Source organism: Uranotaenia lowii, chromosome 3 (assembly GCF_029784155.1).
Source record: "Uranotaenia lowii strain MFRU-FL chromosome 3, ASM2978415v1, whole genome shotgun sequence".
In the NCBI taxonomy this organism is placed as follows: Eukaryota; Metazoa; Arthropoda; class Insecta; order Diptera; family Culicidae; genus Uranotaenia; species Uranotaenia lowii.
This window is the reverse complement of record NC_073693.1, coordinates 1,573,043-1,717,221: the sequence shown is the minus strand read 5'-3', so window position 1 is coordinate 1,717,221 and position 144,179 is coordinate 1,573,043. Positions and strand designations below refer to the sequence as shown.

Sequence of the window (144,179 nt, the reverse complement as noted above, 5' to 3'; positions counted from 1 at the left end):
TCGGATAAGTGAAATCAGTTATTTGTCCCTAATAACTCCTATGTGCAAATTTTCATCCCAATCCGATGTATAGAAACGACAATATCACTAAGATACTGAAAATTTAATATGGACGACCCCTTTTTCCAGCCCCTTACACTAAATTGGATACCTCAAATCGATTGCACGTCACTCAAAACTATCGTGTACCAATTTTCAGCTGAATACGATGTATAATAACGTCAATATCGCAAAAACAGCGAACAGTTAATATGGACGACCCCTTTAGCCGATCCCTTACACAAAATTTGACACCTGAAATCGATTGATCGTCTTTCAACACACTCATGTGCAAATTTTCAACACGATCCGACGATAAATAACGCCAATATCGTGAAAACAATATTTGTCTTGTATGGACGACCCCCTTCAGAAGGGGTCATCCGAAAATCTGAAAACATTTTTCATCCTTCCTGGTCCTAATGAGCATCCATGCCAAATTTCAGCTCTCTAGCTCTTAAGACGGCTGAGTCTATAGAGGACAAACAAACAAACAAACAAACAAACAAACATACAGAAATTGCTTTTTATATATATATATATACTAGCTGAACCCGTACGAACTTCGTTTCGCTTTAAATCATTGGTACGTCAAAATGAGTTTAGAAAATGAATTCGAAACATTCTTTTGACAATTTTGGGGAAAAAATTCAACAGTGTTTAAAGTCGCTACTATTACTATTATTTGAAATTCAAATTAAACTGTTGATTGGCTTTTTATTAAAATTTATGTGAGAGTGTTTTCTTCTCGATCGGTTGCAAAATCTAGACATTATGGCAAAAACATGTACTATTTGTTTGTGTGCACGACTCTTTTGCTTGACCTTCACACTTAAATTGGTCAATTAACTGCCTCCAACAAAATTATTGCACAAAACACTGAACTTTAAATGAAACCCTCTTTTTCTGTCCCATGGCCCGAAATTCGATAATTAAACCAATTTTACGTTCCTCAAAACTCCCTTGTGCCATTTTTTCTTTTCAAATTATATGTAAAATTACGTCAGGAACTTGAAAACAGTGATCAGTGAATATAGACGCCCCTTTCGCCGACCCTTGGCACGGAACATGCTACCTGAAGTTAATTGCTCATAGTTTATAACCCTCATCTGAACATTTTCATCTCAATCCGATGCATGATCACGACAATATCGCGAAATCAGTGAGCAACTAACATGGACGGCCTTTTTTTAACCACGATTCAAAACTTGACACCTGAAATCATTTATCTTTTCTGTTACACTCCCATGTGCCAATTTTCATTACAATTCTATGCTCAATCAAGAGAATATCGTAAAAACAGTGAACAGATAATAACCCCTTTTGCCGACCCCTGAGTCAAGATTTGAAACCTGAAAGCAAAAGAGCGTCCCTCAAAACTCCTATGCGGAAATTTTCATCTCAATTCAATGTAGAATAACGTCAAAATCGCAAAAACATTAAAGTTGGGTATGGACGACTCCTTCAGCCGACTTCTGATCCGCAATTCGAAACTTGAAATCGATTGCTCGTCTTTCAAAACACTCATGTGCAAATTTTCATCACAATCCGGTGTATAATAACACCAATATCGCAAAAAAATTAATCAGTGAATATGGACGACCCCTTTGGCCGACCCCTGACCCTAAATTTGATAACTGTAATCGATTGCTCGTCTCTCAAAACACTCATGTGCAAATTTTCATCACAATCCAATGTAAAATAAAGCCAATATCGCAAAAACATTAATCAGTGGATATGGACGACCCCTTTTGCCGACCTCAAACCCTAAATTTGATAACTGTAATCGATTGTTCGTCTCTCAAAACACTCATGTGCAAATTTTCATTACAATCCGATATATAATAACGCCAATATCGCAAAAACATAAAACAGTGGATATGGACGACCCCTTTGGTCGACCCCTATCCCTAAATTTGACAACTGTAATCAATTGCTCGTCTCTCAAAACACTCATGTGCAAATTTTCATCACAATCCGGTGTATAATAACGCCAATATCGCAAAAACACTAATCAGTTGATATGGACGACCCCTTTGGCCGACCCCCGACCCTAAATTTGATAACTGTAATCGATTGCTCGTCTTTCAAAACACTCATGTGCAAATTTTCATCACAATCCAATGTAAAATAAAGCCAATATCGCAAAAACATTAATCAGTGGATATGGACGACCCCTTTTTCCGACCTCAAACCCTAAATTTGATAACTGTAATCAATTGCTCGTCTCTCAAAACACTCATGTGCAAATTTTCATCACAATCCGACGGAAAATAACGTCAATAACGTGAAAACAATATTTGTCTTGTATGGACGACCCCCTTCAGAAGGGGTCGTCCAAAAATCTAAAAACATTTTTCATCATTCCTGGTCCTAATGAGCATCCATGCCAAATTTCAGACCTCTAGCTCTTAAGACGGCTGAGTCTATAGAGGACAAACAAACAAACAAACAAACAAACAAACATACAGATAATTGCTTTTTATATATATAGATATAGATAAGTAAAATGTCTTAATAAACAAACCTATGATTAAAAATAAAAAATTATAATGCTTGTTCTCAGCACACTTCAATTGGTTCATTGTGCAATGTTGAATATCTCGGTCAGGAGGGACCGCAGGTTGACCGTAGTTGATAGCAAGCTCAAGCTCAATGAGGCGGGTTAGTTTGCTGAAGTTTGAAGTTCCGAACACAAAAAAGTAGTGAATTTATGTCAGAAGATAGCTGAAAAGTGCGCTTCGGGCGGATCGTTTACAAAGAAATCGACACAACAAAGAGATTTGGGATTTTCCTGATTGCAATTCGGGAAGACCGTCGCGTTTGAGATGACCGTAGGCATCTCAAAGCGGTTCTTTGAGTAAGAATTTTACTTATCATCCAATAGACATGACGTGTGCTTTTGACAGCTGTTTGGGATTACAGTAGCTGGAGCTATGTTATCCTAGTATGAAGGTAAGGTTCGCAATTGGCAAGTATTGAGACGAACGTGAGCTTCGAAATGCTGTTCATGCTTACTGTGGAGTATGAAGTTGGGACAGATTGGGATAACCGTGATTTTGGAAAGTGGATATTGGAAACTGTTTGGGATGACCTTATTGTGGAAAAATGGTATAGACTTAATGAAAGAGATTTGAATGTGGCTCTTCCCCAATTTGACGTGATTTGAGTAGCAGTTGCAAATCATCAAAAATTTTCTAAAATTCAGGGATGTTTATAATTCTCCCCGCGGATTGAGAAACATATAGTTTTCCACCCTATTCCACTGGTCCATCGATCTTCCTGCAAACAGAAACTTTTCCCTTGTTTTCATTCTCTTCATTCTTCTTCCCTTTCTCTACTCTATAAATCACCCATCATATCACGGACGACGGAGTGGCGTGTTTCCCCAAGTGGGCTCGTATGTATGTAGATTCAATTCCGATTTGGTCCAACCTGAGTCCGGAGGAAAAATCAAACCATCAACCATCGTCGTCGTCGTCTTTGGTTTCGAGGTAAAAGAGTATGAAAATCATTAACGACAATCGGCCGCCGAGGAGCGAGCCGGAACATCACCCCCGAAGGCGGCCTGCCTAGCTTGCAGGGCCAAAAGCAACGGTTTTTTTTCTCGGTTCTGGTTGTTGTTCTTGGTGTTCCTGTGTCCATATGTACATAAAGTCATTCATTAAACACAGTCCCCGCGAAGAATCGAAACAGCATCTTTCTTATTTCGCGCAAGATTCGATTGACTCCGACCAACTCCGGTTCTCTGATGACTGATTCCTCGGCCGCGATCGGGGCATCAATTTAATGAATACACGTACAGACTTTCTTACGGCGAACAGTTTATGTAGGTTGAGTTCCGAAGAACTCGATGGATTAGCATAGTCCCGTTGGAATGATGATGATGGCTGGAGGCTGGCTGCAGATTCTTGAGAAAAGAAAGATCCACCATCTAAGAAAGATGCCAGACTGCTGGGCTGCTGCTGCTGCATCTTTGAGAAAAAGGAGTGAAGACCACATTTTTTTTTTGTTTCAGCACTTGAAAGTGTGAACCTAGGCTTAGAATTTGCAATAACTGACGCCCAACTTAGTTTGAAGGGTAACTACACGTGTTCTCTGTTCAAAATCGAGGAGAACATGCTGGGATTTTTATTATTAATCATTGCTTTGACTTTAGTCACACCTGCAGAGTTACGACGAGTGTTGTTCATATCCGCATTGTTGTAGATGGTCATATTTTCGATTAGAATCGAGCAGCTCAGCATGCCCCACACGATTTCATGCATCATTTTGTGCTCCCTCGACGGGAAGGATTTATCCTATTCCCTGACCCGAGGATCAAGAAGATGCGCAAATTTGTGGCTATCACAACGGCTTCGGTCATCAGACACAGAACTAAGCAAGTAACTTCCATGTGCCGCCGCCTGCCGATGATGGATCATGCCGATGATGGATCATGCCGATGATGACGCCGATCTCGACTCACTCATCACGTACATCAGACCTGAACCTGTCTGAAAGAAGAAATATAACGTCATCTCCATTCTGGCATCTTGTTTGTGAGTCTCTCGTGGAGCCATCCAAACCTTGACCATGATTCGAGTTCAAAAATATCGAAGCCAATTAGTCAGCTTACCACCCGCCAAAGCTTCCTCATCATCATCATGAGGAGCACCTTCAGTAAATCTTCTCTTTGTCGGGGGTCAAAAACGTTCTAGTTACTTAAAGAGCACTGACTGGTGCTGCTCGGCCTGCTTGGATCATCACCATCAGAGAGCTTGGATCCAAGCAATCCAAGCAAACAGTCATGAAAACCGATACCTTCTTCGACTGACCAAATCTGACCGACCAGTTCAGATCGGGCCAAAGCACACTAGATCATCAAAGAAGGCCGTCGTAAACTTCTGTGCTAAACTTCAATGTCTCGATGATGTCGAGAAGCTTGAATTTCGCTCAAATACAGCATTATAGGTACCCAGGTATTCGTCGCGAGAATCAACTTGATACATTAAAATCCGAGAGGCGCTTAGCTATGTTGATACCTGCCCAAGGATTAATGCGAAATCCCTGACTAGCCGGGGCTGTGTCATAATCAATTAAAATGCTTCATCAGCAATTTTGCACTTGTCGGTTCGAACGTGTTTTGCTGATGGTGCGCATCTGCAAACCGGAATCGGAAGGCTGGGGCGTCTTCAATCCTGCCTCGAAATTGCTTCCAACGACAAAGGAAAAAAAACGAATATTAAGACTCGAAGCTAAAAAAAAGAATTCAGATTCCTATTCAGGATAAGAAAAAAAATTTTGAAATCTTGAAATTGAAAGTAACAAATTTCAAAACAGAAATCAGATATAAAATCGAAATTTTTTAAAAAAAAACACACATACAAACAATGATAAAAATGACAAAAATGAAAAAAAATGACAAAAATGACAAAAATGACAAAAATGACAAAAATGACAAAAATGACAAAAATGACAAAAATGACAAAAATGACAAAAATGACAAAAATGACAAAAATGACAAAAATGACAAAAAAGAAAAAAATGAAAAAAAAATGAAAAAAAATGAAAAAAATGACAAAAATGACAAAAATGACAAAAATGACAAAAATGACAAAAATGACAAAAATGACAAAAATGACAAAAATGACAAAAATGACAAAAATGACAAAAATGACAAAAATGACAAAAATGACAAAAATGACAAAAATGACAAAAATGACAAAAATGACAAAAATGACAAAAATGACAAAAATGACAAAAATGACAAAAATGACAAAAATGACAAAAATGACAAAAATGACAAAAATGACAAAAATGACAAAAATGACAAAAATGACAAAAATGACAAAAATGACAAAAATGACAAAAATGACAAAAATGACAAAAATGACAAAAATGACAAAAATGACAAAAATGACAAAAATGACAAAAATGACAAAAATGACAAAAATGACAAAAATGACAAAAATGACAAAAATGACAAAAATGACAAAAATGACAAAAATGACAAAAATGACAAAAATGACAAAAATGACAAAAATGACAAAAATGACAAAAATGACAAAAATGACAAAAATGACAAAAATGACAAAAATGACAAAAATGACAAAAATGACAAAAAATGACAAAAATGACAAAATTGACAAAAATGACAAAAATGACGAAAATGACAAAAATGAGAAAAATTACAAAAATGACAAAAATGACAAAAATGTAAAAAATGACAAAAGTGACAAAAATGACAAAAATGACAAAAATGAAAAAAAATGACACAAGTGACATAAATTACAAAAATGACAAAAATGACAAAAATGACAAAAATGACAAAAATGACAAAAATGACAAAAATTGCAAAAATAAAATGAAAAAATGACAAAAATGACAAAAATAACAAAAATGACAAAAATGACAAAAATGACAAAAATGACAAAAACAACAAAAATGACAAAAATGACAAAAATGACAAAAATGACAAAAATGACAAAAATGACAAAAATGACAAAAATGACAAAAATGACAAAAATGACAAAAATGACAAAAATGACAAAAATGACAAAAATGACAAAAATGACAAAAATGTCAAAAATGACAAAAATGACAAAAATGACAAAAATGACAAAAATGACAAAAATGACAAAAATGACAAAAATGACAAAAATGACAAAAAAGACAAAAATGACAAAAATGACAAAAATGACAAAAATGACAAAAATGACAAAAATGACAAAAATGACAAAAATGACAAAAATGACAAAAATGACAAAAATGACAAAAATGACAAAAATGACAAAAATGACAAAAATGACAAAAATGACAAAAATGACAAAAATGACAAAAATGACAAAAATGACAAAAATGACAAAAATGACAAAAATGACAAAAATGACAAAAATGACAAAAATGACTAAAATGACAAAAATGACAAAAATGACTAAAATGACAAAAATGACAAAAATGACAAAAACGACTAAAATGACAAAAATGACAAATATGACAAAAATAGACACATGAATCAAACAAATTAAACTCAAAAACTGCAAACGAATTTTACACAAAATTACCTCGAAATTTCTAAAACTACATAAAAATTCCAAATCAAAGTTAACAACAACTACACCAAAGTGGTCTTCACTTAGAAATTATAAAAATTCAAATAAAAATTTCACAGAAATTACACAAAAATTGTATAAACATTATTAAAAATATTACATACAAGTTGCTCTTTAGTAACCTCAAAATTAATCCAAAAATATCATAAAATACATACAAAATTACCCAAAAATGACATAAAAATGAGACAAAATTGGCATCAAAATGATACAAAAATGACATTGAAAAGTCACAAAAATGACACATGAAATGCTTCTATTGAAAAATTTTAAAACTGTGATGTTTTTATTAAAGAAATTGTAATTATTTCTTAACATCGGACTAATGTCCATGACAATCATCATTATGATTCAACTACATACTAACATACATTTTATTCCGCAACAAAGCAACAGGTAGCAAATCGCCCCATGCCTACTGAGTTTGAGATTGTGATTGATGCTAACGAGAACCAGGATCATCCTGGATTGCTTGCTTGGCTGAGCTAATTGAGTCTATTTTTGGACCCTGAGTCAGAGAATGCACTGCCCCAGCACATGATGTTGTCGTTTAATATGTATTCATTCTCGTGCGATTAGTTCCTATCGATATGACTGGCATAGTGGCATGCTGCGATCCAGTCACAGCAACCATTGACTTGCTTTGACTTGACGTTAGGACAATCTTTTGGAAAGGGTGGAAGAAAATCACTACTGGCTGGTTTGGTGTTATTATTTTTATTATTTGAAGTTGCTTAGGGAATTTTGCTCACGCTTCAAATGCCACTTTTAAAAGAGGTGTTGTGCAGTCACCCGGGCGCGCGGGCTCTGTACTTTGGTGCTTAGGAAACGTGAGCTGCACTCGGTCGCTTTAAGGGACCATAAAGAGCGAGCCCATAAAGATTTTTCCAACTCGGCCAGGCGAAGAAGAAAGAGGAGCTGCTGTGAAAGCAAGAGGAAGAGCAGCAAGAAGAAATGTTTAAAAGGGCAAACCAGTTTAGAGTCTACTCGAGGTCCTCTTCAGCAAGACCAGCAGACTGCAGTTTGTCGAAGAACGGTTTACTTTTTCCTTTTCCCTTCCTTATTTTGGACTTTCGTTAGTTTCTCTGTCAAGTTCTTTGGTGTTACATCCGTGTGAAACAGAGACAGACCACAACGAGCAACAAGAATAAGAGCAGCAGCAAAGAGACGACATGGGCCACAGAATCATCGCATCGATTTGGTTAGGGCACGGATTAGTGAAGAAGTTCCGAAATACCTTCCTATCTTTGTCGTTCAGTATTTAAATTTATTTTAACGGCTCAAACGTTCTTTACGATATCGGAATTCAACTCATCCAAATTGAGATTAGGGGGCTCGGATTTTCCCACCTTGGCCCCCCAATTCCAGAATCCGGTCCTGTTTGGCCGGGTTCTACCGCCAAGTTAAGTTTTATCATCGTTTGGGTTGAGTACACCACATTCGAAAGTGCTTCTTCAAAAGAAAAGGTTCTTGCTCGAGTTGGGTGCCTACATGTTAAATGTTGGGGTCAACCCCAGCTAAAGGGAATTAAAAAGGGAGGGGGGGGGGTCTGTAAGAGGGTCACACCACTGGATGCATGACTTTCAGATAACTAGCGAACGACGATGTTGGCTGCATGTTGTGTTCGTTCTAATCAGCGTGTATGATAGGGAAGGAAACGATTTTCCAAAGCCTGCCTCGACCAAGAAGACGACGACGTTCGAGTGTTTCATGAAACGTTCTACTTCTACATTACATACATTAGCTTTAGGTAGGTAGCTGGATGCTCACTTTTGTGGGGCCTGCTTTGATGTAACTTCGAGCAGTTCCAGTTTTCCCGTGCATTAGTTTCATTTTCTTCGGTTAGTTTGCAACGAGAGTGAATTCAACAACGATGGAAAAGAAAAAAAACAAGCAAAGCAAACTTCCTTTTTAAATAAATATAAATGGGGAGCCTGATTTTCTTTGGGAGCAAACTTTTCGGAAGTGTTTCTTTAAGAGATTGAGAAATTTCATGTTATATTACTTTGGGAATGTGAATGGTTGATTTTCATTCGATCTTTGCAAAAAACTTAATGTAACTAGAGATTCAATGTTGAAACATTAAAAATAAAAGGAATTCTTATGGAAATTTATCCTATTTTGAAGTTCACGTATCCAAGAAGGAACACATTGACTTTCCAATAGTAATACAGTTTTTAAAACATTTTTAAACAATTTAAGAATAATTTTGGCAAAAATTTGAGTAATTCTATCACTTATTTGTGATTTTAATTTTTACATGTTTGCAGTTTTGACTTTTTTGTTTTTTTTTTCATGGCACTTTTGTCATTTTGCAATTTTTGTCATTCTTGACAAATTTTTATTAAAAATTTTCTCAAGTTATCAGTTTTGTCAGTTTTGTTTTTAGTTAGTGTTAGTTTTTTTTTAATTTCTACTCCTTTTGACATTTGTCTCAATTTTAACATTTTTGGTTTTTTATTATTTTCTTTTTTCATTTCTTTTGTTAATTTTCTCTATTTGCTCATTTTGTCAAGTATTATTAATTGTTAATTCATTAATCATTGCATTGTTTTTTTTATTTATGTTAGCTTTGTTTCGTATTTTGTGTCGTTTTTGTCATTTTTAATTAAATTTTATTTTCGTTTGGCTTGTTTTTTTCTTATCATTTTTGTTCTTCTTGTCTTTATTTAATTTTTCAAAAATTATTTTGGCTTTTTTCGTAATTTTTTGTTGCAATATTTGTCATTTTGTTCAATTTTTGCATGTTTTCGTTTTTGCCATTTTTGATCAATTTGGATATTCTTGACTATTTTTCTACTTTCTGTTATACTGTCTTTTTTGTTATTTTCGTTTTTAAATTATTTTATTCTTTTTCGTTTTTTTTAAATATATTTTGGCATTTTGTCGTTGTCGTTTTATAATTCTTGTCTTTTTTGTAATATTCTTTTTAACTTTGTCAATTTTAAGATTTTGTCAATTTTGTTTTTTTTTCTTTTTTTATATTTTTATTTTTTTTTGTCTTTATTTTTTTAAATTATACTGGCTTTTTTCTCAATTTTTGCATTTTCTTTTGCATTGTTGCAATATTTGTCATTTTGGTCAATTTTGGCATTGTTATCGTTTTTGCAATTTTTGGTCAAATTTGACATTCATTACTTTTTTCTATTTTATATCCTGTCATATATATTGTCAGTTTAGTTTTTATGATATTTCATTCTTTTTAGTTTAAGTTTTAAATATTTTGTCATTTCTGAATTTTTGGTAATTTTGTCTGTTTTATCACGTTTTATAGCTTTTGTCGTTTTTTAATTCTTGTCTTTTTTGTGGTATTTTTTTTTAAATTTTGTCAATTTGAAATTTTTGTCAGCTTTGACATTTTTTTTTCTATTTTGTTATATATTTGGTTATACTGTCAGTGTTGTCATTAATGACGTTTTGTCATTCATCACATTTAAGGATATTTTGACAGTTTTGTAATTTTTGTCAATTTTTACCATTTAGAGCAGTTTTGATATCTGTCATTTTTGTTTTGGTTGCAACTCTGTGACATTTATGTGTATTTTTTTTTTTAAATAAATTTTATAAGTTATTTCGTGTTTGAAGAACTGCAAGATTGATTTTTTCCTCTTAGAGCGCTTTTTTTTATTTTCATCAATTTAATTCTTTTGAAATGTTTGAAAGTGTTGCAAAATACGCGTGTTGCATTTTCGGCCGGCGCCTACTTTCTCATTTTTGTCATATGTGTCGTTGTTGTAAATTTTTTATTTTTTTTTTCATTTTTTTCATTTTTGGTAAACGGTTGTTTTTGCATTTTTTGTCATTTTTGTTATTCTACACATTTGTTTAAAAAAAATTTCATGATGTAAATTTTGACTTTTTTGTCATCAACGACATATACGTTTTTTTTTTTTGTCAATTTTATCATTTAGGTCATTCTTTTTTTTTAATTTTTGACAATTCGTTATTTTTGTCATTTTGATCATTTATGAGATCTGTGTCGGTTTAAAAGTTTAAATATTTTTTATCATGTTTGCATTTTTAAATTTTCTGGTTTCTATGGCACTTTTTGTCGTTTTAAATTTTTGTTATTCTTGACATATTTTTTTAATTTTTTGCAAGTTGTCAGCTTTGTCATTTTTGTTTTTCTGCTAGTTTTGTCAATTTTGTCCCATTTTTGTCATTTCTATTATTTTTGTTTTTCGATTTCTTTTGTCATAGTTGTCAAGTTGGTCATTTTGCCAATTTTGTCCCATTTTTGTCATTTCGATTATTTTTGTTTTTCGATTTCTTTTGTCATAGTTGTCAAGTTGGTCATTTTGTCAAGTGTTTTGTTTTTAATACATTATGCGTTTTATTTTTATTGTTAATAATTTAAGTTAGCTTTTTTAATCGTTTTTTGGTCGTTTTTGTTATTTTTATTTTATTTTTTCGATTGTCTTATTTTTTCTCATAAATTATTAATTTTTGTTCTTCTTTTCAAAATTATTTTTGTCAGATTTTTTCATTTTTATCATTGTTGTCATTTTTGTCATTTTACGTTTTTGCAATGAATTTTGTCATTTTAGTCAATTTTGGCATTGTTGCCGTTTCTGCAATTTTTGGTAAATTTCGACATTCTTGACTTTTTTTTTTTGTCATACTGTAAGACGTTTTGCCATCAATGATATTTTAGGATATTTTGTCAGTTTTGTCATTTTTGTCATTTTCATCATTTTACTCAACTTTAATATTTGATTCTTTTTTTTTTGAAACTCTGTGTATCGACATTCTTAAAAAGTGATTCAAATTAAATTTGATTTGTTTAATGGCCTAGTAGAATGCTTTTAGTGTTTTTCCTTCCTTTTTATTTTTTTTCGAATGCCAGGAATGCTTTTTGCGAAATTGATAATATTAGATCTTGATGTTTTTTTATCATTTAGTCATTTGCAACATCAAGATCTAATATTATCGATATCGCAAAAAGCATTTCTGACATTTCAAACAAAATTTAAAATTCGGAGAAACCACAAAATGCATTCTACGAGGAAAAAAAAATCAATCTTGGAACACGAAATAAATTTCAAAATTCAAAAGTATAAATATGGAAAAAGTTGCAAATATCAATTTGATTTGAAAATTCAGAATCACGCCAAAACATAGATATTTCTGCCATTAAATAATCAAATCTATTTTGAATCATTCTTAGAATGTTTATGAAAAAAAAAATAACGATTCCAACTCAGTCGAGCGTCTTAATCGTTTTTTTTCGGTGGTCTTGATTTTATTCATGTTGAAAAATGAAAACAATTTGTGAAAAAGAGTGAGATCATGATTGTTTATTTGGACTCGCGCCAAATCAACCACAGCGGAAAAATTCGATCTTCGATCCCTGAAATTCGACTCGTATTATAAAGTGGAAACAACATCATCGGACGGGTACACAAAACAAGTGAAATCAGATTCTAAAAGAAAAAAAAACAGGAATAAATGATTGATTGCTCCGTTCCAACAACCGATGCTCTAACAGAATTCATCCACGATTCTGATGTTTGATGGATGAAAAATTCCGGAACTATTAGTGTACGCTTCATTTGGAATATCCCACCGCCAAGCAACTTCTTCCAGGTTCTTCTCTTTCCGAACAAAACTAAGTTCGAGCTTCGATCGTAGTAAGCATCGTATTTTTCGATGCTCATCAAATTTAATAATTCTCCTAGATTCATTTACAATAATCGAGTGGGAGTCCATTTTTGGCGAATGTTGACATCATAGATTGCCATGCCATCGTTTATTACAATTGAATATGTGATTGGGAGGGTTTTACTCTTGAAAATAACAGCAAATGAGTTGGAAAATACTTCAACGTTCTTTAATGTGTAATTTAAATTGAAAATTTGGATTTTAAAATTAAGATATACGGATATGATGACACGGAAAATGTTCTGAACATCCCTATCGAGTGAGCATATTTATGGGTTTATGGGATAATCCTCTCAAACATAGCAACCCGAAACAATTTGGATACCGGACGACCACAGAGCTTTAATCTCTCATGTTGTCTGTTTATGCTCCCATTTTGGAGTTTAATGTTGGAGCTGGCCGTTGCGCCGGTGAGACTGTTTTGACTATGCTTTGGGCTGCTCTTCTCTCAGCACCACCCAAAAACATCGCATAGCATTAAAAGCACTACACCGGTTCCAGCGACGGTCGGCAAAAATCAGCGAGAGACAGAACAATAACAGAGAATGCTGAGAGTCGACGGTTACTTTGATACGTTTCGTAGGGGGATGCACGCTAACTTTTGGTTACCCCTTAACGAATACTTTTGACCCGTTATTCGATAAGACTGGGAGAACTCCTTTTTAAGGATAAAGCCGCTTTACCCTTTAAGGGGTACTCAGCTTGATAACGCTTGTAGCGGATGAAAATTACCCCTTATTTGAAACGCATGTATGAAAATAACCCCTTATTTTAAACGCTTTCGTATGGCAGAAATATTTGTATTCGATTATGGAAAATTCGTTTGCTGGGAAATGAATGAAAACCAAATGTTAATTCACTTTGTTTATTAAAATGGCCAGTAATTTTGCGTTTTAAAAACATTTCTTGGAACAATCTTGGAATCAACCGTTTTTTTTCAATCAAAAATGATTGGAATCTTTCTTTACCTCGCGTCGATATTTTTTTTCAGCATCCTTTTAGGGGCTAGTATTATCAGAAGAAACCTGGAATAGTACCAAAGATTAAGATTTCACATTGAAAAAAAAAAATACTTAAGTAATTACCATCAAATTCCACCGCCATTCGTGGTTTCAAGTAGAATTTACTTGTTTTTTGACCTTGTCGTTGATGTGCTGAAGAAATAATATGGTAGAATGTTATTTCTGAAAGATTTTACTTTAATTTTCAATAAAATGCTTACCACAATCACTGCATATTTTATTCACCGGACAAATAAAATAACGCTTTGAATGTAACAACATCTAAAACTACCCCTTTTGAAGGGAATCGAGCCTTTCGAAATAAGGGGTAATATTGATCCGATAAAATGACCCGTTATTTGACAGATCGCGGAGGTTCTCAATAACGGGTCATTTTTACGCCTTTAAGGGGTAGCCAAAAGTTAGCGTGTGATTTGATCGGGGTTTATCAATGAAAAACGTGGCCTACCTGGTTAGTTTTGCCCAGTGATTAGTGATTGTTTAAATTTGAAGTGTTTCAAATAAATTTTTTCGAAGTTCCACTGAAATTTAATTGTTAAAATCAAGCAAATTGTTTCGTTTCAGTTGAAATTGAAAACCAGAAAAGCACAACGGAAGCTTTTCTCAGTTTTCATAGTGAGAGAGTCTTTCGGGGCAGAGAACTTCTCTGTTGTTGTTTTCCGTTCCGTCCGGCTGTCTCTCTGCGTGGGTCGTCGAATGGGGTGTTCTGTTTAGGTTGGGGATAAGGAATGAAAAACTGAACTGGCTCCGGGTTGAGTGAGTATGGAACACCGCGGCGATGTTTTATTCGCGTTTTACCGCTATTCGTTGCCCATTTGGAAGAGTTTGTACTGTAGAGGGTATGTGACGGTGACCGTGCAGAAGCCAGTCGTCAGTCGAGTTTTGTACTTCTACCTGTGCGCAGCTAGAGCAGAGGGCGTCCCGTTGTTGTAGAAGCCAGCGGCGAAGTGTCTTTGGCCGTACATGCCAATAAGTCCGAGAAGAAGAAAGCGGTTTAAGTAGTTACTTACTACTCACAAACACACGGCGGAGTTTAAGCCACGGCGATAGAAGACGAGAGGACACTCGGGTTGCACGACGTTTTCAGACGATGCACGCGGTGCAGCTTTCTTCCAGGATTGAAAAGTGGAAAGTCTCGGTCGTTATTCTGTAGTTTTCTAGATTGTTGGTTGCGAACGAAAAGTGTACGGTATAGAGACATTTGGTGTTTCGGTCGTTTGGATTCTGATTGAAGAAACCTAATGTTGTTCGTGGATTGGTGAAGCAATCGAAGAAGCCTATGAGTTTTTAAACAAGAGCAGTGGCCAAAGCTCTCATCGATTGATTTTTATCGGAAGCGGAAGCTGCAAACCACATTTCGTAAACAATCAACAGGCAGCAGAGGAAAGTTGTTGAGTGATTCCGAGAAAATAAAAGCATCATCGCTTATAACGGAAGCTGCCCTTCGTTAAACCTACAAAGTTCGAAAAAAAAGTTGATGAAAATTGTTTTAATTTGGTACTGGTTGGAAAATTTGCACTGGTGGATTAATTGAGCTGAGAAATAAGTTCGGTTTGAGTGAGCAAAAGCAAAAGCAGAAAAAAAAACGGCAAAGGAAAAGCTGTAACGTAAACTTGGCACAACATCAGTGGGGGAGAAAACGACGAATGTTGGTGGTGCAAAAGCGAAAAAAAAATCCGGAAACAAAAGTGATTATTCAAATGTACAACTGAAAGAGAGCAACCGAAAGCAGCGGCGAGAAGAGGAATTGCCCGATCTCAATTCAGTGGATTAAATTGCTGGCAAAGTGGTGCTGTTTTGCTACTGCCATACAACTGCTATTGCTTGTCGCCTTAATACACTTTTCCTTCTTGCGCGTCGTCTCTTCAGCTCGCGGTTTCCCCTCAGTGATCCTCACTCGCATCCAGTTTCGACGTCCATCGTCGTCGTCGTCGTCGTTTCTCGCGTTTTCGTCGTTCGCGTGTGTGTCTCGTTTTGGAGTTTCACATTGCCCGTGTTTTTTTTTTCTTCTTGTGTGCTCCTCCTGGATCAGCCAGTCAGCATACGAAGCAGGCCTTGAGACTACTTGCAGGCCGGCCAGAGAAAGAGGCGACAACCTTCCGCACAATTTGGAACAGCACGCTACTTTTCCTCATGCAACTCCTTCTTACACTTAGTAGGCTGCGGCAGCGTGTGTGTGCATCATTTGATGATCAGCAGCGAGCCTAACTCTGAAGGAGAAAAGCGCAACGATTTCGGGTTTTCGCTGTGAGTTTGTGTGTCAGTGTGCATCAGTTAGAAGTGTGAAGAAAGTCAAGTGAGCGCAAAGCAAAATAAAGTAAACACCAATAATATTGGCAAGGAAAAGTTGGTCCAAAATCTCCAGTGATAACCGTCAACAAGTGTAAAAAAATACATATAAAAACGTAAACAACTCCAACAGAAGAATATATTGAAAAGCGGAAAGTTTCGCAGCAGAACGATCGAGAAACGAACAACAACAACAACGCGTAAAACAGAAGTCAGAACTCGTCAAACAAAAAAGTCGGAGTCAACACAGCTGAAATACAAGTGAGTGAAATTTTTCGATTGTTTATCCGTTTATCTTAATGGTTATGACACTGATTTTACCCCGACGCAAATTGGACTTAATTTTTTATTGCTCCTGCAAACCAACATGAATGGGGATGTTTTCAAATTGATATTGGAATTATCTTTGTTTGTTTTTTTTTTTTAATTTAGGAATTTTCAATTCATTAGTAGGGGGAAGTGTTCCTAAATTACCTAAATGGGTAATATGCGCATACAGCCGATTGACGATACGGCTGGAGATTCATCATATCTAATCAGTGCAGTTTGAGGGTAATACGCTTTCAACACATGGCATGAAAAAATTGAATTGTTATATACAGTTGAGAAAATTTAAAAATTCAAACAAGATTTTTGTCAGTTTTGTTAAAATATATTGAACTTTAATTATCGTGCGTACAGATTCTGTGAACAAAAATTTTAAAAGTTTTATGCAAAAGAATTTGTAATATAGGTGTGTGTATGTAAATAATCTACCATGTGTGTACGGATTCACTGCAGCTTCGCCAACGCATGCGCCGAATTGCATTCTTTAGATTAATAGTTCGGCAAATCTTCAATGCAAACCGTTATATACCTGACACCATGGCTTCGTGTAATTTTTTATGAAATGGATGCATAACGTGTATGTGAATGTCTTATTTGGCACTTATCAACCAATTTTTATATTTTCGAGAAAAAAAAACTTATCGACAAGAATTTTCGTCTCAATTTGTGTAATCCTTTGTAAGGTAAAATGAAGTATCCTTAATAATTGTGCCAAAATATCGAATTTAGTTTTTTTTCTAATCAATTTAGAAACAGCATTTCAGCATAACTTTTTTTGGACGGTTTTGGCGTCCTGAATTCGATTTTAAGATTTCAATTTCCAGATTTTGTCTATCAGCTCTTGTTTTAATGATATGGCGTGTGGAAATTTTAAAATTGATTTTAAGTAAAATCGATCATTGATAACTGATGAGCCAACATACCTACACGAAAAACAAAAACTGATAATGAATATATTTACTATCCTCCATTCAATCATGGATTAATATTTTTCCTAGAAAGTATAAATTTAGAGATTTAGAGCTTTAAAAAAAATTAAATTTAATTATTTTTAGAAATTAAAATACATAACACTACAACTATTTCTGACACTGCTGAAGAAAGCCTTCAAGTAGGTATTTGATATTAAAAATTTTAACTCATTACACAACTTTGTTAAAGACTCAAAAACGATTGGACTTAAAGTTTAAGAAATACCTAGGATTCAATTTGGGTTCTAATTTCTTAATAATTTCGTTGAAATTATCATTTTTTTTCAAAATTGCGAAAATATATAATAAGAAAACTTCCATAATTTTTTTCTCAGATATTAAAATTACTCACGAAGCTGATCGTTCAATTTAATCTTTTAATTTCCGAATCTTTGTAATCTTCTACAATTTTGCTAAATAAGTGCAAATTGATTAAATTGATTTATACCCAATTCTCAAAATTATTTCGAAAACAAGAGCTGCTAGAAAATAAAATATAATTTTTGTTAAATTCTAATTGCATATTTGGAATCAGCTTACCCCAAATTAGTCTAAATCAGTTCTTAACTACTTTGCACCTCGGAAAAATGTCAATTGAGTTGCCTTGTGTTATGATTGAAGCAGTAGACAGAGTCGATTTGAATTTCTCAAACCCTGGGGTCTAAAAAGCTTCGTCTTAGTCCAAAACTCATCCATGATTTTTTACAGAATTTTTAAGTAACGTTTACATGAGTAAATTTGAACTTTTAGTTTTGTATGGGAAAATTGAATGTTTTGTACTGAAAAATCAACTTCATTTTGGTTTCTTCTGTGGAACCGAGCCAGTTGACAGTTTTTATGCCAATTTATAAAATTCTTAGAGGAAATTTTCTGGTGAACAACTTCGTCGAAGACCGTAATTTCGTATCTTATTAGGCAAAAAATTTATTAGCTGTTAAACGGAGGTATGTCTTTTCGCATTGATAAACAATAAATTCAATTGACATCCCTGCAGGGTGCCTAGTGGGGTATTGCATGACTACTTTTCATGCAATACTTCGCGAGTCTCCAGCAGCGATGTCAATTGAATTTATTGTTTATCAATGCGAAAAGACATACCTCTGTTAAACAGCTAATAACTTTTTTGCCTAATAAGATATGAAGTTCTAGGGTTCAACAAAGCTGTTCAGCGAAAATTTCCTTTAGGAATTTTATAAATTGGCATTAAAACTGTTTGCTGGCCCGGTTCCACAGAAGAAACCAAAATGAAGTTGATTTTCCAGTACAAAATATTCAATTTTCCCATACAAAACTAAAAGTTCAAATTTACTCATGTAAACGTTTCTTAAAAATTCTGCAATAAATCATGGATGAGTTTTGGACTAAGACGAAGCTTTTTAGACCCCAGGGTTTGAGGAATTCAAAAATGACCCCAAATCGACTCAGTCTATTGAAGCATTCAAATGGAAGGTCACAGCAATCCATGCTAAGCATGCTTATCAAAGCAGGCTGCGTTTTTCTTTCATCTTAATAGTTGCATTGCATCGTATTTCTTTTCATCAGAGTCCATCAGTTTTATGCAAAAGAACTTGAAGACTTTCGCCAAAATTTCAGCTTTGATGTATGTTTATCATCAGCTTTTACAGTTTTCAATTAAATTATATGAAAATATTACAAGTAAAATCTATTTCCCCCCATTTCCAAAAATCGGCTATTTCGATTACACTTATTTAAAAAAAACTATTTTCAACTAATGTAGGATATTTTAACAAAAAAAAAACTGCTCAAATGTATAAAAATGCTCATATCGGGCCGCAGGAAGAACAAACTCATGGGGGGGCTTGGTGACCTATTTGTGCTATGGCAGTTTTGCTCAAACAATGCATGATAAAAAAAAATTAAAAATATTATGTTTAAACACTTTGTTATTATTCATTTTTAAGTTCCTTAACAAAAACAGTTTTTCGTGTTAAATAGAAACTTTTCCAAATATATTTTAAAATCTTTCAAACGAATATTAGGATTTGTACAAAAAATTTCAGGCCCTCCAAAAATCTGTTATGTTTATTTTAATAAATCTAGCTTAAAAATTTCATTTTTAAGGTGTCTAAATTTGAGATTATAATAAAGCAAATTGTATTTTGCGTTTGATTTTCCAAAAAAAAAAAAAAATTATGAATCCGGACAAAATCAGGATATTTGTACAAAATTTGGCCAACCTGTTTTTCCGGGAATTTAGTATTTCGGAAAAGATTCAGAATTCGCTTTTTATCCACTCAATACGGTGTATTAAAACAATCAAAATCAAATCCAAGAGTTAAGTAAAATTGTTTATTAAACGACGGGAATGAAAAGAACTGTACAGAACAACTGCGCGTAATGACTGGTACTGACCAATTGGTTCCTTTTTTATTAACCGCTTTGTGCGGATGTTCGGTCATCCAGTGAAGTAACTACACTTGTTGGTTTACTTAGGATGCGCGGTAGACACGCATCTATTATTTTGTACGAACACGGGCCTTTCCCAACTTTTTATACTAAATATCCGGGCAAATCCGGGTAACCTGGCCAGTTAATATTTTTTATTTGTCTTCAATTGACTATATTTTTTGAAAGTCTTCAGTTTCGAAAAAAAAAATTTAAAAAAGATCCAATTTTTAAAATAAAAAGTAAAAAAAAATTTTTTTCTGTTCAAATCGAATCTATGCAAACTCGATCCAAGTTAAGGATTTTAGTGTGGAATTTAGTTTTTGAAAAATACTGCAAAAATCATTATGTTGAACAATACTCCAAAATATATGAAATTCCCTGAAATTTCTTTAAGAGAAGATACATTTTTCTTTATCATCTATTACTCTTCATTAAAAATCAACTTCTGTTGATGTTTTTTTTTTAAATTAAGTTTTTTAAAGGACAAAACTAGCAAAATGAACTCAAATTCTTTTCCAGCTGAATTGTGCAAAGGAACTGACTGTTATTAATCTTAAAAATCGAACTAACAAACAGAGCTTTACGCCTGCGATCTCTTGTAATTTAAATTCCTTTTCACAATAGTCATCTTGATGATTTTATTTTGATTGTGGAACTCATTTACGAGCTGAAACTCAATCTGAGTTTAAGCCTGTATTGAGCCTGTAAATCTGTTTCAGAGTTTTCAATACGTTTTCTGAAATGTTCATAAAAACGGTTTCTGAATTTTTAAATATAAGCCAAGAGTTGAAATCAATTTCCGAGCCCACAATCATGAAATCATAATTATAATTCGGATGTTTAGGGTTTAAATGATTATTGTTTATTTTTATAATGTATTTCTATTCGAACTTGCAAATCTAAACGAAAAGAAAAAAAAATCGAATGATGAATCTATATCGCTATTTTCAAGCTTTGCTAAGTTTGAACTTCGCATAAGACTAAAGTTATTGAACTTGGAATCTGATTTTTGATTTGAAATTCGATTATCTGGAACTTCGTATCTGAATATAAAACATAAACACAGAATGATTTCTAATTTTTTTTCATATTTGGAATAATATTGTCTAAATGTAAAAAATGTGTACAAGTTTAGAAATTTAATTAAAATTTTGAAGGAAATTTAAAACCAAATTTTAACGACAATTTCAAACACAGCTTTTCATTTCAATATTCAATAATTATTCGTACCGAAAATCAAGAATTCTTATCTGGATACATAACCCAAGTAACCAAAAGTCACATAGCTACTTAATCTTGTACGTTTTAAGTTCACATTTCGCTGAGTAAAAGGTACTCGAGAGAAATAAAATCCGTTTTCCTTAAGTGCTTCATTTGGACTTCTGAACGAACATAAAAAGTCTAAACAAGTAGCATATAACATATTTGTGCGTTCTAAGTACCTTAAAAAGTTCGGATATCAACTCGGCTTATCGTGCTTCGTTACGAACTTCTTGCGAACTATTTGATTCCATGCGGAACTTCTTACGAACATTTTGATTCCTTGCGGAACTTCTTACGAACTTTTTGGTTCTATGCGGAACTTCTAAGGAACTTCAATGCGAATTGAGTTGTGTCAAAATTTTCAAATGGATTGTTTACATTCTCTTAAAAAAAATTTCGAAAGCATTCTCAATTTGTGAACAAAAATGGATTATTTACAAAAAACAAGAAAGAATGGTTTGCTTTATTACCGTCGCCGGCTATTGGAACAAAATGGAATGAAGCAGAAAATAATATTATGAGAATATTTTACTAATTAAAAGTCAAATTTCAGCACCAGCTTTCCTTGAACCAGAGTTGTCAAACACAAACTCTTTAGTTTTGGAACATTTTTAATTGGTAGCAGTTCGATCTATCATGCTCATAAGTTTTCCCAAAAAAGTTGCATTATCCCTACTTCGATGGTGAATTGGACAAAAATGGGTGGAGGAAGAAACATAAATAAAGTAAAAATTATTTGGGAAATGCATATTTATCAGCGATTGTATATTATTAGGTTAATTAGGTACATATGAATATTCACTATCAGACTACATTTCATAGTTTTTACGATTTCGCATTAGTAGAAACATTAGTAATTCCGATTCTTCTTGTTTCCCTTTTCAATGAAAGTAACTCTCACAGCAACATTAACGACACATCCAGCACCTAGTACATTCCAACAAACATCAAAGGCAGATTATTTCGACGGGAAGTTCATTGATGGACACTTAGGAAATGTGGGTCGATTGAGCTCATCATTATTCTAACATTGAATGCGAGGATTTGCCGTAAAAATTGATAATTTTCTTCAATTTTGTTTTCTTTGGTTTTAGCCAATCTAAAATGTACATGAAATGTGTTTTAATTTAGGAAAATATAAAAAAACTAGAAACAAATGACAACTTCCTCATGTAGAATCTATTTCTGCAGTTTTTTAAAATTGGATTGTTTTGTAACAGAAATTGCAGCGGCTTGTTCACGGCCCACATATTTAGGTATATTCCTTTTCTGAACTGCAAATAAACATTATACAATGAGATACATATGTTACAAAAAAGAATTCAGTTCGTGCACTAACGTTCAAATTTAAATGTGGATACGACTTACACGGATATTATCTATTCATGGTGAGTAAAATTGAGGCAAGGATAATTTATTTCGTACGGCAGTCCTCGTTTCACAACTTCTGTTTATACTTTTTGAAGCTGATTGTTTACTATTTTTTATCGCGCCTACTTTTAAAAGGATAACACGTGAATTATTTCAAATAGATGTTTTAAATACAATTGAATCAGAAAATAGCCATGGTTCAAAGGTAACGTGCTCAGCTTTCATTCCACAGGTTCAGGTTCAAATCTCCATGCAGGAAAATTTTTCAAGTAAGTTTAAAATTGTTGAAAATAGAAACAAATATAAATAGTAATAAAGATTAAAGCAGATCCGAATTCAAAGTAAAAAAAATAACACTTTATTTTTGCAAGATTTTTATTTTTCAAAGTTTCATTTGAAGCTGAGTAGCCTTCTACTCAGCTTTGTTTATGGAACTTGAAAGTATCAATAAGAACTTAAAATTTCAGCTGAGTAGAACGCTATAAAGCGTTCAATCAGGGCTGAGTAAGCTTCTAAGAGACCATTCTATGGAACTTTTGGTAACTTGGGAATCCTTAATATGTAAACACAAATACAATTTAGATTTTGATTATAATAAACCAGAATTTCTGAATTAATTAAATCTTATTTTTAAGTATTCAGAAATTTATTCTTTTCAATAAGCGAAAATTTTTTGAAAAACTGTAGTGAAGTTCTGAACCTGGGATAGGTTTTTGAGGTTTTGACATCATTTCTGAGTCATCATTAATACTATCGAATAGCCTTACTCCATAATCAAAATTTCATTTAGAATAACAAATTTTGAGTGTAGAGTAGAATATCTCGCTTGCTTTTGATGGACTCTAATGGGGGGATCACACGACCAAACCCCCCCCTAATCCTACGGCCATGGCTCATGTTCATCTAGCTTAAGACACTAATATATAAGAATATTGGATAAAATAAGTATTCCCCTTAGTATGTGCATTTAGCCCGTCACTCCCCTTTTATCATGTGTCATTTTTCCCATGTCTATAAAACTTTTTTCATCATACAGATAAACCCTGCTAAAGAAATGAATTTTATTCGATAATCAGCTATGATTTCTATAAAAGTGATTCTCTCAAAAAGTATTAAGTATTTACTCTTTCAAATTTCAAATAGGAGAAAAAAAATCGTTCGAAAATTCCTTCCGACTTTTGATGTGATAAACATCGCCTTTGTAAGAAAGCATTCGCTTTTTCTCTTGGAAAAGTATAATTTCTTGTGCTGTTTGATCAATAACAGAGTACATTAAAATGCTTCAATAAAATATTAAGCAGATTTTTAACGATTGTGAGAGAATTTGTTAAAATTATTTTTGATAGAAGTTTCATAATTTTGATAAGTTTCCAAGTTTTTGGTATACTTTGTCCTTATATCTCTCTGTTATAAATGCTTATTTCGGTGCTTCATAGTGTATAAGTTTAAAAAGATTTTCTATTCTTTTCAAAATAGGGTAGCCTTGAATTCTTGAATCCTTGATTAGAGTAGCATTCCTTTTTTAAAGATATGCTTCCTGTCGACTAGGCTTGGGATTTTCACAATAATCTGGTAATTTAGAAGAAAGCAGAAAGGTTGTTTTTGCGCATTTCAGTCTCAAATGGTGGAAAATATTGTCCTTCAAAAGGCTTGTTATTATTTTTGAATTCATAATGTATTTAGAAAGAATTGTTCTACAAAATGTTTTACTTCAAAATTGTAAATGTGATCTGATTTATGTGATAACATAGTGGTTACACGTCAAAAAATATATATCTACTAAAGGCCAAATATTTGAATCAAAAAACAAAATCTCATCTGAAAAATTCACACCGGCAAGATGCGCCTCAAAATTATGGCAGACCCGCTTTGATTGATTCCCCCCAAAAAAAGAAACCACACCTCCCTATCTCATCCAGAGAACGAATCCCGGCGGCGAAATCGGTTCTTTGACCTCGCCAATCGAATTCAATCTTCGTAAATTGGTTTCCAAATAGCGGCCGGTCGGATTTTGGGGCTGCTGCTGTCATCCGAAACCGAAGTCAAAAAACAACCATGACAGGAAAAATTCGCACCAGCAGAAAACAAAAATACAACAACTTCAACAGCAGATAAATGACCGTAATCTACACGATTTTCGGTGTTAAGGAAGTCATTAAAGTAATGCTGCCGAGAACATCATCGTTCTCCGCTAGCCCGTAAAACCCGTAAAGTAAACCCATCGTGTCGGCCGTCGGGAAAGGAACCAGAACCAAAAAAAAAAACAACAACCGAAGATGGGGAAAAAAATTAGAATAGCTCATTTAAATTAATTATGGAAGGTCCACGACTCTGGACTGTGAGAGAATCCCTCGGGAACGAAACGCCCTCAGCCATCGAAGAAACAATAGATATATACGAGTTCCATAGCCTACTGATGATGATGCCCTGAATTTATCGCCGCGTTGTTCTTCCGATTAAGAATAGACGAAAACGTGCTCCTCGATCCATCTCCCGGAAGAAGGTGAATTGGGTTCTGAGCTGCGAGAACATTGTCAGTTTTCGTTTTAATAACTTAATCTTAACTAATCCCGGTGCTGAGGGAAGGAATAGAAAAAGGGAAGTGATCCCATCTTAAGCGTTCGGTGTTTTTACAAGCGATTAAAAGCGTTCTTCGTAGGGTGTTTCGGATACTAACTCCGCCTTAGAACCTATTCCGAGTGAGTGCCAATTTGAATAAGCTCTCGTTAGTTTTCGACGATCAACGACGAAGGCAAACTATATGGGAAGCAAAGTTTTTTTTATCTTCGGGCCAAAACCTTGGGGCCAACCAAGAATCATGAATAAATTTATATCGCTTGAGGTTTTTTTCTTCGGTCTTCGCAGTTCTTTCTGCTTCCAAGACCCAAGACCGAAATCCAAAAAAAAGTCGACCGAATAGACAAAAAAATCAAAACGATAAATGATGAATGGTGAGAGATTTCTACAATGAATGTTTTTTCAATTCTTTTTTTTTTCGAAAAAAAAACTGTTAGCAGGGAGTTTGGTCGGAAGCCGACAAACAGTTAATAGAGCAGTTCTCGATTTTTATACACTATCATCTTATACATATATCTATTTCGCTACAGGGAATGGTCCATTTTAGTTTTTTTTTTCATCAAGCTTTTGCTCAACCATCTCGAAGGGAAAATTTGCATAAAAAGTTAAACGCTTAATAATGGCTTTCGGTTCCTCTGGACGAAAACGACGACGAGCTGCTGAAGGGAAGATTTTCGTGAATAAATTTATGATCGCCGAGGAGATTCTTTCCGTTCGGGATTGGCAGCAGTAATATAAAAATGGAAAAAAAATGATCGAACCAATGCAATCTGCTGGTCTCAGCATAGAGATAGTTTGCATGGGAAAACGTGATGATGTCAAAAGTGGGTTGGCAGCAGCACTTCTGTGTCAAATGAACCGCTAATAAGAATTGATGAGATTTTTTTCTAATGAAAATCATAACGATCGGTGAAAAATTAATGTGGTGCTTAATTCCATTGAGGATATCGAAATTAAAATGACAAAACGAAGGCAGCGAAATTCTTACCTCAAATCAGAGATTGGAAAAAGTTTTCAAAGTTCTGGTATTAAATACTGTCTATTCAGCCCAAGTAATTCTTAATCGAAAAAAAAAGTTGAATATAAGGCTGAAACAAATATCGAATTCTTCTTTTGTCACCCCGATTTTTTAGAAGTATTTATTTAATAGTTTTTTATTGAAAATTTGACCAATTCATCAAAATTTCAAACAGTTGATATAACAGCGAATGTCAAATTGTAAAAGATGAGAATTGTATCATCTTTTGTATTTAGGATTTTTTCAAATTTTAGATCTAAAATCATTTCATTTTTCATTTTTGTGCCATGAGTTTGTTGTATATAAGCTTTCTAGATTTTTCCAATTTATTGATTTTTTTAACAAAATTGACAAAAATCACAAAAATCACAAAAGTGACAAGAGTGACAAAAATGACAAAAATGACAAAAATGACAAAAATGACAAAAATGACAAAAATGACAAAAATGACAAAAATGACAAAAATGACAAAAATGACAAAAATGACAAAAATGACAAAAATGACAAAAATGACAAAAATGACAAAAATGACAAAAATGACAAAAATGACAAAAATGACAAAAATGACAAAAATGACAAAAATGACAAAAATGACAAAAATGACAAAAATGACAAAAATGACAAAAATGACAAAAATGACAAAAATGACAAAAATGACAAAAATGACAAAAATGACAAAAATGACAAAAATGACAAAAATGACAAAAATGACAAAAATGACAAAAATGACAAAAATGACAAAAATGACAAAAATGACAAAAATGACAAAAATGACAAAAATGACAAAAATGACAAAAATGACAAAAATGACAAAAATGACAAAAATGACAAAAATGACAAAAATGACAAAAATGACAAAAATGACAAAAATGACAAAAATGACAAAAATGACAAAAATGACAAAAATGACAAAAATGACAAAAATGACAAAAATGACAAAAATGACAAAAAATGACAAAAAATGACAAAAAATGACAAAAATGACAAAACTGACAAAAATGACAAAACTGACAAAAATGACAAAAATGACAAAAATGACAAAAATGACAAAAATTACAAAAAGGACAAAAATGACAAAAATGACAAAAATGACAAAAATGACAAAAATGACAAAAATGACAAAAATGACAAAAATGACAAAAATGACAAAAATGACAAAAATGACAAAAATGACAAAAATGACAAAAATGACAAAAATGACAAAAATGACAAAAATGACAAAAATGACAAAAATGACAAAAATGACAAAAATGACAAAAATGACAAAAATGACAAAAATGACAAAAATGACAAAAATGACAAAAATGACAAAAATGACAAAAATGACAAAAATGACAAAAATGACAAAAAAGACAAAAATGACAAAAATGACAAAAATGACAAAAATGACAAAAATGACAAAAATGACAAAAATCACAAAAATGACAAAAATGACAAAAATGACAAAAATGACAAAAATGACAAAAATGACAAAAATGACAAAAATGACAAAAATGACAAAAATGACAAAAATGACAAAAATGACAAAAATGACAAAAATGACAAAAATGACAAAAATGACAAAAATGACAAAAATGACAAAAATGACAAAAATGACAAAAATGACAAAAATGACAAAAATGACAAAAATGACAAAATTGATAAAACTGTCAAAATTGAAGAAGTTTCGAAAAAATTAAAAATTGACAAAAATTGATTGATGACATAATTGATAAAAATGACAAATTTTTGCATAGATGACATATTGACAAGTTTTGTCTCTTTTGTCAATTTTGTCAGTCTTAAAAATTTTATCAATTTTGTCTATAGACTTATTTCGTAAATTTTGTTAATTTTGTCCAATCATCAAAGTTTGCCAATTTTTTTTTCAATGTGGTCAAATTTGTCAATTTAGTCACTTATGTCAAGTTATGAAATTTTGTCAATTTGAATAATTTGTCTCTTTATATGTTTTGTTTTTTTTTACAATTTTGTCAATTTTATCAATTCTATCAATTTTAAAATTTAGTCAATTTTGCTTATTTTTTCAATGTTTTTTTTGTTGAAAATTTGGTCAAATTTATCAATTCAACAAAAATATCTTGCATTTTTTATTCAAAAGTGTTTAAATTGAAAATATAAATGATAAAATTGACAAATTTGTCCCTGTCAACAGAATTGACAAAAATTACACAATTCAAAATTTAATAAAATTGACAAAAATGACAACAATGGAAACATGACACAATTGAAAATATTGACACAAATTGTCCAAACAAAATCCACATGAATTCGTTCGATTATTTGTAATTTTACCCAATTATTTTTTCATTAGCCTCGTTTTCTTCACTTCAGAGGTTACACGGAGCATACGTCGAATTATCAAAAACACATGGTTGGGCATCTTTATTTTAAAATTTTATTCTTTACAAGAGTACATCGAGATTATAATAATTTTTAAAAAATGCATAGAAACGGAATCAAACAAGATATTCCAGGCTCCAGCCATTTGAAAACCACCAATAGGTTTCAAGTTATCTTAAAATTATGATTATTTGATAATTAATTTTTACGGCTTAATCGGTGAATTTTATGTCCTCTTAGTGCGAATGTTTCAAGATTTTGGAAATTATAAATGAATGGTAGATATAGATTAGAAGAAAACTGTAGGTGTTGAAAATGAGTGGGTGGAAATTTTTAAGAAGCATTTTCATCACATACTTAAATTTTGATCAAGCACGGATCAACTATTTTGAATGAAAGAATCGGACAGGCTGACCAACTATTGTGTTGTGTTAGACTCAACCTTGTCCGATTGTAACATTTCAAAATAGTTGATCCGTGCTTGAAAAAAAGTTAAGTATGTGATGGAAATGCTACTTAAAAATTTCTACTCGCTCATTTTCAAAACTTTGATTCTTCTAATCTTCTCCTATCCATCTATAATTTTCAAAATCTTAAAATGTTCTCACAAAAAGAACGTAAAATTCACCGATAAAGCCGTAAAAATTAATTATCAAATAAAAACCACGGTGGTAATCTTCATTAATAAAATTATGATTGTTTTTAAATACTATCCAATAAATCATTTAGAATTTTCATTTTCAAATTCATTGTGGATTTAAATTCATTAATCATAATTTAATGATTCAGAATTTAGAATTCTAACATTTGTTTATTATTTTGTGTCATTTGTTAAAAATGACAGGCTTTAAGAAAGGCTACCACTGTCAAGTGTATTAAATCGAGTTTTTTTTAAGTTGATACTGAAAATATATACATGTTTTTATTATTCGCGAAATTCTTTGTCATTATTTGATAATTTAATGTGACTTTTTGATTAGTTTTCATCGTATTTTGAACACTGTTAGCGCTTTTATTACATGATGTTTATTTTTTGTCATTTTTAATAATTTTCAACTAATTTTGTCATTTTTATTCCTTTGTTCGTATATATTTTCTATCGAATATTTTGAAATATTATATTTTAGTAAGTAGGTACTTTATGAAATTTTTGTTTATTTTTATATTGACACGGATGATGGATTTGTTTTGTTAAAAGCGGAAACTAAAAAAAAAAATTTCGTTGCATTCATTACATTATTTTTGTCGAAAATGATCTTTTTTAAGCACTAAAATCATTTAAGAATTGAATTTAAATGTAAAATCATGTATCATCATTTTTAAAATTAATAAAAATATTAAAAAAGATCTATATGGTACATAATTTATCTTGTTAAGGACTAGTAGGAAATTTATTTGGTTTTCTTCCAGCACCAAACCCGGGATGCGAAAATGCCCTTTCCCAATTGCAGGGTACCCGACTGACCACAAAACAGCTATTCAGCAATTTTTCTACAAGTAAAAAAGTCAGCTAACTAACGACAATCCATTTTTCTAATTGAATTTTACAACCAAGTGCTGGAGAAAATGCGCAAAATGCATTCACTTTGACTTTACGTGAAATTCATTGGTTAGTTACGTGAAAGTAAAGGACTTACCTAACGGCACAAGTAAAATCGATGTGATTGATCAAAAGCCAAGTTTAAATGAAGAATACCGTAAAATTGAATTCAATATTATTTTGCGTGTACGAATTTAGAACAGAGTTGCCTTTTTTGAGTGTTTTTGGAAAAAAATATATCTGTAATTCTTTGATGGTTTCTGTAACGCATGTTGCATGAATTTCATTGAAAAATTTCGTTATGCTTTGACTATTTTTTTTAAAAGTCCTTAAAGTGTCAAGAAGTTACGCAACAGCATGAAAAATAAAACAGTTTCTCGAGGTGCTACAGGAAACAGTTATTCTACACGCAAAATTATCTGCACGTCGTGACTACGTGAAAAACTATATAATTTTTACCAAATTGATTTTCACGTAGATGACTGACCTACAACTTACGTGAATTTATATTTAGTTGAAATCGATGTGATGCTCCGTCGGATATGTTTAGTATTGAAATGGCGTTTGCGTCTTTTTCTTTTTGGTTTTTGTTCAAAACAATGCCAATTAAATAACAATTTTTTCGTGAATCATTCATTTTCGTGAATTTATTTTCATTTTCTCTAAATAATATCTAACACTTTATCACTGTGAACTTCCATGGGACTTTTATTCCAGGAGCTCTTGCAAGCGGGTTGATTCGGAAAATTTAGTAAAATAAAAAAAAATACTAATCATATTAAAAATATCTGTATGATAAATAATTTACCTTGTTAAGGACTAGTAGGAAACTTATTTGTTTATCTTCCGGCACCAAACCCGGAATGCGAAAATGCCCTTTCATGTCTACAGGGTACCCGACTGACCACAAAAACAGTCTTTAGCAATTTTCCTACAAGTAAACTAGTCAGCTAACTAACAAATATTCCTTTTTTAATTAAATTTTACAACCACGCGCTTGAAAAAATGCATTCACTTAGACTTTCGTGAAATTCATGAGTTAGTTACGTTAAAGTAAAGGACAGAACTTACTTCAAGACACAAGTAAAATCGATGTGATGCATCAGAAGCCTAGTTTACGTGAAAAATACCGTTAAATTGATTTCAATATTATTTTGCGTGTACAAATTCAGAACAGGGTTGCCAAATTTTTTTTAGTGTTTTTGGCAAAAAATATCTGTTATTTTTTTATGGTTTCTGTGACGTAGATTGCAAAAAAACCCAATTAAGATCACAAGCAACCAAAAGTCCCATATCTACTTAAACGCGTGCCTTAACAGTCCGAATTTCGCTGAACAAAAGTTTCAAAGAAAATTTGTACCGACGTTTCTCGAATGCGAACACGAAAGTTACGAAATGTTCTTCAAACAGCCTTTTTGCTACATGTCAATCGTATCACTCAATATAAAAGTTTCAAATGGGGCATAAATAGTTTTCTATGGACTTGAAGTTACAAAATTTTCCTCAAATAGCCTTTTTTGAGACATGTCAACTCAACAACCAAAATCAAAGAGGAGAGGAGAGATTTTTTTTTGTTTTTGAACATTTAACGATTACTTGTGAGCTGAACAAGAAGTCGTTCGAATTTGTAATGGAACTTCAAAGTTTCAATAAAAACTTAAATTTTGGGCTGAATAGAACAAAATTGAGCTCATTGATTGAGCTGATTAAGCTATGTTTGACCTTTTGGTTGTTTGAGGTTGTTGTCATGAATTTTAGTTGGAAAGTGAAAATCAAATGTTTTATCAGAACTTTTATTTTATTTTTGAAAATATATTTTAGATTCTTAGACTTTGTGACGAAATTTTGCTCAGAATTCGGTGAAAATATAGATTTTTCTGTGATTTCGACAAATAAGCTCTAGAAAACTTTTTCTAGCTTCCTCTTTACAAAATTTTTGATTATATTTTTTCATGGATTTTTTTTTCTAATATTTCTCAAATGAACATTTGCTTATTGTATAGCATGCTCTAAATCAGTTGGAGACTGAATTATAGTAATCATTGATCATTGTCATTGATAACAATGGACCCAAGACACTTCCTTAGGGAACACATAAGTTATGTTCTTTGTATTGCGAGTCAGATGAGCTAGATTCTTTTCTAGCTCAATTCTAATATAAAAAAAGTTTAAAATTAATAATACTTGCTATGCTAGTCATGCCACATGTTAATAGTTCCATCCTTAAATTTATCGCTGAACATGTGAAATTTGGCACTTGAAATCACCCTTATTTTCAGCAAACTTGGTTCACCTAAAGCTTCTAAACTTTATCACCCAACAAACACACAATGGTCAAGATTCATGTTTTACGATCGTGTTCAATCCTCCCGAAAGTCGTGTCGCGTCTTCTTGTGTCTTTTCCAGATCAGGAGGCTCGCTTTGTTAGCGGTCTTTTACGAGTGAGCTCGCTCATCAAGAAGCAACAGAGGCGCGGCGATTTTTGTTCTTGACCTTCGAAAAAGATAAAGAAATTTCGGTGAGCCAGAGCCACCTGGAATGGAGGAACAGTCCCGAAACCGGGAGAAGCAAGATGATGGCGCGAGGGGTACTTCAATTGCTTTTTTCGTGTGTGAGGAGGCTCGCGCGAGTGCTTGATCGCGCACTTATTCAGATAATAGGCTGATTGCTAACATTGCTGTCTTTGGGTTGGCTCTGGTTGGCTAAATTCACTTGTTGAGCTTTTTTTGGTGGTTTTTTTTCCTATTTTTATTTCATGTTTCGAGTGAGAATTGCGCAACAGCCGGAACGTGTAAGCGAGGTTGTTTTTGGGTTTTTAGCTATTATTTACTTTTCGCATTGCGGTATTCGGGATTTCGTAGGGCGAAAGCCTTTGAGATTAATCGCTCATCTTGGTGGAATAATTGGATGGGCTTTATTTCCAGTCGATTGCTAGAAGAGAGTTACAGGCAACATTCCTGATGAACGGCCTATCCTCTTATCTGACAATTTAAAGCGAATTTTGGTCACAAAGTGATCAGAAGAAATTTAACCAAAACTCAAATAATTACAAAAAAATGAAAAAAAAAATCACAAAAATTATAGAAAATAAAACAATTGCCATTGTTTTCAGGATTGAACCAACAAAAATGTTGAAAATGTTGAAACTATTTTCAGTTTCCACGAAAAAAATATTGAAAAGATATGTTTAACGAACACTTGTACAGGAATCCAACCTTAAAGGTTTCAATCTGATAAGGTTCATTTTTGCGACGTAGAAATCCCCAACGGACGAATGCTGTCAACCGAGTTAGAAGTTGATACATATTTATCGTTGACGTTTGCACTGGTTTCATCGAAATTAAAATATTGATTGGGTGACTTCCGATTAACTAATCGTCGTCGTTGTCATCATCAAAGCAACCAGCAGCAGCAGAGTTTGTCAATCGCAGCAACCGGCAAACCGGGTGAAGACGATTGACATTCCTTCCAGTGGATGGAATTATAACGCCTACTATACGCTTCTAAAACCAGTTTTCGAACTCACACGCGCGTTTCTCATCACAGGTGTATTTACATAATATTCCGCGTGAGATTCCTAGAATTGTCGCGACGACGTTTCGTGAATAATCAGGAATTTCCGTACTCGAATGACACTGCCATTGATCGTCTTCTGATTGACCTTATTTGTGTTCCAATCGAAGAGCTGCGTCAATTGCAAACTTAACCGATAGTAGGTACTTGGTTCAAGATTTAATTATGCTACTACTGCATGGTGGCTCAGAATACAGATGGCTCATGATGGAAAGGAAATGGACAAGAGATCACCGTTAGTCGTCGTGCGAAAAGAGAGTGCAAAATGCTGACCGTCACTTTTTGTTTCGTTTCACTCGAGAGTTGTGTTTTTTCTTGCTTCTGGCTCTGGGAGCCCTGCTCGTGTAAACCTTTAATTCAGGTCAAGATGGTGCTGTTGGTGCGATTGTGACTTCTTTCTCCCGCACAAAAGTGAAGGAAATTTGGAGGAGGAAAGTCTGTGGCTTTTTTTTTCTTAGTTATGTTGCGTCCAGCTCATAAAACTTCTTCTGGCTGAGGCTTCCCCGAACAACGTTCATATGGGGAGCAATTTGTAAGGGTTTTTTTTGTTGCTCTGAACGATTCTCAAAGTACCTTCCACTATGAGGAGACTGACGTGCGCGTGAAAGGTGTGTTCTTTCTCTTTGCCCGCATACTTTGATGGGTCTCTTCAACAAATCGCCCAGCTTGCTTGATCGCAATTCCATCCAAGTTCAGTCCAGTTCAGACCAGGTGGCGATTTTAGCAAACTCATCATCATGGATTGCTTCGATGTTCATGTGTCGTGTGTGATGATGCGAAAGTACACGAAAAAAAAGTCGATCGTGACTTTCAAGTGAACGTTACCAGCGAGTGGAATTGGAACAAAGCACAGTTAGCAGTAGAGCAGGTCATTCCGGATGATGGGGTCAGCAGACCCATGGTTGACCCAAATAAGGAGCGGTTTTAATGTGCCGCTAATACCCAATCATAAATTAGGGAGAAGCATTAAAAAGAAAAATCACGAGCTCCACATCGCAAACCGCAGCTAAGTTTAGGAAGGAACGATCTGAGGTCATGGAATCGAGATCGGCCATTGGCCATCACTTCAATTTTTTCAGGTGTTTTTTGGCAATATGTGAGTAATAAATTCAAACGCTTCCTAGAATGTTTCCACACAAAGCCGCAGTGTTAATGACCGAGAGATCAGATTTGGACGTACTGTAAGCAATAAAAATGAGTCCAACTACCTACAAACTAACAAACAAACTGCCGGTACCTTCATACATTGTGGTTTTATTTGAAGTCAGAAACCGAAGAGCGAAATGTATTCCAAAAAGACCAAAAAATGCGGCTTTCGGCGACCACTCGGAGACAAAAGAGGCAAAATCACACACTAAAAATGACCGCTCCATGGTCGTCGGCTCGCTCTTTTAAGCGTGCAATAAAGGCAGCCATCACACCTCACCCCAAACACCTGGTTGACTCGAACCGGGACCACCCACACACATTTCGAAAAAGCGAAATACAACCGCCCGGGAGTTTCTCTTGTTCATTTAGGGATCCAAGAAGTGCAAAATACTTGAACCCGAATACTAAAGTAGCGACGTTACAGCAGTTTTTTTTTATCTCGAGCTCAACAGGCCATGAAGAAGAGTTCTGTAGAAGGTAGAACAATAGAACCAAGACGTTAGAACGTTTCTTATAGCTTTTTTTTTACTTTTATTTCCTCAAGAGGAAGTTAAATAAACTTTAAGAAAAAAAACTCCCGGTATAGGTAGGTGAGAATCGAAGTTACCCACACCAGGTGGGATTAAAAATATTTTCAAAGCTCCTGAAGTACATACCAACCGTTTCTTGAACCGATCTAAGTTGGCTTCGCAATGAATAAATGATGCACTCGATGTGTGGGCGAGTTTTATTATTTTTTTTTCTCTTAAATCCAAGTAGTCATTGCATTCTATGGGTTGGGAAAATGTGGTTTGAATGTTGCATTATTGATTTGAAAATGAAGTCATTTGTTCCTCTTTTTATTCTGGTAATAAATCAGTGTATGTGTAATTCAAAGTAAAAATTAATTTAAGTTAAATTTACCACGATAGGGTGAACAAACATAATAAACAATTTAAGAAATTTTCAACATTTACGAAATTTTTACATTTGAATTGAATATTTTGAATATTATCAAAAATAACAAAATATTCGAGACATTGCAGATTTTCTTACAAAATTAACAAAATATAAAAAACCAAAAAAAAAAAAATTTACAATTGAATTTTGGAAATTTTCTTAATTTTCAACACATTTATCATATTTTCAAAATTAACAAAATTTGCAAAATAAATGAATAAAAATCAAAATCTACCGTTGCACAATGGAAAAAGTGTATAAACCCCGAATAAATTCAACATCTTCCCTCCTACATGAACCAAATCTATGAAAATATACTTTCCTAAGGAAAATGAAAATGTCCGGAAAATCTATTGAGCATATATTGTTTCAGACTCCACACAAGCTTACGCACGGAGATATAGTGCCTTTTTAATCCCTAACTTCCCTATATTTTTTAAACAATCCAGAAAACACTGGTTTGGACTAGAAAATTTTGAACAAAAACAGATCTATCTTGTTTAATTTTTCCAAAGAAATCAAAGAAAACAGTTTGAGCCACCACACACTTCGAAAAATGGAATTGTGGCTGATTTAAACCTCGATTCCCCTATTTTTTTTTTTTTTTGAAAATTTTGAACCAAATGAGACTCTCCTATGTGATTGTTTTCGAGAAATCGAATGGAGGCTATTTGAGCCACCGCCATCTCTGAAAATGAAGTTATGGTCATTTTACCCTCAATTCCCCTAAATTTTAAATACAGTTCGGAAAAAGCATGATCAGACTTGAAAATTTTGAACGCAATGTGACCTCTCTTATCTCATTTTTTCCCGAGAAATCGAATAAAGGCTGTTTAAGTCACCGCACGCATCAGAAAATTGATTTATTGCTGTTTTTATCCTCAATTTTTCAATTATTTCAGAAAAAACGAATGTTCGGACTTGAAAATTTTGAACCAAACGAGACTTAGCTTGTGTGATTTATTTTGAGGAATTGAATGAAGGCTATATGAGCCACCGCTTGCATCGGAAACTGGAAAAATAGCCGTTTTACCCCCTATTTTTCAACATTTTTAATATTGTTCAGAAAAAGCTTGATCAGACTGAAAGATTTTAAAGCAGATGCGACCTATCTAAAATGATTTTCCGAGGAATCGAATGAAGGCTATTTTAGTCAACGCACGCATCGGTAAATGAAGTTACGGCTGTTTTAACCTCAATTTCCCTATATTTTTCAATATTTCAGAAGAAACATGATGGGCTTGAAATTTTTAAACCAAATATTGTGTGATTTTTTCCGAGGAATCAAGTGAAAGCTGTTTCACCACACGCTTTGTAGAATGGTGTAATGGCTGATTCCCCTATATTTTTCTAGTCCGAACTCAATGTTTTTATAATTTATTGATAACTACAGGTAAATTGAGGAAAATATCAGCCGTAACTTCATCTTTTGAAGCGTGTGGCAGCTCAAGTAGCATTCGTTCAATTCCTTGGAATAAGTCACAATAAGTCAGTGATTTCTTCTGGATTGTATATAAAATATAGGAGAATTAGGGGTTAAAAAGGCACTATATCTCCGTTCGTAAGTTCGTACGGCGTCTGAAACTATTGTCAATTGATTTTCCGAACATTTTCATTAAAGGAAAGTATATTTTCACAGATTTGGTTTATGTAAGAGGTTCTTCACGGTTTAAACACTTTTTCCCCCATTGTGCGTTGCTGAAAATTTCTTATTTGTAAAATAAAAAGTTCACAAAATTTACAAAGATTGTTTGTTATATGATTTTAATCGCCGTAATTTTGTATGATTATAATTTTAATGGCATGTGCGGCGGAATGAAAACAAGAGAGAATTTATTTTATAGATATTTGATAGAAAGGTGGATAGACAGGCATTAGTGCGCCAATAGGAGAAAGCTTGATAGGTGTTGAAATTTTAGGCTAGAGGGCGTTGATGAAAAGCTCCCATGAATTGCTCCCGCCTTTGCTCTACACTAGCTAACCCTACATGAGAAAATCAGAAAGAGAATTCCCATGTATAGCGAGCCCAGTGGTTTGAGAGCGTGGTTTTTACGCACACTTCAAACGAGCATCTATCCACCTTTCTTTCAAATTTCTATAAAATAAATTCTCTCTAGTTTTCATTCCGCCGCACATTCCATTAAAATTATAATCATACAAAATTTACAAAGCTAACATAATTTGATATAATTTGTAAATTTAAAATACTCTTCAAATAATAAAAAATAACGAAAATTGCAAAAAACGGAAACCAAAATAAGAAAAAAAACAAATCAAAGAAATATTTTTTTCCCATTTGAATTAAAAAATTTAAACATACTGAATCAAAGCAATCGAAAGATTCCCTTTAATTTAATTCAACCAAGTAAGCTCACAACACATACTAGATCGAAATACCGGTATCTGAACTTTTCTTATACCGTGGGTGAATTAAAGGGATCGATTGCTTTGATTCAGTAGAATTATTCAACCAAGAAGGCTCACAACACATATTAATGATTTCAAACATTTTTGCTTAGAAAAAATAAGTTTTTTTTACACACATGTTTAACTATTTAGAATCTGGAATTTGCCCGAATTTTTTAAATTTGTAAACATGATTATCAAAAAAAATTTTTGGTACAATTTATAAATTCTTAAACCGGGCTATTTTTATCTAAAAACTTGACAAAATCCGGGCATTTGATTTCAAAATACTCGACCAAAATATCCGCAATATCCGGGCAAATTTCGTCAAAACCTAGAAATTAATTATCAAAAATCAAGAAAAAAAAAGTTGAAAAAAATTTCATCATTTTTTCATCAAAATTTATCAATAGGTATTAAATCGTATTTTAGGCTTTCAAAAAACCTTTCATGATTATTTTTATGAAACTTGCTCAGAAAGTTTCGTTTTGGGCGCATAAATTAAAAAGTTTATAACACATTTGTTTTTTAGAGTGTGATTTGAGAATGAAAATGAGAGTAAACCCGGACAAAATCCGGGCTTTTACAATGAAATACGGGAAATCGGGCCGGACTGGACTTTTTCGAAATTTTATATTAAAAATCCGGGCAAACCCGGATAAAACCGTGCAATCTGGCAACCTTAGTTTATCGGTCTTTTTGGCGAAAAGTGATGTCCTTTCTAGTAAGAACATTTTATTTAGTTCGTTCTTCGCACTGCAAGTTTCGGCTTGTGGGGCGAACCTCGCTTGGCCTACTTATTTGTGGTGGTAGATTCAACTTTATCGCTGTATCTAAAACTTTATAGTCTAAATTAAGGTTGCCAGAATGGCCGGTTTGGCCGGATATTTAATATAAAATTTGAGAACTTCATTGAATTTCATTGAAAAATGCCCGTATTTTTCCCGGATTTCATCGCTTTATTTGGGAAATCAAACTGAAAAAAAAGCCTACAAACGAAATTTTTTGACCAAGTATTACTCAAAAATGAAAGGTTTTTTGGAAACCTTAAATACGATTTAAGATCTGTCGATAAGTTTTTATGAAAAAAAAAATCCATTTTTTTCTTGATTATTTTTGAGTAATTTCTGGGTTTTTACAAAATTTGCCAGGATATTGCCCGGATAATAGTCGTCAATTTTGAAATTAAATGACCGGGTTTTGCCAGGTTTTGTATGAAATTGCCCAAATTTGTTCGGCCTAGTTACGTGCTGAAAAAATCTGGCAACCTTAGTCCAAATCAAATAAAACTCGCTCATTTTCACCATCTTTCATTTCTTCTATCCTTCTATTCGTCAATAAAATTCCCTACTAAGAAGAATAGCACTTATCACCAATAAGGCCGATCAACTAATTAATATCAAAAATCAAATTTGAAATTATTTTAAATTTAAAATAAAATGGAAAAAATAGACAAAAATATTCAAAATAATAAAATGGACAGCATTAACAAACTTGGGAATTTGACAAATTTGACAAAATTGACCAAAAATTCAACAATTGAAAATGAGTTCAAATTGACAAAATTGATATAATTGACAAAATTGAAATAAACTGACAAAATTTAAAAAAATAAAAATTTTCAAAATAGTCAAAGAGTTAAAATTTCCAAAATTGCCATGTCTCTCAAAAAGACCGAAAATTTCAAATTTGTACTTTCGATTGCTTTGATTCCGTAGAATTATTCAACCATTCAGGGTCACAACCAAGGTTGCCGAATTCACAGAAAAATCTGTAATGTCACAGAATTTTGAGCAAATTTTCATCACAGAATCTGTGTCACAGATCACAGAATTTTGAAAAATTCTCAGATTTCACAGAATTTTTAAATTGACAAAAGATTTCCAAAATAATTTTTTTTTGCGCAACATAAAATCTAGATTTTAACTTTGTAATTCAGTAAAGTATCATAGGATTGGTAATTTTAATTGATTTTACTCAACTTCAATGTAAAGAAGACCCAATTTATCATGAATTTTCAATGAAATTTAGGGAAATAGTATCACAGAAAACCATCACAGAATATTTGGGTAAAGTCACAGAAAGTCATATTTTTTTTTTCTCAAAAACACAGATTTTTTTTTCGGCAACCTTGACAACCACACAACACATATTAGAGTTCATATTTGTCAAAACTTTCAACAGTGCCAAAATTGTATAACGTTGGCACAATTTCCAAATCCTTCTTTTGTCACTCGGAGTTGGAACGTTTTGTTGGGGGTGTTAATATCCTATATCCTAAACACTGGATTATTTTTTTAACGATTGTTGTGTACAAAAAAAATCAAAACATTTCACTCAAATTTCTAAACCTTCAAAATAATAGTGTTGAACATACGCACAGCTCTATTCGGGAAAGGGAAAAATCAATCAGTGTGGTTGAACAGTACAGAAAGCTTATTTAACGATGGGATGAAAATCCAGAAATAGATTGATTGATAGAATTTTTATCTCCGCTTCCGGACTTTTGCCATTAGCGGGGTTTTTAATTTTTACATCGCTCTCGGGTAGCCGACTTGATTGATAAAACGGCTATTTAAAGACCACCCACCAAAAAAGAAAAAAAAACAATATCGCGGATCGGTAACCATTCAAAATTAGCCTGTGTTGATTTGTGGAAATGATTTATCTCCCCTGCACGCTGCCTGCTGACACGTTGACGTTGATGTTATTGAGCTTTCGATTGGCCAACTTGTTCCACATCATCAGCATCATCAATCGGCAAACGAGTAAATTTGCCATTAACTACACATACCCAACTGCTCCGAAGTGCAATATCCATAACATTTTTCATTTTCATCGAATCGAGTCGAGTCGAGTCGAGTTGAGAAGCGCCTGAGCAGTTGCAAAATCCGATTTGCGACGTGAGATTAGACATTTACAGTTTGGGGCCGAACCCAACTTGAACCATCGCACAGCCTGCTTAGACGTCGCGTCGTAGTTCAGTCGTTCTAATCGTGTGGTGCAGCAGCATCCAATTCTGGCATGATGGCGCGCGCCCGTCTACTTGGATGGAATGGCGTTTGACATTTAGAAGGATGCACACGGGGAGATGCAATGCAAGCCCAGGCAAACGAAGCTCCAAAGCCCCAAGTGTCAACCGACTGTCGACAGGCTGCCGAAAGTAGGAGAAACAACACGATGTCGCTTCAAAGTTCGAACTTTGCTCGTCAAGAACGCTGTTGCAGCAACCTCAGCTAGCATCATCACTGTCTATTGTAAATGTTGGTAAGAGGGTAGGAACATTGTAGTGAGCATATCATTTAGTTTTAGAGTTTAAAGAGTTTCCCGATTCGGTGTCATCTCGAGTGATCACGACGAATTCGTTGGCATTATACCCAAGTTGTTGTGCCATCACCATCGGGGCTATTAAATGTTTTCGATTTCAATAATAGGAAATTTCGCAAATTTTAGATGACTTTACCTACCAAGCTAGGTTTACTAGATGGTGAAGGAACACGTCCACAGTGAGTGTGTTTGGTAAATCGTAGTGAGCTTTGATTTTCACAGCCCCATCGACATACTGATCCAGTATCGCACGACCAAAGCAAGAAGTAGGTAATAACAAGGGGTGGCTGAATGAAATCCATATCATGGCAAGTCATGTTTGGCTCATTTTTTTTCTTATTTGTGCCTTCTGGCTGGGTTGGAAAACTCGTCTAGCTATCGGGGATGGGAAAACGTGCCCGCGAATATCTTTCGCCAGCCCTATGTTGTGTTGTGCAGCGCTTAATCAATTCTTCTAGTTGGTTCGTTTATATCCATTTTTTCGCTCTTTTGACATATTTTAATCAAGCCACGCAATCACAGGGCAAATGAATGCCGGGTGACAAAAAGATGAAGTGATTGTTTGTTTGCCATCGCAACCGGCAAACTAATCAATGATGTTTTACTAAAACTGGATTTAAGTGCGCCGGATGATTGCCATCAAATAGCATAGTCAATTCGAAATGTGTTTGGAAGAACAAATGTCAATCATGGTGTACTTCGATCTATGTATTGTTTATAGTTTCTTAGCAAGTTTTTAAGACAGTATTTCAATACCGATGAGGGTTTTCATACTTATCAAATTATTCATTATTTTTGACAAAATGGACAATTTTAAAAATTTATACAATTTTAAAATCAATCGAACCATCAATTGACTAAACAACAATTTTCTCAATTTTGACTTTTTGCCAATTTCCGGTTATTTTGACAATTTTTGGTAATTCATGCAATTTGAAAATTATGGTGAACTTTTCCAATTTGGCTTTAAGCGCAAGTTTTCAAACATTAGACCACTTTGCTGACTTAAATCGTTTAAAAATCTACAACTTAACGTTGTAAACTCCATGTTTTTATAACAGTGAAATCTGTCTGATTCTAATGCATCCAAAAAATGAACCGATTTCAATCGAACTAGGAAGAACTAGGTGTTCGAAAACAGCTATTTTTTTCTTAGTTTTCCCAATCTAACTCGTTTCATTCTGAAAATTTTATAGAGTGTGTGCCACAAAACTGTTAGGTTTTGAGTGACTTAAAACTCTTTCAACCAAATTTTGCTTGAATAAGCTCGACCTGAAAAGAAATCGTTCAAAAACTGAAAATTTTGAATAAAAATATTTTTTTTTTTATTTTGAACCCATCTCCTTTTTTGGGATAGCTTCTACGATGTTGACGTCTTTTTTTAAAAAGACATACACCGTCTTAGCCGATTTAGGCTTTACAGACTGAATAAATGACGTGGACAACTTAAGATTAACGTTTAAACACCCAGTACCGAGATGGGAATCGAACCCATGCCATCAGTGGACCAGCGATTACCGTCTTACCACGCTAACCACTCGACCACCGAGGACGTACGTCTTCAACAAAATTGCTACATTTTTTACAAACGCCGCCGGTCGTGGCCTAGAGGATAGCGTTCCAGTCTTCTAAGCCAGAGTCCATGAGATCGAATCCCGATCACGGCACATATAGTACTCTTTCTGTGGTCTGGTGGTTTTAGCATTTGTAAGATGCTAGCCATAATTCCTTGAAAGATGTACGCCTTAGAGTTAAGTAAATTAGATCTCTTCAAAGAAACATGAAGTTTCACTGAGATCCTATATGTGGGTGTTCGTTTTTAATATAAAAAAATCTAAAAACTTGCCAAAGTCATAGAAGCTGTAAAATGAAAATTATAAAAAATAATCATTCCATCTCACTTCTAGGTGATTGAATATTTTTTATCAAAAGCTCATTTTGAAGTGCTTAAAATGTAGGTAAAATGTCCCGAAGACACTAATCACTTGAATGCTCCGTTTTCGCGTAAACAATTTTGATCACCTTTATACATCGTTTGCCCCTGTGGGCGATGGTTTAAAACGGAGTTCGAATTGCTAACTCAAAACTTATCCCTTTTTTCCTAAAGCAAGGAAGCAAAGTTGAGTTCGACCTTATGAACTGAGAATTTAACTCTCTTTGTTGAACTGAAAACACTTAGCTAGCTCCCCAAATAACATGCAATTAGTTTTGCGATTGCTCAGTCGAACTCAAAGTTTAGGGGGGGCAACTGAAGTACTGTTTTGAACCAAAACAACTTAATTTTGAGTTAAAAAAAAGGAGCGTGCGACTTTGTCAGGGATGCCAGTTATAATGATGATTTTTTTTAATACTTATTCTTTGATTATTAGAAACTAAATAAATGATAAAAAAAATTTTTAAGCAAATTTGTTCATGTTTGAAAGCATTTACCCACAAAATGTGTATCAGGGTGATTGCTTGCGATTAATATCTAATGAAATTTTTATGTTGATCAATGTATGCCTAGATGATTTGAAGATTTTGCTTGCGGCTCTTTTTCATCATTGAATCAAATGGTATTGAATTTAATCGTCTTGGATAGAAAAAAAGCTCAACTTTTCTTACTTTTTTTTGTTGCCATATTATACCCAATTCGTATCACCACTTTTCCTATAATAGATGATTTTAGTTGAACTCAAGTTAGTTAAACTTAATAAAAAAAGCCAATTGTAGTCCATAGTAAATTAAAATTTAAAAAGTTGGAGGTACAAAAAAATAATGAAAAACAATTTTCTAATTGTAAGTAAAAAGTAAAAAACATAATCCTGATAAAAATGAAGTGATACATTAGACTGAATCTTTTTGGAGACATTTTTGAATTTTTCAAACCCTGGGGTATAAAAACCTTCGTTTTCGCTCAAAACTCATCCATGGGGTTTGTTAGGCCATTTATCAAAGCTTTATCAAACATAAAAGAAGATTATACATAGCTTGTATCTAACAAGGAGGGATAGTGGCAAAATTTTCTTTTTAATGTTCATAATTATTAAACCCGGTTTATTTTTTTAAAGGATTTTTGATGGCTTTCCGTTTCAGATTTTTTAGTAAAAACGAGTGTTTTTTACTCCAACGTTTCGATCCTTATTAGATCTTCATCAGGGGTTAAAATTCATTGCTAATTTAGTGAAAATCGACTTCAAATTTTAGTTGAGTTTTACCGATAAAATGTCGTTGTCTTGATAAGTTTGATTCGGCTTATCTTGAACTGTTGTTAGTGGGATTCTGGGTTGGATTATGATTGTTATAATTTTGTATTTTATTAATTTTTAAGTTAAGTGGAACTCGTTGTTGACGAATTTTCATAGAATATTCGTTTGTCTGTTGAGTTTTGGGTGTTTTTAACATTTTTTTGCATCCGATCTTTATACTGTAGATAAACATAAAATTACACCAACGCCATATTTAATAACAACTCGAAAACTTAAACAGTGCACAGTGAAAAGTTCCAATGCATAAAATTGTAAAAACACCCAAAATTCAACAGACAAACGACTGTTCGTCGACTGAAAGTTCGTCAACAGTAAGTGCTACTTAACTTTAATATTCATAAAACACAAAATTTTAACCAGCATAATCCAACACAGTATCCCAATGGCAGCAGTTTAAGATAAGCCGAATCAAACTTAACAAGAAAACGACACTTTATTGGTAAGAATCAACAAAAATTTGAATTCGATTTTCACTAAATTAGCAAAAAAAATGTTAACCCCTGATGAAAATCCAATATGGATCGAAACGTTGGAGCAAAAACAGTTGTTTTTACTTAAAAACTCGAGGCTGATAGCCGTCAAAAATCCTTTAAAAAATCAACCAAAACAGTCGTTACATTCATAAAGAAACAAAATAGTTATGAATTTTAGCCCCTGATGAAGATCCAATAAGGATCGAAACGTTGGAGTAAAACATTCATAAAGAACCCGGTTTAAAAATTCAATGCTTACAAATGGTACCCGAAGAAAAAAACTAAAGTCTAACTACATTAATGAGGCAAATTTGCATAATTTTTTTACGGACGTTAGGAAGTTTTCAGGTGATGTCAAACGCAACAATCTTCATGTTAAGTTCAATGTATCTGCTATGGAAGTTTAACTTGAATGTGGATTTGAGCAGCTTCAGTCATACGTTTTTCGAATAACTTGAAAGGCGGGTGCGAATTTTTGATGGAAAAGTTATTAGCATTATTATTTTTTCTTTCTTTTTGCAACTAGTTACTCTAAATTTTAAAAAGCTCAAACATCTCCAACGAGCAAAAATAAAATTAAATAAAATTGATTCTGACTTATGCCAAATTAACTTCAACATAATTGCATCGATTACTATTGTTTGTGTCTTATATCAAATAAACTATGCTGAACAAATCAGTGCCAATAAGATTTTTTTTTGCTGACTTATGAAAATTGGAAATTAAATCTGACTTCTCAAATAATTTTTTTAACATTGCGCAGTGGTCCAGAAATGAAATTTATCGGGAAACAATTATTTGTGACTTCCTCTTAAATTTGATGCATTTGCTGTCTCAGATAAACTTTAACAACAACAACAAAAGGTGGTCATTTTTTTTTTGAAAAAAATTAGGATGGTTCATAAGATTTCTGAGATCTGAGAATTATTTCCTATTTGTGATAAAATAGAGGCCTACATTGTTTTTCAATATTGTACAACATAATAATTCATTGAATTTTGACGAAGACACCAAACATATATCTCTTGAACTGAAAGTTTTATGATAACTTGTTTTCGTGAAGTTATGGTGGTCCTATAAAAATCAGTTTTTTCTTGATATTTAATGACATAATCTAATGATAAGTGAATCTCAACAAATTTTGTAAAAATGTTCAGATAATTTTAGTACATTTGATGAGATTCACTTGTCACTAGATTGAATTTTACCTCTTTTTATCGTATTTTACGATTATTTGGTATAGGACCCCTCTCTCCCTTGAGTGCGGCAGACTCAAAACTCCAAAAATATTATTCTTCATTCAAAAAATTACTCCATGCTGAATTTCACTTCATTCGGTTTCGTAGTTTCTGAGTTCTTAAAAAACAAATTTACAAATTCTCCCTATCTTTATAGAGAGTTTTATTATTTTTAAGTAAATTTCATACAATCACGGAGAAAAAAGACGAAAGTTGTTCCAATTATTTCAGCTTGTTATACCAATAATCGAAATGCAGTTGATTTTTTCGCATTCAACTACTTATATAATAGATCCAACTTATTTTTTATTTACATAGTATTCCGTCTTACGACATAACTTGACGAACATAATTCCTAAAATTCACTCGGTTCATAGCAACCGTTCTCCAATTTCTCGGGCACCCCACGTTCGCCAGATCACGATCCAACTACAAACTTCTAATTGTCCTTACCCAATTAACTATCAATATAATGCATTCAACTGTATGATTTACTTTATGAATTCAACTATAAATACAATAGATTCAACTACAAACTGCTGATTGACCTTATGCAATCAACTATGAATATAATAGATTCAATTGTAGTGGTATAATAGATTCAATTGTAATGGTATAATTGATTCAACTGTAGATATGATAGGTTCAACTACAATTGTATGATTGATTATAGGCAATCAACTATAAATATAATAGATTCAACTGTAGTGGTATAATTGATTCAACTGTAAATATGATAGATTCAATTGTAGTGGTATAATTGATTCAATTGTCAATATGATAGATTCAACTACAATTGTATCATTGATTTTAGGCATTCAACTATAACTATAATAGATTCAACTGTAGCGGTATAATTGATTCAATTGTAAATATGATAGATTCAAATACAAATGTATGATTGATTCTAGGTCTTGAACCATAAATATAGTAAATAAAATTATAATGTTATGATAGATTGTGTCATCAGGAAATTCGTCATCAGGGAACCGAAATGCGGCTTGTCGACCATCGGGAATTGGTTGCTCACTCACCAACGAAGGCGAATTAAACGCGGCGGGTAATATTGAAAAAATAACAATTTTTAATTATTTTCAGCGTTTTATAATCTGTGTTCCCCTCTTCTAGGTTCATCCCTGCATGGTGGTTATCCAGCTGGAAGAAAAATTTCGAACCGAAGCGAGGTCCCCGTGATTGTGTTCCTGGTACATGGAAAGCGGACCACCCAATGGCAGCGATGGTGTGGCAGCTTTCTGATCCTGCTGCTGAGATCCGAGGACCTTCAGGCTGGAGCAGTAAGCGGCAGTTCACCAGCTGGAAGGAAAATTTCGGATCGAAGCGAGGTCCCCGGTACATGCAAAGCGTACCACCCGATGGCAGCTATGGCGGAAGCTGCCAGTTCTTGTTAGTATTGTATATTAAATCAATAATAAATGATTTTCTAGCATGGTATAGCAGCTAATCAATATTAAATATGATGACTTTGTATATATATATATGAATTAAATCAAATAAAATTAACTTTTAATTCTATAATACACAATAATTGAATCCACTATAAATATGATTGAATCAACTATTTTTGTATAATTGAATCAACTTTATTTATAATAGAATCAATCATACATTTATAGTTGAATCTATCATATTTACGGTTGAATGAAGAAATTCAATCATACATATGTAGTTGAATCTATGATATTTATAGTTGAGTGCGCAAAATCAATCATATCAATATAGTTGAATCTATTATATGTATTGTTTAACACATAAAATCAATTCGACAGTCTATTGTATGTATAGTTGATAGTTTAATATTTATAGTTAGCCTAGAATTAATCAGAAATATGATTGAATGTAAGTGGGTTATTGTTAAAAATACTATACTTTTTTCTCCGTGATTGCTAAATGCATTAATCACAAAACATATCTTCAGTTTTTTTTTTAATATTGTGAAGATAGTAACATGAACTTTCAAATGCAATAACCGTTAAAATTTTTGACTTGCTCCATTTGGAGTTATTGAAGCTCTAAATTAGTTTTTTTTTCAACACATATTGCCTCATATCTTCAAAACAAAAACAAATCTAGGTAATTCGTTTTCAACAAAGATGCGCAATATAATTATCTAAAATGTTGCCCAATAAATGATTTTGATAAAATATCACCATGACAAGATATCAAGAAAAAAAAAGTTGTCATAAAACTATCAGTTCAAGAGAATAATTGTTGAAGTTTGGTGAGTTTATTGAATTATTATGTTCTTCAATAGTTAGGAAATAATTTTCAAATCTCAGAAATCTTTTGAACCACCCTATTTTTTTCCAGTCAAAATGACCGCCTTTAGTTGTTGTAAAAGTTTGTTAAAGAAATCAAGTTAATCAACTTAAGGGGAAGTGGATATTTTAAGGAACACGCAGCGAAAAAGTTTTTTAGGACAAAGGATTTTTCCTATGTTTAGTAGCCAAACAAAGGAAAATTACTTTGATTCTGGGACAAATAAAAATTTCTTTGTTTCTTATATGTTTTCCTTTATTTATTTCACCTTTGAAATTAAAACAAATAATTTGAATCAAAGTTTTTTATTCAGAAAACAAATTTTTTGTTTCAAAACATTTTTTTTTAGAATCAAACTCATAATACATTGATCAATTAAAAAAGAGTTTGTTTCAATAGAATTTTTTTTTAATCGAAATAAATTTTTTTTTGGGTTCAAACACCAAGATATACAGTACCGTTCATAATTGTATAGAAATTGGAAGCAAGCGCACTGCCACTTCGACTTTGAACTTCCATAACTTTTGACTCTGATGATATTTTTTGATCAAATTTTCTGAGTTAGATAGATCAACTATCACACTGTTATATCACAAAATTTGAGCTTTCTGGAGTTTGTGTGGCCTGAGATAAAGTAATTCTACGAAAATCGGACTTTTTTTACTTTTCTCATTCATACTGCAATATCTCAGGAACTAAACTACATTTTTTGTTAAAATTTTGCAGAGTGATTGTTGAATAATTAAGTAAGCATGTCTGAAGTTTTTGGAAAGTTCTATTGATGGGATCAAAAGTTACGGGAGGTACAATTTTTAAGGCATGAACCTGAAAATGCGATTTCTAACGAATTTTGGACGATTCATGAGAATATAATCGTTTCCATCCACAAATCAGTAAAAAAATGTCTGGCAAAAGCAATGATGAAATGAAAAAATGAAATTAAGTTAGTTTCTGAGATATTATAGTTTAAATGAGAAAAGTCCAAAAAGTCCGATTTTCGTAGAATGACTGTATCTCAGGCCACACAAACTCCAGAAAGCTCAAATTTTGTGATATAATAGTGTGATAGTTGATCTATCTAACGCAGAAAATTTGATCAAAAAATATCATCAGAGTCAAAAGTTATGGAAGTTCAAAGTCAAAGTGGCAGTGCGCGTGCTTCCAATTTCTATACAATTATGAACGGTACTGTATCTGAGTGAACTTTTTTTTTCGAAAATTTCGACAATTCGAGAGTTTTTCGAAACGATCCTCAAAAATCAGAACAAATCCTGAAAAGTCAGGACACCTGGCATCTCTGATCAAAGCTCCGAAAAAAATCACAGTGTAATATTTCCATTTCTGTCGCCAGATAGCGCTATTTGTGTCTTCCGTTTTCTCGTTATGTATATCGGTTTCAGTATATCGCCTCTAGCACATCCTAGTTTTATATTTTTTATCAATTTGACACGTAAAAGTTTTTTAGTAAAAGTTGTTGATTCGCCTTAGAGCCATTTTGAAAATTCAAATGCTAAGTTCTGGAAAAAATAAACCAGTTAGTTTAAAAACCCTTTTAAAAAATAAAGAAGTGCAAAGTTACCGTATTGTGACATATTTTAGCATCATTGAGTTCTTAAGATACGAAACACAAGTAGGTATTTGGACAAACTTGTCGAACAAACTAATATTTGTCAAACTGCATTTTCCCACATGTTTTCAAACTTCCACATACACTACACCCCGAATTTGAGTGTAAATATTAACGCAAGATTTTGACTAATGTTTTCTGAAAACATTTATTTTTGCTTGTAGATCAATTCTAGGAAGGAAAAATTCAAAAACTCCAAACTCAACGTTGACCTTAGCAGGCACTGAAATGCGTAATCCAAGCATTGCCGGAACCGTCACCATGTCGTGAGTGAAGATAGGGTTACTGCGATCGAAAAAAAGCTGAAAACAATCAATAACCAAAGGGGGACAAAAAAAACCGAAGCTTTAGATAAATTGAAAACCGAAAAAAACGTGTTTCAACAGACGGATTATTAATTTTTGAAGGCATTGGCCGGGTTCGGCGCTATTGTTAGACATTTTATGTCAACCCGAAAACAGTCGGTTGGAAAAGCTTTCGTTTTCCTTCAGAAAGCTACCGGTTTCGGTGCCGACCATCCTTGGTTGGGAATGGGTTGTAAATTTGAACATTTTATGACACCCCGTGCGCGTCTTCTGTCTGCTGAAGTCGGGTACCGGACTATTTGGCGCTCTTACTTTTCGCTTAGCCGCCAGCAGAGGCAGCAAATCATCGTAGCAGAACGCATCGTTGACATAATGTGGATTAAATTTCGCATCTTTGTATATTCCTCTCGGGGTGGAGTCGCAGCAGCCCTTGAGAGTAGTTTTTTTTGTTTGTTTTGGCTGTTGACGTTATTGTGTTCAAAAATGGAATTTTAGTGAAAGTGTTATTTGAGAATATTTTTTCGCATACCCTTTTATGCCCGCGTGACCTTTGGGATCGGTCGTTGAAAAAGGTATTAAATTCTACTGATGGATAGTTTTTTGGAAGCTGTTTTAACAGGGTGTATAAAATTTCGAGTTTTATATTTTATGATAAGACTTGATTAATCTTTTTTTTTAATAGTGGCAGGATCGCCAGATGTTACTTTCTTATGGTTTACTCGATTCTTTAGAATTCTGTTAACTGTGTTAATGCTGTTCAAATATTGAACCGCATTCGTTCCATGTGCTCGGAACCGTTCTTCCTTCGACAAATCGTCAACAATGTGCGTTCTCGCTTCGATTCGATTCGCGTTGTGCTAATTTGGGTTCGTCGTTCTTTTCGCTGCGATATTTTTGTTCTCTAGTCAAATTTAGATCAGCTGCCCCCGAGACCGTTACAAAACGTCCACCGGGGTATGTCAGTCCGTCAGTCCACTCTCAAAGCAGCAACTCGTTTGCTATTACGCTCTTTTATAGCTTCAGGGTCGACGACCACGAAAATTTCAATGGCTTAGTAGTAGTTACAGTAGACTTTGAAACGCGAATGTCAAGCGCTATTGGGCATTTTGTAGAATGCATGAAGCGTTCTATCTATAGACTAATCGATAAATATTACAGCCGGAAACCACCGAAACAAAGGACCTATATTTAGTCTAAATATTTGTATGGCATTTATCATAAATTAATGATCAAAAACTTATAGCAACACTGCTTTCAAATGTTTGCTTTTTGGTTCTTGGAACCAATTATCTATGAACGTAAAATGAAATAAGGAAGGTTCAGTGAACGGCTTTTTTAGTTTTGTTTTAATTTTGTCTCCCAAGCATGACGTTTGTCGGTTAGTAACTAACCAAAACAAAAAAAATCAACACAACTTACAATCCCTTCCTTCATTCATGACATTTTAATTCAACCAGACAAAGCAGTCGGCGACGTGACGTGTGTGTTATTGTTTTGTTACGCTCAAATCGTTTGACAACTTTCCCAGCCAGCACGGTTGTTATGACTGTCGAATGGCTGACATCCATAATATTTGAACCATCGCTGTTGCTGGTTGATTTTCCGGAAAAACCAAAATTGCACCCAGTAGGCCGTTTACGTTAGTGGAGGCGTTGCGTGGCAACTGTCTGAATGAAGTTAGCGCGTCGTATTTTCAGGGGCGCCAATTGGTTCAACCCAGCAAACTCAATACAGCAGTAGAGTCGAAAAACAATGAACTTGAGCTCGGTTTTAGTTTCGGTTTGCAACCGGTTAGAAAGATGGGGATGGATTTGGAAAACTATTTCCCGTCCAACGGCCGCCGCCTGCTGTGATAGCTGACTTCTGACCGTTATTCGAACAGGGATGGTGTTGTAATCATGGAACTTTGACGAGCGAAAGAGACAGAGAGCACAGATTGAATTTTAACCAGTGAGGTAATTTTTTGTCCATCTACTAGGAGGTATCTACCTTTCACAATGGGTTTGTTCGGGAAGAACCCATCGACAACAATACCAACAGCTTCAACTTTGTGAGGAATGTTGAATGTGGCGTAAAAGCTGATGGCGTTAAACAATGGTGTTAAAACCGGCGTCGAGGACAATTGTGTTCGATTATTTGTCAGAAAGCACCAATGTCAAGTCGGTATACGTCAAACGTCAACATTCTTCAAAGCGACGCGCATTCCAGAAATCGAGATTTGGCGCATAGGATCTCAGTCAGAGTAGGCCAAGGAAAAATGCCCAAAAATGACAAAAAAAAAAAACAAAATTTAAAAGAATAATAAAAATTACAGAAATAACAAAAATTATAGAAAATAACAAAAATTATAAAAAACACAAAAATTATCACCAAAATGAGAAAATAACAAAAATTACGAAAATTCCAAAATTAAAAAAAAAAATAACCAAATTTCCAAAAAATACAAAAATTATAAACAAAAAAAAATGCCAAAAATTACAAAAATGACAAAAATTATAAAAACAATAAAAATGACAAAAATAATAAAAATGACAATAATGACAAAAACGACATAAAAATGAAACAAAAATGACATAAAATGACATGAAAATGACACCAAAATGACACAAAAATGTCAATAAAATGACACAAAAATTACATAAAAATGACACAAAAATGACACAAAAAAGACACAAAAATGACACAAAAATGACACAAAAATGACACAAAAATGACACAAAAATGACACAAAAATGACATAAAATGACACAAAAATCACAAAAAATGACAAATATGACAAAAATGACAAAAATGACAAAAATGACAAAAATGACAAAAATGACAAAAATGACAAAATTGACAAAAATGACAAAAATGACAAAAATGACACAAAAGACAAAAATGACAAAAATGACAAAAATGACAAAAATGACAAAAATGACAAAAATGACAAAAATGACAAAAATGACAAAAATGACAAAAATGACAAAAATGACAAAAATGACAAAACTGACATAAATATGACAAAAATGACACATAACTGACACAGAAATGAGACAAAAATTCGTACGTCTCGGTGGTCGAGTGGTTAGCGTGGTAAGACGGTAATCGCTGGTCCACTGATGGCATGGGTTCGATTCCCATCTCGGTACTGGGTGTTAAATGTTAATCTTAAGTAGTCCACGTCATTTGTTCAGTCTGTAAAGCCTTAATCGGCTAAGACGGTGTATGTCTTTTTAAAATGACATAAAAATGACATAAAAATGACACAAAAATGACACAAAAATGACACAAAAAAAACATCAAAATGACACAAAAATAAAACAAAAAAAATTGCACAAAAATGACACAAAAATGACACAAAAAATGACACAAAAATGATACAAATATGACACAAAAATGGCACAAAAAATGAAACAAAAATGACACAAAAATAGCATAAAAATGACACAGAAATTAAACAAAAATGACACAAATATAAAGCAAAAATGACACAAAAATGACACAAAATTGACAAAAAAATGACACAAAAATGACACAAAAATAAATTAAAAATGACACATCAATGATAAAAAAATGACACTAAAGTGACACAAAAAAGACACAAATGAACAAAAAAATGACAAAAGAATAACTCAAAAATGGCACAAAAATGACAAAAAAATAACAAAAAAATGACACAAAAATGACAAAAATGACAAAAATGACAAAAATGACAAAAATGACAAAAATGACAAAAATGACAAAAATGACAAAAATGACAAAAATGACAAAAATGACAAAAATGACAAAAATGACAAAAATGACAAAAATGACAAAAATGACAAAAATGACAAAAATGACAAAAATGACAAAAATGACAAAAATGACAAAAATTACAAAAATGACAAAAATGACAAAAATGACAAAAATGACAAAAATGACAAAAATGACAAAAATGACAAAAATGATAAAAATGACAAAAATGACAAAAATGACAAAAATGACAAAAATGACAAAAATGACAAAAATGACAAAAATGACAAAAATGACAAAAATGACAAAAATGACAAAAATGACAAAAATGACAAAAATGACAAAAATGACAAAAATGACAAAAATGACAAAAATGATAAAAATGACAAAAATGACAAAAATGACAAAAATTACAAAAATGACAAAAATGACAAAAATGACAAAAAAAAAAAAATGACAAAAATGACAAAAATGACAAAAATGACAAAAATGACAAAAATGACAAAAATGACAAAAATGACAAAAATGACAAAACTGACAAAAATGACAATAATGACAAAAATGACAAAAATGACAAAAATGACAAAAATGACAAAAATGACAAAAATGACAAAAATGACAAAAATGACAAAAATGACAAAAATGACAAAAATGACAAAAATGACAAAAATGACCAAAATGACCAAAATGACCAAAATGACCAAAATGACCAAAATGACAAAAATGACCAAAATGACCAAAATGACCAAAATGACCAAAATGACCAAAATGACCAAAATGACCAAAATGACCAAAATGACCAAAATGACCAAAATGACCAAAATGACCAAAATGACCAAAATGACCAAAATGACCAAAATGACCAAAATGACCAAAATGACCAAAATGACCAAAATGACCAAAATGACCAAAATGACCAAAATGACCAAAATGACCAAAATGACCAAAATGACCAAAATGACCAAAATGACCAAAATGACCAAAATGACCAAAATGACCAAAATGACCAAAATGACCAAAATAACCAAAATAACCAAAATGACAAAAATGACAAAAATGACAAAAATGACAAAAATGACAAAAATGACAAAAATGACAAAAATGACAAAAATGACAAAAATGACAAAAATGACAAAAATGACAAAAATGACAATCAGTGCGGTTTTAGTAGCTGGACACCCAATAATCAGAGAAATTTGTGCGTTTTAATTGGTGTTAGAACAATACTTTGCAAGTTGTTGTTGAAAACTTTTTCAATCCTATTTCAGAAACTTTCTACAAAAATTTATTCAAACTGCCATTATCTCAAGCAAAATTAGTTCCATCTTTTGAAAAAAAGTGCTTTTTAGTCGCACTCAATTTTAATCTCAATCTTAATCCTATTTCAGAAACTATCTATAAAAAATATTAAAGCTGCCATTAACTAAAGCAAAATCAGTTCCAGCCTTTGAAAAAATTTTATGCTTCAGTGGTTTTATCAAAGCTTTTTGGTCGCACTTTATGTTAATAAAAGCTTAAATGTTTAATTTCAGGAAGATTTTTTTAAAATTAATTTCAACTGTAGTTTATTCCAAAAAGCCCGGTCATTCAAAATTGATCTCGGGAAGCCAGGAATCCGAGAACCAATCACACGTAATGCGGGAGCCTCGAACGGTGCAAATTGAGTGCCTTTAACCTCTTGATAGTAGGTAATAACCTCTCGCATCCAAACGAGCTTCCAAAAAAGGAAACAGCTAAGTTGTTCAGTTATTGCCCTACCGGGTAGGAACGATCTTCTTGAGCGGTGGCAAAAGAAAACAACAACGATCGTTGGCAAAATTTTAACAGAACCTTGGAAAAAATAGCTATAGGTACAGAAGTTTTCGGGGGGCTTTTGTTATTGTTGCCGAAGTTGAATGGACCTTTCAAAATACACACTCTATTCTTAAGCTGTTGGCCACGAAAGCTACCATCTCGTTCTCAATTTTTGTACTTACTTACTTAGAACGAAAACGGCCGGAGATTGGTGGAAAGTGATAAAAACTGTTCATCGTTTTGATCAATTCTCTTTGGCGTTGAGTTACGACTACGAGAGTCATTGACATTTTATGGGTGGAAGGAAAAAAGGAAGGGACAAGAAGAAGGTGGTTTAGATCAACGTTTTAGAGCTAGAACTGGCAGCGTGATTTGCGTCTTTCTTAATGATTACAACAATGGCAGGCTTCATCCCATAGATCGATCATCGTGATTAGGCAAGATTAAGTTTTACTTAATTATTCAAATGGTGGCCCAGCAAACAGGAGGTTGGATTTCATTTCTATCGAAGTTCTAGTTGAGAGTTCTTTTTTGTTAGAATACAAAACTAACTGTCATTCAATTAAAGATAATTTGAAAGCTTGTTATTTTAAATGGGGAAACATTTTTTGCGAGTTCCAGTTGGTAGAAGATTGAGCCCCATGTGGTTCAAAACCTACGTCATAATTTTACAATAAAATCAATCAGTATATAAACATTCTATTCGTGACTTTTTCGACCTACAGAAGAATTTACAGCCAAGGTGTTCAACCTTGATCAAAAGTTGATCGTACTCAGTCAACACATATCTCTTCTAGCTCAAAACATCGTTAGCCGGTAGCCAACATGCGTCGTTTAGTTTTCGCATTTTAATTAACATCTCTATTCTCGCGCCTCTTTTTTTTATTGCCACTTCAATCATCGTTTAATTCACAAATGAAAAAAAAACCGACTTAACAAATCCAAAACGAAACGTAAACTAACTAGGAGAATTGCGCGGCGAAATAAACGCGCGCAAAAAGTAGTAAAATGTATCTAATTACAAGGCCAATGCCGGGTGCAAACAAGTGTGGCCAGCGAGCTTTTGCCGCGGCGGGGTCAGGGAAGAAGACTCCACCTCACTGGTTGGACTCTTCGGAATCGCGAGATGACGATCTTCGTCGAGGAACATAAAACGTTGACACGTCTCGATCGTTCGCAAAATATCGACGGAAGAAACGCCACTGACTAACTAGTAGGCGACGGTAAATCGTCTTCATCCTAGCAAGCCGCGCGGAAAAAGCGTCACTTTAGTCGTCGACACTTAACGGAAGAGAGATGTTTGTTTGAGACCAACCGGGTTGCTACGGCTACGATTGGTTCGAGAAGCATAAAAACAGTCAGGCAGTTTATGTCCCCAAGGAAACTTGCATGTTAGTAGGTCATAAACAGAAGAGTAGAAATGAATAGCAAGGAATATAAAGACTTTGGGGCTTTTGGCTCACAGTTCTGGACTTTGAGCCTTCAGCGGATAATTAATAAGTGACGAGGGGTTTTTTATCGGATTGGGCTATCGATTTTCGCCAATCAATAGCCAGGGTCATCCATCGATCTGTGCTGTGGTGTGTTTCAACTCCAAGTACATAAGTATTCGAAGGTTAGGCCCCCCATTTTTATTCGGTTCAGTTTCACCTTCGCAATTACCATATTTCATTATTCGTCATGTTTTATTGATTTCTCGGCGTGCCGTTATATTGAATTCTAGGGGAAACCAGCAAACGACAACAAAAAAAGAGGTCACTTTTCATAAAAGGATAAAGTGCAGCTGACTTCGACGACTTTGGCTTGACGACGACGACGACGATGCAATTCCGTGATGAAGCCGACGTCGCGGTGACAAATCTGAAATTCAAATCAAGGAGTGCCACCCCCTTGACACACAAATCTGAAAAGAAAAAAAAACAGCGCGCTTTAGTTGCTGGATTGCATTCAATTTCCTATTTATTCTGCAGAAGCGGCTTGCAGCAATGAATGAAGCAATCGATCTCCTTCTTCCTGATCCGATTTAGGCAAGCGAAAGAGAGTGAATGGATGGAATGTCAATCGGTATTGTAACTGGAAGGTGTGATTTGAATAGTGGGTGCGTGTAAACTGTCACCTTTTCCATTGTTTCATTCTACAAAAAATGAATGGCCTACTGTGTTGGAAGTTCTATCGGTTCTGCCTGAATTTTTAAAATGAATTTTAAATCTAGCATGTGCTTTCATTACGTCGTATGGAACAAAATGTAATCAAACAGCTTTATAACAAAAGAATACATAAACTGACATAAACTGGTAGCAACTTTTTCCATTTGGAATATTTGTGAAATACAAATTTTAAAGTAGCCACTTCCACATTAAATCAATCACAGCAAGCGCTGAATCATATTTGAAACGTCGCCAAAAGCACTACGCTGGTTGTTGTCAAGGCAACGTGTTTGCGACCGAACACGCTTAGAACAGCTTGGTTTTTCAGCGAATCTTTTTCTTTTTCCCCTTTTCCCGAAGCCATTCTTAGAGAATAAAATTTCGGAAATTATTCTAGTAATTTTTTTTATTTCGTTGCTTTGCAAGGATAACACTTTTTTGTCTAAATAGTGATCACTAATTTCTTGGCAGAATTGAATTTGACAACACAAACGGACGCGCGAAGCCTTTTTTCCCAGCACAAAATCCTCAAAAGAATTCACAATGCTTCTTATCTCTCTTACAGCTTCTTACACAAAATTTTTAAAATAATATTTCACTTTTCCGTTTTTCGCTATTCTGACTCTTCAATGACTTCTCCGTAGTACAAAACAATTCCCTTTTTAACGGGCCACACAGCATCTAATTAAAACAAAAACGAACCGACTGCTAGGCAAGGTTACCGAAAAAAGTTCTGTGTTTTGAAGAAAGAAAAATTCTAATATTCTGTGATTTTACCCAAAAATCCTGTGACGGTTTTTTGTCATGCTTTTCCCATTTATTTCCGTCAAAAGTCATGTCAAACTGAGTCTTTTACATTTTACTTTAGAAAAATTAACTATAATGACATAAAAAATTGAATTTTGTTAGAAACGTCCAAAATTCTAAAATTCTGTAAAATCTTGATATTTCCAAAATTTTGTGTTCTGTGACACAGATTCTGTGAGGAAAATTCTCTCAAAATTGTGTGAATTCATAAATTTTTCTGTAATTTCGGCAACCCTGCTTCTAGGGCACTTGCGAGCAACTCATTTCAAAATGAATTTTTAATGATGTTTTTGAATTCCAGCAATCTTGTTCTACATTACAATTCAAACTATCGAAATTGTCAAAATTTTCAAAATTAATTCTTTAAGTTGTTAATATTGTTTAAATAGTCTACTGTGAAAAGGAAATTATCAAATTGACGAAATTGTTGAAATTGACAAAATTTACTCAATACACAAAATTGATAAGAGTGCCAAAATTAACTCAATTGACAAAATTGACTTATTTGACAAACTTGACAAAATGGACTTTATTGATAAATAACCAATATTGTCAGATTTGTCAGAATAGTCCAAATAGTCAAAATTGTTAAGTAAATCAAAATTATTAACTGATAAAACTAATAAAATTTATAAAATTGACAAACTTGACAAAATAGACCAAATGGGTGAATTTACAAATTTAGCATGGTATAATTGATCCATTTGACAAAACTGACAAACTATCAAAATTGTTAAACAAAAATTCCGAATTGTCAAGATAATCAAATTTATCAGATATGTCAGAATTGTTCAATTGTATAAACAATCAAAATTGTCTAAATTTTCCACGTAAACCAAACAGAGAAAATTGAAATTTGGCAACATTTGACAAAATACACGAAGCGACACATTTGACAAAATTGACATAAGTGATTTTTTTTTTAGAAATTTGCAAAATTGAAAACAATGGAAAAAATTGAAAAAAAAAATGATTAAATTGACATATTTGTCAAAATTATCAAATCAATCAAGTTTCAAAAAATGTCCAAATTGTTGATATTTTTAAAATCATCATAATTTTACTATTTTAAAATTTGTAAAAACTATCAAATAAGTCAAAATTGACAAAACAAAATTTTCTGAAATTTTTCAAAATCGTCTAATTTTTGAAACTTTAATTTTTTTTTTTAATTTAAATTGTTCTCAAAATTATAACATTTTATTTAAAAAATAATAATTTCACAATTTAATTATAATTATTGAATATTTTTAAATTAAAAAAAACAAACAAAACAAAATGGAGCTTTTTGATATTTTGATGATTTTCTTTTTTCAACTTTAAATATTTAAAAGCTTTAATAGAGTTTTTAAATTCTGGATATTTTCTAAACTGTTATTATTTTATATAATTCAAAAACTCTGTTATCATATTTTATGAAAATGTTTGTAAATCTCAATTCAAAATATTGAAATTTTGTGAATTTGAAAAAAAGATCTACGTTTTTTTTATATAAAAAATTTGTATATTTGAGGAATATATCGAAAATATTTGAAAATTGTTGTTGATTTAAAACATCGTAAATTTGAAAGAAAAAATGTCTTTTTTTTATTTCAAATTTTTTGTAATATTCCAATTAAAATTTGTCCAAAATTTAAAAATTTCTCAATATTTGAAAACTTTTGTAAATTTTCCGGGAATTTTCGGTATTCCAATTTCAGAAATTTAACTAAGGAGTAGGCGACTATCCAATCCACGATCTTTATGTATGATGCTACCTTCGATCGGATGTCTTTAATAGTGACAGAGTTTTGTGGCTCCTAATTCAATCGGGTTTTTTTTCAGCCACATCGTCAAAGTTGCCGCAAAAAAAAACTGTGTTTTTGCGAAAAAAAAATCTGAATTCCTGCGATTTCACCCAAAAAAAAAGGGGATAGAAATAGCATTAATTTCATTAAAAAGAGTTGAAAATTCGTTCTTTTTTACACTATACTTGAGAAAAATCAAGTGAAATTAATTCAATTTTATCATGATTTTTGAAAAAAAAAGTGTAAATCCGAAAGAAGTGTTGACAACAAAATAATATATTTTTGGATATGTACAAAATTTAAATAATCTTCGACACATTCTGCGAAATTTTGTGAAATTATAGATTTTTCTGTGGTAACCTTGACAAAATTGACGAAATTGTAACAAAACATGAAAGTTTTAAAAACTTTCGTATTTATTAAAATTTCAAAAAATTTTAAACTGTGAAAATGACTAAACATTTAAATAAAAAAAAGTTATTTCATTAAATTTTTAAGGTCTATGTAATTATTTATTACTAAAGTTTTCATCGTAAAAAAACAAAATGAAACTTCTGGATTTGCCTTTAAAATCTTTAGTGATTTAAAAACTGTAAAAAAAATTCAAACAAAATATTTTTAAAATTCTGAATATATTTTATATTATTGAAAATCCCAATTATCATTTTATTTGAAAATGTTTGTTTATCTCTGTAATTTTTGAACAATTTGTACAATCCCAAAATTATTTACTTTTGTTAAATTGAAAACTGATTTTTTTATAATTTTTATTTCAAAACTACAAAAACCGTTAATTTTGAAAATTTCAAAATTTCAAAGATGTGTCGAAAATTAAAATTTGAATTTAAAATTTTACAAAAATTAATCATTTCTCAATTCAATTTTTCATTTTTGGCAACACGCCCGAATATTTTGTGCTGCCAAAATCGAACCATTTTTTTCTCAACTTTGTTTTTACTTATTAATACAAAAATAACTATAATTATTATCATTAACGTAGCTTTAAGTCATTTTTGTTTATCTTATTTTTTGTCATATGCTAGTTTTGTCATTCTTCATGATATTTTAGCTATTTTTTGTCATTTTTATTCTTTGGTATTGATTTTTTTAATTTTATGAAATTTTTGTCTGTTTGTCATTTTTGAGTGCGTGATAACTGTTCTACAAATATTTTGTTTTTTTTTTGTTGTATTTTGTGACCATTAAAAAACGTAAAATCATATTTTTGTTTTTTTTTTTAAATTATATTGATCCATTTATAGCGAAAACTGTAAGGTAATGTTTTTTTCTGAAATGTTCGATTTTGGCACACGAATGTTACCAAAGCGAATGTTGCCAAAAAATGCACGGGGTCTGTGTTTTTAAATTGTTGTTGATTTTTTGAGAATTTTCGGTATTTCAATTTTAAAATTTTTATTTTGAAGATAAAAGGAACGGGCAGGCGACAAGCCAATCAATGATTTTTATGTTGAATGATACCTTGGATCGGATGTCTTTAACAGTGAAAGAGTTTTTTAACCCCTTATTCTATCGGGTTTTTTTCAATTTCCAGCCTCATTGTGTGTCCGTAAGACGTTATTCTAAGTAAAATTTTCGATTGGGAACTATCCAAAAGTCTGCGGAATGGAATTTTAAATTGGTGGAAGTTGATTATTCCTCTAGTTTTTCGTGGTAAAAGGAAAAAAAGAGTACAAAAGATGAACAACCTCATTAGAAATGTTCTTCATTAAATCCCCTTCTCCTGATCATTAAGCTTTAGGCATAATGAATTGAGCTCTTCTAAATTAGATGTGACTCAAACACACACAGACAAACAGACACAAATAGCCGCGCCGGCTCTTATTGCATAATTTCTCACAATTATCTCACCATATAAAATCCAGCTTAGTTTCATCGTCGTCGCATTAATTTTTTGTTGTTGCTTTGAACAACCCGATGAAAATATTAATGCAAAATGCGCTAGAGATAAACCGAAAAAAATGCTTCCTACCTCTTTGCGAGCATTTTCGGCCCAAAACGGAACGATTGCCAAATTTCCGGTCCGCTTTTTTCACTCTTTCGGCAAAGCGTTATTGGCGGTTCGAAAAATCAGGAAAAAGAAGCAAAAAGAAAGAGCTTCGGCACACCGCCGCCGCATCGCTGTCATCAAGAAGCGCGGCAACTAAGTCAGCAAACATCCATTTCCTATTACGAGCGAACGAACGAATCAACCTCATCATAATTTTCTGTCTCTTTCTTGTCGTCGTTCCGGCTGTCTATATTGCCTTGTAAATAGCAAAACTTTCTACTCTTTCGTCGTTGGTTAACCATGTTCGTCTACCTTTTTTTTTTCGTTCCATCCATTCAATCCATCCAGCCATCCATCCATCACCCGCAAGCCGCAATCCGAGAGCAACAGTTAGTGCAAATTAATTAGATAAATAGCATAGTGAATTGACTCCAGAAATGGAGAGAGAGAGCTCTAAATTCGTCATTTTTTGCTAAACTCGACCCCAACTCTGGCATCGAAAAACTACTACCCCACCATCAAGATCCAGGTCCAGGGTCCAGGTCTACGAAACGGTTGGTCGCGCAATCAGAATTTCACGCTTTGTTGACGCGACGACTCGGGAATTGTTGTTAGAGACCTATAGAGGCAAAAAAAAAAATCAGAAAAAACCCCAATCTCGAGTTCGGGAAAGGGGACTGCCAGTAGTTAGTTAATGTTCTGCTTTCTTCTTTCACCTTCACTTCGGTTGGTCCTGACCTGGCCACCTATTTTCGGGGGGCGTTTAGCGTCCACCATAACCCCAGCACCTCGAATCCAATGAGGCATAATTGTTTACCAAATTATAACTCTTGTGGTGCGCCCGGGTACAAATCCGGATGACCCCTTTCTCATCATCGCGCATTGCATAGAAAGGGGGTTTCCTGTTGAGTGCGAGCTATCAATTCTAATCAACTTTCGTCGTCTTCGTTGTAGAGGTAGGAAATTTTCATCCGGATCATTTGTTTTCATTTGGAGGGGAAATGTGTAAGTGTATCGAGACAATGTCACGGTGGTTTTCGAACAAAATGAACCAGCGAATTTGTTTCGGTTTAATTTGCACTCCAATTTCTTCGAAAACAAATTATGGCAGGTTGTTGGCAGTCCAAATAGCTATCCATCCACGCCAGAGTTTTGAATTTTACTGTTCTTGGTTTGTGATAATCCCAAAACGTACTTTTACCCGACTCGTATTTTTACCCCACCTTACTCTATGCAATTTTTGACATGATGAGATAACTTAGTTTACTAAAAATGGTCCATGCTTCTTTGAAAACTGGGGACTCCCATACAAAGTCAACAAGTAATTAATACTCGAACATTTATAAGACGATTTTGATTAAATTTGATGTACAACCATGTTTTGACACAAAAAGATCATTTATTTCATTTGGCACACGCGCAAGTTTTGACAGGAAAAGCTTATTCGAAGTTATAAGTGACGTTTCTCACTTTTGAAATGAGGGGAGGTTCAAGTTCAAGTTCCCCTTAAACTTGATACAACTAGCAAAATCCATAGAAATTGATGAACAACCAAATTTAAAAAAATGATGAATATTGTTTCGAATTAAAAAAGAAACGAACAAGTTGAAACACTCCCAAATATTAAGAAAGTTAAGGTTGTATAGCACTCATCAGTTGAAAATAGGTGTTTCTATGACCGTTGATTTGTGATTCCGAGGGTTTAGGGACCAATGATGATTTGTATAGAAGTTGAAAGCCCCTTCTATTTGAGGTCCTTGGAGCCAAGGGGGTATAAGTGCTTAGAACTTGATTTAGAGAAAAAGGCACTTCAACTTCGTTGTGTTCCAGTAAATACCATGAAAAATTTTTATGAACTTTTTTCATGGAAAGGATCTTCCTCAATGAGAAAGTATTTTACAGCTATTTCCAAAATAAACAACGTTTATTTAACGTTAATTGAAGCGACACATATTTTTTTTTTTATTTTGGCACTTATACCCCTTGGCCACCAAATAAATTCACTTATATCCCTTTGCCACCAACAAATTTTCACATTTAGGTGTTTTGATCTTGTTGATATGGGTAAGAAAACATAAATATTTATTTCTTTAAGATTCAATCAATTTTTGCATAAATTTAGTTTTTGATGTTTTGATGTGAAATATACTCTGGTACAGTAAGTCAAGAGATTTTATGTCTAAAGATCGACCTGGTCTTGTCAACTTCTAGTCAATCTTTCTAAACAACGATTTATTATCAGGATAAAATTTATAATAATTCGTGTAAGGTATTTTCCACTAAATTTCAATCACTATATGTTTTGTGTGCCTGGATGTGTGTGTGGATCAATTCCAAATAGGCATTGGAAAGGGACTTCCAGTCACTATGAATTGATTGTTAACAGTGAATTAACGAAAGGCGCTTCAAGATTAACCCAATTTAGTTTTGTTCTTTTCAAGCTTTTGTTTAAGTCTGAAATCCGTGACACACTCCATATAATAATAACCGGAAATCAGGAATTTGTTATCCACTCATTGGCGGTTAAATGAAAAAAAAAAAAAAAAAATAATTAAATAATATTTTGTCTTCAAGAATTATCACTAAATGCAATCAAATGAATCACTGTTGATGGTAAATTTTTAAACATCATCAGCTATTACAAAAAAAGTTTTTTTTTTGATTTTTAGTCCCGATGAAAAAGCACTACCTTCTGAAAAATCACGTTAGGGATGTATGCGAAGGGGTATAAGTACATCACTCAGAAGGACTTTGGAGGCAAAGGAGTGCTGCACATACCTCTTTGCCGCCAAACCAAATGTGGCTTTCGGTACCTTGGGGTTTTTCACAGAGACCAAAACATAAGAAAATAGTTGAATAAAATTATGATTTAAATGGCATATGATGTTTGGCGGCCAAAGATTCGTTCTAGATGCTTATCTCAGCTTTTTTTTAAATTTTGTCACTTATACTCCGACGATTTTCAATGATCCCTGAATCGACGACCTTCACCTAGCTCCGATCCGACGACCTTCCAACTGACTTCTAGTCTCGACTCCCTTGCTCAAAGCTTACTCCAGCGCCTCGACGCCTTTCTTGAGGATTGACGTCTCCCAGTGGGTCCGGTCCGACGACTTTGTTTTTTCCGGCTCGACGCACTTATTCTGGCCCGGCACCTCACCAAAGCACGGCACGACAACCTTCCGCTGGCTCCAATGGATTTCGGTTCGTTACTAATGAATCCGACCAAAAAACCATCCGGGGCACCTGTTCGACGACCACCTCTATGTCCTGGCTTGTCGATCTCCTCCTATGCGAAATGATCCAACAACCTTCCGCGGATCCCGGCTCGCCGACTTTCCAATGGCCCGGCTCAACGACCTCTCAATAATGGCTCAGCATCGACGAGCTTCAGGTGGCTCTGGTTCCTGTCTCGATGACCTCCCAATTTGTTATCCTGGCTCGTTGTCTTCCCTTGGTTTCGGCTCGTCGCACATCCTGGTTCTGGTGCCGATTCTTCTTGCCACTGTTGTTTCCGCTTCTCCTCCTTTCCACTAGTGCTGGATCCATAACCTGTTGTAGCGCCACTTGGGCAGTGGAAAGGAGAGACCAACTTGTACAGTGGTAGGAACTTGAATACTTTTATTAGACTTTCCGAACATGCTTCTATACAACACAATCATCCTGGTAAGATTTACTAACTGTTTTCACATGATAAATAAACACCATGCGTGTGTGGCTATTCAACTCATCGATTGCTTCGATGTGACAAATCTCAACAAAGATGTATGTAACTAGACCGCTGCGCAGTCTTCACGAAAACATGCTCCAAGTTCAACTTGGGTACAAAATTCCAGGCGCAAGTTCAACATGAGCTTGCATGCATTTCTATACATAGATTTATTTAAAAAAGCAACCCGAGCGTAAATATTGTACTTGGGTGCATCGATGTTTTGCACTCTGGTACGAACATGAATTTGTACACAGAATAGTCGTCTGTGTTCGAGCTGAGTTGGATTCTGTAACTTCTGTAACTCTGTACAATTTGAGTAACAGAAAAAAATGTACCTTGTGATGGGGAATGCTAAACGAACTGAAAATCATCGTATTTTATCAATAATCTTGAGTTTTGGGGACATTTGTCTTCTGAAAGAAAGAAGTCTTCGATGTTCATAAACAAGAACACGCTCCGATTTCTATCTCGTATATGAATTATACGAGATTCAAATTCAGTTGTTCCAGAATTTCCTTACGATACTCAGTTAAGTCTGATTGAAGGCCGACCATTTACAGTATCTAAGACCCCAATTTTAAAAGAGGAGAGAGAGGTTTTAAAGGTTTATAAAATCAATGTGAAACATGAAATATCTCGAAGAATGGTTTTTAATGAAATTTGGCACGTATGCAAATTTGTTCGAAACAAGATAATTCATTGAGTAAGAAGCGCCTATTGATGAAGACTCATTCTCTTCTTTTCATCTTTCAATTGTTCGGATTATTTCAATTCTGGGGGGGGGTGTGGAACCGAAAAGTTATGTTCAACGTATTTTTTATTTTTTCTTACTATACTGATTAATTTGGAATATTTCAATTTAAGGCTCTTCCGACTTCAAAGGTTGCCGAGTAGTAGCCTAGACTAAACTTTCCAGATCAAAATGGTCGTCTGTCGTCTTTGAGGTGGCGCCTTAATAGCATCTTCAAATCAAGGGGGGAAATTGAGTAACATCACCCAACACTGAATCAGCCAAATTCTATCGGAAATGATATCGTATTTACAATCCGTTTCTTATCACCACTTATCTAAAAAATGTTAAAAAGAATAATTAAAAAAAGCTTTCATAAGGCATTAAAAATTTCCTGCAACGATACTGCTCGATGATCGCCTTATATCCTTCCTTGAATCCTCCCCGACCGCCTCCGTAACAATCTTCTCAGCACGATCGTAATCTGCGATCTTAATCAGATGTGGAGGCCCGGTCAATCTACTTGATACCATCACTCACAAAAACTTCGAACGTCGCAGTGCACTGTAAATAGTCAAATTCAAAACAAATACTGTGGACAGGATATTTTATACCAATGCTTGATTGCTGTGATTGCATTTTAAACATGCGAGTGCGTACCCATTTTGAACATGAACTCGATCTTGCACACTACACTTGAGTTCAAATATGTTTACAGATGAGAAAGTTCAACACGTACTATGATGAAAGAGTTCAAGTGTGTTTATAAACTTATCTACACATCGCACATGGGTTGCTCTTTGAAGACTGCCGCTGCGAGCTTTGAAAGGAAATTTCAAATTCTTTAATTTGTACACCTCTCATAGCTTTTTTGATCGTTTTTGCTGCCAGAAATAGCAATACATTTTTTTAAAGCCATACATTCAGTCCTAAATTAGCGCAACGAGTTTGAATTTTGTATGGAAATTTGTATGGGAAAGCAAAATTTTTCATTCAAAACCAAGGAGGTGGAACTACCTGCCCAGAGCTAGATAACGATAATAGTTCATCAAATCTATATTGTTGTATACCCTATGTCTACCCCGCGGCGGGGTTTTGTACGAACTGTTATTATATGAATGTATAACGTGTCTATGAAAGTATGTTTTGGAAAAACTAATCAATGAGGTTTGAAACTAGTTTAAAATTTAAGACATGTTACATGTTGTAAGCACATTTACTACTGGTATTCCGGCAGGTATCTCAAATAAACACATCATTCCCATCGTCAGGTAAAGGGACTTACTGTCAACATCTATTGGCGATACTGGAATCCAAACACAATCCACCAGTTGTTCATTAAGCTACGCTCATAACCCCCCGATAGGACTGATAACTCAGGATTTTCCTATACTTTGCCAGCTATGCTTTTTCATTCTCCTTTTTCTGACATTTTTTTTTATTTCTTTGCAAACCAAATACGCTTTTCCTTTACACAACCCAACCAAACACACAGTAATGCCCTTTTCTGTCTACCGTTTTTATCATTTTTATCCAAGGCTGGTAAATTTCAGTCAATATCGTTCCACCCTGACCAACGTCCTGTACCTAGTCAATGTTATCGAAAGAATATTGAAGTCGTCTACCAGTTGAATGACCAAGCTACAATGTCAGTCAGGCAGCCATGTCAATATTGAATGACACTTTTGCACTCCACTCGACTCACACTTACGATCGTCTTTCTATTTCTGACTGTGTTGGGATGGATTTTACGTTATAACTTGCGCAATAGTTGAAAAAATGTAGTAGTTGACTTAAGAAGAAAAAAGTTACAGCAAGCACGATGTCGTTCATTCAACTTGACCATGACATTGTAAGCTTATGTCGCTGAACAAAAATCAGTATCGCGTGACAAAGATATGCTAAGCAGTATCAAAGTCGGCTGATATTGGCTGTCTGACACTGATAATTTGCAGCTCTGCTTTTATCTCCCCACTTCCTCATTCTAAACAATCACACCTTGTGTTCCTTTATTTTACCTTTAATATGTATTTCTTAATAAACATTTTTTTTCTGAAATCGTTTTTTTTTATTCGGCAACAACATTTTCTACTTATTTTCTGATTCCCCTATGAAACACGAAGTAACGCGAAGTTTCACATTCAAATTACGATCGCAGCAATCCGAAGAAAAAAAAAACGCCCAAACACACCGTGCAAACAGCCGTGCAAAGGGTGAGAAAGCACGGAACTCGAGTGTTTCTTACTTTCAATACCTAGAGCAGTGGTTTTCAAACTTTTTGCATTCACCGCCCCCTTTTGCAAAACTTTTCAGCTCAACGCCCCCGGGTAAATTTTTAGAAAATCTTAAAAAACGATTTTCTATATATCAAACTATATCTCGTGATTTTTAGAATTTAATTTTTCATACTATTTCCTCCGAAATAAAAATGCAATTTTTTCGAAATAAATTACAAAGTTTCCTGGACAATTACTTAAACTAATTTTTCAGTTTCTTTTGATATAAAATCATTTATCTTAAATTTTGGTGAACTAAATTCTATATTCATCATTAATTTGTATTATTGAATAGAAACTAATCACTGTCCAGTAAATTGAGTCATGTTCAAAGTTATGCAGCATTCACGGGTCTTAAGTTTAAACTAAATTCGAATAGTTGAATTCCGGCAATGTTAGTGATAACCGAATAAATTTAAAGTTTATCCATTGGAAATGGCACAATTGAGTTTTTCAACCAATTGAAATAAAGATGAACAAGTAAAAACTTAAAATAAAAATTCTCTTACCTAAAATAATTTTTTCATATTTTCGTTCCAAAAAGCTATCACCAAATCACAGATGACTACTTTTTACACAGATTTTTTCAAAGGTTTTTATTCTGTTTAGCAGATTTTCTAAGACAACACTTTTTAAAAATTATCAAGCATTGCCATCTAAAATTAATCTTTTTAAGTTAAGTTTTTTCGAGTTCGTCGGGTGTTTCAACAAATAAATGTATTCTAATGTTTTTTTTTCTCTTTTTTTTTTACAGGTGAGTAATTGTTTTCCGGATCTGCCCCCGTGGAAAACTCATTGAAAAAAAAAACTACGATAGTTTGCCAAAAAGTTCAGGTACAATAAAATATATCGCGGCCACGAAAATTTGCTCGATATTTGAAGCATCATTTGTTTAACAACAACAACACTAAGAAAAGGAGCGGATTAACACATCGCAAAGCTATGTGGGCTTGTCAATTATCAAACATTGCCATCTAAAATTAATCTTTTTAAGTATAACCCGAAATAATTACACAAAACAAGACCAACATGTAGAGCGTATACAAAACCTGTGACAATTTCAAAGAATCTTTTAGATACTTTTTTAGAAAAAAAAAACTGAGATACTGGAACAAAAAATTGCTTGCAGCTCTGTGATATTATTGAATTTCATTGTTTTGCATCGAATTTACTCGTTGTTTTAATAAATCTACATTGTTTCGTGATTTGTGAATGTGAATTACGACCTCACCGCCCTCCTGAGGCCTTCCAACCCCCAAATTTCATAATTGAGCACACCGCCCTCCTGGAATCTCTCAACGCCCCTAAGGGGGCGGTAGGGACCACTTTGAAAACCACTGACCTAGAGCATTCGAGCTTATGCAATTTTAATCTGAAATTTTAAGCACGAGTTGACGCAACTTTTTTTGTTTAGAAAATCTCCACTTTTCGACTTGTTTTGAAAAAAACTGAATAAAATATTGTTATAAAAAAATAATTTTTAAATATTTTTTGAATTTTTTGAATTTTTTTAAATTTCATTTTAAGCTTAAACTTATGTCTTAATTTATGTGAACGGAAGTCTGCCATTTTGTAGGTGTTCCGCAAGGAAGCAATTTTGAACCAATGTTATTACTACTATGTGAGCAAAAATTATTTCGTTCTCACAGCACACTTTGATCTGTCGTTGTTTATTATATTCTATCCTCATAAACATTTAACTGTCAGATAAGCTGAAAAAAGATGCTTCTTTTATCGTGAAACTAGATTTTTTTTTAAATAAAAAGGAAACATCCATGTCATCGTGTGTAATCATCAGTTGATCTCATCCTTCCCGAAAAGTACTCCAATGAACTTAATTATTCTTGAATGTATTCCTAATCCGAATTCCAGCCAGTCAGTCAGCAGCTGTTGTTGTTAGTTTGGGTTACAGGCAGGCGCTAGATTTGGTTGAAATTATAGAAAATTACTAGCTTGTTCCGCCAGCTGTCTGTCTGTTTTTGGTGTTTGGCGTCGTCTCAATCCAAGTCATGAGCTAGCTAGCTTTCTGCGGCGTAATAACAATTCCTGGCCCGGCTGCTTAAGGTGAATTATAGAACGTATTCAACTATTCAACGACAGTAAACTATTTGCGTGGGAAGCTTCCATAGTGTCAGTCTGTTCTGGTCGGGTTGTCGATAGATATTCAATTCCTTCTTCGAGTGGCTTTACCCCAAGATTGTTTCTACGATGACGTCAGCTTAGCGCCCAAAACTCTACTAGGAAGCAAATAGGTAGTAGTTTTACTAAAGCTATCATCGAAACGCAACATACGTGCTATTAAGGTTAAACCGGAAGATGTTTTTTGACTACTTTTTTCAATTTAAGTTCAGACATAACCTTCCCGCGGCCAACGAAACTTCTATTGACACGAGAAAAGTTTAATAGTCACGTAACCCCAAATAAAACTTCCGTTCGGGTTTCGGCGAAGCAACAATTCGTTAGCTTTTGTAGAATCTAGTTGAACTAAATATCACACCGGCTTACGAACTACATTATTCAACGGAATATTTTGTCAGCCAGAGGTCTTTAGAAATCTGGAACGCCAAGGTTGCCACCCGGTCGGTTTCGTACTTGGAGGTACGCTCAAGGTGATCGAAACGAGCTCACAAACGACGACGACGACCGAAAGGAAAAATATTTCAAGGCTTTCGCTCGGTAGTTATCGCGCAATCAAGTGACGAAACCTACTTTATCAACGCCACTGTTGAAAACCACGATAGAAGCTACCCGGTTCCCGTTTTTGTTTTTGTCGATTTCCATTCCGATACGACGACGACGATAATGGATATGACTGTTATCACACCGCTCTGTTGCCTATAATTGTGCTTGGCAGAGTAGAAAATAATTCCCTTAACCAGCTCGCTAAGGTCGAAAGATTGCGGCGACTACCGGATTTTCGTTTTGCAGCTTTCTTAAAAAAAAAAAAAAAAGAGAAAAACAAAACCGATCGATTAGAATCTAGCAGGCGTAACCTTAGCAGGCGTCGTCGCGTTGTTCGCCACACCAAACGCACATTAGATTAGGTGCGTGATTGTTGTAATTACGGGGCTTGGGCTTTCACAGCCTGCTTCGTTCGCATATTCATTCATACTTCAAACATACATCAACTACGCCTACTTTGATCGGCTGTCAACTGGCTTGCCTACCGAACTTTGACTCCTTTACCCGGCACCCAGTTTGTTATAGATAGATAGATAGGTAAACACCAAGGGCTGCCTTGTAAATTGGCGCAAATCGTTCTAACGCCGCTCAATGTCCAACAATCAGGGTCAAACTGGTCTACCGGTGGCGGTGCCACTATTGCCTGACTGTATGCATTGGAACCGTTCGATCCGCCATGCTCGATCCCCTGATTGCTGCCTCTGTCCCTGCTTTTGGTTTTACATTTTTGGGGGTCGTGCTCTAGTATCGAAGGAGCTTTTTTGTCTCCTCTCTGGCAATGCTGCTTATGCTACTCACCTACCCCACGAGGAGGAGGTCTTTTGTACCTCGACTCGAAACCAGTTGTGGTGAGAGAACCAAACAGAGAAAAAAACAACAGCACGCTATCACATCGGAACCTATTACGATGAAATGGGGGGGGGTATTTTCTTGGCTTACTTTGCATTCAACAGTAGCAGTCAGCCAAACGAACGTAGCAGCCCAGTATAACTTGGTTTGGTACGGCCATTCATTGAAAGAAGCCAACCAGCGAACGAATCTGAGCAAGCCGTGAAATCTGGCATATGCAAATATTGACAATTTATTACGGATATTAGGGTTGTGGAGAAAAAAAACCAACCATTGTTGACATTGGCAGTGAAACGTGTTCTGCCGGTTGAGATGGTCAATTTCGGTTTTCGGGTTTTAACATTGCAATCGAGCGCGTTGCACCAATTAATGTCTTGATGACTTTTATTGTGTCTGGATAGTCACTTAAAAAAAATCAATTTTAAAATAAGAAAATATTTTCGTGGTTTCTATTATCATCATGAGATATTTTCCTCCAATGAACAAATAAATGTTAACTTGTATTCGACGCTGGAAATAAGTTTTGACTATACAGAATGAAAAGAAGAGGCGCAGTATTGATACCTTGCGGAATACTAATGCCAGTAGACCAGCTCTTCATTTCTTTAATTATTTCTGGAACTTGATTTGACAATTTTGACAATTTTGACAATTTTGACAAATTCATGAGTTTTGACAATTTTGAAAATTTTGACAAACTTGACAATTATTGACAATTTTAACAATTATGACATTTTTGACATTTTGAAATTTTTTGAAATTTTGAAAAATTTGACAATTTCGATGATTTTGACAATTTTGACAATTTGGACATTTCGACAATTTTAAAAATTTTGACAATTTTGACAATTTTGACAATTTTGGCAATTTTGACAATTTTGACAATTTTGACAATTTTGACAATTTTGACAATTTTGACAATTTTGACAATTTTGACAATTTTGACAATTTTGACAATTTTGACAATTTTTGTCAATTTTGACAATTTTGAAAAATTTGACAATTTTGACAAATTTGACAATTTTGACAATTTAGACAAATTTTGACAATTTTGACAATTTTGACAATTTTAACAATTTTAAAAATTTTGAAAATTTTGACAATTTTGAGAATTTTGACAATTTTGACAATTTTGAAAATTTTGGCAATTTTGACAATTTTGACAATTTTGACAATTTTGACAATTTTGACAATTTTGACAATTTTGACAATTTTGACAATTTTGACAATTTTGACAGTTTTGACAATTTTGACAATTTTGACAATTTTGACAATTTTGACAATTTTGACAATTTGAACAATTCTGAAAATTTTTACAATTTTGAAAATTTTGACAATTTTGACAATTTTGACAATTTTGACAATTTTGACAATTTTTACAATTTTGACAATTTGGACAATTTGGACAATTTGGACAATTTGACAATTTTGACAATTTTGACAATTTTGACAATTTTGACAATTTTGACAATTTTGACAATTTTGACAATTTTGACAATTTTGACAATTTTGACAATTTTGACAATTTTGACAATTTTGACAATTTTGACAATTTTGACAATTTTGACAATTTTGACAATTTGGCAATTTTGACAATTTTGACAATTTTGACAATTTTGAAAATTTTGACAATTTTGACAATTTTGACAATTTTGACAATTTTGACAATTTTGACAATTTTGACAATTTTGACAATTTTGACAATTTTCACAATTTTCACAATTTTCACAATTTTCACAATTTCCACAATTTTGACAATTTTGACAATTTTGACGATTTTGACAATTTTGACAATTTTGACAATTTTGACAATTTTGACAATTTTGACAATTTTGACAATTTTGACAATTTGGACAATTTTGACAATTTAAAAAAATTGACAATTTTGACAATTTTAACAATTTTGACAATTTTGACAATTTTGACAATTTTGACAATTTTGACAATTTTGACAATTTTGACAATTTTGACAATTTTGACAATTTTGACAATTTTGACAATTTTGACAATTTTGACAATTTTGACAATTTTGACAATTTTGACAATTTTGACAATTTTGACAATTTTGACAATTTTGACAATTTTGACAATTTTGACAATTTTGACAATTTTGACAATTTTGACAATTTTGACAATTTTGACAATTTCAACAATTTTGACAATTTTGACAATTTTGAAAATTTTTACAATTTTGACAATTTTGGCAATTTTGACAATTTTGACAATTTTGAAATTTTTTGACAATTTTGACAATTTTGATAATTTTGACAATTTTGATAATTTTGACAAATTTGATAATTTTGACAATTTTGACATTTTTGACAACTTTGACAACTTTGACAACTGTGACAACCTTGACAATTTTGACAATTTTGAAAAATTTGACAATTTCGAAATTTTTGACAATTTGATATTCTGACAACTTTTACAATTTTGACAACTTTGCCAATTTTGAAAATGTTGAGAATTTTGACAATATTGTCAATTTTGTCAATTTTGACAATTTTGAGAAATTTGACAATTTCGACAATTTTCACAATTTTGACAATTTTGACAATTTTGACAATTTCGGCAATTTTGACATTTTGACAATTTTGACAATTTCGTTAATTTTAAAATTGTTGACAATTTTGACAGTTTCGGCAATTTTGATAATTTTGACAATTCCGACAATTTTGACAATTTGACAATTTTAACAAAAATTTAGCATTGGAGCACAGTTTCGGCAATTTTGACAATTTCGACAATTTTGACAAAAAGTGAGCATTGGAGCGGGTCGAAAAGCATTTTCGCGGACAAACTAAATTAAAACCGGGTCCGGTGTACAAAACTTCGGACTTAATCGTCATGCGTGCTTACGCCAGCAAGAAGACTGCTTCAGTAGACTGAAAAGACTTGGGGTGATTTTTGAATTCCTTAAATGGGAAAATTGAATATTTTGTACTAAAAAATCAACAACGTTTCTGTTTCTTCTGTAGAACCGAACCAGCTTATGGTTTCTGTGCCAATTTATAAATTATCCGTTTAATAACTTTGTTGCTGGCCGTATCTTCGTATCTTATCAGAAAAAAGAGATATAAGCTGGTTAATAGGGGTATGCCTTTTGGCATTGAAAAACAATTCAATCGGCACCACTGCTTCTGCAGAAACAGCAGAAGCGGAATTAAAAGCAAGCTTCCTTCAAACCAAGAGTTCGTAAATAATATGATCAATTACTGTGTGGAAAATCGGCGCGCGATATCATCGACGACGAAACCTATTGCAAGTTTTGAATTGCCAAAGTATTGACGAGACGGAGACATCAATTTTCACCGAAAAATTCAGTAAAAAAGAAATGATTTGGCAAGCCGTATATGAGTGTGGCAAATTTTCCCATGATCCGCAAGGCTGATCACCCAGTACTTTTTTGGCCGGGCCTGGCATCAGCTCACTACTCAAAGAACAACATTGGCTTGGTAACAATCCAACATTTCATAGTTCAGATCGTATCGAAGGAGATGAATCCTCCGAATTGTCCTCAAGCTAGACAAATCCGATCCGACCCGGCTGCCCAAATTTGGTAGAAAACTGCCCGGATTTTGCCCTGTTTTATTCATATTATTCAAATCTCGAATCCAGTTAAGTTTTTCGTCAAAAAACGATCTTGTAAAAGTTTGTTTCATTAACATAAACCAAAACTTTTTCAGATGCTATTTTAAATAATCTTCACATTTTCCTTGCACGTTGTGGAGAGTTGTCTGAAATTTGCTCAGATTTGAACGATTTTTGGAATGGAAAATTTTCAATAAATTGCTCAGTTTTCCAAAAAATTTGTCCGGAATTGCTCGGCCCGGCTATGTGTAAAAATAATTTTGAAATGATTGGTCCAGTGTCAAATATAATCCACTTACTTGGTAGATTCTCTGCTACCAGCTGCGAGAATGTGGTGATTTTCCACGGTAGTTAATCACTTTCCACTAGAACTTCCCGATATTTTTCTCGATGTTTCCTCCTAGTGAAAACACTTCTTCTGTATTATTCGACGCTCGTCTTAAATCTGGATTCTGGAATCTAAAACAAAGGTCATCACGGATGCAGCGCACTTTTTCACTTATTTTCCTTAGGAAAACCCCAATGTTAGAAAAATGTTCAATTATGACATGTGAAAACCACATGTGTTCCACAAACAACGCAAGGCCTACTCATCGATACAGAAACTCTTTTTAAAGGCGAATCAAAAACAAGGGACGTTTCCATCTCGACTCCAAATATGGGTTATTGAAATGGGCCCTTGAAATATATGCCCACACCTTCGTCAGAAATCGAATTAAGAGAGTGACTTAAGACCGGTTAACAACTTTGATAAGCTGAAGAATGATCTTGGCTTTGAAAATGTCAAGCCCCGTTTTATCGCAAGGCTTACAAAGTGACGAACGTTTCCAAGTTTGAATATCTTATCCTAGAAAAAAAAGAAAGTGTCAAACAGATTAATAATGTTCTTTTTGGTAAGATTGGGAAGACTAATGGGCGTTCAGACCTTCAAGCCTGGGTGTGAATTAGATAAATGTCCCCCTCTCTAAGCCTTTGTTGCGTTGACTGGAAGCATTGAGGAAAACGTGCGATCTTAGAAGCATCGCGTCGTCGTGGACGATCCATAGGGTTCCGCGATCATAAACTTTTACGACCCAGCCGCGGGTCAGTTTCGAGTCAGAATCATCCCTTTTCGTAGGAAATTTGTTGCTGTTTTGGAAAGCTTCAGCGTGAAAGATTAATCGCGTCCAAATGGGATTTTATCACCCGGGTTAATCTTATCTGCGGAACACTTGCGGTCAATTGAGCTGAATGTCGTTAAATGTGTGCGTAGAATGATCGTTTACGAATTTTTTTCCGGTTTGTATTTTTTCCTTTTTAATCTAAACTGTCCCAATTGGATTGTTTCCGGGAATTCGGGGAAAAATGGCCATTACCACCATCAAACCGTAAGATAAGCACCAAATTTAAGTGCTAATTTTCGGCGTTTGCCCGTTTTCGACTTCGAACTAACGATTGTGGTCGGTGTCGTCTGGGATACTTTTTTTTCGCTTCCCTCACTCCACTACTTACTGAATTGGGAAACCGAACTCAGAATTATGAGGCCGATTTGGGGGAAGGTCAGACAAGAGGGCACATAAATTGGAAATACCCGCAGCAACACGACGGAGGGTGCACCAGAAATGGGCGAAAGTGCGAGGTGTGCAATTTGGCTTCTCTGTGCTGTCTTTGCGATTCCCCACGAAGACGAAAACGCGGTTTTTTTCGATCTCTCTCTCTATTTTGAGTTGGGGGATCATGAGGTAGATTCCCTTCTTTCGACCCTGAACGCGGGTCGCGGGTCGAATAGTTAGGTTAGTTAGGTTTGGAGAATTGGTGCGCGGTATCTAGTGGTTTTTGGTCTCTTATAGTTTTAATAGAAATTCCCGTTAGAGGTACAGCACGAGGTGAAATGAGGCGATGCCGTGATGCCTCCGGGGGTGAAAAAATAGGCAGCGCAAAATAATCCATCCATCCATCCATCCATCCATCCATCCAATTTCGACTTAATATCGTGCAGCTATGAGCTTGGTTGGAGAAATATGAAAAATGATGCTGTTGGATTTGAAACCTCACAAAAGGCTGAAAGAGAGTGCGTCTGAATTACGAAACAAAGCCTTTGAAAAGGAAATATCGCTCCGTTGCTATATTCAGAAAATGTGTGCTCAATATTTGTCGTTGACAGATCTTTAGAACACGACGAGTTGTTTTGGTGGTTTTGGAAATCCGGAGGCGAGTCTTTCTGAATGGGTTTTTATTCCACCGGTAGTCTCCCAATTAGGGAAGATGGAAAGTTAAATTGTTTGATTTGGGTTGAAGATGAATAAAACTTTCGGCTCGTCGCGTTGATGCTTTTTGTTGACAGTTATGTGGGTGTAATCCATTTACATTGTGACCCAGTAGAGTAAAGACCGGGGTGTATGATGTGTGTTAAAATTTTGGCCCATTCCAATGACTATTATTATGATTCCCTCATAGAGAAATTTTTTTATGGCAGTCCTCAATATTCAACCAGCCAGGTGGGATCCAGGAGAAATTTGTTACGTTATTGAAACTTTAGAGAAGTTTAGTCTTTGCATACCAAATTTGACTACACCCACAGAACAAAACCAAAATTTTCAAAGCTAGGAAGCAGTGTACTGCTGGACTCCGATCCTCAATAAATATTTCTTATGTGGGTGGGAACGGGGTTATTTTACAAAGAAATTTCACATTTTAGAACACATTAATTTTGAATTTAATCGCTCCCCATCCCTGGTCATCGACCATGATCGACTATGAATATAGCGCCATTGCTCGCTCTTGGAAAGAAAATTTAAAAAAAGAAAGAACGTTATTGTAACACCCATGAAATCTTTGGAACTCTAACCTTTCCAAAGATTTCATGGTAAATATAAAAGAAATTATTAGACAAACTTTTATACTTACGAGCAACGGAATCAAAAATTTCTTTGAAAGCTAACTTGCCTACTTCAACCTAACTAATAAAAGCATTAAGTGCGTTTGCCCTACTATCACAGTATTTTTTTTTAATCGCAGCAATCCGAAAAGTTTTCGCATACGCGCACGTGGGCCACAGTGAAGTGATAAACATAAAATAATCAAAAAGCCACCAGAAATCAAGGAATATTTAAATAAAGTAGTGCCGGGAGCCATATTGGATTTTTTTTGTGACGTCACAAAAACGATTGTATTGAAAATTTATGTGAGAATGGTAGGAATTTCAAAGAAACACACGTTTTAGAACGAAATCGATCTCCAATTTAATTTTGATTTTGTTGTAAGGCCTCTATTTCACTATATTATGAAGTTTTTTCGTCCTTGGAAGATTGCATTGTGTTTTTTTTCTAAATTTATGAATGAATGCAATGTCGCCTTGATGCAAAAACGTGCAAAAATGAAGAAAATATCAGCTTCAAAAAGGTCTAGCTGGTAGATATTGAGTGTTCAACTGATTGTCATGATTTTAATCCAACCTGTTTACCATATACAACCCTTATGTAGAACAATTAACATCAATTCATGATTGTTAACTCAGTTAACTAAAATGCCAATAAAAGATTGTGGTTTTGCATAAAAAATTGTTTTTTGCTCACTTTATTGTAATGAGGAGCTTAAACTGCACTGACTTGAACATTTTCATGGAAGACTTTGAACTAATTTTAAAGTTTTGCAAATTTCAGTGGTGAAAATCCACCATTTTTTCGAGCTTCGATGGTCTATTTTATAGAAAAATTATTCGAAAATGCAACTTTTTTGTACCCATCTTGAAGAGCAAGAATCCTTCTATAATAATAATTTTTCAAATTGGAAAATTTCCAGCAGATTCTTCGAATTATCATCGAAAAAGAAAAGTTTCCTAGTAAATTAACAGATTTTTCGTGACGACTTCTTTTAACTATTGACTTATTTGGAAGTACGATATTTCCATTTTGTATTTCAAGTTTTGAATCAAAGTGATTCATCTAAAATATTAAAAAATAAGATTTTCCTCGACGGATTGAAAATAAAACGCCTCCGTTGAGTCATGGCTTGCTCTCCTTAAAAAAAGTATTTTGAAAAATGGTACATATGTAAAAATAATTCTAAAATGGTGGAAGTCGATCAGTGAAATCTAAAAAAACTCTATGAGAAAATAAGGAAAAAACTTTAGGTTTAACAGATACAAATTTTTTGACACAGGAATAGTATTAACCATATGATTTCACAAACATAAAGGGCTTTTTTTTCAAGGAATTTAACAGAAAGTTGTCATTCATCCCTAAAAGGAAGGCATTTCAACTGTTTGAACGCAATAAAATGAATTTTGATTTCAATTCGGTCACGATAAAGTATAGTAGGCGTTGATTTTAGAGTAGGGATACCATACGTATATTTTAAGAGTATATGTACTCTTATTCTATCGAGAAATGGACGTACTCTTCTTTTATAGAAATTTTACCAAATGTACCCTTTTTTTGTTGTTGAAAGACATTTGATTAGAAAAATCCACGTATTTCTTCCATTGTATGAAGTTGTCTCACATCTCATGCAAAAACTACGAAACGAATTTAGTTTTCAACAAACTACTTTAACATCTTTTTTTCATAAACATGCAAATTTGGTTTTTAATAAACAGTGAGCGCGATAACTGACAAAAAGTGCTCAAAATAATAAATAACTCGTTTTGCAAAAACTCGAACCCTCGGAGTCGTCTCGTTATATAAATTCTATCTTCAAAATTGAGAGGAGTCTTTCAATACAAATAATCATTTCTTAACATCAAATCAGGCAGGCAGTGAACCAATCTTGATGGTAAATAGTTAGACATTGTTCTTGTCGATTATAAGTTACATTCATTAACTGTGAGAGTTCCCCCAAATCGGGAAGATAAATATTACAATACAACCAATCACTAATCATATCCAAATTTTTTGCAATGACAATCAATATCTTATAATCTCCAAACGTTTGATGATACTTTAAATCATTTTTTTTTTTGGATCAAAACTTGAATGTGAACTCAATCAGATCAAAATTGTTTGGAAATTGTTCGAGTTCTGTCATATTTTACATGAAATGCATATGAGATCCCCCCCCCCCTCTTTTTTTTCTGCAATTATTTTTCAATACAATAAATACCTGATTATATCGAAACCTGAGAACCAATTAAATAAATCATCTCATTAGGTTAAATCGTGTATTAATAACAAATTTGATGGAAAACAGATATAAATTGTGTGGGTTGTGTGATATTTTGTGTAGATTTTGTATGGGAGCCTCCTTTCCCTTACGTCGAACTATTAAAAAAACCATCTCCGGCCCAAAAACTATCAAATGCCAAATTTCACGATGATCGGTTCAGTCGGTTTCGAGTCTCTAGACAAAAAAAAAGACAGAAAGACAAACATTAATTTTTATATATAAAGATAAGAGTCTTCATTCATTACAATGGGAAGTGTCTATCAATACAGTACATTTAATTTTGTCAAAACTTATTTGTCACTTCAAAAAATCATTTTATTATGCGAAAACACTTACGTTTATCAATTTTAATCAAAAATCCTTCGAGGATTGTTAAAGTTTTGTTTATTTTTTGTTTATTTTGTATAATGAGTGTTGGTTAATCGCAGCGATGTATTGTTGTTGAATTTTATCGACGTTTTTCGGCGAGTTTTACAAATTAAAAAAACGTTTTTATACCATTTGTCCAGACATTTCGAGCTACTCTGGTATTCGCTCCTCTTTAGTGGACACTAAAATTTATTTTAAATTACTAATAATTTATTTTGTATAGGAGCCCCCCCCCCTCCTTTTTGAATTCGGAGGGATTTGAAATCATTATAGCAACCATTCCTGGTCTTGAGAACAGCTACACACGATACTTCACTTTGATCGGTTCAGTGGTTTTCGAAAATTTTTCGAATTATGTTTATATTAATGTTGTATGGGAGCCTCTCCCTTTTGTATTCGGAGCAGTTTGAAAGTATTATAAAAACCTTTCCTGGCCTTGAAAAGGTCTACACACCAAATTGAACGTTGATCGGTTCAGAATTTTCCGGAAATTGTTCGAGTTGTGTCATTTTTTTTATAAATTTTGTATGGAAGCCCCCCTTTATTTAAATCGGAGCTGTTTGAAAGTATTTTAGAAACCATCTTCGACCCCAAAAACTCATACATATCGAATTTCATATTGATCGATTCAGTAATTTTCGAGTCATATATATAGATTAGACAAAAATGAGGAAAAAATGAAACAAAAATTATAAAAAAATGTAAGAAAAATAAGACGATATTCAGACAAAAACGATAAAAATGGGACAAATATAAAAAAAATGTACGCAAAAAAAGTAGAATTGAACAAAATTTGAACAAAAGTTTCAAAGTAATGAGACCAAGATTGAAAAAAGTGAGACAAAATTGAAGCAAAAATAGACAATATAAATAGACTTGAATGCAACAAAAATGAGACAAAAATATAAATGAAGACAGTTCTAAAAAATTATGCACAAATGAGAAAAAGAGTTTTATATTATAGAAAGGTAATATTGGGACAAATATGGAACAAAAATGAGACAAAAATTTACTAATAATGACATTCTAGACTCTAGTTGATAGTTCGTTTTTTGGCGGCTAGGCTTCGCCGCCCTGAGTTTCTGCAAAAATATAAAACTGAGAAAAAATTGGGAACAAATCGAGACAGAAATGAAATAGCTTTTAGTTAATAAAAAAAATAATAAAAATGAAAACAATTTGGGACAGTAAGACAAATGTGTGGCAAAAATGCTTGAAATCGAAGAAATGAGAAAAACTGGGATTGAAATGAGACCAAAATTGAAAAGTCATCCGACAGTGAAAAAATTAAACAAAATAAGAAACAACCAGGCAAAAATTAATTTTGAAACGTGTGAGAAAAACTACTTTGTTTAGAGAAAAAAGTTTATTATCCTCAAAGGCAGTCTTTTTTTTTCCCGATTTCTACAACAAAGCCCAATGTAAATAGTGAATGCTAAACTTAAAATGGAAAATACTTAAGTAATTTAATTTCAATTATTCATCATCAAGTCAATTATTTATCCTGTATGACACCATACACCCAAAGTTCAGCCCTTAATTACAATCATGAGCTCTCAATATTTCAACGTCATTGGCCTAAGATGAAAACGCCAGTGGCGATGATGCGATTTGACACCGCCGGCATAAACCTCGCTGCACAACCGCATTGCGTAGGATTGAAGGAAACAAAATAAAAACGTTTTTAAGAGAATTTTTAGCGGGACGAAATTTGTACATTCCATCACCTCAAGGTTTAGCTACTTGTTTAGAAATTCTACTGAATGAAAGCCATCGAGAGATTGAATAAAGAGGAATTTTCCGATTGCTTTGATTCAAAAAAATTAATAATGTTCCTACTATTTGTTGTCGTTGTGATCACGAAGTGATTTTTGTTTGTGGTTCGAAGTGGTGCAATTGAATGAAATTCAGTTGTTAAAAGAACATTAAAAAAAAAAAAAAAAACTAGCCGAGCAATACGAAAAACATGCAGAGATACCCATTGAGATTCATGAAGAAAGTCCTATCACGGATGCAAAGCCTTGAAATCTGGAGAAAAAAACATAGTTTTATTTTCTTTACAAAAGCATCTCCGTCATCATAGTTAGTTTTAGTAGACCGGCAAACGAATATCAGTAATTTTATGCTTATAATCTTGCTGATATGACACCACAAATTTGATCACTCTCAGGGTATTTCTCATGAGGGAAAAGCTGTCATTTCGTTTGCTTGCTTGCACCTGCGACATGTCAAATTATACCAGACATTCAACGCCCTCCTCTGTGGCTGCTCATTTCTTCTGTAAGCAAAAGAGTCTCCCACATCCAAATATACTCATACAGAGGTACATTTATCAGATCGGATACCGCCAACCGACAACCGGTAGCATCAGAATGATGTGTATAATTAAAGGCAGCCGCTAATGACATTCCTTGGGGTAACTTATGGATGGGGCGGTGTAGCTTTTGCCAGATTTGAAACCACCGACAGCCCGGCTAACAAACTCTGAGGAAAGAACTTACCTTCATATCAGCTCAGCAGCATCATCATCAAGTTGTGGTGAATTCGCGCGCGCTTGTAAATATTCCTACCCCAACTCCCGAGCATAAATCATCAAAAACCCGGTCTTCTCGTAAAGTGGCACCAGCTCGGGGAATTTTAACAAGTAGCAGCTTCCATCTGCGCAAAAACTCCGGACTGGAGTCTCAAAATACCCCCCTCTGGGTGTCATGTGGAGCATATTATTCTTCTTTTGCTACTACTAGTTAGGGATGACTTTTGGTGATAAGATATGTCCCTCTCTCTGAGTGTGGGAACTGTGAAAAATCAACATAAGGAAAGAATATGTCACAGGATGCCATGAACACGATCTTCTCGGTGGCAGTAGGCGGTGCGTTTGAAATTTCGCCAAGAATCGCTTTGAGTTATGGAATTTGAAAAGGCTTTCGAGATATCCTAATTTCTTCCTTTTCTATAAACCGTAAATTGCCGCTTAGCTGGCTTCATTTATGCTATCTCTTAGCCGTTTTTTTCGCTAACGGTATTCGATAACAAAAAAGATTAATTACCCATTCTATTGAGCGGTTCATTTCCGTTGAACTTTGTGGAACTGAAGACGGCTCAAAACGGGAAATCAATTCCACAATAGCACATTCGGAACGCCATAAAGAAGTGACACTGACTGGCAAACAGCTGCGTCGCATGCAATCGTAGATACTTAATATTTCCACGCTCTTCCGATACGCCCTTTTGCTGCCGATAGCCTGAACAAAAGCCAGCTGCCAAGTTTCCAGAAGACGCGTGTAGTTATTATAAAGCCATTCTCAGCGCGACGCATATATTATTTGTCACTCAGGAATGTTTCCCGGTTGGCCGCGTTTCAACTCGGTACCATATCATAAGTCGAGACCCACCAGAAACAGGCACGCACGATCCTCTTTCCTGTTTGTTTGGTTGGTGCAACACAGGGCACTTCTTGTTAAACCAACTTCTGCCAACTTCGAAAGCGCATTCGCCCGACTTCCGGTAGACCCGCATTTTGTCTTTTGCCTCAATTCAAAACTTCATAAGCCACATTTACACTCATTTCATTTTCCCCCGGGTTGGTCGTAGTAAGCCATGCCAATTTCCGGGGGAGCGAACATAAACATAATGTCTGTGCCCTCTTGGATGAATTATTTATTAGACCTTCCGTCGTCGTCGTGCTGGTACCACTTGAAGACACACACAATTTGCTACTACGCCTACTACGTGGAACCACTAGTTTTCCTTCTGAACCACACACTATCAACCATCATTAGAAATTGGAGTTGGGGGTCTGGATATCTCAATCGTTTCACGCGGGAACTTCACTGTGATCCACTTTTTAATGGTATCAACTCCAAACGAAACAGTAAACCAGAAGCAACCCTGGCTACAGTTATTTTTGATTCGATCCCGATTTGCGATTGTGAGACCTTTCTCCCTGACAGAATCTGACTGACACCAAACATTCGCCCATCCATTCATCTATTCATTCATGAAATTTGAAGACGAACGAAAAACAAATCACTCTTCAATGCTAAAATGCTGATTTATTTCAATTTTTGTTTTCTTTCTTGTTTCTCGTTTCAGGGTAAGAGTGCACTTTAAATAAGAAGAATATAGATCACTATTTTCGAGTTGGTGAGTAATATTATGTATCCATTTTGTGAAGTGAGAAGAAGTTTTTGTTTGTTTTGAATCCTGCACTGTGTTTTTGATTTGAATCATTAAAAATATGATTAAAAACTAAATTTTTTCAAAATATATTCAAATTTTTAAAAGAATTTATTCACAAGTTTTCAGATGATCACAAACACAATAAGAATTAATCTCATAAAAATACCAATTATACAAAAAAAAAAAAATACAAAATAGACAATACAAAAATGACAAAAATGACAAAAATTACAAAAATGACAACAATGAATCTCGTTAAAATACCAATTATACAAAACACAAAATACAAAATAGACAATACAAAAAGGACAAAAATGACAAAAAAATGACAAAAATGACAAAAATGACAAAAATGACAAAAATGACAAAAATGACAAAAATGACAAAAATGACAAAAATGACAAAAATGACAAAAATGACAAAAATGACAAAAATGACAAAAATGACAAAAATGACAAAAATGACAAAAATGACAAAAATGACAAAAATGACAAAAATGACAAAAATGACAAAAATGACAAAAATGACAAAAATGACAAAAATGACAAAAATGACAAAAATGACAAAAATGACAAAAATGACAAAAATGACAAAAATGACAAAAATGACAAAAATGACAAAAATGACAAAAATGACAAAAATGACAAAAATGACAAAAATGACAAAAATGACAAAAATGACAAAAATGACAAAAATGACAAAAATGACAAAAATGACAAAAATGACAAAAATGACAAAAATGACAAAAATGACAAAAATGACAAAAATGACAAAAATGACAAAAATGACAAAAATGACAAAAATGACAAAAATGACAAAAATGACAAAAATGACAAAAATGACAAAAATGACAAAAATGACAAAAATGACAAAAATGACAAAAATGACAAAAATGACAAAAATGACAAAAATGACAAAAATGACAAAAATGACAAAAATGACAAAAATGACAAAAATGACAAAAATGACAAAAATGACAAAAATGACAAAAATGACAAAAATGACAAAAATGACAAAAATGACAAAAATGACAAAAATGACAAAAATGACAAAAATGACAAAAATGACAAAAATGACAAAAATGACAAAAATGACAAAAATGACAAAAATGACAAAAATGACAAAAATGACAAAAATGACAAAAATGACAAAAATGACAAAAATGACAAAAATGACAAAAATGACAAAAATGACAAAAATGACAAAAATGACAAAAATGACAAAAATGACAAAAATGACAAAAATGACAAAAATGACAAAAATGACAAAAATGACAAAAATGACAAAAATGACAAAAATGACAAAAATGACAAAAATGACAAAAATTACAAAAATTACAAAAATTACAAAAATTACAAAAATTACAAAAATGACAAAAATGACAAAAATGACAAAAATGACAAAAATGACAAAAATGACAAAAATGACAAAAATGACAAAAATGGCAAAAATGACAAAAATGACAAAAATGACAAAAATGACAAAAATGACAAAAATGACAAAAATGACAAAAATGACAAAAATGACAAAAATGACAAAAATGACAAAAATGACAAAAATGACAAAAATGACAAAAATGACAAAAATGACAAAAATGACAAAAATGACAAAAATGACAAAAATGACAAAAATGACAAAAATGACAAAAATGACAAAAATGACAAAAATGACAAAAATGACAAAAATGACAAAAATGACAAAAATGACAAAAATGACAAAAATGACAAAAATGACAAAAATGACAAAAATGACAAAAATGACAAAAATGACAAAAATGACAAAAATGACAAAAATGACAAAAATGACAAAAATGACAAAAATGACAAAAATGACAAAAATGACAAAAATGACAAAAATGACAAAAATGACAAAAATGACAAAAATGACAAGAATGACAAAATTACAAGATTGATAAAACTGATAAAATTGATAAAATTTAAAAAATCCATTAAATTTTTAAATTTTTCATAATTTAAACAATTTATAAAATTTATTAAATTTATAATTTTTTTAAAATTTATAAAATTTATAAAATTTATAAAATTTATAAAATTTATAAAATTTATAAAATTTATAAAATTTATAAAATTTATAAAATTTATAAAATTTATACAATTTATAAAATTTATAAAATTTGTAAAATTTATAAAATTTATAAAATTTATAAAATTTATAAAATTTATAAAATTTATAAAATTTATAAAATTTATAAAATTTATAAAATTTATAAAATTTATAAAATTTATAAAATTTATAAAATTTATAAAATTTATAAAATTTATAAAATTTATAAAATTTATAAAATTTATAAAATTTATAAAATTTATAAAATTTATAAAATTTATAAAATTTATAAAATTTATAAAATTTATAAAATTTATAAAATTTATAAAATTTATAAAATTTATAAAATTTATAAATTTATGAAATTTATAAAATTTAAAAAAATTATAAAATTTATAAAATTTATAAAATTTATAAAATTTATAAAATTTATAAAATTTATAAAATTTATAAAATTTATAAAATTTATAAAATTTATAAAATTTATAAAATTTATAAAATTCATAAAGTTTATTAATTTTTTAAAATTAATAAAATTTATAAAATTTATAAAATTTATAAAATTTATAAAATTTATAAAATTTATAAAATTTATAAAATTTATAAAATTTATAAAATTTATAAAATTTATAAAATTTATAAAATTTATAAAATTGATAAAATTTATAAAATTTATAAAATTTATAAAATTGATAAAATTGATAAAATTGATAAAATTGATTAAATTGAAAAAAATTGATAAAATTTATAAAATTGATAAAATTAATAAAATTGATAAAATTGATAAAATTGATAAAATTGATAAAATAAGATAAAATTGATAAAATTGATAAAATTGATAAAATTGATAAAATTGATAAAATTGATAAAATTGATAAAATTGATAAAATTGATAAAATTGATAAAATTGATAAAATTGATAAAATTGATAAAATTGATAAAATTGATAAAATTGATAAAATTGATAAAATTGATAAAATTGATAAAATTGATAAAATTGATAAAATTGATAAAATTGATAAAATTGATAAAATTGATAAAATTGATAAAATTGATAAAATTGATAAAATTGATAAAATTGATAAAATTGATAAAATTGATAAAATTGATAAAATTGATAAAATTGATAAAATTGATAAAATTGATAAAATTGATAAAATTGATAAAATTGGTAAAGTTGATTAAATTGATAAAGTAAGATAAAATTGACAAAAATCTATAAAAATGATAAAATTGATAAAATTGATAAAATCAATAAAATTGATAAAACGGATAAAATTGAAAAAAATTGACAAAAATTGACAAAAATGACAAAAATTGACATTATTTATAAAAATTAGCAAAAATTACATCGTCTGAAATGACAGAAATGAAAAAAATTACAAGATTGATAAAATTGTTTAAATTTGGGAAAAATTGACAAAAGTAACATTGTCTGTCAGCTGTCAAACTTTTTCTGTTAAACTTTGCTCTTCGTTTAACATTGTGATTTTCTTCAATTTTTTCAGTACCTTCTTTCGTTCGTTTTTGTTATTTTGTAGCGATCTGTTTTCATATAAAAAAAAGAATAGACAAGACTGCTAGGACGTGGTCGGCACCGTTGTTGATGTTTAAAAAGAGAGCATCAGCTTTGTGCATTTCAATTTAGCTGCTAATCCCAAGCACTATTCTTGTGAGAATTAAACTTACAATTTGGTTGTATCGATTAACCAAGAAGCATTAACCTATGGCTATGAGGAAAAGCGCAGTAAACAAGCGAAAAGTCATAGAAAGCGTTGTTAAGTCAATCATATCAGAACCTTAAAACTGTTATTTAAACATGAAATCTAAACCTCATGCTTGACGATTTAAAATGTTTCCAGGTGAAACGTCTATTTTCTGTACGCATTCTATACGGTATCGCTTAGCAACCGCCTACTATTCTATTTACATCCAAATTCTTCGAAACTCGTCATTTTCCGCTCACAATTAGGAAGAAAAATATTTTGCTAAAAGGATTATATTTCCACGCCACCTGTTCTTCTTTCCGGAATGCGGAAAAAGATTCAAAGCTGCCAAACTGTAGGCCAAACATCTTCTATCCAAACACTCAGCCCACTGCTTCAAGTGAGCGTGAAAATCTGCCTTCAAAATCCTTCCGCAAACAAGCGGAAAAGCAGAAAAGCGGCAGAAACCAAGAAGTATCGTATATCTCTCGTCGTTGCTGTTGCAGGCGATGAAGGTGGAAGAAGACAAACATCGGCAACTTACCTACCGCACAACATCACAACAACACAACACAACCTTGACAGCGAAATTCGAAGAAGCCGCCGAAAAGACGCAAACAATGGACGACAACAACGACGAGTCAAGGAACCTAGAAAACAAAGTCACACACTCTTAAACACAAAAGCCACCCCAAAGTTGGCTGAGTAGCGATATATGAGAAGAAGAAAAGAAGAATGAACTTTTTTTTCCAATCCAAGCCTCCATCGAATTCGGAGAAATTCGAAGAGAGAGAGAGAAAGAACGAGGGTTGGGGATCCATTCGGCAAATAACAATGCGACGGTTTCCTCCTTCCGCGGCAAAGCATGAGCCTCATCTGCTGCTTCACAAAAAGGCGAACGGTTTATGGCGACGATAACATACACACTTATGATGTTGCAGATGCCAGCAACCTACATCCATTGGGCTCTGCTCGGATGGGTGGGAGAAAATGTGCATGGGAGAAGAAAAATGATGATACGGTTTCAAAAACCATATATCATTTATTTTCCACTTTTTCATTTTAGTTTCACCTTTCTCACCTTGGAAGGGTAGGGTTTTTTTTCCTGTTCCGTAGATAAACTTTTCGGCCAAAGCGAACTGGCTGGAGCCCTTCCAAGGCCTGGGGTTTTGATTAATTTTTCTGTTCATGGTTGTTTTATGATTTTTTTTTCCAAAAGCGGATTTCACAATCCAATTGAACCCACAAAAAGAATAATTTCTAAATGATTGTGATTCTACCAAGCAGTTCAAACATCCAAAATAATGACTCACATTATGTTTCAATAAGTTCTGTAACGATTTGTGGGTTAATTTAGTCCTCACTTACTTTAATGATTCTGTTCAATAGATTACCATTTGGTCCTAAGAATGCGCCCGCTAGTTTTCAATGCATGATACTTTTGCAACTGGCAAAAAAATAAAAAAAGTTATTTTAATTTTAATTTTAATTTTAATTTGTAAAAAAGATGTCATTTTTCATATAAATCAGAATTTTTAACAAAGCATCTATGAGAAATATCGAAAGCTTTGAAAATCTTATCAGACGTTTATCACCCGTACATTTTATGGAAAAAAACTGGGTTCAGTATTTTTCTTCATTTTCATCATCATCATCGCTCATAATGTGCATATATTTTCATCAATCGGCAGCGTTGGCTGAGCTACGATACGACGGCATCAAAGACGAACGGATGCTGGAACCGCGTTTCGGATGATACCACTTCTTGAACTGCTGATGTTGCCTGGGAAAAAGTAATATGCATTTCATTACAGTATCAACGATCGAGAGCACGCGCTCGCTGGGAGAAGATGGATATTCATATCGTCTGTCGCTGCTCGTCTGTGTATGTTGATGATGATAAAGATGGTGATGATATGGTAGAATCAACCAAGATTGATTGCGGAGAGAAGAATTTGCACATCCACCGACGTTCGCCTTGTGGGATGGCTTCTGTTGCCGTAAGCTTTCCGCAGCACTTCCTGCCCCGATTAGGGTCATGATTTTTAAATGATATCCAAGAGGAGGAAGTGACAAAAGTAGAGCCACGGATGAATTTTTTATTTTTCTGTCATATAAAATCCCTACTTGTAAATTTCTATTCATTATCAAATGTTCAGCATGCGTTGAAAACTTTTGGGTGCATTCCTAAGACCAAATGGTAGTACATATGTTGAAAATTAGTAATTGTTCATTTTAATCTAAGGTTGCCAGATTTTTTCAGCACGTGTCCGAGCCGGTCAATTCCGGGCAGTTTTATACAAAAACCTGTCCAATTCCGAACATTTGATTGCAAAATTGACGATCAAAAATCCGGGCAATATCCGGTCAAATTTCGTCAAAATTGAGAAATTGATTAACAAAAATCGAGAAAAAATATCGGAAATTTTTTTTTTTCATCAACATTTTTTGACAGATTTTAAATTGTATTTAAGACTTCCAAAGAAAACCTACCATGATGATTTTTCAAAAACTGGATCGAAAAATTTCGTTTTTGAGGCATAATAAAAAAATTTATAACACAATCACTCACAAGATTTTTTGATCATTTATTTTTTATGAGACCTCATTTTGAAAAAAGGAGAGATCATTCAGTAAAAATATGGATTGTTTACTAAACTTAGCCTCATTCAACCTTAGCATAGGTTAACGTCATCGTTGGGCTTGCAGAAGTGGAAAGAAAGCGGTGCTGTTTGGGGGCATTCTTCTTTGTTTATTTGCCCGTTATTTATTTTAAGCAATATTTATCGTTAACTGATTTCAGTTCTCACAAAATTATTCGAAATTTCACCCTGCAAGCTGCCTAACTATTTTGCGCACGATTTGACCACCGTATTTTGTTTATGTTATCGGTGCACAGTTTTTTTTCCTAAAGACATGAAGTACGCTCTGTTCCTTTTTTTTATTTAATAACAAATTAGATAGAAAAATTGATCTTATTAACTACTTCTACGACCGAAAGGCTCGGATTACGCTTCAATCAACCCTTCACGTTTTCTACCTTCATAAAGTTAGATCCTCTAAATCTGTTCGAACGATTTTCCGCAAGAAGCTTGGTTTAATAGCTGATTTCCAACTGTTTTGAAGTCTCACAATCGGACAACTTGCGATAGTGTCCAAAAATTTTAGTCTAATGGTCTGTGGATGAAGGTAATTTCACAAAATATATAATCAATTTACTTTTATGCGTTTATAAGTTGTTCGCTTAAGAAAGTGTTGCGTTTTTGTCGAGCACAGTCTCTACTTTTCATCAATTTTGTATAGAAACCCCATTTTTGTTTTCTGTTGAAAATGTTTAAATGCCTAATAGTTTGAGCCAATCACTTTAGGAAGTTATCTTTATTCGTAGCTCCACAAACTTTTAGAACACTGTATGATTATACTTTTTTTTTCGTGAGTTGTATACCCAAATACCCATGTATACAAATCATTAGATGATTTGGGTTATTTAGGGATTATTTCTTTTTAAAATTTATCTCTCATGTGATTTTCCTTGCAAATACATATCTCGCCTTCCACAAACCTACCAAACTTCCAAAATATTGAGCACAACAACGGTACCTTGCATTTAAAAAAAATGATAGATTGTATCAACAAAAATCGGCCCGGAAGAATGTCTGAAGAAATTTTAATTATTTCTTTTCCCACTCGAGGATGCTGTAAGCTTTGAAATTCGCCTCGTGTAACCACCATAAGTTGATTTATCGGAAAATTTCCGCCATTCTTTGCATTTCGATGCTTATCTGAAACCGTCTTGTTGTGTGTTGTGTGTGCTTTTTTTTTTCGGTTGGTGGTACCTTTTTACCTCACAGAGGATGGAAAACAAAGGATCACTTTCTCAAAAGAATTCTTCCTTGTACAAACAACCGTCGGTCATCGTCATTTCGTGAAGCCTGAGGGAGCGAGCGGTAGTAATAAAAGTTCAACCGAAAAAAAACGAAGACGAAGACGAAGATCGGAACAATTGCCAATCTTGAAGTTCCACAGAAAGACGGGAGTCACGTCGTTCCCACCTTCATTTGGGAGAACCATTCGAAGAAGGGACCAAAAGTACCTTTCACCAATCCCGTCAGTTGGTCCCTCTTGGTTAGAAAGCAGCATCAGGAATCATTCTACACTGACTGAGGCGTCCAGTTGCCGTCGTCCTGTTTTTCGGGGGAAAAGAAAATACAAGAATTGATCAAAATACTTTCCAGAAATTCCCTGCGGGCTCCAGCTCCACACAGATAATAATCGCCACCGCAGCATCGTACAGAATGTCTCACTTGGCCAGCCATTTGTGAGGGGTGTTTCTTCTGAATAAAGTGAGGAAAAAGTTCAATATTTGCTGTCGAAAGGGCAGCACCCCGGTAAAAAGGGCCCTGGGACTGGTTGGTTCAACAGTATCCCAAAAAAAAAACCAACCAAAAGATGACTTTAAATTGATAACTTTTAATGAAAATTTCCATTCTTTTGCGTTTTAACGTGTTTTAACCCATTTAAGACGGAGCTCTTTTTGCGGCATTTGAACGCTACTCTTAGATAACTTGTATGTCGTTTGATGTTCAACACAACCAATTCTCAAAATATTTTGCCTAATCCTTACGGATTCCATTGGTTTCAATGTATTATTGTTCCGAGCAAAAGTAAACTCACAATGAATGATTGTTCTGGTAACGGCACAAAAATTTCACTGGAATCGGTCTCGAGCTGAACTTGGATACATTACAAACTGTTAACTGTTAGTTTTTTGACAGCGTTTTTCTCGTGATACAATTTGAATTTGAATAATTGAACTGAATCAAAGCAATCGAAAGATTGCTTCTGATGTAACTACGCGATATACCGTGGATGAATTTAAAGAAACTATTCGATTGCTTTGTTTAATTTAAAATTGAAGTTGAGAATCATTTCATTTCATTGGAATGGATTGGATGGATTACTTTGAAAAGTGATAACGCAATATCCATGGGAATTGCACGCGCGTGGCTCATACATGTATCTCGCATGGCTGCACTACCGATACTTTAATGATGCCGTCCGTCGCTATGGTCACAAGGGAGAAAAAAAAAACAAAAACAAAAACATATCGAGCGAAGATGCCCCCATCATGCATCGTGAGAATCTCATGCCAACATCCGGTGTGCTCGGGACAACAGATGAGGATTGATGACCAACATCCAGTTATTCATTTTTTTTTTCGTTCGTTCACTCGATGTTGTTGTGTTGATTTTGTTGCACTTCTCCCGACAAGCGATCCAGTTTCAGATGGCTTCTTGACGCACTGACTGAGTTATTGAGGAATATCTTTCCAGCAGCAGCCGGAGTGCAAAAACCCCATAGGAAGTCATTTCTTATCCCCAATCACGGACAAACGGATGGACTGAGGAGACTGGGACTTCTGCTGACTGGGATACGGACGACAATTACCCAGGAGAGTTTCACCATCGAATCAAGCCTAGCTAGCTATGTATCAACATTCAAGCAAAACAAGCAAGCAAGCAGGTGACGAGCGAGAGGACGAGTTTAAATTCTTCTCCGAAGCCATCGAAGTAAGCGTTGCAGCTGTTGGCTTGTTCGTCGTCCCTCGTCGTAGAGCAGCAGGCCGTGGCCTACTACGCGATTTCTCATCATCAGGCCAGGGATGACCGATGCTTGATTAGGGTGATTGTTTTATAGGAAGGCGTTTGATTCTCCAAAGATAATCTGTTTTATTATTGGAACAGCAAAAGCAAAAAAAAACAAAACGGCCACCACCTGAATGACTCACTTCGACGGGCTGTTGTTTTCCTCCAGCACCCTGCAATTGGTGGATCGGTTGTGTGTCGGCCACGGCTTGGCATAGCACGGCAATTATGATCGACCCATTTTGAACTCCACGTATGGATCCCACTCAATGCTGCTGCGGCGGGAACATCCCGCTTTAATCCATAGCTTCCCTCAGAGTATTCCCGTGCCATCCGTCAATATGTATGAATGTTACTAAGTGCAGCGTAGAAGGCGTGTGCTTTTAAATCCACTTTAGCCAGCAGCAGTGGGACCCTTTGGGTGTCATTCACCGTTGTTATGACAACAGCAACAATAACAACAACAACGACAATCCCATCACATCCCATTGACGGCGACTTGGCCCAAGAAACCCATTTTTCGAGTTCCAGCCTTCCCTTCCCTAGAGGTCTGGAAAGTGGGACATCTCGAAGGTTTAATTTCTATCTCTATTCATCAAGCAAGGGTGTATGATTATTATTATTCTGGCAAAGGTTGGAGTTTTCCGATTGTTCGGTAATATCAGCACCGTATGATCGCTTCCTAGTTTGTTGATGCCGTCTTAGGGTTTGGTTTGATGGGGGATTCATCATCATCTTTCTGACTTGGCTTTGATGGAAATAATAGAAGACGAACGAAAAAAAAAATTGTGCGATGCATCTAAGCAAGCCGAAATAGCACACTGCTGGTTCCCTATGGAATCGTCAAGCGAACGAAATGTGGGAAGCCGCTCATGACATACTCTACTGCACTATTGTTTGGAGATGGCCGTGAATTCGGCAATGGCGTGTCGGGATAACTTTCTGATGATTAGTTCAGCATTTGTTATGGTTTTTCGTTGAAATTCTATCAAGTTGATGTGGTTAAAAAATTTTGATGTTCATTTTAGCGCATTTCATCAATTTTGATAAAACCTTACTATTATACTGAAACATATGTATTGTATAAGAAAACTCAAATTTTTAAAAACCTTAGCTAAAAAAAAGTGTTTTGAAATCTTTCAAAACAATGTGTCTAACAATAAGAAACCATAGATTTTTTTAAACGATACATAAAAGAAATTCAAATTTATTATTGTTCATTTTGTCAATTTGACAAAATTGACATTTTGACTATTTTGAAAATTTTGACAAAATCGATCATCTTATGACAATTTTGACAATTTTGAAAATTTCTACAGTTTTGAATATTTTGTCATTTTTGATATCTTTGCATTTTTATAGTTTTTTTCAGTCTTATAATTTTAAAAATATTCTCATTTTTGTGAATTTTGTATTTTTTGTAAGTTGTTGTCAAGTTGTTGTAAGTTGTCAAGTCAATTTTGACAATTCTAGATAATTTTGACAATATTGACAATTTTGATAGCTTTGAAAATTTTGACAATTTTGATAGTTTTGTCAATTTAGAAAATTTTGTCAATTTGGAAAATTTTGACAATTTTGACAATTTTGACAATTTTGACCATTTTGACAATTTTGACAATTTTGTCAATTTTGACAATTTTGACAATTTTGTCTATTTTGCAACTTTCACAATTTTGTCAATTTTGATAATTTGGACAATTTTGGAAATTTTGACAACTTTGATAATTTTGACAATTTTGACATACAATTTTGTCAATTTTGACAATTTTGACAATAATTACAATCTTGACAATTTTGACAATTTTTTACAATTTTGACAATTTTGACAATTTTGACAATTTTGACAATTTGACAATTTAACGATTTTAACTATTTTGACAATCTTGACACTTTTGACAATTTTGACAATTTTAACAATTTTGACAATTTTGACAATTTTGACAATTTTGACAATTTTGACAATTTTTACAATTTTGACAATTTTGACAATTTTGACAAATATGACAATTTTGACAATTATGACAATTTTGACAATTATGACAATTTTGACAATTTTGACAATTTTGACAATTTTAACAATTTTGAAAATCTTGACACTTTTGACAATTTTCACAATTATGACAATTTTGACAAACTTGGCGATTTTCACAATTTTGACAATTTTGATAGTTTTAATAATTTTGATTATTTTGATAATTTTAATAATTGTCAAAATTGTCAACATTGTCAAAATTGTGACAATTTTGACAATTTTGACAATTTTGACAATTTTGATAGTTTTGATAATTTTGATAATTGTCAAAATTGTCAAAATTGTCAAAATTGTCAAAATTGTCAAAATTGTCAAAATTGTCAAAATTGTCAAAATTGTCAAAATTGTCAAAATTGTCAAAATTGTCAAAATTGTCAAAATTGTCAAAATTGTCAAAATTGTCAAAATTGTTAAAATTGTCAAAATTGTCAAAATTGTCAAAATTGTCGAAATCGTCAAAATTGTCAATTTGGACAATTTTGGCAATTTTGACAATTTTGACAATTCTGACAATTTTAACAATTCTGACCATTTTGACAATTTTGACAATTTTTCAATTTCTACAATTTTGACCATTTTGACAATTTTGGCAGCTTTAAAAAAATGCGACAATTGTGCAAATTTTGAAAATTTTGACAGTGGTGGCAACTTTTGAAAAAATTGACATTTAGACAGTTTTACAATTTAAAAAATTTTAAAATTTTGACAATATTAAAAATTTTGACAATTTTATCTTTTATGACAATTTTAAAGTTTTGACAATATTTACTTATTTGTCTGCTTTCCTTTTTCAACCTAGACCTTAGATTTTTTTATACTATTCGTTCAACGTTGATCGATTTTTCAGCTTCATTTCTAATAATACATAAAATTTTCATTTTTTCATTTCGTGAAAATTTTCATTTTTGTCATTCTTTGCTGTTTTGATATTGATATGATATTTATGAAATAATTATTCCAACCAAAAATTTTGAAATATGTTGTATTTATCTTTTTTTTTAATTTTAGGGGCGTGGTGCATACACAGCAAAAATTATTTCCTGTAAAATTACGCAAATGTCCTGTAACATAAAGGAGCAGGACCTCTACCGTAATTTTACAGGTCGACAAACATATTACGTCAAACATACTTTTGTAAAAGACATTCGCTGTAATAATAAATGAATCTTCAATAACTTTCAAGGAAAATAATTGAAAATTACAGGTTTTGTTTATAACAGGTTGATTTTTTTTTTAAAGGTTACAGTTTCAGTGACACGTAATGGCCAACATTTTTTTCTGTGTAGAGAGTTTTTATTAAATAAGTAGAAATTTTTCTCTTCAAGTATCGCACAGTTCGTGCTTGAAATTTGTTTGTAAAACAAACGAAATGATTTCATTAAAAAATGAATAATAAGTTATTGATTTAAAATCCTATTTATTTCAATATACAGTTGTGTATTTATTAATGTTTTATTTACTATCTTGGCGCTTGGTCCTGCATGGAAAGTTGGATCAAAATAAGTTATCAACCGAAAATGGTTCGTAACATCAATTTTTGTGCCCACAATGTCTTCGTTGAAACGTCGTCGTCTCTGCCGTGAGCAAATGGTGACAATATATTTTCCAACTGTCACACTGCCCCAAACGACACATAAGGTAATAAAACTTTGACTTATGATCCCTTCGTCCCAAAATAGCTCTCACTCCATTCACCATACATAATGTAACATCCGTCTCGGTTTTTTCCTCACCTGAATGAGGCTGAGAGGCATCCCATCTGTGCACTGCCGTTGAGCTATAAAATATTTCTAGCAGCTGCAGTTGCATTCGGCCGCGTTGCATCTCAGCGCCCCTCAGATGGGTCATCGGAATCCCATTTTTCATAAATATACAATTTCCTCTGGGTCTCGAACCATCTGAACCGTATCATCGGCTACATCACGACCCACTTTTCTCGCGCGCCACAAACATCGAAACTATCCGGTGCCCTCGAGGGGAATCAGTCCATCCGTCGATGGCCATCGATATTTGACCGAACAGAGCTTTCCTTGGACCGCAGCACATCGGGAACATATGGAACTTGGAAAACAATCAATACCCATTCCGGGACTTTCTTCGGTTGATCCGTGTCAGAAATGCAGGCCATGCCGTGGCGCAAAATGATTTATCAGCTGCGGGTTGTTTGACACCATCGTCGTCGTCGTTGTCGTTATTATTTTCCTTTCCCGGTACACTGACAAGTTCCCTCCCGGGAGAGTGACTTCGATGCGCCGGAATAGATACCCGGTGACGAACCCTGATCATCGATTGACTTCCGCATCTGAAACATTTCAGTCCGGGATTCGGCCCATAGTTAACAGAGCCCATAGAGAGGTAAATTGGGCAACCGTAAAAGTTTGATAAAATCGCAGCAGGCCCTGCATTGCCTTTGGCGGGCACTCGCTTGAGGGAACGATAAATTTCGGTTCCATGGCTTGCTTTTTTCGGTGAATAAATTATAACCCGTGGCAGTTCCAGATATGGACTATTGTTTGTTTTCCAACCAATTTTGCATTGACTATCATTTAATGGCTAGCAGCAGCAACATCATCACATGAGGGACCGGAACTGGTGTGCTAATTTGGAAGCGAGATGCTACCTACTACTATCTACTAAAGCTGCCACCATCGAAGCCGGGAGATTTTTCGGTGGGCCAAGTTTGAACTAATTACCGGTTCCTTGCGTTCCGGCCGATTCTTATTATCATAAAACACTCCTCTACACGACGACGACGACGCGATTTTAAGGTTTTGGGCACTTTGTTTAAGCGGCAGCGTTTTAGCGAATTTCCTTATTGCTCTTCTGTTACTGTTTCCGAATCGAGCCAAACCACCGAGCATGAAATTCAACGCCCCAAAAATATATGTATTTCGCCAATATTGGCGACGAGAGGAAGAAGCGATGCAAAAACAATGAAAAAAAAGAAACAATAATCACTGGGTTGGGTCCGCCGCCGTATGCAGGAAAACGTGAATTATGGTTTAATAGATTTAAAAGTTTTCATGACTGCATCACTTTTTAATGGGTTGTGTTGTGACTGTATCGAAAGAAGGGAGTTTTTCAACAATAAGTTTCTCAACTTATGAGAATAAACTACAACTTTCCAAAAAATCAAAACTGTTCCTAGCAAGTAGGAGATGAAAACATTTTTTGCACCCGAGTGGCGAGGATTCATTTTAAATAATTAATATTAATTTTTTGCGGTTTTGTTTTGTGAAACAATGAAAACAAAACAATGGAAATTTAGTTAAAAAAATAGAGCGTAGGGTAGGGTTGAAAGTTTATTCTTGTGCTAAGATATTTCATAGGAAATACAAGTTTATTTTTGCAAAAAAAAAGCAAAGTATGAGGGTCAACTTATCAAAATTGTCAAAATTTTCAGATTTTCAAAATTGGCAACAATTTTGGATTTTGCATAATTTTAAAAATTGTCTTAACGGTCAAACTTGTTAAAATTGTTCAAACTATCAAAACTGTCAAAATTCTCAAAATTGTCAAAATAGTCAAAATTGCCAAAATTGTCAAAATTGTCAAAATTGTCAAATATGTCGAAATTGTCAAAATTGTCCAAATGGTCAAAATTGTCAAAATTGTCAAAATTGTCAAAATATTCAAAATTGGCAACAATTTCGGATTTTACATAATTTTCAAAATTGTCAAAACGGTCAAATTTGTTAAAATTGTTCAAACTGACAATTTTGACAATTTTAACAATTTTGACAATTTTGACAATTTTGACAATTTTGACAATTTTGACAATTTTGACAATTTTGATAATTTTGACAATTTTGACAATTTTTACAATTTTGACAATTTTGACAATTTTGACAATTTGACTATTTTGACAATTCTGACAATTTTGACAATTTTGACAATTTTGACAATTTTGACAATTTTGACAATTTTGACAATTTTGACAATTTTGACAATTTTGACAATTTTGACAATTTTGACAATTTTGACAATTTTGACAATTTTGACAATTTTGACAATTTTGACAATTTTGACAATTTTGACAATTTTGACAATTTTGACAATTTTGACAATTTTGACAATTTTGACAATTTTGACAATTTTGACAATTTTGACAATTTTGACAATTTTGACAATTTTGACAATTTTGACAATTTTGACAATTTTGACAATTTTGACAATTTTGATAATTTTGACAATTTTGACAATTTTGACAATTTTAACAATTTTGACAATTTTGACAATTTTGACAATTTTAACAATTTTGACAATTTTGACAATTTTGACAATTTTGACAATTTTAACAATTTTGAAAATTTTGACAATTTTGACAATTTTGACAATTTTGACAATTTTGACAATTTCGACAATTTTGACAATTTTGACAATTTTGACAATTTTGACAATTTTGACAATTTTGACAATTTTGACAATTTTGACAATTTTGACAATTTTGACAATTTTGACAATTTTGACAATTTTGACAATTTTGACAATTTTGACAATTTTGACAATTTTGACAATTTTGACAATTTTGACAATTTTGACAATTTTGACAATTTTGACAATTTTGACAATTTTGACAATTTTGACAATTTTGACAATTTTGACAATTTTGACAATTTTGACAATTTTGAAAATTTTGACAATTTTGACAATTTTGACAATTTTGACAAATTTGACAATTTTGACAATTTTGACAATTTTGACAATTTTTACAATTTTGGCAATTTTGGCAATTTTGACAATTTTGACAATTTTGGAAATTTTGACAATTTTAACAATTTTAACAATTTTGACAATTTTTACAATTTTGACAATTTTGACAATTTTGACAATTTTGACAATTTTGACAATTTTGACAATTTTGACAATTTTGACAATTTTGACAATTTTGACAATTTTGACAATTTTGACAATTTTGACAATTTTGACAATTTTGACAATTTTGACAATTTTGACAATTTTGACAATTTTGACAATTTTGACAATTTTGACAATTTTGACAATTTTGACAATTTTGACAATTTTGACAATTTTGACAATTTTGACAATTTTGACAATATTGACAATTTTGACAATTTTTACAATTTTTACAATTTTCGTATTTTTGGCAATTTTTATATTTTGGCAACTTTGAATATTTTGACAATTTTGACAATTTTGACAATTTTGACAATTTTGACAATTTTAACAATTTTGACAATTTTGACAATTTTGACAATTTTGACAATTTTGACAATTTTGAATATTTTGTTATTTTTGTCATTTTTGACAATTTGGACAGTTTTGAAATTTTGACAAGTTTGAAAATTTTGAAACTTTTGACAATTTTGACAATTTTGACAATTTTGACAATTTTGACAATTTCGACAATTTCGACAATTTCGACAATTTCGACATTTTTGACAATTTTGACAATTTTGACAATTTTGACAATTTTGGCAATTTTGACAATTTTGACAATTTTGACAATTTACGTAGAGATAAGCTGATAAAAGTAAATAAAAGTTTTTAGTTTTTTAAAAATTGAAACAAATACATATGTGGCAACACTGATATAGAAGCTTCAAGATTTTGAATTATAATTTGGAGCAATCGACAGTTCACGATTGATTTTAAAAATGTTTTTCATTATTGGCATTTTTGGTTATCTATGCCATTTTTATTATTTTGAGGAATTTTCAAATTTTCTTACATTAGATATTTTGATTACGTTCGCAATAATTTTAATTCTTTTTCTCTTTTTCAGGTATGTCCCAAAAAACATGCCGAAAAATCAATGGTAATTATGATTTTATATTGTCACTTGATTCTTTTCGTTTATCTCCGATCAAAAATTCGAAGGAAATATTTTACGACGTGTCTTTAAGCTTTTCAATAATACAAGCCTTTTTATCGTTTCACACCACTCATCGGCACAGTCACATATTTCACTCGACGCAGGGCGCTCTTATCAAATTTGCATTAAGCAGCAGCAGCTTCCATCGGCAAGCTGCTCAAGTGGGCCATTCCGTTCGATTGAGAGATTACTTTTCATTCGCCTTTGCTTCTTTGCTGGCCTCGAAATTTAGCAACCGGAACATATTCCCATGATTGGCTGATTGACTGACTGATTGATGGATGGATTTGATTCATTCCTTAAAAGCCACTCGTGTTCTTCCTCTCAAGACGACGGATGAGGACTGAGGACGATGATGCGTACGAGTAGGTTACCGCAGCAAAAAGCCGGGGAAAGAGTTTTTGGCCATTATCCTTTCTCCGTTACTGATTGGCCTGATGGTTGATTGGAAGCACGAAAATCGTTCATTCGCCCTCAGTTAACGAAGAAAACCTTTTCGATTGATATTCGTGGCGCAGAAACTACTTTTGACCACTCAACAAGTTTACGGTATGAATAATGAACATCCCTAGCTTTTTAATTCCGTCGTTTTTGAATAATAAAGTTAGTCTAGTAGTCCAGTATTCAATCAACTAGTAATGTCTGTGTGAACTCCAACATTCTAAAGAATTTTCCATTTGAATGAAACTCAGAATCTATTGAATAGGTCTTTTCCTGTCAATCATATTCTATAGCTTCGTAATAAACCAAATTTATTCCCTGAAGCATGCAGAGAGCGTGCAGAAATGCATATAAAAAGCATCTTGAAAGTGAAAGAACCTATAGGGCAAGGAGAAAGGTGAAGAAGAAGTAATGATTTGCATCTCTGATGCTCTAGACTGAATTTCAATAACTCTCCCAAGTGAAATAGATGGAAGGGTGGTCTGGTCAGTGCTCTTCTGTCACCATTAAAGTGTTCCGACTTGGTCGTCGTCTTGCTGTCAGCGCTTGCTTTGTTGACGAGACACTATTGTTGTTATTTTGTGACGTCTGTGGGAATAAACCGTGAAAGCTTCTCTCATGATTTGTAGAGGAGTTTGACATCGGATTTATGCAAAAGGTAACAAACTGTAATAAAAAAAATAATTTTAGAAATTCTTTTCAAATTCATCGTTACTGGAAAGAAACCGAAGACAGCACGATAAGAATCCACAAGAAAATTTTCAACACTCTGACGGTGCAGTTCAAACTTCTGGCTGCTGATCCGATTGTTCCGCTTCTCTTTTCCATTTATAACTGGGAAGTAAAATCCAATCCAACGAACATCCTTCAGGGCGCTGCTTCCACTCGTGCAATTCGGAGCTAAGAGCCCTTTCCAATATGACACTCTGGAGATGAGAGCGCTCGGATTTACCGTGTCAGTTTACCTACAACTGTTTTCACGAACCTCGAACTCGAGCCATTGTTGTTATTGCTTCTGCTGCCGCTTTCAAGTGAATAGAAAATACTTTTCATTGAGATATCTAGCTATGAGGAGAAAGAAAAAACCCTATCCCTAGTGTGCCAATGAGGGGGATTGTATTATTGGAAACCATTTCTCAAACCTGGTGAAGTGCTCTTTTAGCCCGTGTGATGAGCTGATCTAGTAGCCATTGAAAACTCATACGGGGCATGAGAGCTCCGTCGCTTGAAAGTAGCCATTTGAATTGTTGCTTTTTTTTTCGCTCACTGTCATAGACTACTGTGATTGAATTAGCTGAAGAGTAATTTTTGGTTGAAGTTTAGCACCATTTTTAAAATATTTGAATGAGATTTTAAATCAATTCTTTATTTTTTTTATAATTTTATCCAATTGGATAGAATAAAATTTCAAAGTTGAGTAACAAAAGTTAAAAGTCAACAGTTATGACTTAAGCATAAAGAGTTACGAATCAAAATTAACAGAACAAAATCAAGAACGTAGGTTCAAAAATGACAAAAAATCGCAAAAATTACAAAAATTACAAAAATTACAAAAATTACAATAATACAAAAATACAAAAAGACAAATATGAAAAAATTCGTCATTTGTGTAATTTTTGTCATTTTTGTAATTGTTGTAATTTTTTCTCATTTTTGTCATTTTTGATTTTTTTTCATTTTTGTCACTTTTGTCAATTTTGCCATTTTTGTCATTTTTGTCATCTATAAAAGAAAGAGGAAATAACAAAATAGTTTGAAAATATCCATTATTTTAATTTAACATCATTTTGACATACTGCCTAGTTTCGAAAAAAAAAGGTTGAGAATAAAGGGATAGAAATTCGCAGACATCGTCAAGCTGATTCAAAAGGAAACCAATGAAGGTTGTTAAAGGTGTCAGCAATTGCTGACGTATCCTAAGGAAGATAGCTAGGTCCAGGGCTGTTCATAATACAGTGTATTTATGGACAGTTTTTCTGGTTTCTGTGCTGAAGAACTACTTATGCTAATATTTTCTGAGAACAACTTTAGTATACACGTAAAATGTTCGAGCTTTTTTTGAGGTCGCGCTGCAAAACATGTTTAATTTCAGTAAGGTTTATGCATCAAAACTGGTGCATTGTCGATTTATTACTAAATAGGTTCAGTTTTATAACTGAAATATGATTTCTGTGCTAACTGCGTATGAAATTTGTTTGTAAGTTACCGTAGTAAAAAGTTCCTATTTTATTCAAGTCCCAAGGGATCGCCAATCCTTTAAATCGCCTGGAAACCTATTGGCATAACAACGCAATGAGTCACACGTAACAAATGCTTTGAAGTCTAAATATTTTCCATAAATCCAATCGCACCAAGAGCGCGTACCGGATTGATTGATTCAAATCAGATTCAATTAAAATGTAAATATTTAAAACTAATCCAAGAATAGGGAAACCCATAAGGGTATATACGGACAATAGTATTGGCGAAAAATTGGCCTCAGCCATAACCTCAAATATTGATTAGCTGGTGGCCTCACCAGTGATGCTAGGAGTGTTTCTAGAATCAGTATTTGCTTGTTTTAAACTCATAATATTGAAGATAAGCCATCTTTTGCAAACGTATTTTGAATTCAAAACATCTGAAATATATTTTCATGTACTGCTTGGTAGATTAAAAAAGAGTTGTTTCCAACTTCTAAACGAATGCAAAATCATTTACAGTTACAAACAAGTAAATTAATGAAAGCCCCGTCTATGTTGACTTTAAAAATAATCGCCTACATGCTCTGATTATTTTAAACATATCCACATTATTCGCTACATAATTTAAGTGTGCGATACAGACAGTTGTTATTTTGTTCAGATAAATGATGAGTTGAATTTCATATTCGAATAGAAATCTACTGGAAAGTTGCAAATTCTCATTACTCATGAAAAGATTTTTCAATAACAATGCAATTAAAAAAATAAAATTATTATCCAAATATCAATGCACTTGGCACCCCTGAACTCCCAAAAAAACCAAAACACGAACACAGATGGTCGCTTTTCCACAGGGCGAATTTGTCGATATTAGTACCGGGAAATCGCGTTTATCGTGCACCCTTCTCAAAAATCTAGTCTGTTCTCCCATGGTTTGAGGTTAGGGCTGAGGCCTCCTGCTAAGGTGGTGTTCGTGTAGAACTGTCAATATATCCTAATTGACTGGGTAAAGGTAGATCGCAGCAAGCCAGCAAAACAACAGCCATGCGTGACGTCGTCGTCATCGAGTCCCGCGTCAAACGAAAACATCACATTGATATTCGCTAGTTGGTCGGTCGTCGTCGCGTGAAGACTAGTAGGCGTTGTTGAATTTGCCGTTCTGTTGTTTCCCCTCTTGGTCTCAGCAAAGATCGACGGCAACAACCAAAGTTGTCGTTGGGCCCCTCGAGAAGGAAAAGGAAAGTATCGATCGAAAAATAAAAACAACACAGACAGACAGCTCTGATCACACTCTTACTTTTATTCGACGAGATACGAGGGGTCGTTTCCTGGCATCATCGATCCCAAATGACGCCAATTCTATTGTTTGAAAGTTCCAATTAAATTTCTGAAAAAAACGAGTACCCTCTGCCTGTTTATTTTAGTAGTAACTGAATTGTCCCTAAATTCCACATTTCGTGTTTCGGGTTTTGGGTGTGGGAGTTTGCATGATTCATTCCCTCGTGTTGAGGAAATGCGCAGGAGTTTGTCTGATGCACGACACGATAATTTGCCGATAGGGTAGGGTTTTCGGTGGTGCCCAGCAAAAAGAACATCCCCTCGTCATTCAATGAGCAGAAGAAAACAAAACGCAGCAAGCGTGAAAGTGAAATTTATCGCCTCTCAACCGCGGCTTGCTTCGATCGATCGAAGCCCAGCTTTTGAATGTGTGTTGTTTGACAAAAGCGAGGGTGGCTCTTGAGAAGGTAACGATGAAGAAAAAAAATGAGTCAGCACTTTGACAACTGAATGCTAATTTGTATGTTATATTTTTCTGTCACTCGCAGCCAGCCTCATCTGACGAGAGCTCTTTATGCGTGGACTCGCGACAAGATTCGAGTGATCATGCAACCACGCGCGCCCTGGAGAAAGATGAATTATTACAGCCAACGTGTGGGCTTTCCATTTTATTATTTTGGCATTTTGTAGCGCTTCAAAACGAAACGAACAAAACAAAAATGGTACCCAAATGCAACGACGAATTTGAGTGGTTTTGTAATAAATCTTGTAAAATAACACCCTTAATGCATTACTGACAAGTATCTGAAAAGTGATTGAAATAGACACAATAGAGCGAAGCCATTTGGCGTTTGGAAATCCATCTAAGCAGGCATTGACTCACATTCGAGCCAAGCTATGTCAATATGTACAATTAATTCCATCGGCATCACCCAACAGAGTTACACAAGAATTGAGCCTTTTATTGTAAATTTTGACAAGGTCTATTCCGACGAACATTTCGAGATTCGTTTGCCAGTCAACGCCCGATGTCGTATTTTGCGGTTAATCCATCTAGGTACAGAACAGACAGAAGGCAAAAAATGAATCAACAACAAAGTAATATGTATGTAGGTATCCCCACAGCCTCCTACGCCCCGAACTGCCAAAAGGGATTGAACAAACGAAACGATTTGGGTTACTGGGATTGATGTTATTTTTGGTTTTCACTTCTACACGAGAGAGCTGGCATACGTATTGTTCCTTCCAGGCCTAGTGCGAATCGACGCCATCAGAGCAAAAAAAAAACAATATCTGGATGCAAGCGACCCGATCCGATGTTTCTGTCTGTTTGAATACGTTCGATTCAGGCGATTCTATCTGGAAATCATGTTTCTCGGAGGAAATGGTTTTCGATCCCAGCCTGATGGGTTTCTCCTATATTTATGAGGATGCTGTGAGAAGCCAGCTGCAAAGTATTGTTCTAGGCTAGGCTAAATCGGATGAATATTGGACTTTGAAATCATTTGAAGCAGTGTTCGGCATCGCTAATTGAAAAATTAGCGGCGCTAATTGAATCGCTAACTCATTCAAATTTAGCGATCGCTAATTAAAACCGCTAAATGAGCGGAAAAAGTTATCGCTTCAAGCTTAAAGCGCTAATCGCTAATCGCTAACTGTTGATGAACAATAACGAAACAGGAGGGCAACAGCATGGATTATGATTGCATCTCAATTCGTTTGCTCAAATACTTTACAAACCTAGTACAGATAGTTTATTATGCCCAGTCTGTTGAAAAATCTTTAACCAGGTTTAACTTTTTTTTCAAACTTTCAAAATAGTAATGCAAAATTCTCATGATAGGAGCATTGCCAAACGTGTATCTAAAAACTAAATGAAATAAAAATGCAAATTCATTCTAAGGTGATACTATCTTACCTGATTTGTAATACTTGTAAAAACTGCTTTGTGAAAAGTAAATATCTCATCCGCTTAAAACAAGTGGTAAAAAGCGGATTTTTCCAGCATTTATTATTCGAGACTTGCCGTGTGAGATAGTAATGTGAAATCTAAAAAAAACTTTTAACCATTAACCTAAAAAGCACATTTCAACAAATCACCGCATGTGGACGACCATGCTAAAGTCATGTAAAATATTGATCAAGTTGGCCGTTTACTGTACTTTTGCAAGCAAAAAACAGTATCTAAAAATTGACCTTCTAGCTTTGAATTATATAATTGATGTTTGAAATTGTTTAATACTGTTTAACAATATTTATTAAATTGTTTTTCTGAGAATGTTGAGAAAAGAAGTACTAAAAGAGAAAAAAAAGTTAATCTGTATGAGGCACTTTTGCCCTGAGACCATTCGAAGTGACCATTTTCACTTGGAGCGCATTTTGTTGTAAGAATGAATCCCGATGTCTCCTTTACTTGTCAAATGACAGTCTACTTCTATCTGTAATAATTTGTGAATTTGAAACAAGTAAATGAAAGTTAGCGTTCTTCATTTAGCGGAACCAAAAAATAGCGGAACTTTTTAATTCGCTAGCTCAATCAAAATTTAGCGGCAAAATAAAACCGCTAACAAAAAGTTATCGGACTAAATAGCGATTAGCGGATTAGCGTTTTTGTGCCGAACACTGATTCGAAGTAAATACAAATTTATTTATGGGGTCCATTTATATATTTAGTAAAATTGATAAAAGAATAAATAATTTTAAACTGGTAAATTTAAAAAAATTGCAAGACCAAATTTTTTATTTGTTACTTTTGTAGTTTTTTGAATGTGACCTTTTTGTAACTTTTGTAATTTTTTATAATTTTTTGTTCCGTTTCGAAATTTTTGTTATTTTGGTAATTCTGATCATTTTTGTGATTTTTGTCATTTTTTTTTCATTCTGGTCATTTTTGTATTTTTGTTTTTTTCTTATCTTTGCCATTTTTGTTTTTTTTCCTTCTAATTTTTGTCATTTTTGTTATTTTTATCATTTGTGTCAGAAATGACAAAAATGACAAAAATGACAAAAATGACAAAAATGACAAAAATGACAAAAATGACAAAAATGACAAAAATGACAAAAATGACAAAAATGACAAAAATGACAAAAATGACAAAAATGACAAAAATGACAAAAATGACAAAAATGACAAAAATGACAAAAATGACAAAAATGACAAAAATGACAAAAATGACAAAAATGACAAAAATGACAAAAATGACAAAAATGACAAAAATGACAAAAATGACAAAAATGACAAAAATGACAAAAATGACAAAAATGACAAAAATGACAAAAATGACAAAAATGACAAAAATGACAAAAATGACAAAAATGACAAAAATGACAAAAATGACAAAAATGACAAAAATGACAAAAATGACAAAAATGACAAAAATGACAAAAATGACAAAAATGGCAAAAATGACAAAAATGACAAAAATGACAAAAATGACAAAAATGACAAAAATGACAAAAATGACAAAAATGACAAAAATGACAAAAATGACAAAAATGACAAAAATGACAAAAATGACAAAAATGACAAAAATGACAAAAATGACAAAAATGACAAAAATGACAAAAATGACAAAAATGACAAAAATGACAAAAATGACAAAAATGACAAAAATGACAAAAATGACAAAAATGACAAAAATGACAAAAATGACTAACATGACAAACATGACAAAAATGACAAAAATGACAAAAATGACAAAAATGACAAAAATGACAAAAATGACAAAAATGACAAAAATGACGAAAATGACAAAAATGACAAAAATGACAAAAATGACAAAAATGACAAAAATGACAAAAATGACAAAAATGACAAAAATGACAAAAATGACAAAAATGACAAAAATGACAAAAATGACAAAAATGACAAAAATGACAAAAATGACTAAAATGACTAAAATGACTAAAATGACAAAAATGACAAAAATGACAAAAATGACAAAAATGACAAAAATTACAAAAATTACAAAAATTACAAAAATTACAAAAATGACAAAAATTACAAAAAATACAAAAATTACAAAAATTAAAAAAATTACTAAAATTACAAAAATTTCAAAAATTACAAAAATAACAAAAATTACAAAAATTACAAAAATTACAAAAATTACAAAAATTACAAAAATTACAAAAATTACAAAAATTACAAAAATTACAAAAATTACAAAAATTACAAAAATTATAAAAGTTACAAAAATTACAAAAATTACAAAAATTACAAAAATTACAAAAATTATAAAAATTACAAAAATTACAAAAATTACAAAAATTACAAAAATTACAAAAATTACAAAAATAACAAAAATTACAAAAATTACAAAAATTACAAAAATGACAAAAATGACAAAAATGACAAAAATGAAAAAAAAAAGATAAAAATGACCAAAACGACAAAAATGACAAAAATGACAAAAATGACAAAAATGACAAAAATGACAAAAATGACAAAAATGACAAAAATGACAAAAATGACAAAAATGACAAAAATGACAAAAATGACAAAAATGACAAAAATGACAAAAATGACAAAAATGACAAAAATGACAAAAATGACAAAAATGACAAAAATGACAAAAATGACAAAAATGACAAAAATGACAAAAATGACAAAAATGACAAAAATGACAAAAATGACAAAAATGACAAAAATGACAAAAATGACAAAAATGACAAAAATGACAAAAATGACAAAAATGACAAAAATGACAAAAATGACAAAAATGACAAAAATGACAAAAATGACAAAAATGACAAAAATGACAAAAATGACAAAAATGACAAAAATGACAAAAATGACAAAAATGACAAAAATGACAAAAATGACAAAAATTACAAAAATTACAAAAATTACAAAAATTACAAAAATGACAAAAATTACAAAAAATGACAAAAATTACAAAAATTAAAAAAATTACAAAAAATACAAAAATTACAAAAATTACAAAAATTACAAAAATTACAAAAATTACAAAAATTACAAAAATTACAAAAATTACAAAAATTACAAAAATTACAAAAATTACAAAAATTACAAAAATTACAAAAATTACAAAAATTAAAAAAATTACAAAAATGACAAAAAATTACAAAAGTTACAAAAATTACAAAAATTACAAAAACTACAAAAATTACAAAAATTACAAAAATAATAAAAATTACAAAAATTACAAAAATGACAAAAATGACAAAATTAACAAAAATTACAAAAATTACAAAAATTACAAAAATGACAAAAATGACAAAAATGACAAAAATGACAAAAATGACAAAAATGACAAAAATGACAAAAATGACAAAAATGACAAAAATGAAAAAAAAAAGATAAAAATGACCAAAATGACAAAAATGACAAAAATGACAAAAATGACAAAAATGACAAAAATGACAAAAATGACAAAAATGACAAAAATGACAAAAATGACAAAAATGACAAAAATGACAAAAATGACAAAAATGACAAAAATGACAAAAATGACAAAAATGACAAAAATGACAAAAATGACAAAAATGACAAAAATGACAAAAATGACAAAAATGACAAAAATGACAAAAATGACAAAAATGACAAAAATGACAAAAATGACAAAAATGACAAAAATGACAAAAATGACAAAAATGACAAAAATGACAAAAATGACAAAAATGACAAAAATGACAAAAATGACAAAAATGACAAAAATGACAAAAATGACAAAAATGACAAAAATGACAAAAATGACAAAAATGACAAAAATGACAAAAATGACAAAAATGACAAAAATGACAAAAATGACAAAAATGACAAAAATGACAAAAATGACAAAAATGACAAAAATGACAAAAATGACAAAAATGACAAAAATGACAAAAATGACAAAAATGACAAAAATGACAAAAATGACAAAAATGACAAAAATGACAAAAATGACAAAAATGACAAAAATGACAAAAATGACAAAAATGACAAAAATGACAAAAATGACAAAAATGACAAAAATGACAAAAATGACAAAAATGACAAAAATGACAAAAATGACAAAAATGACAAAAATGACAAAAATGACAAAAATGACAAAAATGACAAAAATGACAAAAATGACAAAAATGACAAAAATGACAAAAATGACAAAAATGACAAAAATGACAAAAATGACAAAAATGACAAAAATGACAAAAATGACAAAAATGACAAAAATGACAAAAATGACAAAAATTACAAAAATTACAAAAATTACAAAAATTACAAAAATTACAAAAATTACAAAAATGACAAAAATTACAAAAAATACAAAAATTACAAAAATTAAAAAAATTACTAAAATCACAAAAATTTCAAAAATTACAAAAATTACAAAAATTACAAAAATTACAAAAATTACAAAAATTACAAAAATTACAAAAATTACAAAAATTACAAAAATTACAAAAATTACAAAAATTAAAAAAATTACAAAAATGACAAAAAATTACAAAAATTACAAAAATTACAAAAACTACAAAAATTACAAAAATTACAAAAATAATAAAAATTACAAAAATTACAAAAATGACAAAAATGACAAAATTAACAAAAATTACAAAAATTACAAAAATTACAAAAATTACAAAAATTACAAAAATTACAAAAATTACAAAAATGACAAAAATGACAAAAATGACAAAAATGACAAAAATGACAAAAATGACAAAAATGAAAAAAAAAAGATAAAAATGACCAAAATGACAAAAATGACAAAAATGACAAAAATGACAAAAATGACAAAAATGACAAAAATGACAAAAATGACAAAAATGACAAAAATGACAAAAATGACAAAAATGACAAAAATGACAAAAATGACAAAAATGACAAAAATGACAAAAATGACAAAAATGACAAAAATGACAAAAATGACAAAAATGACAAAAATGACAAAAATGACAAAAATGACAAAAATGACAAAAATGACAAAAATGACAAAAATGACAAAAATGACAAAAATGACAAAAATGACAAAGATGACAAAAATGACGAAAATGACAAAAATGACAAAAATGACAAAAATGACAAAAATGACAAAAATGACAAAAATGACCAAAATGACAAAAATGACCAAAATGACAAAAATGACAAAAATGACAAAAATGACAAAAATGACAAAAATGACAAAAATGACAAAAATGACAAAAATGACAAAAATGACAAAAATGACAAAAATGACAAAAATGACAAAAATGACAAAAATGACAAAAATGACAAAAATGACAAAAATGACAAAAATGACAAAAATGACAAAAATGACAAAAATGACAAAAATGACAAAAATGACAAAAATGACAAAAATGACAAAAATGACAAAAATGACAAAAATGACAAAAATGACAAAAATGACAAATATGACAAAAATGACAAAAAGTGCAACAATGACAAAAATTACAAAAATTACAAAAATGACAAAAATGACAAAAGTGAGAAAAATGACAAATATGACAAAAATGACAAAAAGTGCAACAATGACAAAAATTACAAAAATTACAAAAATGACAAAAATGACAAAAGTGACAAAAGTGACAAAAGTGACATAAGTGACAAAAATGACAAAAAAGACAAAAAATGACAAAAAATGACAAAAAATGACAAAAAATGACAAAAAATGACAAAAAATGACAAAAAATGACAAAAAATGACAAAAAATGACAAAAAATGACAAAAAATGACAAAAAATGACAAAAAATGACAAAAAATGACAAAAAATGACAAAAAATGACAAAAAATGACAAAAAATGACAAAAATGACAAAAATGACAAAAATGACAAAAATGACAAAAATGACAAAAATGACAAAAATGACAAAAATGACAAAAATGACAAAAATGACAAAAATGACAAAAATGACAAAAATGACAAAAATGACAAAAATGACAAAAATGACAAAAATGACAAAAATGACAAAAATGACAAAAATGACAAAAATGACAAAAATGACAAAAATGACAAAAATGACAAAAATGACAAAAATGACAAAAATGACAAAAATGACAAAAATGACAAAAATGACAAAAATGACAAAAATGACAAAAATGACAAAAATGACAAAAATGACAAAAATGACAAAAATGACAAAAATGACAAAAATGACAAAAATGACAAGACAAAAATGACAAAAATGACAAAAATGACAAAAATGACAAAAATGACAAAAATGACAAAAATGACAAAAATGACAAAAATGACAAAAATGACAAAAATGACAAAAATGACAAAAATGACAAAAATGACAAAAATGACAAAAATGACAAAAATGACAAAAATGACAAAAATGACAAAAATGACAAAAATGACAAAAATGACAAAAATGACAAAAATGACAAAAATGACAAAAATGACAAAAATGACAAAAATGACAAAAATGACAAAAATGACAAAAATGACAAAAATGACAAAATGACAAAAAGACAAAAATGACAAAAATGACAAAAATGACAAAAATGACAAAAAATGACAAAAATGACAAAAATACCTTCTTCTTCTTCTTGTCTTCTCAACGCCCTTTTCTTCTTTCAGTCCGGTCCTCTCAAAACGCAATCATTAGGCTGTCCTCTCAATTCACCAAATCTGTGCTCTCAACTCGTTTTTTTTTACCAAAACTGTCCTCTCGAAATACTGTTTTATATCAGTGCGGCCTTCTCAACACGCAATTTTCAGACTGTCCTCTCAGCTCTCCTTTAACAGTTTTTTTTCTCAACATTCTGTTCTTCAATCAGTGCGATACACTCAAATAGCAATCTAGTTTAAACTATCCTCTCAACTTACCTTTTTTTACTACAGCTGTTTTATCAACCCGCTGTTTTTTAATCAATGCTAACATTTTTTTTTGTTACAAGAGTTGTCCTTTCAACACGCTATTCTTCTATCAGTGCGGTCCTCTCAACCAGCAATCTTTAAGCCGACTCTCATCTCGCATTTTTTAACCTACAGCTGTTTTCCCAATATCCTTTTTCTTTTTCAGTCCGGTCCTCTCAAAACGCAATCATTAGGCTGTCCTTTCAACTCGCCAAATTTGTGCTCTCAACTCGTTTTTTTTACCGTCTTCTCATAACACTGTTTTTTTTATCAGTGCGGTCCTCTCAGCTTTCCCTTTTTAATGAAACTTTTTTCTTAATACCTTGTTCTTAAATCAGTGCGGTCCTCTCAAGAAGCAATCTAATTTAGGATGTCCTCTCTAGTCGCCTTTTTTATTACAGCTGTTCTCTCAACACGCTGATTTCAAATCAGTGCCGTCCTCTCAACACACATTCTTCAGCCTGTCTGTTCAACTAGCCTTTTCGATCCCTCAAATGTCATTTCATTGGCTTAAATTTTGTTCCAAAAATTTTCTGTTTAATGGATACTCAAAATGTATATTTTTCCAGAAACACTGGCATAGTTGCTCCTTTGCAAATCTTTAATTGGTTTATCCCCTTAGTGACATGTTCGTTTGTTTTTACATAAAAGCACATCATTCGAAAAACTGAAATATATCAATTACATTTTCCTTTTGAGCTGTTTACAAAAGAAACGCTAAAGTCCTGTCACGTTCGTCAACAATGCTTACCACAAGAAGACAGTCAATATCAAAAAGATTCGATTTCTGTTGAGTTTGTGTTATCCAAGTTGGAAAATTATTTTCTTATCTCGAAAAAAAAGGACTAATTTAGACGACACATTTTTCACAATCGTGAGCGCCATTCTGCTTAAAGTAATTGGTAATATTTTATCTATTTCTTGATCTTGTAAGACGTCTGAATTGAATTTAGTTGATTAATTCACATTCTTCTCTCTGCCAAACTATTGTATATTTTAAGTCATGTTTATTTGCCTTAAAGCCTCATTCTCTAAATCACCTCATTGTGACCCACTGCACTGCGGTTTATTTAGAGAAAACTGTACCGCACTTCCACTTTCAGTTTTCACCACCCATACGAATAATTGCACACTTATTTGGCCTACTTTGACCAGGTTCTGTGGTTTGCTCCTGCTTTTGCTACCCGGCTTTTGACTTTACAACGAATCATTGGCCTGCCAGGGGTGGTGTGTGACACAGAAAAACAAACGATAGGTACAGAGACCCCAAAGATTCATTCACTAAACTCGACCGCTCGACGTCGACGTCGTAGTGGGTCCTACATTCCAATCCACTAGGAAAATATGCAGACGAGCGCAATGGAAATTGTTTTATGGCTGGCAAGCCACCCAAGCAAGCATCCAAGCAAGCTGGGAAGTGGGCGCTATCACATGGAATAAAACTACCTAGTAGGCGATGCAGATGCTGCTACTGACTGAAGCATGTGCGGTTGCGGTGACAACTTTCCTAATGGAATGGAACCCGTGAAAATAATCCGGCGAAATGAAGGTGGAAGTAGGCTGTGCTTTTTCTCATTAGATTTTCGCTTTCTCAAATTTGTCGCTAGGCAAAGCGTGAAGATTGCTTTCAAGGTTTGACTTTAAATTTCACATTTTTTTTGCTACATTCTCAACTTCATGAGAATCCTGTAAAAAGTAAAAACTGAATCGTCTATCGTCTGAAGAAAAACGCCTTTAGCTTGAATAAAAACGTTTTAAGTTTTAAACAACAAAAAGCTTCGAAATCAATATGCATCGAAGCTCGCTGATCATAATTTTCATATGCACGATTGCCGTTTTTCCCTTCTTTGATTTCCCTTTGAAGAAAGCTCTCGCCTACTACGATCTACACCGACTGAGGGTATAAAACAGCTTAAATTACTGCTATTTCATGCACTGAATATCAATTTGCTGGAAACCCTTCTCTTCCGTGGCTAGTTGGCGATGATAAAAAACCATACGCCAATAGCATGGTCATCTGCAATCGTGGCCCACTTAGACAGAAATCGTTTTTCAAGGGCTACTATGAGTGGACAAATTTTTGTGTAGTTCACCGACAATTGCAGCCCGTCTGTGGCTATCCAATATACGGTAAATCGAAAATTGCCGAGCGTTCAATGGGTAAATAGGAAAAAGTTCCTCTTCCGCAGCCGCCGTCCGTCTACTTGCATTTCTTTTCACGTCTCACGATTTCGACAATTTCGCACGGCGACTGATGATGTGAGAAAGCGATTATCTCGAACGTTTTTCGTGCTTTCTCGGCTGGCTAACTCTCAATGCGCTGAAAAACCGACCCCACGAGGCCCCAGCTAGCTAGCTAGCTAGCCACATAATGCAAGTTGTTTTCCCAAGCGCCACTATTGAACAGATGAAGAAGAAAAAACATTTTCCTGTGCACACACATCGCTTGACCTCAGCTTGGAACCCTTAGTTTTTTTTTCCAGCAGCCTAGCCTCACTCACCCGCCGCAATTTTCCACCGCTTCTGCTTCCGATGTTGTTGTCGAAGCAGAAGATTCGTGAGATGAGCGTGCAACTTGTATTCAATAGCTGTTGATCATCGTCGTCGCAGTCGTTTGCTTCCTGCTTATTCTTAGCCGCGGGTGCGCAAGCGATACCAGCTAATAAAAATCACTTCCAATCAAAGCAAGCCAGCTGATTTTCCGTTTGTGTTTTTCCTTCTGCTACTTTAACCCCTTGCTTCGTCTTTTTTTCCGACAACCCCACCTCACATGATAGCTATGCAGCTTGGTCTGGGTCTCATAGTAGGCTGTCTATTGTCTATGGTCGGGCGAGACATATTAGTAATCAGAGAGACAACATGACCTACTTTGACCCGGGGGAACGTCGTTTTTTTCGTCCGTCCATCGTTTCCACTGCGTTTGTTTTCTTTCTGTGGTTTCGCTTATGCGGTGACTGAATTGTTTTTATTTACTGACCAAATTGAGCATTTTGGTGAGCAGATGGTTGACTTTTGACATCGTTTTTCGGTGAATCGCGACTGCTTGTATCGATTCCAAACTTTCTTTCTGACTGTTCTTTCTGTGTGAAAGATACCACCAAGCGAAGGAAAGCTAGTAATGTTATTGTTTTCCATAACCACAGTCATACTCGTACCGTACGAGTCGTACCTTCATACAATGTTTCCGAGTTCAGGGTCAAACTCGGATTTCAATGGAATTGTTTAAGGTTTGGTTTAAGCGTTTTGCGGAAGAATAGACTATCGTTGATGGCTCCAGGCTCTGTTTCTCGATTCAATCGATAAAGGAACGAGATGCTAGAAAATATGGGTAAATGGGTATTATTGCTAATGGTGGACCAACTAACCCAATTATTGGGGCTATTGTTTACGAAGCTCGAATAACTGGTTATCTTCTGTTTCTAGAATCAAGAGGGTGTAATAAAGATTGATTAGCCAACTTGGAAAAAGTTTCTAAACGATATTTTTTTAGATGTTATAATTGGTAAAAACGTCATAATTGGCAAAATCTTTCCTTTAATATCAATTGAACATAAAAATATATGATTTCATCTGACTGTAATAAGACATTCTGTAAAAACTTGTCCAAATTAAATGTTCTACTTGACAGTTCATCCATCTTGAAGCCAATTATTTGCAAATGAATTGTAGATTTAAAAGATTGTAGATGTAAGCATAAACATGTAACATTTAAAAAAAGAAATCAAATATCCTTTTTTAATTTTTTTTTCAGGTAAGAGATGGTGGCTCATCTAATTAAATATCTATTCACAAAGACCTTTAATGAACTCCCCATCGTCAGCAATGCATTAATCAAAATTAAAGGTAAGTAGATTGTATTGTTTGTTTTAAAATTTTTAGTGTTTCAATTATCACGAAGAAAAAAACTAGAAATCTGCATTCAAAATATTTAATAATTATGATAAAGTTGGAAGGTGCACTCTAAGTCTTTCATGAGTAAATAATCGAAGTTATATTTTTTTTGATAATTGAAGCAAAATATTTGATAAACTGAACAAAATTTCTAAAAAATAATATAAAAGATACATAAATGAAAAATTAAATAAACAAAAAGAAATTTCTTTAGTTGCCGATTCTATCTAGATTTTGAAAATGACAGCTTTCTTAAAATTGTCAAAATTGTCAAAATTGTTGAAATAGTAAGAAGTGTCAAAATTGAAAACTGTTTTTAACGATTATCGAAATTTTCTTCATAATTGTTAAAATTGTCAAAATGGTCAAGCTTGTCAAAATTCTCGAAATTCTCAAAAATGTCAAAATTGACAAAATAATCAGAAATGCCAAAATTATCAAAAATGTCAAAATTGACAAAATTGTCAATATTTTCAAGATTTTCAAAATTGTCAAAATTGTCAAAATTGTCAAAACTGTTGAAAAAGTAAGAATTGTCACAATTGAAAACTGTTTGTCACGATTGTCAAAATTTTCGTCAAAATTGTCAAAATTGTCAAAATTCTCTAAATTGTAAACATTGTCGAAACTGTCAAAATTGTCAAAATTGTCCAATTGTCAAAATTGTCAAAATTGTCAAAATTGTCCAATTGTCAAAATTGTCAAAATTGTCAAAATTGTCAAAATTGTCAAAATTGTCAAAATTGTCAAAATTGTCAAAATTGTCAAAATTGTCAAAATTTTCAAAATTGTCAAAATTATCAAAATTGTCAATATTGTCAAAACGGTCAAAATTGTCAAAATTGTCAAAATTGTCAAAATTGTCAAAATTGTCAAAATTGTCAAAATTGTCAAAATTGTCAAAATTGTCAAAATTGTCAAAATTGTCAAAATTGTCAAAATTGTCAAAATTGTCAAAATTGTCAAAATTGTCAAAATTGTCAAAATTGTCAAAATTGTCAAAATTGTCAAAATTGTCAAAATTGTCAAAATTGTCAAAATTGTCAAAATTGTCAAAATTGTCAAAATTGTCAAAATTGTCAAAATTGTCAAAATTGTCAAAATTGTCAAAATTGTCAAAATTGTTAAAATTGTCAAAATTGTCAAAATTGTCAAAATTGTCAAAATTGTCAAAATTGTCAAAATTGTCAAAATTGTCAAAATTGTCAAAATTGTCAAAATTGTCAAAATTGTCAAAATTGTCAATATTGTCAAAATTGTCAAAATTGTCAAAATTGTCAAAATTGTCCAAATTCTCAGAATTGTCAAAATTGTCAAAATTGTCAAAATTGTCAAAATTGTCAAAATTGTCAAAATTGTCAAAATTGTTAAAATTGTTAAAATTGACAAAATTGAAAAAATTGTCAAAATTGTCAAAATTGTCAAAATTGTCAAAATTGTCAAAATTGTCAAAATTGTCAAAATTGTCAAAATTGTCAAAATTGTCAAAATTGTCAAAATTGTCAAAATTGTCAAAATTGTCAAAATTGTCAAAATTGTCAAAATTGTCAAAATTGTCAAAATTGTCAAAATTGTCAAAATTGTCAAAATTGTCAAAATTGTCAAAATTGTCAAAATTGTCAAAATTGTCAAAATTGTCAAAATTGTCAAAATTGTCAAAATTGTCAAAATTGTCAAAATTGTCAAAATTGTCAAAATTGTCAAAATTGTCAAAATTGTCAAAATTGTCAAAATTGTCAAAATTGTCAAAATTGTCAAAATTGTCAAAATTGTCAAAATTGTCAAAATTGTCAAAATTGTCAAAATTGTCAAAATTGTCAAAATTGTCAAAATTGTCAAAATTGTCAAAATTGTCAAAATTGTCAAAATTGTCAAAATTGTCAAAATTGTCAAAATTGTCAAAATTGTCCAAATTGTCAAAATTGTCAAAAATGTCAAAATTGTCAAAATTGTCAAAATTGTCAAAATTGTCAAAATTGTCAAAATTGTCAAAAATGTCAAAATTGTCAAAATTGTCAAAATTGTCAAAATTGTCAAAATTGTCAAAATTGTCAAAATTGTCAAAATTGTCAAAATTGTCAAAATTGTCAAAATTGTCAAAATTGTCAAAATTGTCAAAATTGTCAAAATTGTCAAAATTGTCAAAATTGTCAAAATTGTCAAAATTGTCAAAATTGTCAAAATTGTCAAAATTGTCAAAATTGTCAAAATTGTCAAAATTGTCAAAATTGTCAAAATTGTCAAAATTGTCAGAATTGTCAAAATTGTCAAAATTGTCAAAATTGTCAAAATTGTCAAAATTGTCAAAATTGTTAAAATTGTCAGAATTGTCAAAATTGTCAAAATTGTCAAAATTGTCAAAATTGTCAAAATTGTCAAAATTGTCAAAATTGTGAAAATTGTCAAGATTGTCAAAATTGTCAAAATTGTCAAAATTGTCAAAATTGTCAAAATTGTCAAAATTGTCAAAATTGTCAAAATTGTCAAAATTGTCAAAATTGTCAAAATTGTCAAAATTGTCAAAATTGTCAAAATTGTCAAAATTGACAAAATTGGTTATTTTTGTCATTTTTTATTTTATTTTTGTCGTTTTTTGTAATTCTTGTCATTTCTATAATTTTTGTCATTTCTGTCATTTTTTTCATATTGGCCTTTTGCCGTTTTTGTTTTGTATCGTTTTGGCATTTTTTTGTCAAACTTCAAAATTTTAAGATTTTCGGATGAAATTTTGAATCGAGATTTCCAAACAACATGAGGTAGTTGAGTTTGTTTTCTTTATGACATCCAGAAACACGTGTGACTGACCTCATTCCTGCTGGCATCCTTCAAAATTGAACAGTTTTAAATTTCACAGGCCACCTTCGATGTCGGCTTTTCAGCTTCACACACGACAGGACGGTCAGTAGATGTATAGGTATCTAGTAGGCCATGTTGCGGTTTTGCGCCATGTTGCGGTTTTGCGCCGCACTTCCTGAGAAAGTTGTAGCCCGATTTTATAGAGTGCTAGCTACCTGATCGCATGGCTTGCTGATAGCCTACGTTAAGCAGATATTCTTAGAATTTATGTGTGTCAGCAGTCTCACGCTGAGTCGCACCACGACGACGACGCATAGGCGCAAAACGGGCTTAAATTGTGACCTGGACGCACATTTAGCGATGCAAGCCTCGAGATTAGCGCGTTGAAGATGCGCGTACCTACATACTCTCGTGCAATGTTTATATGATGTTTTTAATAGAATGAGCATGCAGAGCCGCCAGCAGACAGGAATAGTCGAGTCATAGTTGAGTCAATAGGGCAATAATATGCATCCCGTCGATGGCAGCGGGCCCTTCGCTTTTTGTCTTATTTTCTACAACTGGGTCTATGTACGAGTGCAGATTTTTCCAACGGGATTCTCAGGTTCTTGGTGGAGCAAACGAAGGAAACGAACAACAAGTTGCTGTTGTTGGTCAATAATAAACGGGTTAGGTTGTATGTTTGGCATAATCGCATCGCGCCGCATGGCCCTTCACCCATCCATCCATCTTGGATCCGGAGCCGGTTTGTCCTCTCCGTTCCGAGACGACGACGACGACTGGGGTCTGGAATCAGCGTGACCGAGAATCTCATCTCATCCCCTGGGACCTCTTCCGACTTCTACTGGTTGTAGAGGGCAAGAAAAAAAAAAGATCGTGAGTCGTAATAATCGATGATGGTCGGTTATTCAGACCTTTCTCTACTTCGCATCTTCACCGTTTTCAGATAGAAGGATGGAGTCGAAGTTGGAGCCGCAGTCCGCAGTTACAGGTTCAATAAAAGTCCTACCAGCCGGTCAACTAGATGGATCGCGGTCGGATGCGCAGACTATCATCACATCCAAGGAACCTTCGCGTTTGAGTTTGCGTACGGTGCTCGTCAATTGGAGTAGAAGAAGAGTAGGCGGGGAGATTGGCAGAACCAATCGAACTCCCGCTCTTTAGAGAAGATTGGATTGGAAAAACAAAACGGTTGCGTCATCAACATAAAACGATGAACCATAACGGGCCCAAAGCTCTCTTGGCGTATGGCGAATGACGATTATGACGGTCAACCCTGGGCGCAACATTGCGAAAGGGTGTAGGTATAGTTGTTTCGTTATGGTTTTCTCACAGAACGAACACCCGCAAGCTTTTAACAGTTACAGGAAGTTGGGAAAGAGAACTTTAATTTGCAGCCATAAACACAAATAAATGTTATGAGCGAAGCGAAAATGTAATCAATATTATAATATAATGCCTAAGCTCTTTTGCAATGTTATGGTTCGACTAGGAAAATGCATCCATGTCCTACTGCTTTGTAAAACAACAGCTGATGTGCGGGACCATTCTGATGAACGGTTGATGCAATGGTCGGATGTAAAAGTTCCTGCTATCCTGGCTTCCAAATGCGGTGGACCCATCATGGAGGACTAGATTTTCCCGAGTTAGTGCCTTTCCTTGAGTTACGCAACACAGTTTGAAATCATGGCATACTTTTCGGAACCATGCGTCTACTGGGATAGGACACTGAAAAATTAGGTAAATCATGATTTTTTGCAGAACACAACGTTGTTTGAGATCCCTGGGTCGTGTGACGAGAAGAGGGGTATTGAAAATGCGACTATAACATGCTGTTTGCTTGTTTCGGTTTGTGTTTTCTGACTGTGTTGTAGACTGTAGAATCGGTACAGTATTTATTTTTTCCCCAACCAAGCCGGCCGCTGCACTGAACTTGTGGCTGACGAAGTGAAGTGAAGTGATGGTTGTTGCTTGTCCAGAGACAGAGGGAGAGAGTTAAAAAAAGGGGAGGACATTTACCGTTAATTTCGCTGGACAACAACCGCGTGCACCCGTATAGTGGTCGATGGCAGCGCGCGGTCAATTCCCGTAGTTCCTGTGCCAGATGATGACACAGAAGAAGAAGCCGATGCGGTACAGATTGGTTAGTTGGGACTACCTATATTATTTGGCGCGCAACCAGGTTCATAGATGGGGAATGACTATCGGATATGGCTGGTTGGAGCCGATGCCAAGCTGGTACCTACTAGATAGTTAGATGATAGCAGCAGTACTAGATTGGAATAGCCGAACCGGGGTCTCGTCACTTTAAACGCACAGCGATAGAAGAGGTACAAAACCATGACGAACGATCCCATTTTGGAGCCATGCTCGTTTATTGAGACAGCTTGGACTAGCGTGTACGTACGCAGTTAGGCTAATCTATTCCCGGACCTTTATGGCTAGTTACGTTTATGTGGGCTATTGGCTTGAAATTTGAATGGGTACAATCTCTCCCTAAAATGACTGCACTGGTAATTTTGCCGTGCATGTGAAGAATGGAAAATGCCATTTGCATATTAAAGATGGGTATTTTTAAACCTATTTTTGGGTCGTTAAAGCTGATCGTGTAAACATTCGTGGGAGTAAAGTTTTATGGTTTTGACAAATAACGTATGCACGAAGGGCTTCTAATCAAAATGAGAACACTCTGCTTTCCCTTTTTATAAACATTCCTCACTGTTTTGTTTTCTCTAATAGTCGGTCTCTCCCTAATGATCCATTTTAATTGAAATAATTTTGTTTCGCCGTTTCTTCTTACATACATTTGCGCGAGTTCATCAAGCGTGTTTTTTTTCGTTTTCTTTCTTCCAACTTTCTATGCTCATGAGTCTGTCCTCTTTAGGTCAACCTAGTGGCCGTGAGATTAAGCCGACTCAAAACAAAACGTGTCATGGTCGATGGTCACATTCCTTATCCAACTTCCAACTTACCTCTTCCGGTATTTAACTCAGCCTCTCGAATATGACTTTAATGTTAAGAATGACAGAAAATGATAAAGAAAATCGATTTTTTTTATCAGGAATACAGAAAGCGAATCATAAGTATTATCAATAGACAATTTTAACAATTTTGATAATTTTAAACATTTTGACAATTTTGAACATTTTGACAATTTTGACAATTTCGACAATTTTGACAATTTTGATAATTTTGACAATTTTTACAATTTTCACAATTTTGACAATTTTGACAATTTTGACAATTTTGACAATTTCGACAATTTCGACAATTTTGACAATTTTGACAATTTTGACAATTTTGACAATTTTGACAATTTTGACAATTTTGACAATTTTGACAATTTTGACAATTTTGACAATTTTGACAATTTTGACAATTTTGACAATTTTGACAATTTTGACAATTTTGACAATTTTGACAGTTTTGACAATTTTGGCAATTTTGATAATTCTGACAATTTTGACAATTTTGACAATTTTGACAATTTTGACAATTTTGACAATTTTGACAATTTTGCTAATTTTGACGATTTAAACAATTTTGAGAATTTTGGCTATTTTTACAGTTTTGACAAATTGGACATTTTTGAAAATTTTGACAATTTTGACAATTCTGACTATTTTGACTATTTTGACAATTTTCACATTTTTGACAATTTTGATAATTTGAACAATTTTGTCAATTTTGACAATTTTGACAATTTTGACAATTTTGACAATTTTGACAATTTTGACAATTTTGACAATTTTGACACTTTTTACAATTTTGACAATTTCGACAATTTTGATAATGTTGACAATTTTGACAATTTTGACGATTTTAACTACTTTGACGATTCTGACAATTTTCACAATTTTGACAATTTTCACAATTGGGACAATTTTGACTATGATCAATTTTGACAATTTTGACAATTTTGACGACAATTTTGACAATTTTTACAGTTTTGACAATTTTTACAATTGGGACAATTTTGACAATTTTGACAATTTTGACAATTTTGACAATTTTGACAATTTTGACAATTTTGACAATTTTGACAATTTTGACAATTTTGACAATTTTGACAATTTTGACAATTTTGACAATTTTGACAATTTTGACAATTTTGACAATTTTGACAATTTTGACAATTTTGACAATTTTGACAATTTTGACAATTTTGACAATTTTGACAATTTTGACAATTTTGACAATTTTGACAATTTTGACAATTTTGACAATTTTGACAATTTTGACAATTTTGACAATTTTGACAATTTTGACAATTTTGACAATTTTGACAATTTTGACAATTTTGACAATTTTGACAATTTTGACAATTTTGACAATTTTGACAATTTTGACAATTTTGACAATTTTGACAATTTTGACAATTTTGACAATTTTGACAATTTTGACAATTTTGACAATTTTGACAATTTTGACAATTTTGACAGTTTTGACAATTTTGGCAATTTTGATAATTCTGACAATTTTGACAATTTTGACAATTTTGACAATTTTGACAATTTTGCTAATTTTGACGATTTAAACAATTTTGAGAATTTTGGCTATTTTTACAGTTTTGACAAATTGGACATTTTTGAAAATTTTGACAATTTTGACAATTCTGACTATTTTGACTATTTTGACAATTTTCACATTTTTGACAATTTTGATAATTTGAACAATTTTGTCAATTTTGACAATTTTGACAATTTTGACAATTTTGACAATTTTGACAATTTTGACACTTTTTACAATTTTGACAATTTCGACAATTTTGATAATGTTGACAATTTTGACAATTTTGACGATTTTAACTACTTTGACGATTCTGACAATTTTCACAATTTTGACAATTTTCACAATTGGGACAATTTTGACTATGATCAATTTTGACAATTTTGACAATTTTGACGACAATTTTGACAATTTTTACAGTTTTGACAATTTTTACAATTGGGACAATTTTGACAATTTTGACAATTTTGACAATTTTGACAATTTTGACAATTTTGATAATTTTGACAATTTTGACAATTTTGACAATTTTGACAATTTTGACAATTTTGACAATTTTGACAATTTTGACAATTTTGACAATTTTGACAATTTTGACAATTTTGACAATTTTGACAATTTTGACAATTTTGACAATTTTGACAATTTTGACAATTTTGACAATTTTGACAATTTTGACAATTTTGACAATTTTGACAATTTTGACAATTTTGACAATTTTGACAATTTTGACAATTTTGACAATTTTGACAATTTTGACAATTTTGACAATTTTGACAATTTTGACAATTTTGACAATTTTGACAATTTTGACAATTTTGACAATTTTGACAATTTTGACAATTTTGACAATTTTGACAATTTTGACAATTTTGACATTTTTGACAATTTTGACAATTTTGACAATTTCGACAATTCTAACAATTTTGCCATTTTAGACAATTTTGACTGATTTGAATTTGGAAAATTTTGACAGTTTTGAAAATTCTGGTCATTTAAACGATTTTGATTTTTTTTTCAGATTGTTTTATGCTTTAAATTTGGAAATCAAATTGTATTATGAATGTTTAAAATGTTTTTTTTTGTTTCTGGATATCAGAATTATTTTCGCAACTAAGTCGAAATGCGCGTTCTTGGATTGGTGGTCATTTGTCCAGAAGAATTCTCCGTTTAAGCGAAAATATTCTCTTCAGATGCACTGAAAATGGCCAATCATCAGCCCCGTGTACTATCTCTGAAATGAGAATGATTAATTCACCCATTGTCTCATTGTGGCGGGTCAAACTAAATAATCTCGGCCTGTCTGTAGGTTGTTGGTCGGTCGATTAGTCAGTTGGAAGGAAGTAGGACTGATAATAAATAGGCAACGCAGCCAAATAGCTCACCCCATTAGAACCCAATGAGCGCAACCTCGCAAATCAAGCGAATCATAAATCTCCAGGATAATTTCAAATCCATTACACTCACTTGCCATTACGTTTTCTGATTGCAAGTGCAAGATGCCGACGCAAACGACGCCGCGATGCTTAAGAAAATCAACCCGTTCGCTGTTGTGGTAGACTCATTTTCACGACGAGGTTTATCTCTTTCGCCCTCACTCGCTCTTTCTTCTTTAACGATAATGATGGCCGTTGGGGTTGGGCCCACATTTGATGCCCACCAGCCAGCCAACAGAAAGCCGAATCATCAATCAAAACACGTTATTAATTATGACAAAATAATGACCCCAACCCCTGGAAAGGGTCAAATGAGCAGAAAAAAGTTGGAATAGTATTATGAAACTGAAGTTGACGTTATGGGAATCCGAACGATAACGAAGCATGCTTTGAAATATTAAAACCACGGAACGCAACGAAAGCTTAATTTTCCAAATATTTTCTCAGTGTAAGGTTTTGTATTTCAAGCATCAATCATAGTGACCCATGGGAAAATCCTTTTTTTTATGTGGTAGCTTATGCTCATCCTTCGCTCCTTCTTAAATTTTAAAATATTCAACTGTTCCTTAAATGTTAAATTTTTGTATTTAGAAGCATGTCAGACTGTGAGACATCTTTGATCGACCAGTCAACTAGTGTAAAGCGTCAATTGTCGTGTCAATTTCTTAGGCTGCAGGAGTAAAGTGATCCGTTAGGAATTTTCCCCTGACTCACACAGTACCCGGGAAACAGTTTTGAGACACAAGAAATTCCATAAATATGTATTCTAAATAGGAACAAACTGTGCCAACTTCCCATCGACTGTCATTCGTCGAAGAGCTGAATTGAGTCTGGCTTGCGGCTGGAGAAAGAAGGGTTCGTCGCTTGTCAGCAGCTAGAGCTCTCGGCAATGTGTTACCCGGCAACCGGTGCCAAGATGGGAAAGATGCTGTTTGTTGAAATGCCAATTTGCAAGCGGACACATTTGGTTAACTTCTGTTTTCATTTCTATTTTGCTGATACAAAACACCGCACGATTCTGGCTTATTTGTATTTAGAAATGCATGCACAAGAAGGAGATGGGACACCCAAACGATCGGTCGAGTAGGCCTTGGAATGGGTGCGTTTTCTATTTACATTTACTTTACGTTTTGCATGTAAACGATCTCTTGCGACAAACTTTATTGATTTTATTCATGCTATTATGCTTCATATGCTTCATCTAAGCAACGTGCCTTACGTCACCTGTTATTCAATAAACTTCTAAAAATTCAAAACAACTGCAAACCACAACGATTCTTCTTTTAAATATTCAAACAAAAAATATAAGCTTTTCTCGAACAAATTAATATTCTTTGTGAAATGAGTGGTGCAGATTCATCTTCCAATTGCATCCGATGTGAACTTCTAAACAGAAATCCACAAAACGGAAGTCGACCAATCGTGCGAAGAAAAACAACTGCAGTAGGCTGTGCCAGCAGCAATCAAAACAACAGCCACACCAGGCCTACTCCTACTAGGCTTATTCCCATCAGTCGGTCACTGAGTTGAAGAGCTCTGAAGAACTTGTTTTGAAAGTTATCTCAACCAGCCAGCAACAACAAACCAACGCCTGCTGTTGTGCACGATTATTTCAATACATCAGTCAGCGCAGTGGAAAGGTAGCTAGGAAAAAAATTAGCCTACTAACTAGTAGGTTTTGCTGCAACTACATAGTAAGTAGGAAAGAGGAAAAACGACGGTGCGGTCCCAAGAATAATGATGGGTCCGTTCTTCTGGCCAGGAACTTCTTGTTGAACCGCTTTCATTTATCTGTTTTTTTTCCGCGCGTGTTTCATGATTGAGATTGAATGGTGGACACTGAACTGAAGAAGCGAACGAGGGGGCAAAGTGAGTTGACGGGCAAGATTCTCGCCGATAATGTGCAAGCAAGTAACCGTTACAGTTAGCTCAACAGAAGTCTGGCTGGCCGATCGAAAGGAGAAGGGGATTAAAACAAGACGAACGAAACATTATTCTAGAGTGAAGTATATTTCCTAGCCTGGCCTACTCTGATTTGTGCTTGCAGATGTTCTAGTGCTTTGAATGTTCTTTTTGCTCTTCTTGCGAGGGTTTTTGGGTGTTGCAACAACTCACAACAACTTCAACAGATCCCCAACTCCGGTTGCTGTCCTGGGAGTTGGTCACGTCGGAGAAAAAGAACGTGTCTTTCCGTTTCTCCCATTTTGGGGTCACTGAAGAGGCTGGTGAATGTAATGAAATATTGATTTCCATCTTTATCCATCCCAGCTCTGGGTTTATGGGCATCGGGAAAAGGTTCTAGTTAAAAATATGGAAAAACAACCCAGAGAAGCGGCACCGCATTCCTTGACTCTATTTTTTTCATCCTGTCCATCTTGTTCCTGCGCAAAATCATACAAACGGAAGAAATTTAAATCTAGTTCTCATCCCAGCCTCCAGACATTTGCTGATCCGATTCCGCTGCATAACTATTTATCAGATCTGGTTTTGCATTGCTGAAACACCACTGGCTGAGACAGAAAGACAGACAGACAAACAGACGGCATGGGATTGAAAACAACTAACAGAATCGTCATGGAAACAGCCAAGCAACCAACTGCTGCTGTTGATGTTGATAGGATTTGCATCGGCCTGCTTCGATGGAAATTGGAGCACTGCTGGGAGGAAGTTCATGTACCTCACTCACTCACTCACTCATCCGCAGTGCAGGCAGGCAGTCCTGGTATTAATCCCTTCGCGAGATATCAATTCATCTTGATCAAAAACACGTCCAGGAAGTTATAATTCTTGCAAGTTCTGGGAATACAGATGACTGCTGGACGAGGAAAAAACGATTTATCTTTCTTTCGTAACGACAACACTTTTGACAAAGTCACTGTCAATTGACACTTCTAACACTAGCTAAAATTTTCTAGAAGAGTGTTACCAATTATTGATTTATAGCTATTTTGATATAATCTGGCGTTAAAGTTTTAAAATAGGAATCCGATTAAAAATAAAGATTGAAAATTGACAGTCAGACATTTTCGGATTGAAAAATGATGTTAAGAATATTAATTCCAATTAAAATTCAAAATTTTAGTTTCGATTGGAGTTAAACGTTTTAATCATTTATTAACATTACCAATGATTAACACTAAACGTACCGGAGGCGGTCAAATGACGGTTTTTGAACTTTAAACGATGATTACGCCTTATATAATTGTTTTTTCGCAAATTTAACGACAGGACTATTTTTCTTTTTGAAATGCAAGTATTTTTGCGTTTTTAAATTTTTTTTAAGTGTTACGGTTTTCGAATAACGTATGTGGTATACCTATTCATACCGCGAGCGGTCAAATGACGGCAAACACCGTTTTCGCTAAAACTCCCTTGATTCTCAACCGATTTCTACTAAGTTTATAGTTTTGAAAAGCTTATAATTCGACTCAAATATGTTTCTCAGACGATTTTCAGCTACAATCAATAACTTTAAAGTTATTTACAGTACAAGAAAAATTTTATGAAAAAACATGCTTCAGGAAAAAGGTTGTAAATCAGTTATTAAGTAATCGAAAAAAAATTCACTTAGTGCCTGAAAAAGCTGAAGTTAGAAGTTATGTTATGTTGCACATATGGAATTTTTTTTTTAAAATTTTCTAAGATCATGGCCACAAAAAATGTAAAAAAGTTGTGTAAAACCCGTACTTTTCAATCAATCAACTGCCAAAGCTGTTCCTGTTTCAGTAGAAAATTTTGAAAAAATGAATTGAAAAGTAGAAGTAATTTGTCACATTTTGGCATCTTTAGATTTTTGAAATACGAAGTACATAATTTATGACGACTTTTCAAAGGTAGCTGTTTTTCGAACTTTTTATCAATTTGGATTTTCTAAGACAATTCATACACCTAAGCTCAGCTTTGCACTGGATTTTGAGTACGTTAACGTAAGGCTTAGGCAATAAAACTAAGAACTAAGAGAAAGCTTATTTCATACCGGTTCTAGTGGTGTAACTGTATTGGCGGTGCAGTGCTTGGCAAAAATATGATAAATAAAACAGTGAACTAGTTTCTGAATTTTGGAAGTAAGCACAAATTCTTGCTTGGCAGACGGGCGCAGTGGGTGGTAATATCTCAAAGCTATTTTGCACACGAATACGGATGAAAAGAAATGAAAAAACAAACAAGCATTAGCTCAAATTTTCTAGTTTTACTTTCAGAAATATATTTATTATATTTTTGTAAAGCATTGCACCGCCAACGCAGTTACACCACTAGAATTGGCATTAAATTTGCTTTCTTTTGCATATAGTTTTGTTGCCTAAACTATACGTAAACGTACTCAAAATCCAGTGCAAAGCTGAATTTAAGTGTAGGGATTGTCTCAGAAAATCCAGATTCATAAAAAGTTCGCAAAACAACTACCTTTGAAAAGCCGTCAAAAATTATGTATTTAGTATTTTAAAAATCTAAAGATGCCAAAATGTGACAAATTACGTCTACTTTTCAATTCACTTTTTCAAAATTTTCTACTGTAAGAGGAACAGCTTTGGCAGTTGATTGATTGAAAAGTACGGGTTTTACACAACTTTTTTACATTTTTTGTGGTCATGATCTTAGAAATTTTTAAAAAAAAATTCCATATGTGCAACATATAGCTTCTAACTTCAGCTTTCTCAGGCACTAAGTGATTTTTTTTTCGATTTCTTAATAACTGATTTACAACCTTTGTCCTGAAGCATGTTTTTTCATAAAATTTTTCTTGTACTGTAAATAACTTTAAAATTATTGACTGTAGCTGAAAATCGTCTGAGAAACATATTTGAGTCGAATTATAAGCTTTTCAAAACTATAAATTTGGTAGAAATCGGTTGAGAAACAAGGGAGTTTTAGCGAAAACGGTGTTTGCCGTCATTTGACCGCTCGCGGTATGAATAGGTATATACAAAGTGTCGGTATGTTTAGTGTTAAGGTCTTCTGATTTTTGTAGTGTTGAATAATTTTCAAAGTTCAAAATGATCAGATTTCACAATTCTATTTTTAAATTTTTGCTATGGCAGTTTTGATCATCAATCTTTACGTTTTTTGGGCTGAACGATCAGCAATGTTTTAATATTTTATGTTTCGAGACTACGTAGTTAAATAATAAAACTGCCAAAATCTGTATTTCCAACGGCTATTCAATAAAAAAAACAACATAAAAGCAACAGAAAAAAACATTCGAATGCTCCAAAATAAAATGAGCTAAAATTGACACAACTATAACAATTTAAAAAAAAATCAATGTTGACGATACTGCGATGTCAAAACCATAAAAAAGTCAAAATTTAAAAAAAATATGAAAATTTTTAGAAATGTCAAAATTGCCCAAATTGGAAAAATTTACAAAATTGTCAAAATGGTCAAAATTGTGAAAATGGTCAAAATTGTCAAAATGTTTAAAATTGTCAAAATTGTCAAAATTGTCAAAATTGTCAAAATTGTCAAAATTGTCAAAATTGTCAATATTGTCAAAATTGTCAAAATTGTCAAAATTGTCAAAATTGTCAAAATTGTCAAAATTGTCAAAATTGTCAAAATTGTCAAAATTGTCAAAATTGTCAAAATTGTCAAAATTGTCAAAATTGTCAAAATTGTCAAAATTGTCAAAATTGTCAAAATTGTCAAAACTGTCAAAATTGTCAAAATTGTCAAAATTGTCAAAATTGTCAAAATTGTCAAAATTGTCAAAATTGTCAAAATTGTCAAAATTGTCAAAATTGTCAAAATTGTCAAAATTGTCAAAATTGTCAAAATTGTCAAAATTGTCAAAATTGTCAAAATTGTCAAAATTGTCAAAATTGTCAAAATTGTCAAAATTGTCAAAATTGTCCACATTGTCAAAATTGTCAAAATTGTCAAAATTGTCAAAATTGTCAAAATTGTCAAAATTGTCAAAATTGTCAAAATTGTCAAAATTGTCAAAATTGTCAAAATTGTCAAAATTGTCAAAATTGTCAAAATTGTCAAAATTGTCAAAATTGTCAAAATTGTCAAAATTGTCAAAATTGTCAAAATTGTCAAAATTGTCAAAATTGTCAAAATTGTCAAAATTGTCAAAATTGTCAAAATTGTCAAAATTGTCAAAATTGTCAAAATTGTCAAAATTGTCAAAATTGTCAAAATTGTCAAAATTGTCAAAATTGTCAAAATTGTCAAAATTGTCAAAATTGTCATAATTTTCAAAATTGTCAAAATTGTCAAAATTGTCAAAATTGTCAAAATTGTCAAAATTGTCAAAATTGTCAAAATTGTCAAACTTGTCAAAATTGTCAAAATTGTCAAAATTGTCAAAATTGTCAAAATTGTCAAAATTGTCAAAATTGTCAAAATTGTCAAAATTGTCAAAATTGTCAAAATTGTCAAAATTGTCAAAATTGTCAAAATTGTCAAAATTGTCAAAATTGTCAAAATTGTCAAAATTGTCAAAATTGTCAAAATTGTCAAAATTGTCAAAATTGTCAAAATTGTCAAAATTGTCAAAATTGTCAAAATTGTCAAAATTGTCAAAATTGTCAAATATGTCAAAATTGTCAAAATTGACAAAATTATCAAATTTGTCAATAGATTTCTAAAATTATCAAAATTGGCATAACTGTCGAAATTGTCAAAATAATCTTAAAAGGTCCAATTGTCATTCTTGTTATTTTTGTCATTTTTGCCATTTTTGTCATATTTGTCATTTTTGTCATTTTTGTCATTTTTGTCATTTTTGTCATTTTTGTCATTTTTGTCATATTTGTCATTTTTGTCATTTTTGTCATTTTTGTCATTTTTGTCATTTTTGTCATTTTTGTCATTTTTGTCATTTTTGTCATTTTTGTCATTTTTGTCATTTTTGTCATTTTTGTCATTTTTGTCATTTTTGTCATTTTTGTCATTTTTGTCATTTTTGTCATTTTTGTCATTTTTGTCATTTTTGTCATTTTTGTCATTTTTGTCATTTTTGTCATTTTTGTCATTTTTGTGATTTTTGTGATTTTTGTCATTTTTGTCATTTTTGTAATTTTTTTATTCATTTTTATCTTTTCTGTCATTTTTGTAATTTTTTTTAAGTTTTTGTCGATTTTGTATCATTTGGGGTCGTTTATTTTAATTTTTCTGTGTAAATAAAGTTTTTAAACATTTTAAAACACATTTTCATTAAATTTCATTACTTAAAAATGTTATATTTGAATTGGAACACATTTTTATTTTATTGTTACAATTTCTTCATGGACTTTCGAAACACCTGGACAAAAAAAAACGAAACATCATAGCAAAAACACAAAAATAGAATCTGGTTTAAAACTATAATGTTTAACGCTACGGAGTCATATTTATCATGAAACATAAATGTACAATGTTCAAACAATTTTTTGTTTACACTTTCTACACTATTATTAGATTTTTTTTTTGAAATAAAGGTTTAGTATAAGTCGAAACGTCTAATTTTGTGATAAAAATCGTTTTTGAATCACATATTTGAATGAAATCGCCGAAAACATCCCAAAAACGTTCAAATTAACTTCCAGAGTGTCTCCTGACGATGCATTTTGTACCTTCGACATACAAAATGCTTTCAAACCATATTGAGATACCAAAATTTACTGTTTTAAAAAAAGTTGGAAATCGCGGTCTCAACGATCACCCCAAACAAATGTTTGGTTCGCATGAAATTCGAAAATTGTTTTCCCGCAAATCTGATCTCCCGGATCAGCTCCCCTCACATTTACGCTTCACCCCTTTCGATCCAGAGGTGATCACTGTCTATAGCTGTGTTTCTTTTTAGTAGGTAGGTAGTCATCGAATCGCGATGACCAGTTTGAACCCAACCGCCTACTAGGATATGCAACACAGTTTGGCAGCGCCACCAACGTTGAATAGCCAAAGCAAGCGCAAAACAATGGCTGGTCTTCTGAACACTCGGTTGCAACTCTGCTGCAAGTTTGAACTTTGACCACACATCGGTCCTCTGTCTGTTTTCTGTTGTACCTTCGCCTATTCTCAATCGGAACGTTACGGGCCGTTGTTTATTTGGGAGAAATCTCGTCTTGGCAAAAATATATTTATGACTGTAATTTCTTTTTTCCTTCTTTTTTTCTTCCAGGTAAGCCAAACGAACGCCTATTTGCGGTTTTGGTCGATAATTGCTTCACTTTTTCGCGGTGACTAACCCTCTCGTTCATTTTCCCTCACATTGAGCAGCTGACCGAGGTGGAGTTCGACCCCTTATGATCTTTCCTTCTCTGCTGACTCTGGCGCAGCGTGCGATTGATGAGCTCGTACATGATTTTCTAATAGGATCGCCATTGTGTGGTGCGGAGGATGAAAAAAATAAATTAGCCGTATGGTTTTGCAAAACCCATCGGAATGAAAATCGATATAAAGTGAAAGTTGGTTGGGTTCAAAAAAGTACTTCCATCGATTGGGCTTTCCCAATTATGAGAGGCAAGATTTCGGAAAACCGCAAACGAAACATTAATTTTCAATCTAGCCATAAAGGCCATAAAGAAAACGTTGAATCGACCAAGCCTTCGCATTCGTATTCGTAAATCAAAGGAAAAGAATCAAATGACTCTGTCAAGAGATCGTGGACAGCTGACGACGACGGTGAGAATAAATCTTGTCTTAGGAACACCCATGCTTTGCCCTGCTAAGGTTTTTGAACCATAAGCGCTAAAGAATTTGTTCCAAACGTCGTCGGTCGGTCTTTTTGCGTCGTCAAAGTTGGCGGCGAGTGTTAACCTGAGACACATTTGAGAAATGCTCGGCTGTTCGTGTAAAGTCACATTTAAGTCGCGAAATGCACCGTAAACGACTAATCAAAATAAGTAGACCTACCGCAAATCGGGAGGCTTTATGTGTCATAAACATTGCCGTTTTACATAAGAGGGGTGAAAGCTCCTTCGAGCTAAAAGGATATATTAGTTGGAAATTCTGTAATTTATGTCCTAGAGTCTGCCTCAATCAATGTCGAGTGGTGTAAAGTTTGTTTTCAATAAATACCATGTCATGAAATGATTCAGGCGTTAAAACGATTGTTTGTTTCGATTTTTCAATCAGTAGGCTGTGGACCACACATTCGTCGAACGAGCCGAAAACGTGATGGATACTATCTGAAAAGCCTACTTCAATCGGCTTCAATAAGATTAGGTATATTGTCACGCGTCATTCCTTCTTGACTTAAGTGCGTCGATTTAATAAAGTTCGACATTCATCAAATCAGTTCCATTTTCAAAATCCGAGAAAGAATTTTTGTCGATAAGAATCAAAAGTCGAAATAAGCGCGACTGGAATTCACAACATATCGTTTGAGTTGAACAAAAAGAAAAATTAATCATTCAGGAAAGATGTTGAACGTTTGAAACCACCATCGTTGGTTTTCAAACGTCCTCAAATGTGTTCGGGATGTTTGGGGTAGCAGCGCGAAATTGGCTATGCAAATTTTATGTCGATCGTTTCGTTTCCTTTCATTGGATTCGATGCGATTCGAGTTGTGGTGTTGTGGCTTGGCGGATGTGATTGAAATTCCTGTCACAGCCTGTATGTTTATCAATGTGGATATTCCCGATAATGACACTTTTTTTTATTACATCATATCCCCATCAGCCATTTCTTCAGCATGTGTCACAGCTTGGCGATATGACATATTATATTATTGGTTTGGCGAAGTATTGCACAATTACTGCTGTGCGCCACATGTGTGGCACATAGGAAATGTGTCGATTTTTTTTTAAATTGCAAACGAGAAAAATCTGTTCCGATTGATGAACGAATCGATTGGGATTATCCATAATTTATTTCGAACTCACTAGGAAAAATATCTAAGATACAAACAATGAAAAAAACAAAGTTTTATTTTCATGGCTTGAAATTATGACCTTTTTTCTCGTTTTTTTTTCTCAATAGGATGGTGTACGTTTAGAAAGATTGCAGATAAATATCTTGAATGTTTTAGTTTTTTGATCCAACTATTACATTTTTATTACTTCCTACAAAAAGTATTAAAACAATCTTTACAGATGTATCTAACTCTCTCTTCTACTAACATTGAATAATCAAGGAACGCGTCGAGTGAAACTTTATGGAAAAAAATGCCTTAATAAACAAACTTATGATTAAATAAATAAAACAGTAGGATTCTGTCATGCATTTTATCAAGGGACTGATATTAATGTCGTGTCTGATTGAGTTTAGTCCCGTTTCAATTCCTATCTACATCAAATTAATTTTCTTTTACACCATTTAGGAACATCTATTCATACTGTTGTAAGCCCTTAAAATTTTAATGAACTCGTCAGGAATAAAAATGATCTTTAATAATTGTTTATCAACATAACTTAAGATAGATAAAGGAATAAATCGATTCACTTTTATGGTACTCCATCACCCTTTTGGAACTAGCTTTTGAGTTCACTCTTTTATGAGTCTATCATCAGAATAGGATTTGTTCAATACCTTAGAAGACAGTGAGCCTAAATTTATCTTTTAGTGACTTTTTTAACCTAATTTAAATAAAACCAGAACTTATATAAATCCCTAAAGACTTTCGTTACCCTATTGAAATCTTAATTTTCAATGTATTAGTTTTCGATTAACCCTTTAGGGACTATATCACCCTAACGGGATTTTTTTTAGCCAAAGTTGAACTACACCAAAACTTGAATTACTCTGCAGGGTTTCCTTCTTTTTTTCATTACTTCATTTTTTTTTTTTTCATTGATGAGTTTTTGGTTAACTCTTTAGGGACTTTACCACCCTTAAGGGACTCTTTTTTAGCATATTTGGTCATTGATTACAATCGATAAATTTTTGATCATCCTAATGGGACTTTTTTTACCAAAGTTACCACCATTAGAACCCTATTAGGACTACATTGTTCATGTCATTGGTTTTTTTTAAATGTTTTTTAACCTTTTAATGACTGTTTTTGAACGAAATTAAAATAATATCTGAATTAATATAACCCTCTAGGGACATTAATTTTCCATTGATTTGTTATTGATTAACACTTTTGGGATTTGATCGCCCTATCGAGACTGATTTTTCTAATCAAAGTTGAATTTAATCAGAACTTCACTAATCCTTATTACATTTCTCTGTTGGGATTTTCTTGTAAAATCAATATTTCTTAGAGAGACTTTAGAGACTTTATCACCCTAATGAAAATTCTTTTAGTTTAGCCAAAATTTAACTGCACCAAAACTTGAATTACTCTATAGGGACTTTCATAACACTATTTGGAGTTTCATATTCAAGTCATTAGTATTTTTATTTACCTTTTAGTGACTTTTTTAGCCTAGTTAAGTAAACCAGAACTTAAACAACTCTCTAACAACCTTTAGGGACATTATATTCCTATCAAGATGTTTTGCATGGTAAACACTTTTTGTACCGCCAATCAGAATATTTCTTTCGATATGTCATGGTTCAAGGGAATATATACATTCCGAATTCAGATAATTGTGTCATCCTCATTCCTTTCTAATTATTTATTGAAACATCATCAATAAAAGAAAATTATTCTTTTTTTTACCTGAATCCGTTCAGATTCCCCAAACCGTACCGCCATTTTGTACAACCATAAGCCTCATTTTTGTTTCACGCACTAACAATCATTTTCACATCACAGACATATAGAAAATTACATCATAACCTGAAGGAGACTTCCCAACAAACATTTTGGCTGTTTAAGAACGGTAATTTGCTGAAGAAAGGCTAAGCTAAAGCGTAATTGCTGTTTCAGCTAACTGGCTGAATAAAGACAAACTGAAACCATGTTTCAGCGCTTAAGGGAGTCTTAGTGCTTCCAATGGGAGAAGTTGATGAATTGTTTCTAACACACTTTTTCAGCCTTTGTTCAACCATTTGCTACCATTGAAATTGTACAGACTATGAATGTGGTAAAGCTGCCATGCATGTTGGCGGCTAGATTGAAATTGGAGGAGAATTTTTGTTTTCCTGATTTGATGCCATTTTCAAATAATTTCCTATTCAGCTTGATTTTGAAAGGAAGAGTGTGTTCTCACACGAATTGAATTTTTGATGCTCAAAATTGAGAGGCATTTTGGTCGCTTGAGATCGACAAATTTTCATCGCACCGCAGACTTCATAATTGAGTCTGCGTACTGCGGCATGCGACCAACAAGCCGGAGGTTGAAAGTTCGGGATAGTTGCAGCAAAAAAAAAAAAACATCACAGAAGGTGAAAAATGGGTGCTAAACATCGCACAGACATATTGGTCTTATTTTTGTTTTCTGTTTTTTTGGTTGATCAATCAATTGACATTAATGACGTTCGCTGAATAACTTCTCCAATTCAGTCCTTCTTTCAGTCAGATTGCTGAAAACTGAATTACAATATTTTTTCAGAGCTTTTTCAGTAATAAATTGTTTGTTGGGTTCACTACGCCTTTGTCATGTCTGATCGAGTTCAGTTCTGTTTCATTTTCTATCTACATCCAGTTCAAATATTAAGTTCAAATTACCAACTCAACGCCGTTTTCCAAAATCATACTATCTTTTTAAGCTCTTCTCGTAAACTGACATCACTGAACTCTCTTTCTACTTTCATTCTTCTATAAAGGCACACGCTCTCGTGCAAAAGCTACCTGCACTCAGTGATGTCAACCTTCCAGATTTTGTCTGGATTTTCCAGACTATTTGGACTTTTGTCAAACAACTTTTCAAGTTTTCAGACTTCCAGACTTTTGACATTTCTCCCAGACGATTTCAGACTTTTGGGTTGAAACATAAATTGTTCTACAAAACTATCAAAACTCAAAATTTTCATGGTAAATGGCAGGAAATGATTATAATTTAGATTTAAAATGTTTGAAATATATTATAAATGAGAAATGCTACGAAGAAACATGTGGAACAGAGAACTAAGCAGAGCACGTACAAGCATTGGCATTGATATTGCCAGCAATATTTGATGTTTATACGATTTGAGCTTTTCTGCAATATTGAATCTGGCGACCGAAAAAAATGCCACCACTTTCAGAGTTTGCTAACCCTTTACCAGACATTTTTTCAGACTTTTCTGAAAATCATTTGGCAACTCTGCCTGCACTCTTAATCATTATTCATTTTCATTATTATTATTCATTTGTTTACTTAATGTTTACTTCTCCCCGGATCGGAGCGTTTCTCACAAAAGAACCGATTACTGCCAAAAGAAAGCTTGTCAGTTCAGAAACGTCCGATTTTCTGGAACATTTCCCTGCTGCTAAAAGCAGTTTCGAAGACAAAATCTGACAGTTCAAATCGGTCCAGATATGGTTTGATTTCGGTCAGTTTTTCTTGTCCGGAGTGAGACACAATTTTTGAGGCGCGTCGTCTTGTTTCAAACTGTTCCATCGCTGTTTCAATCAAAGCAATTTTGAATGTCATAACTTTATTTTTACACTTGGGTCGAGCATCGGTAAACCATTCCAGATTCTTCGAGGTAAAGCGAGGGTGTTAGCCTGCCGAAAAATGTGATAATTTATATTTTTATAAATGTTAAGTGTTATGTACATGTTAAATAATATAAATTTATTCCGAAAAACTTGAACCTTTTGATAAATCCGAGTAGTAGATTGACGATGGCAGCAATAATAAATTTAGATTCAGAAAACTAACCTATTATGGTCCGGAAACCGTCTGGGGTTCTGACCAATTTTAGTCTGTAATCGGACCAAACTTGGTCTGGAAATCCGGAACAAATGTTTTGACAGTTTGCTTTTGGCATCGCGTTGTGTCGTAAGAAAACTTGTGTCACGAGGGCACTGAATTAGTTCAAATTTGGTTGGTTTTCTCATCGGAACTATTTCATGCGGCATGTTGAAGGCTGGTAGTTAAATCATCCTTAAGAAGCCCACCTTAAAACCGTCATTACTGCTACTTTTTCTTCTGCGATCATATTTCTCCAGAAGACGAGTAACATTGCAACACAAAATGGCGAACATGAAATAAAAGTTCGAATTTTTAACTTTTTATGGTAAGTGATCCAGAATTTCAGAAATGGTTCAAATGTTTTTAAAAAAAATCGTTTAAAAATAACCAGTCATTGTCAGTTTGGCGCAAAAACCCATAAAATGGTTACATTTCAACCAAAATTGGTTTAATTTAAATGAGCGTGTACTCATTTGAACTCTGATCAGAATTCCGAAGACCAATATTTCAAATTTCTTCTTTTCATTTTCCCGTTTTAATAGCATATCACGAAACTGCGGGCAGTTAATATGAAGATAATATTCCAACGTTAGACCTAATTTTAACGTGAATTCCGACTATTGCTACTGAACCCTTGAACCGGAGTTTTTGTTAGTATCAGCGACGGCGACATTTTCTGATGATATATCATGTTGACCAGACGTCTATCAAACATGATCCAAGTGTCGGTAACAGAGCAAAAGCAAGGGTGTCGAGATGTTTGTTGAATTAATTTAAAAATCTTTATCAACAAAGTTATCTGGTTAACAAAATTATCAACCTCCGGCGTGAAAACTTTGGATTTCAACTGCATCAATAATATGATTAAATCGCAATATACAGGTCAACAGCTTTCGATAAAATCTACCGGAAAAAACCACATGGGATGAATTTCCATCCTCAAGATCCTCCACTTGAAATAAAATCGTTCTCAGCTGTCCCGCTTAGTTTTCAATTATTCTTTTGTCAAGCTGTCCTACCGATCCGCTTGGTTTGCTATTAGATAAAGTACTTCAACTGTTCTCCTAATTCATTTCAAGCTTTTCTCTAAATTCCCTTAAAATTTTTATCCATTCTTTCTTGTTCGGGAGAGAGTCCACTGCGACCTGCTGTCCTCTCGACTCGCCTTTCAATTTTAAGCTGTCCTCTCAACTTGGTAGAATTTTCCATCGATACCTTCAGGCTGTCCTCTCAACTCGCCTTTCAATTTCAAGCTGTCTTCTCAACTCGCTTGAAATTTCTATTGACACTTTCAGGCTGTCCCCTAAACTCGCTCTTCAATTTCTAGCTGTCCTCTAAACTAGAGTTAATTTTTATCGATACGATCAGGCTGTTCTCTAACTCGCCTGTCAATTTCAAGTTGTCCTCTCATCTCGCTTGAAATTACTATCGATACGTTCAGGCTGTCCTCTCGACCCACTTTCCATTTCCAAGCTGTGAAATTGTGAACATGATCCTCACGACTCGCTTAAAATTTCATTTTTATTTCATGTTGCCTTCTCAACGGAACTTCAATGCTGAATTTATTATAAATAAATTATTTCATAGCTCGTAAATTTAAAAAATATCAGATTTTTATACATGCT

The 144,179-nt window shown here is 33.0% G+C and overlaps 1 protein-coding gene across 1 annotated transcript; it reads left to right on the top strand.

Moving 5' to 3' along the window:
• The first annotated feature begins 47,227 nt into the window (after positions 1-47,227).
• Positions 47,228-90,720, top strand: LOC129758743 (uncharacterized). Its single transcript, XM_055756342.1, has 3 exons — positions 47,228-47,337; positions 47,406-47,681; positions 90,486-90,720. Exons 1-3 carry the CDS (start codon positions 47,228-47,230, stop codon positions 90,718-90,720), a joined length of 621 nt encoding a protein of 206 aa, XP_055612317.1.
• The last annotated feature ends 53,459 nt before the right edge of the window (positions 90,721-144,179 follow it).

Bases quoted from the DNA above. Each gene is read 5' to 3' on its own strand.
- LOC129758743 (XM_055756342.1), top strand. From the start codon at position 47,228: ATGATAGATTGTGTCATCAGGAAATTCGTCATCAGGGAACCGAAATGC. The intron at 47,338-47,405 runs GTAATATTGAAA...CCCCTCTTCTAG, and splicing joins AGGCGAATTAAACGCGGCGG to GTTCATCCCTGCATGGTGGT. The intron at 47,682-90,485 runs GTTAGTATTGTA...TCCGCAAACAAG, and splicing joins GGCGGAAGCTGCCAGTTCTT to CGGAAAAGCAGAAAAGCGGC.